Source organism: Mytilus edulis, chromosome 4 (assembly GCF_963676685.1).
Source record: "Mytilus edulis chromosome 4, xbMytEdul2.2, whole genome shotgun sequence".
NCBI classification, from domain to species: domain Eukaryota; kingdom Metazoa; phylum Mollusca; class Bivalvia; order Mytilida; family Mytilidae; genus Mytilus; species Mytilus edulis.
In genome coordinates, this window is record NC_092347.1 from 66,416,413 (window position 1) to 66,560,591 (window position 144,179).

At 32.0% G+C, this 144,179-nt stretch overlaps 3 protein-coding genes and 1 long non-coding RNA gene across 7 annotated transcripts in view; 3 read left to right on the forward strand and 1 right to left on the reverse strand.

Annotated features, from left to right (window-relative positions):
* LOC139520276 (methyltransferase-like protein 27) overlaps window positions 1–403 on the forward strand; it is an 11,742-nt gene extending 11,339 nt beyond the window's left edge. For all 3 annotated transcript variants that reach the window (XM_071312784.1, XM_071312782.1, XM_071312783.1), the window contains one exon: window positions 24–403. In XM_071312784.1, the coding sequence (XP_071168885.1) occupies window positions 24–205 (182 nt within the window). In that variant the 3' untranslated portion in view covers window positions 206–403. The remainder of the gene's footprint in view (window positions 1–23) is intronic.
* A 2,880-nt stretch (window positions 404–3,283) lies between these two features.
* LOC139518506 (uncharacterized) lies at window positions 3,284–5,612 on the reverse strand. Its single transcript, XR_011663384.1, has 2 exons — window positions 5,494–5,612; window positions 3,284–3,940 (listed from the first exon to the last, which is right to left on the reverse strand). It is a non-coding gene; the product is annotated as an uncharacterized lncRNA (long non-coding RNA).
* Window positions 5,613–36,238: 30,626 nt separating this feature from the next.
* On the forward strand, window positions 36,239–102,854 carry LOC139520278 (neuropeptide Y receptor type 2-like). 2 transcript variants are annotated; one of them, XM_071312786.1, is made up of 3 exons: window positions 36,239–36,473; window positions 72,376–72,435; window positions 101,211–102,854. In XM_071312786.1, the coding sequence occupies exon 3, from the start codon at window positions 101,309–101,311 to the stop codon at window positions 102,488–102,490; it is 1,182 nt and encodes a 393-aa protein (XP_071168887.1). In that variant the 5' UTR covers window positions 36,239–36,473; window positions 72,376–72,435; window positions 101,211–101,308; the 3' UTR covers window positions 102,491–102,854. The 2 variants fall into 2 exon arrangements, with proteins under 2 accessions (XP_071168887.1, XP_071168888.1); XM_071312787.1 differs by lacking the exon at window positions 36,239–36,473 and having other exon boundaries at window positions 71,733–72,435.
* On the forward strand, window positions 45,581–48,499 carry LOC139521487 (serine-rich adhesin for platelets-like). The gene has a single exon (XM_071314961.1). The coding sequence runs from the start codon at window positions 45,581–45,583 to the stop codon at window positions 48,497–48,499; it is 2,919 nt and encodes a 972-aa protein (XP_071171062.1).
* Window positions 102,855–144,179: the final 41,325 nt, after the last annotated feature.

The window sequence follows — 144,179 nt, forward strand, 5'->3', positions numbered from 1 at the left end:
AAATTCAAATTTTGTCTTAACAGGTGGATATATTATAATTGCAATGAGAGAGGAATACATCTATATGTCATGTTATAATGATATTCTAGAACCACTGATGAGAAAATTAGAAAATGAACAGAAATGGCAAATGGTACAACGAACAGTTATTCAGGAATACGCCTTCAACAAAACTGGAGTTTTGTATATATTTGAAGTATCATAGTGTGAAGAAACTAACATTAGGAATAATGTATTGATTTATGGTATCCATAAGCCTTAAACCGAAACATGGAGAACTAACGTGGTATGCATTGTCTTTCAAATGTGCTGAAATGACTAGTAATGTTTGTAAATATATGATGTAAATATATGTCGTCAATTTATGTTCGTTTTTTTAACAATAAAACAATAAATACAGTGATGTTTCAATGGTTGTGTTAAACCTTTTGGGACCCTATGTAGAAACAAATCAGAAGTTCAGATACGGTACAATTTTCACTAGTGGTCATATTTGCTGAATATTGTCATTTTACTGAAGGTAACAAGCAAACCTGAAGTAATTGAACGAAATGCAAAAGGAACAAGAAGAGATCGATTTGCTCTACTGGGTACACGTTTCCTGCTATGAAAATTCCCACTCAGTCAACATGTCATTATCGGATATAGAGTTCAGACAAATACCTCCAAACGATTTTTGAGACATGTTTGGCGTTACTTCCGGTCCTGATTCGGTTAGATCTGTGTTTGTATGTATTTTCTGAATTTAAAAATATGTGTACCTGGAGCATTACCCAGGAGACATTTATTACCTAAATGCACATTCTATGCATTAAAATAGGTACCGTTAAAAGTTATTTCCTCTGCAGGGTCGATTACTCCGATGCGATTATTTACCAATCCAGTAGGCCAATGCTTTAGTACGTACACTGTTTTATTACAACTTGACCTTATAAAGTAAAGAACTCATTGCAAATGAAGGAATATTTCCCCCTAGTTGACAAATCTGATTCCTTGTCCGTTTTAGTTAAAATTGTGCTCATTTTCGGTTATAACAGCCTGTCAACGTTTGTTTGAGATTGAATTATAGACAGTTTGACCTGCAGCCTCACCGAAGAGACATTTATCGTCGAAATGAACATCGGGTGCTATTTAGGCATGAAACCATTTTGGAGCCTCGACTATTAAGAATGAATGTAGATTTAAGTCTAATTAAATTAACAGAAAACTGTCGTAGGCTCCAGGTCATTGTACGCACATACAATATCTTTTAAAATGATAACAAGAGGAATGAATAAACCCACAACAAGTACAGTTAAGACATTTTTAACTGATTTGTATAGTTGGTTCTTGTGTTATACTTTTAAACCATTCCTCCAAGTTTAGGGATGGTTTGACATCAACAAACACGTTTAACCCCACCGCATTCTGTATGTGTTTAACCCCAGTAAGGAGCCTGTAAATCAGGGGTTGATGTTTGTTGCTGTATATTACATTCGTTATTCGTTTATTGGTTTGTACATAAATCAGGTCTTTTTTTCTACCTTCTACAGCTTCAATGCAGAATTGGATTTGCAGGCCCAACAATGATCTATCGTTGTAACTTCTACGTAAGTTTGTCTTTTGTGGACAGTTGTTTCTATGGCAATCATGCAACATCTTCTTATTTTGATATGTTGGAAGTGCACGACCCTGCATTTTCTTTGTTTCTTGTCATTATCCTAGGCCTCATATGAATTTCAAACAGCGGTTTACTACTGCTGCCTTTATTTATATCTTCATGATGTCAAGGCGCTTATTCCTGAAGAAGGTAAATTCAGAAATGTGCTTCGGACGCCTGAAATATGAATTTATAATTATTTTTTCTTAATAAAAGTTGTGATTTGTGTAATAATGAAAAAACTCATCATAGATACCATGACTAAATTTTGTACATACGCCAGACGTGCGTTTCGCCTACAAAAGACTCATCAGTGACGCTCAAATCCAAAAAAGTTAAAAAGGCCAAACAAAGTACGAAGTTGAAGAGCATTGAGGACCAAAATTCCTAAAAGTTTTGCCAAATCCCGCTAAGAAGGTTGCAAGGAGCAACCGGAAACAAAAAGTCGAAGAGCATCTGACAAATCTTTTGCTTAAGCAAATCTACGAGATAACCAACAACAATCAACACAATACTAGGTTTTAGAAATACTTCATTTGACTTATTATCTCTAAAATGGAGCAAATTTTTGAAATAAAACCTTTTATTTTAATCTCCTAACAGGTTTGGAGAGCACATATTGTTTCGATTTCGCGTACGTTTAAGTGTATTTAATGTATACATATATGGAAACGTCCGGTAATATTGAGATCATAAATAAGATAGTTCATGTAGAGATAGGTGCTGATTGCACATTGAAAAGAAATGAAACAGCTCTCTTGGAACCATTCGAAGGCATGGTATCAGGCAAAATTTCTGTCGTATTTAAGATTCTATCGTTTTGAAGTGGCATATTCACCAATATGTCATGTTAATTTTTCATTACACATTACTTAGTCCTGCAATACATGCCACAGACATAAGTAAATATCAAGCAAAAGAACTTTTTGCCTCTCCACGTATGTCATTGGAAAAAAAACCATTGTATTTTGAACCATAATGATCAATGTCTTTTTGTGTTTCGTTTGAAATGGCTAATTTCAAGCCCTATTTATGGTTGAATGGGAAACAAGTTTTGTAACTTATATTAATCCGTTTGCGTGTCGTGTGCTGCCTTGTAGCGGCATTAGCCTCCTCTTTTTTAAAATCTACAAGGGTGTCTTGTACGTTCAAGAGATATGACTCTCTCTCTTTTTAATATCACGGGTTTACCATTTTTCGTCCCCTTCCGATGACAATCATCGTTTCCTCAAGACCAATTATTGATTTTGAATAGACACAAAACTGTACTTGGCGTTGTTTGCTGTGTGTCACACTTCTTTTTTCGTTTATTGATTTGTCTTTAATCAAGGCAACTGAAGTGTAAAGATGGTCAAATTCTGTAAATTGATTAGATCAAAAATAAAATAAAAATAAAACAGGGAGACGTTCATAAAACCTGACAAAACCAAATGCTCGACTTTATCATTCAACGTAACGAATGAAAAACAATTGTTATGTTTTGTCTTGATGTCTTAGTACAGGCATTCTGTAGCGTGTACTACTATACATGCATTTCCCGTTATCTTGTCGAAATGTCTAATCGGGAATAGGACACAATCCAAAAATTACATATCAGACGAATTTCAGACCGCGATTAAAAAATCTTTACACTAATCGTTTAAATATAAAGAAGATATTCATACTTTATTTTTAAAAATATGACACTTTTGAAACTTGAAATTAAAAAAGAGAATTAATACAAAGTAAATATATTTTCATATTTCAGCATTGACTAAGTAACGTCAAATGCTTTTTTACTGTATATGCAACAGTTGTTCGTCCGAAATGTAGATTGTCCGTGCCATATTTCACTTCCATAGAATTATATAGAAATGTATGTGTGCATTTATTTTCATCTTTCTCATTTTGAAGTGTAAAGTACTGTCTGTTCTATACCTGTAATAATACATGACAGATCATTCTGTATTTAACTTTCCATGCAACTAATAACACAATCCATTTAGCAAGGCAGTGATGATGTTTCGCGACCATATCTATGTGGTAATGGTATTTCGCCTCCAAACCTAAGTAGTCATAATGTTGAGCGACCAAACATAGACAGTATTGTTTTTCGCCATCAAACCTTGGCAGATTTGTTTTTTATCACAGTTTCAAGGCAGTAATGATATTGTAAAAGGCAATCTTTCAATTTTGTAAGTGCAACAGTAGAAGTTCTAGTTGTCTATATTCCGATTAAGGTTGTCCTCACATACTGTTGTATCAATTGAACCTCAAACTTGAATGTCTTTTTTTATCTTCTTGAAAAAACATTGTGGATGCCTTAAAAATAAAAGAAACATAATTTAATAGAAATTATTCTACAGAAGAACTCCTAAACATTGGATTATTGGTTTGTCCAGACAGGCAAATATGATGAGGTAAAGGATGAAGTTAACACTTTTTATCGCAGTTTTACAAATGAAATTGTAAATGAAGAAACTCTAAAAATGATGCCAATGAATGACACAATAACATATTTATTTAGTAAATACTAGGCGTGAAAGGACAATGTATCATAACGCCATTTTTGTGGTGCCCTGTAATTCGAAAATCAAAGAGCATTTTTAAATCTGATAAACTTCATATTCCAGATGATCATAACACATCTTAATATCTGTTTTTTTTTATATTTCTGAAATTTATATTAGATATGTGTATTAGGGATTCAAAAAGTTTGCGTTTGGTGAAAACCTACAAAATATACGAAAGTAGACTCATTTTGAAATCTTGTTATCAATATTCAGATATGAGCATCATATTTACCCTAAAAAATATAGTGCTACGGGGTGTTTACCGGTGCAAATTGTGTGAAAAAAGCTTTTGGGTTTGACTATGTTTTTTTTATAAATATTTTGACCACTATTTTCTGCACACAAATTTTCAGATTACATCATTCTGTTCATGTATCGATCAAAGTGCTATAATATCGAAATACTTGAATGATTTTTCTATAAATACAGTCATTTTAGGGGTCAAATTATAGTTTTTGGCTCTCATCCTCCTTTATGTTTTATACATTAATATGCTCTCAAAGTAAAAGTTTCTACTAGGTAACCGAGACTGGTGGTTATTGATAATTGAAATAACATATTTACGTAGTCATACTAACATTAATACAAATAAAAACTTATATAAAAGGTAAATGCCGTCTTTATGACATATTTGAACTTTTTAGATACCTAGCAAGTATCAAGAAAGTGAATATTAAGAAATTTAAGATTTGCCCGAAGAATTTTGATTTTGTCTGTAACAAGGTCAACAACATGACAACATATTTAACTTCAACTAATTTTCCCAGTAACATGTGCGTATTTGCTTATGCCGCGTGATCAGCCATTTATCTGTCTTTGTAAAAGGCCACATTAAGTACATATCGGTTAAAGTATAGGTTATCTGTTACAATCCTATAGTTATGTATACGATAGGCGTTGTTTTGGTCCGTTAGTACAAGGCTTAAGTTGAAATATAGGGTTCTATAGCTTAGATTTTGAACTTGTTTATCTGACCTGAATTCAAACTATTATATATATATCGTCACCACTTATATGACTTTAGCTAATGATCTTCCATGATGCACTACTAAATATTCAACAACAAATATTATGTTATTCCAGTCGATAACAAATTATGAATGATAGCATGAAATATTTCCAACTAAAAGGAATGTTCTCATTTATTTTTTGTACAATTTCCTGTTTAAAATTTCTATAAAAAACTAAAGACAAAACCTTTTCAATATTAACGTAGAAAACTTGACTATTTTTTGTTGAAAATAGCTTGGATTTTTTAATTCCAATCTATGCTATCATTCATTGCCATTTCCGGTTTCTTACTTTCGGAACATTTCCGAATTTTATATTGATCGCACTCATTTGTTGAAGCTTGTATCGAATAAGTCCAAGGAGTTCCGAGTGCATACTATAACACAACTTGTTCAGTTCACACAAATGAGATAAAAGGACTGCACAATTGTTAACTGTGGATTTTATAGTCTCTCATAATCAGCTGACTATAACGTCACTAACATTGATAGCGTATAAATAAAATAGGAAAATCCGTTAAATATAGAACAGAAGTATATAGGGTATACATACTGTTAGGTAAAACATGTTGACAACATTGTGATTAATTCATTATAAAAATAACAACTATTTGGCTTTGGTTTTTTAATATCTTGATGATAAATAATTCTCGATGAAGTAAGGATCTTTATTGATGAGCTTTGAATCATAATATATGCTGATTCCAGAATAAATATACTATTGATCATAAGATGTAATACAAATTATACAAAGGCAAATACCAAAGTAATTTCTATTAACCGGACCGGACGGAAATTCACTAAAATATCACTAAGAAAAAAGGCGGAAGGCCATTATAAGGGTGGGATGTTAAATAAAGTCCGGAGTCATTGCATCCGATAAGAAGCAGAGAGAGGACTAGGTCAATATCATATCTAACTCCAAGGGTATCAAAACAATATCTATAATTTAAAGTCCATGTCTGAAGTTCACACATGTTACGCTTACATATTTTGCAATACGATGAAATAAATCAGATTGTAATTAGTCCTTATTTGCATAGATTATTATCGGTTAACACCAGGTCTATCCAGGCCACTTGCGGTTCACAACTGTCAATATATATTAGTATTCAATCTAGTGCAAAATGATTGTAATGCAATCTGTTATACCACAAACAAGTTGAATAAATGATCATTTAATGTCACCATACTAAAGGGCGGGTTATATCTTACTACAGCCCCACTTATAACTAACTTAGCAGAATTTAAATGTACCAACACTGTCATTGTAACGGTATAATTTAATTAAAAGCGATATAATGATTTTTAAACAATGAAATTATTTCTCCAATCATCATTGACGTTTCTATCTTTTCACATTCCTCGACATATTTGTATTCAACTACCCGTTTTAGGAAATACTTGTGTTGTTTTTAAAGTTTTTAAAATGTGTAGATTAAAATGCTATGTCAACCTTCCCGAATCGTGTTGATCAATAAAATGTTTAAAACAGTAGAATTAAAAAAAAACATGTTTTTTTCCCAGCAACATGTTTAACGGACTGAGTATAGTGAAACAAGCTGCTATATACATTTTATATCACATCGAGACCCTGCAGTCTAAATATAAAAAGTAAATTAACAAAAATACCGAACTCCAAGGAAAATTCAAAGCGGAAACTCAAAATCAAAAATCTATAACACATCAAATGATGTTTGATTATATATATTATACAAGTTGTAGGATTGTGAAATTGATCAAATAGAAGAGGCAGTATATTTCAATAAAAATATTGCAGCATTACTTTTTTAGGGTTATGCATATCAATTTTTATGGGTTTATAGAACTCTAAACAAAACACCTTTTAAAGGATATTTACAACAAATCAAACAGATATTTAAGTGATCCATTCTTGGCTACAATAAAGATTCTTCTAGATATACACTTGATACTTATCCACTTATTATAGTTCAAGAAAACAAAGATAGTGACGGATGTCCTTTAAAAACCTTGATATAGGAATTTCGTTTATTTTTTAATACAAAGATGTTTAATGCATTGGTGTTGTCAGTTTATGTTCGACTTATAAGTTTGAATGTCCTTTTTAGGATTACTCGCCTCTCTTTTAACAAAAAATCATCAAACAGTCCAGGCTTATAATTTTGCTCGCAATATAAGTACGATATTAATGAGCTTCAAAAACCGAAGATTTCCATCTATGAATGAGGTTTAGTATAAACCAATTTGCGTTCAAAATATTGATAGATTACCTTTTTTATTAGATATAAAAACAAAAGTAGAATGACAGCGACAAGTATTTATTATTTCATATTTTTTGAAAAATCATTCAACATTTCATTTATAGTAGATTTGAAAAATGAACAAATTAATGGTATTTAGTGTCAACACAAAGGGGACGTTCTACCAGGCTGGTAAAAACGTGCAGACGACATGTCTAGAAGCAAAGTAATCGATCCAGTGGATGAACTGACACATAAGGATGCCAGATTTATATTTTGTACGATTGTCAAGAATGAAACTGGACAAATTACCCATTTCGGGATGGTGATTTTTTTCGGGCTATTTGTTGTATGCATTGTGTTTTTTTCGGGTGGCCAAACAAGGACATTATTTCAATGAACTATACATGTACCGAGACATTGGGATCTTATTTATTCACTTTATTTTGCCTTTCGTACGTTTTTGATTATAAGCCTATTGTATCCGAAACGCGCTGTATTTTGAATTTGGAATGTTTAAATTTTCAAAAATGAATGACTTTAAAAATGTTGATTATCGTGGAATACATTAACATGTCGTTTTATAATTACATTCTAGAAGAAAGGAAAATATAATGTAAATATATGTAATTTTTTTCAATTTATTTTCGTTTTCAATTTTCAATTAATTTTCGCAATGGTTTGATGTATATGGGTTTGTTAGGAAATCGAGTGTTCCTGCAGTGATGAAGCTAACGTCTATAAAATGTTCTGACAGCTCTGTGTAGCACAGTTGCTTTTTGTATTTTATATTTATTTTAGCTTATTTGATAAACATTTTTTTTTTCGTTATATAGATTCAATTTATTTGTTTTTTTTTTGTTAAATTTTTATCTTATGAAAAATTAGCTTGGACTGTATCAAAAGGACAAATTGCAATGTTGGATTAGTCAATGTTTTATTTTAGACATGGTTATAAGAACAAAGTGTGGTGAACGGGAGGCAACTCTGAATAAACATTTTATATTAAAAGCATAGGATTCATAGACAAAACTTTGAAACAGCTATCGCTGGGGTTCGCATGACGAGAAAATATTAAATAATTTTATGTGTTCACAACATTTTCCCTGACAATTTAATATATGTTAAAGAAAGTTACCATTTATGTTCAAACAAAGGTAATTGTTTTAATGTCTCAGATAAATGCTTGCAAACTGAAAGACGCGTTTAAACGACGAGGGATAACTTAGTTGTCCTCATCGGAATTGTTAGGCAACGGCGATCGACATGATATTCCAAATATTGATATTCATTTCCCCTTTCAAACAAACAATATTGATTCAACGTTTAGATTTTTGTTAAAAACGTTTCCTTACTTATTGAGATATTTTTGCCTCCAGTAATGACATGTCTTTGTCTGTTACCCACTTGTCACAAACAAAAAAGAAAAGTGAATGTGGAAATTTGTTGTTATGGTGAAGGTCAATAAACCTCAGAGAAACAGTTTAGCCTAATCTCGGTAAAATTTTCTTTTAGAATAAACAAGATATGCTGGCCTTTAACGATCCTTAGTAGTACAGTGCACGTACAACGTGATTTGGCTTCAGTATGAAGATATTACTTTTTCAAAGACATATTGAAAATAATAATGCCGACAGACATATGAGAAAAAAATTACGAAACTACTACATTCTAATGACACTGTAAGGATTGTACGAAAAAACCGGACATTTTAGCAATGAGTTAAAAAAAATGTCGTCCAGATCGATTTTTTAAAAGGTTTATATGCTTTGTATTAGGTCTTGTATCTTAGATATTTGGTCTCTAGAATCAGTGAAGGGTCATCAATTGTCAACATGCGCATCTGGTGCTTTAAAAAAATAATATAATATTTTTTATTATATACTTAGTAGTAAATACAGATAAATTGTATGTGTAATACAATCAATGGCAAGCGTGCTGTATCAGCCACCCGTGATGATATCGATATTAGCACGGTTGCAAAAGCTGTATCACACATTTAATCTGTATGACGTCACGTCATCGATTACAGTCACTGTTGCAAAGCTTTATCAAATCCCTAATCCGTATGACGTAATGTCAAACCTATATTCTGTATGACGTCATTTTAAAACCCCTTATCTGTATGACGTCATTGTCACATAAAAAACATCTACTTGAGGTTAGTGTATATAATAAAGTGTATATGATATGGCTTTTCAATATCACACACCGTATCAACCCTCAACCAATATAATCCTTGCCGACCTATTCTTGTTTTCTTATGAGTCGGATTAGAGATAAAAGAAACAACCGACAAATCTTCCTCTATATAATTTTAGACACATATCTAATATTGGACATTAGTTGTCATCGCAGTGCCAGAGTCTATGACAAATGAGACAATTTAGATTTAAAATGATTGATTTCTCTCAACTGAGTAGCAGTTTATATACTCATCTGATAAAAAAAAAAAATACCTTTCCCAACAGATACGATATTGAAAATATTACAGACGGTACTTATAATCAATCTTCATGGATGTCGGAGAAACCTATTAATGAGCAGTAGATTTGTCAAAGATCGCGATCGTTTAAACCTTTATCTCAAACAGTGCATTTAAAGTTATAAAACCTAATTGAATATTAAATAAATATGGTTGTCTGTGTACTATTATGTCTCTTTGGTCGTATGATGATCAAGAAGGGAGCTACGGTTGAATGCTAGCCATTTTTACAGTGCTATTTTCATTTTATGTACCCTCGTATATATATTTTACTTTTTCTATTCTATTTTGGGCGGTGGTGTTTATGTCATAACGTTTTACTAGATTTACCATCAACTGCAAATCTTTTTTTATTGGTGTTTTTGTTAATATTGATTGTATAATTGTGTCAACATAACGAAATTATACACAACTATAATATAAGTAGGAGGTTGCGTTAGCTATAAAACCAGGTGTAACCCTCAACTTTCTTCGGAAAATGCTTGTACAAGGTAAGACATTTGTTTACAAGTATTTCCATTGGTAAGTAAATTCAATCGCGTATTTAAGTCAGTTTTATGAACTTTTCCCTTATACAATTACAATATCTATAGGAGTTAGGTATTGGACAATTCCGACTTTGCGATTATAACTCGGAATATTATTGCCAAGCAAGGACAATAGGCCCAATGTACAAAGATCTGACAGCCTATACCAGCTTAGCTATAATTGTTGTTGTTTTGTTTCGAAAAATCAGCTCATCAACTTTGTATTAGGTTTTGGATTTTCAGATATTTTAGCTTTTAACATTTTTTCAAGAGACATGCATGGTCTTGAAAATGCATTTGGGAAAAAATGAAACCTTATATCATTCGACATCTCAACAAACGGTCTACATAATGCTTCAAGTATACCAGAGTCCTTTTGACATCATGTTATATGTATAGTTACTATAAATATCAAAAACTGGCTTATTTAAAAGTTCTTTACTTAATTGTATATTTAGGACTACTAGAATAGATGTCAAGGTGTATCGACACATCCAAAATATATGATGATTCAACTTTTTTAATCATAAAATGTTATTAAAAAAGGATGCAGCAAAGCATTTGTATTTGATTGAGAAAATGATTTGTGTTAAAATGAAGTTTTCATTGGGGAAGTGCATATCACTGAAGCGTTATAAACTACATATAATATAGTGCCAGATCGAAAACAATATCCGGAAGTCCCAGTCGTTTATTGTTCTTCAAAGAATTCTTCAACAGTATTTGCAGGAAACAATGTGATAGAAAAAAGCCAAGTAATTATTGATAACAAAACGTTAATATCCATTGTTAACTATTTACTTCTCTAAATTACCATATGTTGAAGTGATTCAACTATATTGAGTTTTAACAAGAAATATCACGTAAAATGGCTAAAATCTATAATGCCATGATGCAGATAACAATAAAAACTGCCTTTACATGTTACATAAACTCATTAAATCATTCATCTCAACTATACTAAAAGACTCGATTATCTAGCCACCAACACGTAAAGATAAACGTCTTAATATTGCAAAGAATCATAGAATGAAGGTTTTCTTTTGCTGATCCATTATCTTACAGAAAACAAAGGATTAGGGTATGTAGGTGTTCTACTGATCCGTTATTTTACATATGAATGCAAAGTAGTTGATAATGAATGTGCTCTCCCATTTATCCGTAATATTGCAGGCGAACACAAAATAGCTTGCCATGAAAGTACTACTGATCTGTGATCTTAAAGGGGAACACAAAATGTAAGGATGTGCATACTAATCCGTGATCGTATAGGTAAACATAATGTAACATACCGTGTTAAAGTTCTTCCACTGAATCATTATCGTTATGTATTAAAGTAGCAGGTTATAAAATTGTTCCTGCACTGATTTCTGAAAGAACAGAAGAATACCACAAAGCAGGTCACACTTATGTTTTGTTAATATGTTATCTTACAGAAGTACCAAAGTAACTGGTCAAGAAGATTTTATCCGACTGATATGTTACCTCAGTCTCTCAATATAATTTTAGCACCAACGACTGTGTGTATGCTTGTTGAATGCCATTGTATGTTGTACTATTCTTTGTGTTAATTTCTAAGACAGCAATTGGGACTACAGACAATTTATAGGCTGGTGTAGTCTAATTTTTGTATCCTCTGTTTGCATTATTTAGAGGCAGCATTGACGTAATGTATTAATTTCCATAATGTAACGATAAAAAACCCAGAAATAAACATTATACAATTAGTGTCTTTGTATGAGGTCGATACCAGGATATATGGAACTGAAAGAAGTATATTGAATGATGACGAAGTCCGAGGTCGGTAAACTTATTTGGGTCGATATATCCTGTATTGACCTTATACAAATGCTATAACTGTTATATAATTATTTCAGACCATATTTGTATGAAAATCGTGAGTGAATTATATTCTCTATTTTTCAATCATTGAATTGTGTTGGAAATTTTTAGATATCATATTTTCACTTTGAGAATAACTACATATTAGTTGTTATTTTAAATTTTGTAAATGCTTTTTGGTGTATATCTTATATACTTAATTGTTTTTTTTTCCAAATAATCTATCATAAATATACACTTTGTAAAATCTTTTAACAATATCATGAACTTCATTAAATGACGTCACAAAGTATATCGGTTGGTTAGATATTCTTAAAATAACCGTGCAATATCACTTTTGCTATCCTCTGTTTTCTATCTACCTTCAAAAATATGTGACTACATGTATCCATGAACAAATCAAATTAGTGAAATTATACGAATTAATAATATTTTAAAATATGAAACGACTGGTGTTGAAGTTACAATTAACTACAGCATCCATTTAAATCTATTAGGTTAGAAGAAGTATTTAATGTTGTTCATGTGTTTTTGGCATGTTTTAGTTGAGGATGGGATTATGTTCATTATCTATCAATCTGCGTAACGTTTTCGTGCTACGACAGTTTTATTTTGTTTAGTCACTATGAATCATTATATTGTGTTCATAATTATGAATGTAGATTATGTCATATGACAAGGTTTGTCTGACCCTGTCCTTCTTGTTAGATGATCAATGTTATGGTTTCCTAAGTAGTTTACCATTTAACCAAGACGTGAAAAACAACAATATATTTGGTTTTTAAAGTCATTGTAAGTTGAACACATCTGTCTGACAGCGTTAATATGTCATGAAACGTATTTTGCGGCCTTCTTACCTTACATTGGTTTCACGTTAAGGTTAGCTTGAATGTTACATGTTTTACACCATTTTTGTTAGCATTTATATTTTTGACACTCATATAACGACCTTTAAAACATATTTGATATTAGGTTCATCAGTCATTTATAAACTTTAAGATTAGTCGTACTTTACTACCATTTACTGGATTCATTGCTCATCGTTAAGTTTTGGGAAAGTATAGTACATTTATCTTGAACGATCAACATGCTTTTGAGTTATAACATATTAATAAGGCAAGATATCTAAGTGTTCCCACTCTAACTCATTTTTAATATATCATAAACTTCCTCCTTATATAAAATTATGTAAATGATTAGCTAATTAATTACGCCATTACAATTTCTTTCATATGTACTTATTTGCCTGTACCAAGTCACAGTTTTCACTTGTTCTGTTGATTGATAGCGTTTGATTTTTCAGTTTTTACGGACTCCACATGTTTGAATTTGCTTTGGACGTTTTGTTATACTTTTTTGTATTTATTTTTGCTGTCTTCTTTTTTTTGTTAATTATAATTAATTACAAATTTGAGAGAGAGAACAATATCGCATTTTCTTTTCTTTTTAACTCAAATTGATTTATATATTATGTACCAGTTAAAACCATAAGCGAAAGATGCTGTTAAATGATCAAATATTTGTTTCATTTCATCAACTAGGAGTTCTCAATCATTTTACTCAACCGAAAACATTATTTGATTTATTACTAATTTTTCATCAAGAAATTTTTCTGTTCTGTCCTTTGAAGCTTATCAAAGAAATATCCGGACTCAATTAGGAATATATCATGCAAATATTTTGAAATAAGTTCATATCAACGAGAAAGTAGGCGAAATTAGCTTTATCTGAACAAGTTGTAAATTAAACTTCACATTGGATTTTTCTTGGTCATTTTAAAGCATATTACGTGATTAGATTTATCCTTTATATACTTTACACAGAAATGTGTCTCTTTCATTTTAAAGAATATTGCATGATTAGATATGTCCTTAATATCTTATAATTATAACAGGTCACGGATACAGATTCTTAGATTGTATTTACAAATATCTAGGAGAACTTGTATCTACAATTTAAATTCAAGATACACAAAGAACATTTGAAAAGCTTTCCGACTCTACTTTCGTACCCTTTTATTTACTTGAAAATCATAAATATATTGATTACGCATCAAATATATAAATAAACTCATCATAGATACCAGGACTAAATTTTGTATATACGCCAGACGCACATTTCGTCTACAAAAGACTCATCAGTGACGCTCAACCACACTAGCGACATAAAAATTGATATTATCCTTAAACACTAATTTAAGATACCATTTTTATTATATATTACACCTAGTGCACGTTGCGTCTACACTGTCATACAAGTGAGAGATTTAGCTAGACATAAAACCAGGTGTTACCCACCATTTTCTATATACGAAAATGTCTTTACCAAGTCAGGAATATGACAGTTGTCATCCATTCGTTTGATGTATTTTAGCTTTTACATACTTTCTGTTTTGAATTTTCACTCAGAGTTCAGTATTTTTGTTATTTTACTTTGTCATCAGTGGTGCTCGAATACATTTCTAGGAATATGATTGGTTAAAAGCGTCCTCGTGGAAACCGTGTATATTTGATATTAGGTTTGTTGGGAGGCGGGGCTTATTTCATACACGGTTAGTAGTGGAGTTACGTCCCTTTTTATTCCATTAAGGTAATAAGGAGGCGGGGCTTATTTCATGCACGGTTAGTAGTGGTGTTACGGCCCTTTAGAAAAACAAAACAGTACTGAGAAAAAATCTTAAAGGTTTCAACAGACAAAAAAAAAAAAGTGATGATACAGTGAAATAAATTCACAAAACACATTTAAATCTAACAAGTTGTCATTGTTGGCATCTGTTTTTATAGGATCAAAGGAAGTAGTTTCTTAATCATGTTAATGCTAACTGTATTGAAGACTTCCTCATTTTGATAGGTCACTAGTCTAAATTTTACACGTTAAGATAGTCGGTAAGATAAATTCGTTACATAGTGTGCTAGTGACGTAATACGGTAAATATGGGGTCAGTAAATTCCATAGGGGTATTCGAGCTTCGTTCTCACCACATATGGAATTTATTGACCCATATATACCGTATTAGGTCACTAGCACACTATGTAAATAATACAATGCAGTTTTCTTCGAAGTCCATGCTGAATCATGGCGGGCTTCCACTTACAATATTTTAAATGTTTTTAGTTCTTACTCATTTCTTTAATAAAAGGTAGTTTTTTGCAACTGTGCAATTCAAGCTTTTTAACTGATATATAACGAAATTCGTTTCATAAAACTCGACAACAAAATATTCAAGGTCAAGTGGAATAAGATATGCCGTTTTGCTTCTAACATTTATTCATTTTTCCATGAAAAGTGAACTAAGTCAATTTAATTCCCATTTTTATACATCAAGAAAGATGAAAAACAACATAGCTGTCAAAATGTGTTCGTTTATGTAATGTTTATTGCATGTCACTGAAGTAACAAACAGAACCATTATATCTGTTGTTTTGTAATTTTTAAGAACCAGAAAGGTTAATATGACATTTTGCAATACTATATCTGGTTTTTCTCTTGAGCTATTTAAGGCAACGATTGACCAATTTTGTATGCAATCTCTTATATTATACATTTATTTAATAGTCATTAATTTTAAATTGTCTCAATGTTATTATGGGCTGTGTTTTAAATTGAACTTGAATTAAGATTTAAATTTTAAATCAATATGCATTTTTTGCTACTTACTTATATGAATATTTATCATATTAAAAGACAGATACATGATGAGACCAATTATGGGAACCCTGAACATACATAAATTTTGTTCAATACGTTATCAATTCAGCTAGCTTTAACTATGAATCAAAAAGGTGGTTAAAGCCTGAAATTAAATACAGATATATCAGCTGTTATGTAAATGTGATGTCATAAAGAAATTGAAAAAGGACCTGTTTCACATAAAATGACCATGTTAGACATAAAGTCAAAATGAGCTTAGACATACTGAAAACAGATATTTCACCCAAATTTTCATCTTTCTGTTCGAAATATTTAAAGTACCTGTATATATTTTTGAAGTAAGACATTGGATCATAACTAAATATTAAAGACAAATTCATATAATCAGGCTACTGTGACAGTTGTTGCAGCTTTGTACGGAAAGCCATCAAACAAATTTGACACACTTAATCCAAAATATTTATACAATTGAGTACTCATATCGGAAACACTTTTGTCTGATATTAATATCTGAACGGTGTTATTTGGTAGATATATCATACGTTGTTTTTTTTTTTAATTTCTACTTAAGTTTTGAGAACGCAAAATTGTAATCCTGCTATTTATGATCAGTTTATTTACCGATGTTAAAATCTTGTAAAACCATTGAGAAACGACAAATCTAGTTAATTAAAACTTAGTTGTTTGCATACACTCTAAATGAATCGAGACTGAGTGCGTCGACACATCAAGTGTCTTCTATATATGCACCTGCAAACATACGAATCCATAGTAAGCCAAAATGTCACAGTCGGTAAAAGGACACTATATGTAATCGGACACAATTGGTAAATAAAAGACTATAGGATTTTACTTTCATCTAAAGATCTAAGACCGAACAAACATGTGAATTGGGACACTTAATCGTCGTGTTGGCCAACCGATAAATGATGGTGAAAATAATTGAACCAACGTCAATTTCTGAGAAACAGATGACATAACATGATGTGTGTTATTCCTAATAATTTTCATTTAGTAGTTTTATACAACTGAATGACTTTTACATTATTTGACTTTTTACATTATTGTCATATTTCCCGATTTTACTGGTCTGCTTGTCAATGCAAATATTTATTTCCGTTTTGGGAATTAGTAACACATATTTATCTCCGTTCCAGAATAACAATTCTTAACCAGAAACGTTTCAGTGAACATTAAATATAAATGATTATATTGTTCGACTGTCTGGCATTTATGTATTTAAATATATATATATATATATGTGTGTTTTCGTTAAATTATAGCGATAATCTTTGGTTTATATGATTCAGGTGTAGAATCATTAAACTACATTAACGATACATCCTTTTATATATAATAATAAAAAAATGACCAAAGGTAGATTGAAAATCTAAATGACGTCGAAATCATAATTCAATGAACTTAACAAAATTGGGGAGGCAATTGTACTTAACAAAGTTAATCGACAACAATGTTAACCACAAGATTTACCGTCTATCTAAAGTAACCATTGAACGATGAAGGACGCTACTGGTGTCAATATGTATCTAACTGACTGTTATGACTTTAAATAAATACAGTTCACATTCAACGAGTCTCCTAAAATGCTTTACAAAATGCTTTGAAGAAAAGGTTGGATCAGATATGCACTCCCCCAAAAAATATTGTTTTACATAAACAGTAAGAACAAGGTGATTCATCTATACGGTACTCGTGGACAGTTGAATATGTATAGTTAAAACTCAAGTTTGGAACATTCAGATCCAATCATAACCCGATATCATATACTCTGAAAGTTTAGGCAAATCTTTACTCTCCCAGTGACAGTAAAGTCTTGTAGAATTAAATAGGTTGGTCAAATTATTGAATGTATTAAAAGACAAGACTTAGACTTTTTTAAGGTCTGTCCTATATGACACAAAAATAATTCAAACTCATTTTGGGGAAAATTGAGCTTAGTTGTGGTAAATATTTAATAAGACTCATGCAGACAGTCAGAAAAAAGTAACATAGGATACATTTATAAATATGATTAACGTGTACATATAGCATTTCTATTCAACACAGATAAAAGAGAGGCATATGACGTCTTGGCAAAAAGCTCAAAAACACAATAGGAGACCACAAATCCCGCCACATTGAATGCAATCTTGTCAACATGGAGAAACCTTATTATAAGACAGATTGGTGTTCATCTACATGAGCTTTCTTTCTAATCCAGTATATCTGACGAGTGAATGAAAGAGGGACGAAAGATACCAGAGTCGCAGTCAAACTCATAAATTGAAAATAAACTGACAACGCCATGGCTAAAAATGAAAAGGACAAACAGACAAACAATAGTACACATAACACAACATAGAAAACTAAAGAATAAACAACACGAATCCCACCAAAAACTAGGGGTGATCTCAGGTGCTCCGGAAGGGTAAGTAGATCCTGCTCCACATGTGGCACCCGTCGTGTTGCTTATGAGATAACAAATCCGGTAAATAGTCTAATTCGGTAGGTCACATTTATGAAAGGGAAGGGGATTGTAGTTACGACGTAATGAACATATCCGATATCATTTGTGAAACGGTTATTCCATAACGGTCAACCAACTCGTAATGGCGTCCGTAAAATTTACGAAGAGATGATTTCAACTTCACCATTTGGAACTCTTGATTTAATAGCTTCCTTGTGAGCAACAACCCTCTATCAAGAAAATAATGATAGGAAATGAAAGCACGAGAATATCGTATTAATTGGGAGGTATATACACCGTATTCAGGTGCTGTTGGTATGTTGCTACTTAGAAATGGAAAGTTCACAATTTGAAAGCCGAAATAATTTCTTTTGTCGTAAAGTTTTGTTTTCAATTGACCCTCATTGTCAATTTCTAGACATGCACTTTGTGACCAAGAAGGAAAAGGGAAAAAGATTGGCACTTTTTTTTTTAACTAAAGGACAATATGAATTTTGAAGTTACCAAGTCATTCAACGATGAAATGGAAGCCGTATTGCAAATTAAAAAAAATAATCATTAAGAAATCTAACTATTAAGATCAGAGATTAAAATGTCAAAATGACAACGAACCCGGAAAAAAATGCAATATATGGACAGGAAGATAGTTGTTAGGATGAGGGACACTTTTAAAGATATTTTTCAAAGCAAAAGAAGCCTGAAGGGCAAACGCCAGACACAAAGCTTTGAATTAGAGTGAACTGAAAGTTACAGGTACGACTAAGTGCCCGACAACAGCAGAAATTACAAGAGAAAATATACTTTAGAATTGTATGTTTATTCTAGGGAACGGGAAAAGGTAATACAACGTTATCTGTGTATCACTAGATAACCTCGAATTCACTGCAAACTAAACTGATTCATCCGAATCAAACATTAACTTAAACTGCAAGTATATTTCCCTTAAGTTTTATAACAAACTATAAATTGAAATTTAAGATTTTTTTTAATGAAAGTATATTTTATAAAGATAACGTCAGAGCCAACATCTGTTGAAATAAAGTTTTTTATATTCTACATTTTCGGTTAGTCAAAGAAGCAATGAATAAAATTCTCAGTTAAAAGCTGCAAAGTTATAGAATATATACTACCAGTAATATGAACATCAGTGCTTGCGTCTACTTACTACTCCTAACTTTACACATTATTTATAATTTGAAGAAAACAAACAAATCTGATAATTTCTGTTATAATTTGATTTTGTCAAAATACAAACTATAACATTCACTGATCTACTTGTTAAAATAAATATTCTTTTTCGTTTCATAATTGCAACAAATACGTATCATTGTTCCATCCATACAAGTTAATTCGAGAAAGGTGTTGCAAATTGACGATGGCTACACCTAGACAGTGTTGCTGGAATTGTTTCACATTAATATTGCAAGAGAAATGTATTTGTTTCTATCAATTCCATAATCGATAGGATTTTAGGTGTTAGTACATGCATTAAATCTATGTACATCTGTAACAGACAACTCTTATTTTATTTGAAAACGTGCAGATATTAATCAGCATGAAAGATTAATGAAAAAAATCATTATGAATTCTGATATGTCTATGATGCTAATTTGCTAGATTAAAATATGATTTTTTTAGTCTATTATGATATCTCAACCTTGTTTGGAGTGAATGAACTGTGAAGATTGCTGCTGTCATTCAGTGTGCATCAGAATTAACATGGCTGTTGTTTAGTGAAAATATGAAAACAAGTAATACCATTATAATTTTATATTTAACATTTCAACAAGATGTTATGTAACAATCAATAGTTTGCCAATTTTAAAAACAATGCACTTTTTAGCAAATCCGTGAACAAATTAGAGTGCATTTTTTTCTAACCAAAATTTTGTAAACATTGTGTTGCGTTTGTTATCGTTTGGTAAACGCAATAAAAGTAGAAACAAATACATCGTTTAACCAGTGTTTACTAACCATGTTTGAACTTTCAATAATGCTTTTATTAAATGCGGTTCCTTCAACCAGCATACATAATAAATATCAAGACTTTACACCATTTATTCTATTTCATATATATGAAGGATGTTGCCTATCATTAAGATTATTACTTATATTGTTTCTAGATTTTTGCTTATACTGTTAAAGCATGGGACCCGAGAACATAGTTATTTCGAAATGCATTTCTTTTAGACAATGAAATCAAATCAAAAATATTGCGCCTGCTCTATCGCATTTTGTTTTTGCAGTGTAGTGTACAATCATTGGGACAAAAAAACATCAAAATTATAGAAAAGTCTACCAGATCTAACTCAAAATATTGACAATTGCTGTGTTCAAGGAGTCTAAAATTCAGATTGAGCGTTTCAGACATACTAATTTTTGACCTTATTTTAACTAGACCAAATCACTACTTAACATAAAGATCCAGCACCCATGTTTTTAAAACATGTAATTTCATATCCTTCCTTAATATTTCATGTATCAAGTATGAGGAAAAAAATTGCAAGTTATACACTGTTACACTAGGAAAAGTAAAGTATAATAACTGTGTTTTTGGACCATGGGTCCCTTTTTCCCAACTAATGGATTGATTTAGCAAAGGTATTCTTTTATATTTTTGTAACGTATATATGCTATGATAGGCACTTGGTTGTAGATTTTACTTCATTGCTTGTCTTTTTGCAGATTGTTCCAATGTTTGTCTTAAGCGGGAAAAAAACCACGTGCAGATAATTGAATCAAAGTTAAAGTTAGAAACAAGTGTAGCGTTTGTACTAACAAGCGACGAACGACAAACTGTAGACGCATTTTTAGCGAGTGCATAGTTTGTCAAAGTTAATGTTAACTTTGCAAACGTATGTTAGAAACAAATGATCAAAATATTGCGCGCTTAGCCGTTTGTATTGTTTGTGTTAGAAAGAAATGCACTCATATTAACAACCAAACGCAATCAAGGACGAATCGCTGAAAACAATTTGAAGTAGGATGCTTTATGCCAAGGTAACAATTGTTGATTGTTTGAAAACAGTTCGTGATCACGTGAAAACGAAAAGATTGCAAATCAACATCTATTTCATCAAGTTTTCACGCCCTACAGCTTTCAAAAATTTAATTTTCTTGTATTTATTGTAGTCTTTTTTTAATATGAATATTATATTAAAAATGTATGATGTGAAAATTACATACATAGTTTTAAAAGGATATTATTTGTGCATAGAAGGGTCGAATACATATCCCCATCTACTTCAGGAATAGATTACCTTAGCTGTATTTGTCAAAATCTTAAGGAATTCTTGGTCCTCAATGCTCTTCAACTCCGTACTTTATTTAGCCTTGTTAACATTTTTTTATTCGACAGTCACTGATGAGTCTTTTGTAGACGAAACGCGCGTCTGGCGTAAATATAAAATTTCAATCCTGGTATATATGATGAGTTTTTTCACAGCTTTATATCGTTGTAATATTAGAATATTGTAATCTTTACAAAATGTTTTCAGGTAATTGGAAATAATAGTAAAATACTAAAGTCTGGAAAACTGAATACATCAATATCTGTAAAAAATAAATTTGGTGTAGGGAATTCTCTAGTTTTATAGAATCAAAATTTGCAGGTTAAGGTTAAGAATAAGGTTAACGACACCGCATGATTGATAATATGTATTAAGAGAAGTTTCACATAAGCAACACGACGGGTGCCACATGTGGAGCAGGATCTGCTTACCCTTCCGGAGCACCTGAGATCACCCCTAGTTTTTGGTGGGGTTCGTGTTGTTTATTCTTTAGTTTTCTATGTTGTGTCATGTGTACTATTGTTTTTCTGTTTGTCTTTTTCATTTTTAGCCATGGCGTTGTCAGTTTGTTTTAGATTTATGAGTTTGACTGTCCCTTTGGTATCTTTCGTCCCTCTTTTATTGTAACATCATGACCATTGATTCAAATTCTTTCATGTAGGTAATACCGACACAGTTCCAGATATAATAATTTTAATACAAATAAAGCAGTTGCCCATAACGAAAATTCCCAAATGAAAGAGTTTGCATTATTCGAGTTATCGTTTGTCATGGGATTTAAGTTAACAAGATACAATAGATATTAGACCCAGTCTATGTTTTTTTCAATAATCTAGTGGTTTCCCTTAAAAATATAATATATATGTAAACATTACGAGCAAATTAAGGAGATACAATAAAAGTAAAAAGTCATCGAATATGAAACATTTATGTGTAGCAACTGCTGATCAATAATATGCGAAACCATGTTTTGTTCTACATTGTAACTATTTTTGAAATGTTATGCATACCTTATTAGAACATAGTAGATCCTATAGTATTTACTATTTAATTTATCAACAACGTGCATTCAATTCATTTTTTTTTATTTAAAAATATGCAGTTCAAAGCAAGGATTTGTATAGTGACACTATACAAATCCTTGTTCAAAGTAAAAATATATTTTTTTTATTTTAATACTATTGATTGATTGTCTAATGTCTGAGTATATATTCATAAAGGTTTATAGTCTTATCAACAAGAGAAAGGTGGGGAAAAGCGACATAACAATGACTTTGCCTAAATGTCCTCTTTAATTTTTCTTCTGATGTGCACAATTTTACGGACAATATTACCAATAAGATTGTCTAAACAAGGATTTTACCACTCAGCCAGTGACAACTCTACAACAGATTTATCCATCGGACCACCAGCAGTGATAGTATACATGGTTGTGTACATTATGTATATACAACTCGTCTGAACATCAACCCAACAATGTTAGATCTGTAAATTTGCTTTCGCAAAATATATTGTTAATATGTTCATAAATATAAATATATAAAATGAAATGGATGGATACTTGTCTCATTGGCACTCATACCACATCTTCCTATATTTGTATAATCCTTTCAATTCGTCCTGGTCTTCCATTTATTTCAAACATTTACCCAATGCCTTATGAAAATTACGTACCATAAGATTCAAACTTTGTCCTTGTTAAAATATATTTTTTTAACTAGGAGTTGGCTCTTGGTGTCAATTTTATCGACAAAATGGTCCAAGACTACGACATATTATTCGTATATCATACATGTATGTAGAGAATTCCGTATGATAGATAAAAACAAAAAATGATGCACTACACAAACGTATCGAATATTTGATATTATATTAGTATATAATTTAATTAAGACCAGTTTTATTTAAATATGTTCACTATCAAATCGAGTTTAACAGAATCAATTCAGACTCACATTCTATGATGAAGTTTTAATTACACATTTAAATTCAGGACTTGATATCAGTAACAATTAAATGTCTTCTTTTGTAATAAAACCCAACAATTAATTTCGATCTACTAATGAATAGAACATAATTATTTTCATTCATGTAATAAAACGAAATAGACATTTATCAAATAGATAACGAATCGTCGATAAAAAGTAAAGTTTTTCATTAATTTAAACAATATTGTCGAAGGTAACATATGTCGTTCTATATTTTTACGTATAAATTAATTCGAAATTAATAAATCTGTAAAACATATAGTATTTCAAAGCTATATATCACGACCGTGGTATACCAGTTACAAAATTAACATTTTAATGACTAATCAGACTCGATATTGAAAGTTCCCTGCTGTTTCCGTACACGATAGCAGATCTAAATTTGTTATCATGTTATAATATAATAATATCCTTATAAACGTGAACTACGGACTTCATGAGAGTGCTAAAAGTTCAATAGGTTACTTACTGTTATTCGTCTACATTATCATACATAGAATTCACTTGTTTAAAGGTCTTTTCTTGCGTCTTCTTTCATTCAATAGTAATTCTAAACAGATTTACAGTATCACTTTTGGAAAGGTCGTATAATTCATTATTTTATCTCGCCACATTCTGTATGTATGTGTCTGTCCCAAGTCAGGGGCATGTGACTCAGTGGTTATCGTTTGTTGTTGTTATATATTTGTTTTTCGTTTCCTTTTTGTACAATAATTAGGCCGTTAGTTTTCTCGTTTGAAATATTTTACATTTGTCAATTAGGGGCCTTTTATAGCTGACATTGCGGTATGGCTTTGGCCATTGTTGAGGGCTGTAATATGACCTATAGTTTTTAATTTCTTTGTCATTTGGTCTCTTGTGAAGATCTCTCTCATGGAAATTAAACCACATCTTCTTTTTTTTTTTATGTTATATACAAAATTGATCAATTGAGAAAGAAAAGGGGATGAGGGGGATGAGTAATGTTTACCATTATGACATTGTTCATAAAATCGTTTGCTTTTTACATACTAAAAACTCCAACTAGTTCTTAACAGACAAGAACCGTTCAGTTTACGATGTTTGCTTACACAGCTAACTTTTTTCTTTAAAAAGGATACTAAAAAGGATGTGTCCGGAAAATGACAGGAAACTAAAGCGATAGTAATGTATGGACCAGGTGTCATTTATATTAGGCTATTCAAAGTAAAATAACAAAAAATCGAACTCTAAGGAAAAGTCAAAACGGAATGTCGCTTATCAAATAGCAAACTCAAAAGCTCAATCACATTAAAGTCCAATTTGGATCCATTCTTGTAATCTGTCCTTAAATTTATATGGGGAAAGTTTGGTAAAGGAAATGCAGTTATTGTTGAATTTGTTCTATTGCAAGATGAAAATGACTAAGATTGTATCTTTGTGACAGATGTTTGAAAGGACAAGGTACGATAAGGCCGGTTTTTGGTCTAAATCTGATTTACATCGCACATTCAGTGGATGTATTACAATATGGTATAGTCCGTTTCTATGTATATTAGCGTTGTTTGTTGTTGCATCTCAGTCTTTCTGTTGTTCCGTTTTTCTTCTTCTTATAATTGATTAATTTCCCTCCGTGTTAGTTTGTAACCTGAATAAGTTTTTTTCTTAATTGATTGATGACATTTGAACAGCAGTAAACTACTGTTGCCTTTATTAACAATATTTCTGAAGCCCTTATTTGATTGCTGATTAAAATTGATGTTATAAGAGTGGAGAAAGGTTTGGCAAGTCTAGCAATATAACGTTGCTTTTCAGGACATTTATGTAACTCAGGTATCCAATGTAGTGAAGAAAGATCTGCTTCTGCATTTCTGGTTTAAATTCAAATGGAAAATAGCACAGACCTATGACTTTTCAGGATTCCCTCTTTGTTGAGTATCGTGTCGTACATGTTGGGTGTACAAGGGAATTGCCAATACCCGCATCTAGTAGTGTAATTACTATATGATTTACACACTAAAATCTCATATTTTGGGATTATATATGTTGGGAAAATAACATATCCGTCATGGAACTAGGAAAGATGCTTAATAATTCAGGTCTTTGAGGGTCGATGAGGCATGAGCCTTTAGAGACTCATTTAGACAAGAACACAAATCAAGCTAATTTGAGGGTCGATGAGGCATGAGCCTTTAGAGACTCATTTAGACAAGAACACAAATCAAGCTAACAACTAAACATGAGGGAATCGGCTGGACTATAAAAAACCCGAATATAAGGTAAATTCAAATTTGGGAGAAATGAAAAATGAAGAAAAAACCGAATATTTCCAATTACGCGTCTTCGGTCAGCGTCTCCTATTCAACTTACATTGCTGCAAATCCACACTCAGTCAAAATATTAGAATCGGAAATAGATCGCAATCGGAACAATAAAAGGGTGATGACGTATATAGGTATCAAAAGATATCAGACTGTGAAAACATGTCACTAGAGAGTTGGTATGTATGTCCTTAATGCTCTTCAACTTTTTAGTTGTTTGGCTTTATAACTATTTTGATCTGAGCGTCGCTGATGAGTCTTATGTAGACGGAACACGCGTCTGTCGTATGAAAATATAAGCCTAGTACCTTTGATAACTGTTGACATACAGACGTCTTTTTATTCAACCAATTAATAAAAATGACGCTAACGTTTGTACTTATCATCAAGAAATATCATTCTTTTTAAATAAAGATAAATGCATGTGAATTCATTCATAAAAAATATATTAATTAATATACTTATGTACCTACTTATAATCAATAGCTGTACCACTTTGTTTGAAGTGAACATATGTTGCCTAGAAAAAGATAACAGAATGAATCTCAACAATAGAGTGTTGCAGATGTATTTATGTGAAAGGCTTGACATTTAAAACCATACTTTGATGGTTGGTAAAATATAAAATATCAATACCTCATTATTTCGTCCCCTTTGTCGTGTCACAGTTAGTTTAATTGAATAAAGGATATAAAAATCTTATTAATGAAATTTTATGAGTTCATAACGAAGGTCATGGTTTAGTATTCAATGAATTGTCCTGAATTGTCTTTGATGTCCAAGGTGTTTTGATTGTAAATTAAACTTAATTGTATTTTTTATGGTTTCCTTAAACATTTGACAGATTCAAAGAGAATATTGGTACTAATATCGATGAAACTTCGATTTATAAGTATGAAAATCGAACTAAAAATTTCAACGAATTCGTTATCTTTATCTCCGCAGTGAATGCAGGTACTTACCAGTTACCTCCAATTAACAAGAATGCAGCGTAAAGCAATCAACAACCAATCAATCAAATTATCAAGAATAGCACCATAGTCGTCTAATCTATAATTGATCTACCGATGGTGTCTGTTCCCTTTTGTAATAGTTTGACTGAGATTGGATTCGTATGGCGGGGTTTACATGTATACATGCAGCTGAAGAAACTTTCCGTGTTGACACATCCGGTCATGTTCCTTTTGAAGTTTTTTGCGATTCCCGTAGTTCGTTTGACCTGGTTTGTTTCCTTAAATATGTTTACGAGATTTGAAAATCATAAAGCAAAAAATACCACATAAGCTATTATTATTCAGAAAACATTGTCAGTGACAAAACTCAGTTTAGATGTTTACTTAGTACCTTTGCACATTCAAGTTCAGCTAAGAAATCTCTCACAACAATGAAAGGTGATATTTTTCGAGAGAAAAACAATGTATTTTGTCAAAGTAAAGGGTTTTGCCTACTTTTGTATAACTATTCCTTCAATTCATGGAAATAATAATTTTCATCTTTTCATAAAACATTTACAATCCGAATTTTGAACCCGAAACTTATTGATTTAGGCAGCTAATGCGTGAATAGTAAGAGGCATTTACTCTGTCGACTCACTCGGTTTCATTCCTTTTGAAGTTCATGTCATGCGTTTCCTTCAGCTTTTATTTGTTACCTTGAGTTTTCAGTTTCTAATGGATTTACGAGAGTTAAAAAGCCGTTCTATAATTCATATATGTATCTTGACCTTGGCATGCTATACAATGCAAAAGACAAAGATTGAAATCAAGACGGGGACAGACAGGCGCGTAGCTACGTTTACGTCAAAACGCCCGGGCGTACACTTGAATTTTGGTAAAAAAAATATTTTCATTTCAATACATTAAGAAGAACTGGTTAAAATCATATAAGCCTTGTATATCTTTCTTCAATGGCTTGTATAATTGCGAATAAAAGTGACGAAATTTACTTTTAAAATCAAAAGGTATCATATTATACATTTGTTCATTTTCTGTCTGAATCTTCTGTGAATTCTAATTACTTTCCCTTGGTTTAAAGCTATTCATAATCTGTTCAGATTTGCGTTTTTGTCCAGGCTACGACATTTCAGTCTCGAAACCGAGACATAGCGATCCTAAATTGCGTCGGCAGCGTCAACATCTTGGTTCAGCATGTTGTGAAAAGTTTTTTTTAAGTATCAACGAATGTCAACCATTCATGAAATTTTACGAAAGTTGGACACATATTTAGTTTTACGGTATTTACTGATCAAAGGAATTTCTTTTTGCAGTTAACAAGTAGATACAGTCTATGTTTTTTTGTTACACATCAATTACATTGTCAAACCACCATCGAATGTTATGAACCTTAGCAGCAGCTTTTTATGATTAATGTATGAGCAAACTTTTAAATGATTTTTGTTTTCATTTTTCAGTTTTCGGACTTATCCTTTCGCAACTAACAGACGGTCTGTTTAATAGTTTAAATGATGTAAACCTTCATAGATTGCCATGAATTTAAACTTTGGCAGAAATATATATTTTAAAATCCTGGAATGGATAGATAAATGAATTATTTTTTGCGAGATGCAATCATAGGTCCAGGCGAGAACTAGGGTTCTACGGAAACCTCTACGACTTTTCATAAGACACCTGAAAACTATCAAAATTAATTATTTCATGTCCATTAACGACATTTGCACATCAAAAAGGGGTCTTGGTTGAGTAATGGCTCCTTTTAAACATATTTAGAGTAACAGGTTTGGACATTTTCTCTAAAACCAAAATCAACACAATTAATAAATTAAACATAAAAGATAAACAAATTAGGCTCTAAAGTATGTTGCTATTGGTGAGTTTTTATTGACAGAAATAGTATCCGCTCATTCTTGATAACTCGTTTGCTTCAGAGGGGCTTGACCCCTCAGACCCACTACCAACAGGTGCTATGACCTGGACACGATGGTGCTCTCGATCACTATCCTTGCCGAGGTTCGGGCGTACACTTAAAAATGGCCTAGCTACGCCACTGACAGACATGCAAATGGACGCAAGTTTATATGCAGCCGTACTGGTAATTTTGGCAAAAACTAGAACTAAAATTTCAATGATAACATATATGGTTCTAATTCTCTGTTTAAATCAATAAAACATAACTGTATTTATAGATTATCGTTGATTATCGTTGATCATCTCAACGAGATTGATTTTCTCGCTATTTTACCTATGACGACGTTGTCAATTTCATATCAATTTCGTTAGCAACGTCACGTGGCCTCCTTAGTTTCTAGCGATATTTTTTCCATCTCAAGCGAGAAGCATGATATGAAAATTATCACAAAAAAAGATCAAAAGAAAAATGCACAAAATAGCGATAATTTATTGTATTGTTTCTTTCATTATTTGTTTAGTAGTAGTACATATATGCCATTAAACTATCCTTCTAGTGGTATGATGTAAACATAAATAAATAAAAATTATGTAAGTTTGTAACGGTATCCAAATTATGGTTTCAATTGTCCTGTACAATGTTGATCTTAGGCGTTTCATCTGTTGGTCAGGTACATTTGATTCAAAGCTCACTTACACATATTTGGAACGTTTAGTTTTCATGATAGCCATTAAGTCACAAACGGCAATAGGGCATACAGTAAAATGGCATATCATATAACTACGGAGTGTGTGTCCGAGCAAGAACTTCGCTATGTTCATTACTTTAGGAATAAAATTTTTCTTGATGTACTGAAGACCTTTTGGTTGCCTTCGGCTGTTTTCTGCTCTTTGGTCGAGTTGTTACATCTTTGACGCATTCCCCATTTCCATTATCAATTAGAACTATACTGGTAACTAAGACCGAACACACAAAATGTTTATAGCGCATTTCAACACTTACCAACTACGCAAAAACTCTGAAATCATGTTTTTACGGATTACAGCAACATAAAAAAAATGCTATAAACGTATCTTGAGTTATCAAATAATTCAGATCAAAATCAAGCCCAGTATGAAATTATTATTTCACATATGTACGAGAACTATGAGGATATAAAATAAACACTTTATCATACTAGCATATCAATACTGGAAATCTGACTTTCATCGATCAAAAATATTTTTTATAAAATTAAAAGATCAAAGGTTATTAAAGTATTCTCAGATTTCCCGTTATTCAATAATATATTCTCTAGATCATATCAGTAGTCAAACCTACCGATAGGGATCTTTCCATGTCTTGATTTGGACAATGGTTGTTTTATTTCGTTGATCGCTTAAATTCGTGACTAAAATCATCCACGAAAACCACGAAAATTGGAACCCCACGAATAAAAGAACTTGTATAGTAATACGAAACCATAAATAAAAAGAGAATGTATATAATAATACTCGAGCAGCATTTTTCTTAATTTTAAAAAGTAACAATATATATACGTTTTCCTTAATTTAAATAAGTAATTTAAGGTCTGGTTCTGACTTGATCAAGCGGTTTTTTTTGTTGTTTTTTTCAGTCTCGAGTGTTTCTCCCCTTTTGTAACACGCTAGTGTTATTGGACAAACAGTTGCTGCATTACCAAAATCAATAGACTATCTTAAGGCGAATATCCTCTTTGTTAGTTTTTGAGAAGCTTCTTTTCAGTTTTATACCCTTTTCATGGCATAGTTTAGACACTCTAAAAGATGTCAAACCGCTTGATAAAGTCAGAACCAGACCTTAAATTACTTATTTTGCTTGTTATAAACTTTGTTTAATGCATAACTCTCATAAAACTGTAATATAAGGAAAACGTATATAAAAAAGAATAGGGTATAGCAAATCTCTGTTATGTTTTACCAACTGGGTAACAATCTAAAAGATGTCAAAATAATAAAATATCCTTAACATACGTTTTAAATTATTTTACAAATTTTTATAAAATCTTGTGGTTTTCGGTTCTTAATTAAAGTAAACCAAGAAGAGCCCTTCGGACGCATGTATTATTTATCCAGTGTTGTTTTCAATTTTACAGCATTGAGTCGATACTACTGCCGTGGGTATTATCATGTCAGTTCTTCGGCACTGACATGATATATCACAAACTTCACTAAAACTGTTCGTCCATAACTTTAAATTTTATTTTAGAAACTATCATTTCAACTTCCTCTGGCAAAATTGACCTTGTACTATATAGCTCTTCATTTATTTCGGAACTTATACACTTAGTATACGACGTTGACTTTCAAATATTCGACTTTCAGCATTCCCGATGAAGGTAAATTAATAAAGTCCAAAAATGCGCGTCCGATGCGTGACATTTACAACATGTTGTTTTGGTTTTTTTTTCTTGCTGCTGTTGAAGGCATTTTGACACAAAATCCTAAAATTTACTGGTGTTTGTCAAATTTGCACCAAAGGACGATGCTTAGGAAATAAAGAACAATATACTATTTTTCGAAAGACGAAACAAAGCTTTACTTCAAATAAAATTTTCATTTTTTTCTGTTTACACATGCTTGGGATTATTACTAAAAATTTGTCAAAATGTTTCAAAATTTCGGTTTTGGGCTGTCTTTAGGCGTTTAAAATTTGGTGATTGAATAAGTTATAAACCAATGTAACAGTAGTGTACTGCTGTTTAATGGTCTAAAATTGAACAAGTGAAAATAAATCCCGGGTCACAAACCAAAACCAAAAACTATAAAACGAAAACAACGGAGAAAAAGAGACACGGAACTGCAATATAAACAAACGCTAACACACATAGAAATGTACATTTTGATACCAACTTCCATATCACTGACTTGGTACAGGAAATTCAAAGAAAAAATGCGGGTAAAACCTGGCTTTGTGGATAGCAAACCTCTTGCTTATACGGCAATGTTATATAAAAAAAGCTTTAAAAGATAACATTTCGTGACAGGAATACAGTTAAAATGAACGCAAGAACACTGAGGACAGAGACATATATAAATAAATAATAAAATAGTACATTACATCATATAATTAACAGAATAACAACGGTCGTTTCCTGAATTAATGACATATACCAGACTGATCTATCCATTGGATCACCAGTGAAGGTGATATACGTCTGAAAACACATATGATATTCATAATTCGTGTAAATATCATCACAATAATGTTGAATCTGCAAATTATTTTTGTTGTTCCCTCGCGGGATTCGAACTCATACAATGTGGATACATTGTATCTTGATGACACCGCCCGCACTGTGTCCAGCGCCCAAGACCACTCTACACATGTAAGATAAGGATCTCGCCTTCCGTTAAAACATTATAAATAATGTTTTGCTTGCAAGAATGGTACATAGGAGATCACATCGATCTACACAAAGTGTGTTCTTAAATATCAATAAAAACCTTCAACTCTGACTTAATAGAGTCCACGGAAAAATTAAATGAGAAAAACTGGCCATATTTGCTCGGGTAAGTCTTTGATTTTAATATAAAGTTCCTAATATTATTTGGGAAAACTTATTTTAAAATGTCTATGTTTCGAAGTACCAATATTAAAAGATATATATATTTTTGAACATAAGGATATTTGCTTTAATTCTAGGATGTGACGTACCAAATTTGAATCATTACCAGGTTTATAACAACTTGAGCAACACGACGGGTGTCACATGTGGAGCAGGACCCTTCCGGAGCACCTGAGATCACCCCAAGTTTTTTTGTGGGGTTTGTGTTGCTTAGTCTTTATTTTTCAAAGTTGTGTTTTGCATACTATTGTTTGTCTGTTTGTCTTTTTCCTTTTTAGCCATGCCGTTGTCAGTTTATTTTCTATTTATGAGTTTGAATGTCCCTCTGGTATCTTTCGCCCCTCTCTTAATCTTTTTGGTTATCTGCTTTTTTCTCTTTTTTATATATTAGCGTTCATTTCTTAATTATTTATATTTATACCATTTTTAACTCAACGGGGCCAAAGCCCCCCCCCCCCCCCATATGAGTCTATGACATCACTTGGCGTCCGTCGTCGTCCGACGGCTGTCGTTGTAAACTATTTAAAAAATCTTCTCTGAAACTGCGGTGCCAAATACCTTTAAACTTTAACTAAATGTTCCTTAGGGTATCTTGTTTATGAATTGTATCCGAAGTTTAGATCCATCGACAAACATGGCCGCTATGTCTAAAAATAGAACATAGGGGTAAAATTCATTTTTTGGCTTTTATCGCAAAACAACTGAAACTAAAGGAGCAAATCTGCCATGGGTAAAATTGTTCAATTGGTCAAGATCTATCAGCCCTGAAATTTTCAGAACAACCCATTGTTAGGTTACTGCTACTGAATTAGTAGTTTTTAGGAATTTTTGCAGTTTTTTGTTATGATCTTGAATATGATTATAGATACATATTATCTGTAAACAGCAATAATGTTTAGCAAAGTAAGACGTACAAAAAAGATTAAGGACCGAAATGGTCAAGTGACCCCTTAAGGAGTAATTGCTCTTTAAGACTATTTTACACAATTTGTTCATCAAGTTCGCTAACATTTAAAAATCTTCTCCTCTGAAACTACAGGGCTAAATACCTCCAAACTTCAACTAAATGTTCCTTAGGATATATCTAGTTTATATGTTGTATCCGAAGTTTTGATTAATTGATAAACATGGCCGCCATGGCTAAAAATAGAACATAGGGGTCAAATGCAGTTTTTGGCTTAAATCTCAAATCTAAAGCTTTAAGAGCAAATCTGACATGTGATTTAATTGTTCAATAGGTACAAATCAATCAGCCCTGAAATGTTCAGACGAATCGAACAACCCATTGTTGGGTTGCTGCCACTGAATTGGCAGTTTTAACGAAATTTTGCAGTTTTTTGTTATTATTTTGAGTATCATTATAGATGATATAAACTATAAACAGCAATAATGTTCAGCAAAGTAAGGTCTACAAAAAAAATGAATATGACCAAAATTGTCAATTGACCCCTTAGGAATTATTGCCCTTGAAAGACAATTTTACATAATTTGTTCGTCAAGGTGGAGCAGGATCTGCTTACTCTTCCGGAGCACCTGAGATCACCCCTAGTTTTTTTGGTGGGGTTCGTGTTGTTTATTCTTTAGTTTTCTATGTTGTGTCATGTGTGCTGTTGTTTGTTTGTCTTTTTCATTTTTAGCCATGGCGTTGTCAGTTTGTTTTAGATTTATGAGTTTGACTGTCCCTTTGGTATCTTTCGTCCATCTTTGCTAACATTTAAAAATCTTCTCCTCTCAAATACAGGTGAGCGATTCAGGCTCTTGAGAGCCTCTTGTTTATATTCTTTTTTTCTGAACAGTATAGCACCCTATGTTTCTCTATTCTTCATCTTTATTTATTGTTCTCCATTCTTTCATCTCCCCTTTATCAGGTTTATTATGCATTTTGTATCAAGTATTCTCTATTCTCTTAACCACAGTCAGACCCTCTTATAACTGGTTGAAAACTTTAAAGAAGAAGAAGCTGCCTGACTCGAAAATACATTATAAATAAATAAAAAAGGAGATCTGATATGATTACCAATGAGACAACATTCCACAAGTGACCAAACGACACAGAAATCAACAACTATAGGTCACCGTACGTCCTTTAACAATGAGCAAACTAGCTTGCTTGATTTCTAGAATTGAGATCTCCGTCCAACAAGGCCACGACACAAAGCAGTGGTTGTCCTTCTGCCCCTGAAAAGGGATAAAAAAATACATTATCAGTATATAAAAAGGGAGATGTGACAATGAGACAAGTATCCGTTAACGTTCGAATGAAGTTGATGTACTTGCAATTGAGCCAATAATACGGCCTTCAGCAATGAGAAAATCAATACCTTAAAGTCGACGAAAAACATAAAACAATTCAATTTAGAAAAACATAATTTATAACAAAACAATTTATGAAAAACAAGTATGACATACATAAACCAACAACAGAGCCACAGACTCATGACTTGAGACAGACACGTAAAAAAAGTAAAAGGTCTAACTTTTTGAAAGCGCCAACCCTATCTCTAATCACGGACACAACATAAGACAAAAAGGCCTTTATTTTAAATTAATCATATCAATACAAAGCAGAAAAAACATCTAACAAAAACATAGACCGGAAGTGACAGGGAATTTATCTCATTTGACTTCATAAAACAAGGATATTCTAGAAGGAAGAAAGAATAATAATAAGGAGTATTACTTGATACTAATTATTGCAAAGTTCTTCTGAAAATATGACATTTTAGTTCAGCATTAAAAAGACAGGAATGACACACATGTAAATTGATACATGTAGTATTCTTAATATATATGAAGTAAAATCAATGCATACAAGGTTTGTAAAAGCCGATATTTCTTGAAAATTAGCTTATCGCTTCTGTCTTGTATAACGAATGAGGAAACTATGTTAATATAATTGTGTTCTTTTGAAACAGATATTTTATTATATGCAGTAAGTAAGGTCAATAAGTGCATTGTTCATTGTAAAATTCAGCTAAATTGTTTTATGGTTCAAAACTACAATTACTTTTTTCTTGACAAAAGCTACTAAATGTTTTATTTAATAAGATTGTAAAACACAAGAACTCCAATATTCTGATTTTTTAAACGAAAGCATTTACGTAATATTTTAATACTTATGGGAAATCTACAAATATCAAATACAATTATCCACTAAATAGCATGCTAACAAAACAGTAATTATATACATGTAACAGAGGCAATCGATCGTTTAGAATTTCAATTGATTTCGATAAATATTTCAACTAAAGGAATATAGAAAACAATGTTTTGCTGGTTGCCAGCAGGATATAACTCATTTCTTTTATAACTATTTCCAATTAATTATTTTTTATCTGTTTTTATTTATTGGCTTTAAAATATTAATGACCACCATTTATAGATATTACAATAATAAAGTTTAGTTGCTAATATGATATTCTGAAATGAGTTTTTAAATCGAAAAAAAGAGGTAAGAAAAGTACAACTGATAAAAATGTCTTGAATACAGATTTAAGAACAATTTTGATAAACAGCAGTAAAAAAATTATACTTATCATTGTTGACTCAACAGATATTCATTTCTTGCTTATATTTTGATAATGAAATCGTTGTTAATGGAACAGATATCATACTATAATCAATTATAAGCCAAAACTATCCAAAAGGAAAAACGATATGGTGACCATTTTAAATCCTCTGGTGTTTCTTTAATAACTATATAATTGATTCAGCCACATTTTAATCAATATTTCTATTTTTTTAACATCCGTTAACAAGCAATAGTATTCGTAGAGGATGCGCACTATGATAATGAACACTATCTATTGATTTGCATGGTTATAAAGCAGACGATATCCTCTGCCTTCATTTTCCCAGTATTTTACTCGTGCTCACTTAACGTCTGTTTAGTGTGTTTTGGAGTTGTCTTTCGTAATACGCCTGGATTAGTGGAGATTTTTTTCTGTGACAAGCTAATATCAATATGCTTTGTGGAGCTTGATCGTCAAATCGATTGCAGTAGAGTTTGAAGAAGGATTGTCGCTGTGTGATGAAGATTTTCTGGATCTTAACTGGAATCTAGTAATCAGGTTTGATGCCTTTTTATATTATTATTCCACACTTACAAAGAATTGTTTGTTGTTATTGTTGCTGTGTATTTTTTTCTGGATAAATCTTATCTTTTTTATACTTGAATTTTATCGAATTTGCAGGTTTGCAGTCGTTTTAAGCTTCCTACATCATCACTAACTTAAAACATGAAATACGGAAAAACATGCTTTATTTTTTATATGATTCAACTTTGTGTTCAACTTCTTCTCTTTTAAGCTGGTGAAACTTATTGTCAACTATAAGACTACAAGATTCAATCAAGTGTTCTGATAATTAGATTTTAGAAGTGCATTACATTTTATAATTTGATTTTGTGATTTATATATATAAAAGCAAAAATAAGTGTAAATTTCATAAAGCAAAAATACGTGTCAATTTCGAATAGTTAAAAAATGTGATGCGGGTATGCTTCCTCATAAAATATTGGAAGCAACAAATGAAGCGACAAAATAGGGAAAGAAAAATGAAAAACATAACAAAGGTTTTAAATTCATAATTTCTATTAAAGTAAATTGAGAAAAAAACAGTTTTAAGATGAATGATAAAATAAAAAAAAAACTAACTCGAAACTTTGCTTTTATCGTTGGAATACAACAGAAACGAAGTATTGAATTACAATGTACAATATTTTTACGTTGACGTTGTTTCTTTGCCTTTTAAATTATAATATTACAACGCATCTGTTGGGTTTTTCAATTCGAAATCGGAAAAGTTATCAACAGCTAACGAAGTAGCACGCCGACACCGGAAACTTGCAGTCAGGTGTAAGCTTTTACTCTGCACTGAAGACTTCTCCCTGACTTTGATATGAAGAACAACAAAACACTTTCTTTGCTTTAGGCTGTACATGAACATACTTACATTTCTATTGAATTATTGACGGAAAATTTATTTTTTGAAATAAAAAAAATAACGAAGAAAAGCATAGTCTACGTGGGTTGCGCTTAATATAAAAAAGGAGTTGTGGTATTATTTCCAATGAGCCAACTATCCACCAAAGTTCAAATGAAGTGTATGTAAGCAGTTATAGGAAACTGACGGCCTTCAACAATGTGAAAAACCACTTGATGCTGTTTTCCTTATATATATGTAGATAAAAGAAACGATAAAATCTTTAGTAAAAATCGCACTTTACTACCAAAATTTTTTCCCCTTAAATTTCAATGTTATGAAATAGAAAACAAATTTGGAATGGAAATGGGGAAATGTGCCAAAGAGCAGAAAACACACGAGGGCCACCAATTGGTCTTCAACACAGCGAAAAAATCCTGCACCCGGTACTCATATTCGAACCACTTTGCTGCTGATGAAGGTGCTTAGTACTAAATAATTACTAGTATATTTTGTTAAATGCCGTGAAATGAATCTGCTAGAATGGTTAGGATATAAAGTCAAGATGGTACACGTTTCTCTGCTAACGAATAAGTAACCACAAGGGAATCTTTTGGAAAACAATCTAAGAAACAAAAGAATATAGATCGCTATTTGTAGGTTGTCATTACCAAGTACCACCTGGGTTGTATATTACATCAAAGGCCAACACTTTTTATGATCTATCTTGCAGAATATCTCAGGGCTAGTCGATGGAATCAATAACTTTCCGAAATTAATTGCTAATTAGAAAGCTTCGCTGGAATCGTAATTTTAACGCATTTATAAACACTAAGCCTGAAACCAATTCTATCTAGAATTAATTTAAGTCTCATTTGATGGTGAAAATACAATTAAATGCTTACATGACACTTCGTGATACATCGAAGATGCCCATTATTTGAAAAATATTATAACCTACACTTTCCTGTCTTGGTTAACGACTTTAATGTTTGATTGAAAATAAATGAGGTTTTCCGTTAAACTTGATGCACTGCAAACGAATTTTATATTTTAATAGTTAGCAGCACACAATGTAACGATGATTGCCTTCATTTAAAAGAGCAAAAACAGAACAGTTCAATTTTAAAAAGTAAAGCAGAAGATTAATAAGAAAAGAAAAGAAGAAAGAAAAACTATCGTCTTACAATTTTTGAAGGAATATATCAAAGCTCCCATATATTAAAGAATAAACAAATATGGAAACCTATATAATTCCTCCCATTCAATACTTCTATACACATTTGAAAGTTCTTAACTATTTTCATTAAAGTAAGCGTTTTAAAAACAAATGTATTTGACACTCATTTTTATAAAACAGTGTCGCATTCAAAGAAAAGTTACAAGTCCCGCATAAAATCATCTTAAAATAGTCTTTATGCATATCTAAAATAATCTGTATTAGAGCACACTTCTATGCTTTCATATATTCATCATATAAGTTTAAGTTCATCTTTTCAGTATTGTTTCTATGTTTAAAAATCCTAAGTAACACTATTTAATCAGTTAGGTTGAGTGTAATTGATGTACACATTTATACATTGTCTAGATAGTAAATTCCTGTGTATGACTTAGTTTTTCATGTCTATATTGATTGCAGAAAGAAATAAGTATTGACAGTAAATAAAGAATACTTCGAAATCATTGTATGAAAACAACCGACAGATGCTTTTAACATTACGGGAATATTATGTATGCAAACAATAACGTGGTAAAACCTTATCATAGATCTAGAATAAAGTCATTCATGCATTTTACAATTTTGCGTTAGTTATAAACGGGAGAAAAACTATAGAATTATGTTTTGAAAAAATAAAAATAGAAATGAATACTCGAATGTTGTAACGGAGACAGTTTGACATTATTTTCTACGGAGTCAGTGATATGGATTATAAAAAGGGACGCTGAAATGATTTACTTTAAAGACATTTTTACATTACTAATTTTGAAGTCATGAATAGAAAACTACGTCAAATCTGCACGAAGATAATTAAAAAAACTGTAAAAACGAAACTAGATACGAAGATGTTTTCCCCTGAAAAATATAGGTTTAAGTTATCAAGGACTATAAAACTATTAGCATATAGTATGTTATTAATACTGGTATTTCATAATGATAAAATAAATGCATGATGGCTCATATCAGAATACAAAAGTCATGATACAAATGTCAGTCACACCCCAAATAAATCACATGCTAAACAACCCATAGTAAGTAAATCATATGGTTAATATAATCATAACACACCCCATATCAAACTCTCGACCTTTGCTCTCAGGCATGATCGTTTAGAGTTTATAGTATTGAATGTGATTTTTTTCAAATTATCGTTGAAAGGTTGTCTTATAGCTTTTTTTTGGAAAATATTAACAATCTAAAGTAAACATGTTTTTTCTAAGTGAAACCAGCATGAAATGTACAAAAAAATGAAATTGCACAACAAAACCAACTTAAACGATGTTTTTGCTTAAAATCAACATGGTTTCATAGATTTTAACAAAAAAACTTAAAACTAAATTGTTTTACTCTTCAATTTGATTGAATTCAACGTAAAACGCCTTTCTGTTTTACTTCGACGTCGAAAGCCGTGTTATTATATACATAAACGTAATAGAAATTAGTTCAGAAATGAGATTTCTACGTAAAGTCAAATTATTACGGATCTGTCTTCTGCCTTATTGATAGACATGCAATTTTGATTTATCAAAAACACCTGTTGTTTATTCCCGTTATTAAGGTCATTACCCTTCAAATCTTTTATTTATTAGAAATTCTTTTGATTATCTATTTTACCGAAAAAACTTTTATAAATAACACGAGACTATTTATAATGTCCTTCAATTAATGTCTGTTACATTGTTCGCTGTGAAATTATAAGCAAACTGTAGGTACTTCAGACGATCAAAGGCTTTACATTGGAGAAACAATGTAGATTACAAATTTACACATATACAAATAACGAACAAATGTTTGAACATTATTTAATGATATATACAAGTCGGTTTTTGTAAATGAATATGTTACTATGGAAATTAATGTCTGAAGAAATAAAAAAAAAAGGCAAAAAAAAAAAAAAAATGAAGCTGAAACTACTAAAGTTATAATGAATGATAGACGTCAAAATAAATAACGTGTTATATTTCACTGTGTGCATGCATGCACGTGCTGGCCGTTTGCAGCTTTACGAAGACCTTTAAACTTACAGCGTCCAAAGCCCTTTAAAATCTTGATTTACCTTCATCAGGAATTTGTTAACCTCCAAATGTGGAAGCCATTGCAAAAACAATGTTAGCAAAAACATATGTTGTGTTGACAGTTTCGCACACCAAAAATAAAATCGCAACAATAAAACTAATAAATATATGCAACAAACGTTTTGCAGAATAATTTGCATTGAAAATAGCGAGACCTCAAAAGGAAAAAAAATATGACTGAAACAGACATAATCAGATAAAAAAAAAGCCCTGAAAGTAACAATGTAAAACAATTCAAACGAGACAACTATCGACATAAAATCATAATTGCAATGTAAAGTCTTATATAAATCAGTAAAAGCCCAAACAAATACCAACCACAAAAAAAAAAGAATAGAAATGGAAAACAGCAACGTTTCAGTTAACAGTCTTATGACATAGATTCCAGTATGGAGATTTTTGTTATTCAGTTTCTTTATAGCTTTTCGTCACGGTCTTTTCGTCGTTGAAGCGTGACAAAAGTAAATGTACCATTGTGTATGTAAAGGAAGTATAGTATTGTTTTATTTCTAATAAAGCTGGCGTCAAATATGAGACAATTTATCGACTCCTTGTCTTCTTTCTGTAATGTAGGTCTTTTATACACACATACATATATATACATATATATATATATACGTTTTACACATTTTTAAGGAAGAAAACTTAAAACTTGAGCTTTTCATTATGAGCATTTATTCTATTGAGTCTTTTTTCGACGGCACAATTTCTTCCTCGGTTGGTCTCCAATGACGTTAGCATGTTAAGATAAATTCTCTTAATTAACCTTTATAAAATCTGATTAGGATAGTTTTTGTAAAAAAAATGTCACAGTTATTGAATATCTAATTATTTTGAAAACAATTTAAAGGTAGCATGGAAGTATAGTAAAGCAAACAGTGGGCGTACGGAAACAAAAACACAATAAATTATGGTGATGACATTACATAATTTTAAGTTGTATAACTGTTAATGTTAAATGATACATTGAATATTGATTCCTTTAACTATAAAAGTATTACTTTCATAGTATGGTGCGTGATATCGAATTACCATGAGAGATTATAGATACAAATATCTTTGGTAGGTCTCCCGAGACCCTCGTTTCTATAGTGTTTATTCCGATAAACACTACGTCAATTGATGTTTTGACTATGTGTTATTATGTTATTCTGCATGTACACACCCCATAAACAACTATCGAAACTGCAAAATGCAATTAGCAACACAGATCAAAATGTGTTGTCAACTGTAAAATCCTTTGTATTGCAATGGAAACCGGAAATGCAGAAAAAAGCTAAGTCTGTAATCGACTGTTGCAAAATCCATCGTGTAACAATGACAATCGGATCTGCAGGGAAAAAAATAAATATGCTGTCAACTGTTGCAAAATCCATTGTGTCGCAATAACAACCGGAACTGAAGATAAGAATCAAAATGTTATCAAATGTTGCAAAATTCAGTGTATTGCAATGGCTTTCGAAACTTCAGACAACAATAAATATGCTGTCAACTGTTGCTAAAATATTGTTTGTATTGATCTGACATGTGAACTGCATACACAAATAAACAAGATTACAATGATTATTGGCACTGCAGACAATAAGAAATATTTTGCAAACTGTTCATTGTATTGCAATGGCTAGCGGGACTTCAGACACAAACTCAATATGCTGCCAACTGTGGCATTTTTTTTGTTTTGCAATGGCAATCGGGACTGCAAACAAAAATAAATTTGTTGTCAACTGTCGCAACTTTCATTTGTATCGAAATGACATGCAAACTGCAATAAAAATAAATGATTTAAACTGCTGAAAAATCCATTGTATTACAATGATTATTGGGACTGCAGACAACAATAAATATGTTGCCAACTGTTGCAAAATTCGTTGTGTTACAATGGCTATCGGGACTGCAAACAAAAATAGATATGCTGCCAACTGTTGCAAAATTCGTTGTGTTGCAATGGCTATCGGGACTGCAAACAAAAATACCTATGCTGTCAACTGTTGCAAAATTCGTTGTGTTGCAATGGCTATCGGGACTGCAAACAAAAATACCTATGCTGTCAACTGTTGCAAAATTCGTTGTGTTGCAATGGCTATCGGGACTGCAAACAAAAATACCTATGTTGTCAACTGTTGCAAAATGTGTTGTATTGCAATGGCTATCGGGACTGCAAACAAACATAGATATGCTGCCAACTGTTGCAAAATTCGTTGTGTTGCAATGGCTAATGGGACTGCAAACACAAATAAATGTGTTGTCAATTGTTGCAAAATGTGTTTTATTGCAATTGCTATCGGGACTGCAAACAAAAATACATATGCTGTCAACGGTTCAGAATTATTTTTTTGGCAATGACAATCGGGACTTCAAACAAAAATAAATGTGTTATCAACTGGTGCAAAATTATTGCTGTAAACGATAGAAAAAACATGTATGAATTGATGATATTCTTTGTACTAATTGGTAGGAATTAATCCTTGAGGAAATGACATAATTCTTATATTTTACATTTATATCTATTGTATTTTGGGGTATGAGAGTTCTCGAAGAAGGTCAATCCAAAGATGCATTACGGACGCACCAAATTTACAAAACGTTAGCTTCATTTACATTACCCATGATTACATTGTTAATTTCTCTATTATTGCAGCAACACAAAAAAACAAATGTATTATGTTATGTTATACATAAATGTACTCTTACGATTAATTACTTATAGAACATTAACCTTTATAAAATGCGTGGTACATGCACTTAAGTTTTTCAGCAATACATGGTTTATTTCTGTTTTTATTACATTAAATACCTCACCTTCATAAATTTAGATATCAGTCCACTCGCTGCATTATTCAACCGGAAACCAGCCAGAAAAAGAAACCATGACCCCGTGACAACCTCTCCCACCTGACACCTGTGTGTCCTAAACCTTCATCATTTTTTCCGGTTCTACAACGCATGCTGCACGTTTTTTTGTGGAGGAGGAAAAAGTTTATTTTTTCACAAACAGTTTAACAAGTTGATAATTTATATATTTAGTAATTTATATTGATATTTTTGTTTAAAATTATAGTATATTTGGATAATTTTATATTAATTTTATCTGAATATTATGGATAAAATTCCAGCTTCAGGTACCCAAGAGGTAAGTGACAGTCAAATTCACACATCCAATGGTAATTTGTTGTCCCCTTGGCGTTCGGCCACCCATTCAGATGAATTTTGGGATAGAAGTTTGGAGTTTATTCCAGGTGTTTCTGGTGTCGGTCTGGAACAGGACTCGGAACCTGTTCCTGTCAGGACTTTGCCTTTCACTCCTGGTGCTAGTCAGTTGAGGTTATCTAGGCCTAGCAGGGTATCACATACCGTAACTAGGCCTGCAGAGATACCAACGTCTCCTGTGGCTTGCACGACAAGCAGGCAGGAGACACTACCAGCTGGCATCAGGAGTGACCCCTTTTCTCGGACTAGGTGGCCCATGAATTTTGCATACCCTCCCATGCCTATGGGAATGCCCAACTTGCCGCCTTATCCCCAGCCTTTTGATCCTTATTCGGCTCAATCAGTTTGGTCTGGTCAGGGGTTTGGTGGTAGATCCTCTTCAGAGTCATCCTCCTTTAAGGATGAGATGAGGACTCTTACCACCTCCATTCACAAGATACAAGCTACTGTTAATGCTAAGTTTTTGGAATTTGGTAACAGGCTTGATCTTATGGAGTCTAGGGGTCTGTCTCAGGATCCTGCACAGGATCCTCCCAGACCTCCTAGACAGTTGTTGGAAGACGACTCAGTTTCTTTGGCCCCTAGAAGTCAGGAAGGTAACTTTTTGGAGGACCAAGATGGTATTTCTGATGTTGATAGTGTAGTAAGCACAGAGGGAGATGCTTTCGTTCCTAAGGATCCTGCTTCAGGCAACCCAGAATGCCTTAGGAGTCTGGTCTATTCTATTCGTAGGAATATGTCGGATATGCCCATGTCGTCTCCACCTAGGGTTTCTTCTACTCCTTCAGATTTCATGGCTTGCTCAGGTATAGTCAAGCCAGAGTCTAAGGGGTATTATTCTTTTCCAGAGTCTGGGCACTTTACAACTGCTTTGTCTTTTGTAAACTCTTCTCTGGCTGAGAATCTTGCTAACACTAGCAAAACTGGTGGTAGTAAGTTCTCTGGTTTCGGACCTGCCTCTTACCCAGGGAGATGTAGATCTAAGGACTTTGAGATCCATGGATCTTCCTTGGGTATGTCGGCTCCTGCTTGTGACCGGGCTTTTTCTAGTTTGCTTGGTTCGAAACCTTTGGATGGCCTCAGACTTTCTCAAGCTTCTTATGTCAAGTCAGAGAATAATCTGAGGTGTTTGACTTTTGTTCTTGAGACAGCTGAGCACTTTTTGTCAGCAGCTGGGTCTCTGTTAAAGGACAAAGGGGAGGAATTTTCAGATTTGAGGTCTATGCTGCTTCAGGTAGACAAGAGTCTTGGAATGTCTCAATTCCTTCTTCTTGGTACTGTGGCCAACTTTACTCTTGCTAAGAGACAGGAGATTCTTGAAAAATTAACTGTCTCTGAAGCTTTTCAGCAGAGACTTGTCAGTTCTCCTTTGTCTAAGGACAAGTTGTTCTCTGTTTCCTTAGAGCAGTTACAGGAGGAGGTGAATAAGGCCCCTCCTGTAGTCAAGGTGGATGTGAAGGTCACTGATGGGAAAAGATTTGTCAAAACTACTCAGATGAATAATCCATCTTCTTCGTCTTCTCATCAACCCAAGGCTTCTACCTCTTCTTCTTCTTCACAGTCTACGAAGAGGCCAGCTTTTTCTCGTCCCAACTTTTCAAGTGGGAAGAAAGCTAAAGTGGTTAAGGGAAAGAAGCAGGGTAAGTGATGTGTTGTCCCCTCCGTTGAATCGTTCCCCACTGGAAGAGGAAAATTATACTTCTCCTCTTCCTCATCTTCCAGTGGGGGGCAGGCTGTCCCACTTTCTAGATCAATGGGCTCTGATAACTTCAGACAAGTGGGTACTTTCGATTTTACGGAGGGGATTGGAACTTCAGTTTCTGGAACAGCCTCCTCTTTCTCCTGTTCCAATCAATCTGTCAGTGACAAAGGATTCTCAAAAGAATCAGTTGTTACAAAACGAAGTGAACATTCTGATTCAGAAGGGTGTTTTGGAGGAGGTAAATCCTCCTTTTCATCTAGGGTTTTATTCCCGGCTGTTCTTGGTACCCAAGAAGAATGGGAAAATGAGACCGGTTCTAGATCTTTCTGTTCTCAATCAGTATCTGGTGGTCCCACATTTCAAAATGGAGACCAACAGGTCTATCAGGTCGACAATTCATTTAGGAACTTGGACAACCTCTCTAGATTTGATGGACGCCTATTTTCACATCCCTATTTCTCACAAGTTTCGTCATTTCCTGAGACTGGTGTGGGCAGACAAGGTTTACAGTTTCAAGGCTATGCCTTTTGGCCTGGCTATTGCACCCCTAGTTTTTACCAGGATTTTTCAGACGGTGGTGTCGTATCTTCATACTCGGGCAGTTCTCATTCATTCCTACCTAGACGATTCTCTCATCAAGAATCATTGCCGTTCTCTTTTGGAGGAACACACCAATTTGTCTATCCTTTTACTCCTGAGACTGGGTTTTTTGATTTCATGGGAAAAATCAGAGATAATTCCCAGTCAGAGTTTCAATTTCCTGGGAGAACATTTTCGGACAGATTTGGGTCTAGTGCTTCCTCCAGAAGAGAAGGTAGTCAAGGTATGTCAGTTAGTCAATGCTCTGACTCAGTTTTCATCTGTCCCAGCTCGTCAATTGCTTCAGCTGGTGGGTTTCTTGATTTCGATCATGGACGTCATTCCACTAGGACGTCTACACATTCGTCCAATCCAGTGGTATCTGATGGAGTTTTGGCATCCAATTTCTCAGTTGTGGGAGGCACCTGTTCCCATCCTTCCTCGGTTGTTACCTCATCTTCAATGGTGGCTTCAGGAAAAACATCTTCGGAAGGGAGTTTTGTTGGATCCTCCAGACCCCAGCCTAACTTTGTTCACAGATGCGAGTCTGATGGGTTGGGGAGCTTATCTGGAGGGCAGGACAGCATCAGGTCTTTGGTCAGGTGCTCAGTTGGAGGAACACATCAATCTTCTAGAGATGAAAGCTGTGTTTCTTTCTCTCCGTCAGTTTCAGGCTGTGATTCAGGGTCAGTCACTACTGGTTGCCACGGACAACTCCACAGTAGTGGCTTATCTTCAGAATCAAGGAGGGACCCATTCCTTTTCTCTGTATCATCTGAGCAAGGAAATTCTTCTTCTGTGTCACAGTCTCAATATTTTTCTGTCAGTGAGACATGTTCCAGGCAGTCAAAATCTTCTGGCGGATGCTCTCTCCCGTTCCCGTGTTCCAGTGAACACAGAATGGGAAATTCATCCATCAGTGTTTCAGGAGATCATTCTTCGTTGGGATCGTCCTCATATAGATCTTTTTGCCACCAGTCTGAATCACAAATTGGAGACTTACGTTTCTCCCATTCCAGACGAGAAAGCTTGGGCAGTAGATGCTATGACCCTATCTTGGAAGGGAATGTTCAGTTACATGTTCCCTCCTTTTCGTCTTCTTCCAAAGATCTTGCACAAGATTCAGAGGGATCTTTGCAAGACCATTCTTATTGCTCCGGCTTGGTCAAGACAGTCTTGGTTCCCAGAACTACTACTTCTGTGTTGTGCGAAGCCCCTTTGTTTGCCTCTAAGAGAGGATCTACTGTCTCAATTCAAAGGAAGAAAACTGCATCAAGGTCTGGAGAATCTCCATCTGCACGCTTGGTTGTTGTCAGGGATTCCCTCAGAAAGGGAGGCTTTTCTGAGGGAGCAACCAAGCGTATCTCAGGATCAGTCAGACAATCTACAGGAGCAGTTTATGACTCCAAATGGTCTATCTTCTGTACTTGGTGTCTGTCGAAGCAGATTAATCCACTCTCTGTCACTGTACAACAGTTAGCGGATTTCTTCCTTTACCTTTTTGAGGAGAAAGGTTATTCTCCTTCTACTATAAAGGGATATAGATCTGCCATAGCCAGAACAATATCACTTTCAGGAGGCTCTGATTTTGGGGATAATGAGTTTTTGTCATTATTGATAAAAAACTTTTGCCTTAATAGACCTCGTCAAAGGCGTTTGGTTCCTTCTTGGGACTTAGGTTTAGTTTTGAAGGTTCTTCAGTTTTCACCTTTTGAACCTTTACATTCAGCCTCCTTCAAATTTTTATCTTATAAATGTTGTTTTCTGATAGCTTTGGCTACTGGTCGCAGAAGGAGTGAGATTCATGCTCTGTCAATTTCTGAGTCTTGTCTCCGCTTTGCATCTGATAAGTCTTCAGTTACTCTTCTCACTGATCCATCTTTTTTAGCAAAGAACCAGTTACCTGATAAAGGTTCTGGTATTATTACTATTCCTGCTTTACCTCCCACATCGGATAATCAGGTTTTGTGTCCAGTGAGAGCCTTGCTTGTTTACCTAGCTTCTTCAGCGAAATTAAGATCTGCTGGTTCTTCTAGGTTGTTTATTCCTATTAAAAAAGGAATTTCTGACATTTCTGCCAAAACCATTTCTACTTGGATTTGCAATACTGTCATTTTGGCCTATAAATCTGCTTCTTCTGAAGTTTTAGTTAAACATCAAGTTAAAGCACATGAAGTAAGAGCCTTAGCCTCTTCTTGGAACATTTTTAATTCCTCCTCTATGTCGGAAATCATGTCAGCTGGTTTTTGGAGGTCTGATAGTGCCTTTTATAACCATTATTTACGGTCCATGCCTCTTCATTGTGACAACCTCTATTCTTTAGGGCCTTTGGTTGCTGCTCAACAGGTTGTTTTTCCTCCTCCTAGTGATGGGGATTCAGCCCTTCGTTAAATTCTGTTATCTAAATTTATGAAGGTGAGGTATTTAATGTAATAAAAATTAAATTTTTAGAATTAAAATTTAGTTTTGTAAATTAAATACTCACCTTCATAAATCAGAGGTCCCTCCCTCCTCCCCTTCATCCCCCTTTTAGTGCCTAGCATTTTAAGGAATAAATGATGAAGGTTTAGGACACACAGGTGTCAGGTGGGAGAGGTTGTCACGGGGTCATGGTTTCTTTTTCTGGCTGGTTTCCGGTTGAATAATGCAGCGAGTGGACTGATATCTAAATTTATGAAGGTGAGTATTTAATTTACAAAACTAAATTTTAATTCTAAAAATTTAATATTAAGATTTCATGATTAGCGATTAGATGATATGTTGACTAAAAGGATGTAACGTATATAATTACTAGACTTCTAATCACGTGATTCTTGCCTCTATATATACTAATATACAAAATTTGTAACTGATGTTTCCGATTAATGTATTCGCGTCCATTAACAATAGGTGATTGCTCAGTATTAACCTGTTGAGTCACTGTAGTATGTGTGATATATATCACCTCTGAAATCTTATTAATTGTACAGGGAACAACAATTTTCTTTCTTCATTATGTTAAGTTTTGCTAAGTGGTGTTGCTATTTTACCTTGCCCTGTATTATAACTTTTGTCGATTTTTGATGTATTCCTTATGTTGCTTGTTCTAATATTTTCATTTTTCCAATATGATTTTTATAGGACGTCTTTAGGTTTAGCTAAAGTTGAAAAAATAATTCTTAAGGAATAATAATGAGTTCATCTGAAATAGTTTGTTTGTAGCTGCATACGACCAAATCAGACGTGACACTAGTAGTTCCTAAATATACATGTACAGCTGAATCTCGTTATCATAGTATTCATATTTTCTGAGCGTCAAATGTCTCTCCAAATTGATAGATTCGCATGAAATATGCTTACTGTATATCAAAATCATTTCATCGCAGATTTTTAATTAACCATCCAATCAACTTTCGGAAAACGACAGTGAACTGTAGGTTTAAATGACTCGTATTTCTATTTCAAATTGACATTTGCGCTTAATGACTTTACTAGCATTTGCGAACATCACAAAACAAATGTTAAAACGCTCCAAAGATTTATAAACTGTAACTAAAAATCAAATGAAAAACAACACAGGAAGTGAAACCAGGTTTAAGAGGTTGGGTTAGACTGCCTTCGCATCTAAAGTTGTTAGGTAATATTATGTTGTTAGTAGGAGCGGACAATTGAAGTATAATATCCACAAGCTCATTAATGACGATATGGAACTATTAGCGATTAAAAATTGAAGCACATTATTCAGCTTATTATGGAATACTATTATTTACTGATTTGTTGAAGTACTTTCAAGATGAATGTCAAAAGGTACAATAACAAAAATACTCCAAGTTCGGTTTTAAGTTTATATCTGGAATTCAGAGTGTTATTAAGTATTTTGTCTCATCAGTTTGCAAGCCTCTCTTATCATTACAAATACGAATAAAAGTAAATATGTTTTCATTTTGTCCGATGAGGTTGAGTATCTATTTGAAAGGATTCAAAGACTCAGCCTATTCTCCGGTTACTAGATGTACAGAATGCACTTTAAGAAACCGTAACAATAAGATAATAATCCATATCATTTCAAATAGTAATAGACTCCGTCTAAATAGAGTCTGGGTTTCAATTGTTTAGGCCCACTGTATAATTATCACTTACATAGTTGCATAATATTGTCACAACAGACGGAAATAAGAACATATCGATCCTTGCTTTCTCATGTATATTTTATATCAGGAATAACATGAAGAAAACATGAAGACCTAAGGCAAGATTAAAAATGTATTTGCAGACTTAGCCGTATTGTATTTCTTGTCTTGTACATAAAATCTTAATGTAATGAGTCTATAGTTGTCTCATTGTATGTCATACCCTATGTTTTTTTATTTATTAACAGTACAATTGAGAAATGCATTCATGTCTTATTATTGGATCCTGTATATTGACGCGTACAATTTTTACATTTCTTTGTAGCTAGACTTTATTATTTTTGGAATCTATTGTTCCAGTTGACGTATATTAACATTGACTATCCAGTTTCTAGTTGTTATCCGGTTCTATCCATATTCTAAAGGCAAAACCACTCTTTCCATCAAAAACATGTGTTCACACATTGTTGTCAATTTAATGGAAAATCCGCCATTTTCTACATAAGAAAATGCTGTTCCAAGCTAGGAATATTACAGTTGTTATGAATTCGTATGCTGTCTTTGAGCTTTTTATTTAACCATTTGATAAGGGACTTTCCTCTTTGAATTTACCTCGAAGTTCAGTTTTTGTCATTTAACTTTTCACTACATAGAAACAAGAGCTATACAAAATTTCAAAATGCGAATTTAGTATGATGAACTTTTATCATATTCAATTATGACATATGAGTTTTGTATGACAGAGGGACGAAAGATACCAAAGGGACAGTCAAACTCATAAATCGAAAATAAACTGACAACGCCATGGCCAAATGTGAAAAAGACAAACATACAAACAATAGTACACATGACACAACATAGAAAACTAAAGAATAAACAACACGAACCCCACCAAAAACTAGGGGTGATCGCAGGTGCTCCGGAAGGGTAAGTAGATTCTGCTCCACATGTGGCACCCGTCGTGTTACTTATGTTATAACAAATCTGGCAAATAGTCTATTTCGGTAGGTCACATTCATGAAAGGGAAGGGGATTGTAGTTACGACGTAAGGAACATATTTGATATCATTTGTGAAACAGTTATTCCATAACGGTCAACCAACTCGTGATGGCGTCCGTAAAATTTACGAGGGGATTATTTCAGCTTCACCATTTGGAACTCTTGGTTTAATAGCTTCCTTATAACTATTGTTTGGAGGATTCATAAAAATCTTGACAAAAGTTTATAAAAGTACAATGCTAACACGTGTTGAAATTAACTTTCCAAATTGTACAAGATGTAATTTTCCACGACTTCTTTTTAATTTCATCATTTCTCGATCTAATCATGCTATTACATACGCATGCTTTCCCTGTCCTTTTATTAATATTAAAGTGCATTCGAATAGTTGGGTATTACTTAAGAAGTATTTCGATGTTATATCAGACTTATTCAGACTTGCTTATTAAAAGAGAGCATAGTTACATAGCTTACATAATTGTCTTAAAAGGCAATAACGAAAATAAATGTGTTCTTAAATTAATTTCTCTATCAGAACTAGAAATAGATTTACTTTAACAAAAATGAAAAGGGTGATAGAACACACATTGACTCGATTTTCTTTAAATCTAATAATTGCAGAAAATTAAATCACTGCCTGTGAAATTGTCACCAGGTCTCTGCCATTAAATCTAGAATCGATTCATCACTGGTTTTATTAGCTTTATTGTTGACATATCCTACTTTAGACTAAGACTGAGAAAAATAAACAACATAATGTAAAGCATGGCCAAAGGTTCTTGAAAACCTTTATAAAATAGATCCTTAAATGAAGATAAATTAATACAAATCACTTCTTCGACCAAAGTACTGGGTTAATTTCTTCATTTTGGTATTGAACGATTATCGACAGGAAATATAACTCATTACTCTCAATATAAAAAGCTTAACAAAAGAAAATTGCTGTTCGTGTTTTGAGGACAAAAACATCAGGGGATCAAAAGAATTTAAAAAAAGTAGTCGTGAAAAAAGTCAATTCTTAGAACATCTCACTGACTGGAAAAGCGTAGTTGTTGCAACTATTTCTTTCTTCTTTTTTTCTTCTTTTTTGACATTACCATTTAAGTTAAGATATACAAAATGCTATTTTCTATTGTAGGCATTGTCAATAGGCTAGTTTAATCCCATATTATGCACTTCGATGTATAACTCAAACGGTCTTTATATCTTTATTTAGTTTGTCGATATCGAGTGGTTCCTCTGCAAATATGACAAACAAAATAAAACGGGGAAAATCCATTGAAACGAATACATTACAACGTTTTAAAATCACGTTCACAAAGATCAGAGTTACAAAGAATGGTTAGATTTGTGTTTTATTTGTTTTTCATCAAGTGCAAATCAAATTACTTTGCTGTTTCCTGTTTGAAATGGTATATTCTGATTTGTTATCAACTGAAGACATGTTATGCATGCAATATCAGATTTGAAATAATGATGTTATGAGATGATTAAATACATTTTACAGTACAGATTTGAGTAATAATTACTATATGAAATTATGCATTCATCGAATTTTTCTTCATCAATATCAACAAAGATCCATTCTCACATGCAACACAGAAGATGTTTTTAAGAATGAGTGCCAAGATGTAGTATCACACAACAGAGAATATATGTTCTAAATGACAGAAGATTAATGCGGTGTGCGTGGATTTCGGACCGCTCTGGACCTTCATCAAAGTTAAGTAAAGGACCGGTGAGGTCCGGAAACCATGCCACATCCAATCAACAATCACCCGGATAGACTCAATGTTCAGCACCTTAGGAAGCCTCGATGTGATACAAGGTAAACACGAGTTCACAACGTTATATGAACAATGCGACCAGTCTATATTACTACACCAGATACAGGAGATTTTCAATGGACAAAGATAAAATAAAAGACAAACGCTCATTTACACAGCGTTGTTACTAGACATAAAATAATCAACCTAGAGCTCAAACGGAAATCTTTTTGGAGACACATAATACAATTGAAAGAGCGCTTCTCCAATATTTACAGAGATACTATGCAGTAATAACAAGACGCCGTTTCTGGTACAATGATCAGAAAATAGAAAAAAAACCCACCCATTTGTAATACAAGCAGAAACTTACATCAGTATCAATTACCACGTTTGTAAACTATAACTAGACGATATGACATGAATCCAATTGTATTGTTAAGAAGACAAACATAACAGTATTCACCTTAAAGTGGACCTAATATCCAATATTAACGTAATGCAATAAAAAAGAATGAAGATACCAAGGCGGTTAAAAGTTAAAAAAATCAAGTAGGACTCACAGCTTGATACGAGCAAGGAAAAGAGACTGCAAAGCACTTTACACAGAAAAAGTAGTATGGAAACCGCAACAAAAACAGAGAGTACCAACCTTGACTTTATTAGTTGCACGAAGGCGACAGCAGTTTACCAAAATTCAAACATAATACATCGGCTAGAAAGAGACAAAACTTAATACCAAAAAGAAACTGGAGAATCGCATGAATTCAGCTCCATTGGTGTTTTGCATGTAAACGAAAAATCTGGTAATAAATCTCATTCAGTCATAAACGTAGAAAGGAGACTTGTGTGATGGCTAAAACAAACACATGAAGTTTTGTTCATATCATGATAAGATATAAAAATGTAAATTATGTATGCTATTGAAACTGCATGCGATACATTTCTATATAGAAAAAGTTAGTTTCAACCAAGCAAAATGCGGCACAGATATATTTGATGTATGCTTTTATTCATTTAGTTGTTAGTTCCGTTCAAATATCAGCATGTTCTAATATGGTATTGGTACCAGGTATGCCATAAAATAAGGCAAGTGAACTTAATGGTCTATTTACTTACAGTTCTTCAACATGTATCGGTATTACATCTTTTCACATACTAAAGATCAGACAACTGGAAATACGATGCCCACAAGGTTTAAAATTTCATCAACATTTGGAAAGTCAATATTTAAAGTGGCTCTATACTATGCTTTTAAAACAAAATTCAAGACTTAAGCAAGATGATTGGTATGTGTTAGCCATAATGCATTCTGATTCTCTTAAAACATTCCATTGACCATTGACATTTTAAAGAGGATATTTTCTACTTGATTTACAGAAATGTCTGAACATCCATTTAAGTAATGTGACTTTAAGACGAAGTAATAAACGTTGTAATGTTGATATACATGTACTTTACTTTTTTCGATGACCGTCCAAAACACTTCATCTTTCACTCTGGTGGTGAAACGTCGGTAAGTGAACTTAGCTATTACCGGAGATTTGTGTTTTCCTTAGTTCGTCTGATGAGAAGGAAATAAATGTCATCCATCTCGGTCGTTACATAGTGAGATCCCGTTTCCTCTACATCAATACTAAGAAATAATAAAGTTATTTTAATTGTACTGGCCTGTTTTTGATGTGTAAATTGCACCGTATTACAATAATAGGCTGTAAATGGAAAATATTGATTATCATGTCTTGGTACTGTAGAATGGAGGAATGGCAGAATGCTTATTACGTTAAATTACTAAATACTGATTTTATTTCCAGTTTATCATTAAGTTCAGGATTTCATTACTGCACTGTTTCGTTTAAAATTATACCACAAAGTTCGCTACGTTTACTGATAAGGAGGACTTTGTTCCTTTCGTCACATTATTCGCCCCCGGAATTGCAGTTTTATTTTTCTCTAATATCAAAACATTCATACATTTATGAATGATTACCGCTGGTGCCCAAGGAGACAGGTAGAAAAATTAATCCCACGCGTTTAGAAATATTCACTGCGATACTTCCAATCAATTTATTTCAGTAGGTCAGTCACATCGAAGAATTTTTAAATGTACTTTTATTCCAATAACTCAGGGTATTACATATAAGAACTGTTTTCTCCATAAACAAACCATAATCATCCTTTTTATATAAACGAAAATAGATGCTGGAAATACGTAAACAAAACCAGCAACCAAACACCCCCTCCCCCTAAAATAATTAAATAATTATATTAAAAAACTGTGGATGACAGCATGAATTCCTGAATGATAATGCTGGACTTTCTCTAGTGTAAATAGGCAATTACTTTCTATATTCATGTATATTTGTATTCACAGCTATGCTGAAAAATTATACTTATATTAGTCCGTTCGTTACCCTTGCATGTGTTCCTAAATTAAGTATTAATATCCTGTTCGTCACAAATCTGAAACTAACTTTATCAAAGAATTATTTATAGTGTTATATTTTGAATTGTATCTATTTTAAAGTAATTGCCACTTATGATCCTTGCTTAACTAATGAGTGATAGGGCTGAAGGTGGTGGGGGTATCAAAGATAACATTCTAATTGGCATTAATGCTTTTCAACTTTATTTGGCCATTTTAACATGTGTGATTCGAGCGTCACTGATTGGGTTTATGAAGACGAAGCGGGCGGCTAGCGTGCACAAATTTAATCCTGGTATATATGATGAGTGTATTTGTTAAATAAATTTCCCAGAAGTCCCTTGAGAATTTAATATCTGTCTTCTTTGGATATATAGGGCCTCATAAAATATGATGAGGGTATTGATAAAGATTGAACGAATATAGAATAATAAACTTTATTATAACTATTAGAGAGCATTAATTCAGAAACAATTGAGACTAAAGACCGAATATGTTGAAAAATATTGAAAAAAAACCCTAGAAGACAGATCTTGATTAACGTAAATTTGCAGTAATGATTGTGTTATTGACACTATACATTGTATATAACTAATTTGCACTATCTGTTAAACAAAATTACTTTTTATGTGTTTTTGATGGTTTAGTTCTATGCTCCTTAAGTGTTAAAACTGGCTATGACAGTAATAGCATGGTTGGTATTGTGCGACAATAGTAATTACAACCATTTCCAAACCCTATTGAATGTTTTGAAAAAAATGATTTCAGGAACTTGCATGTTTTCATGGAATATCAAAGATGGGGAAAAGATATCAAGTCCTGAATATGACATTTATTTTCCACTAGTTCCATTAATTGATAGAGTTTGATTTTGTCAGTTGATACGGAATAACACTTTTTGAAAAGCCTTGGAGTTCGGTATTTTTGTTATACTTTTATACCAATATGGCAGAAATATCGACGGCTTGAAGTTGATCTCTCTAAAAAAAAAAGGGAAACATATTTTGAGGTGAAAATGAATGTGTTTCCCTTTGAATCTAAGGGTACGTTTCCTGCTCCCAAAATCGATTTTTAACATCAATGTAATAAAGATATTTATTTAAATGTTTGAAGATCCTTTGATCTTTTTTATTAGAAAACTATACTGGCATTAATCGACAAACAATGTAAAATGAGCTAAACTGTTTGTAGTTATTGATGTCAATTATTTACATTGATAGCTATTTGTATTGTCTATTCAGATAATTAAAAAAAGGAAAATTTGATATCCATAATTCTCATTGACAATATTTTTAGTTACACAGTGTGTAATTGTCATAATACGAGAATTTATCGGGTCAATAAAATTCATATCGGGTGAGGCGAAGCAAAACCCGATATGAATTTTATTGACCCGATAAATTCCGTATTAGGACAATTGAACACTGTATAACGAATTTATCCTGATTTTGTTATATTACATATTATTATATTTAAATTCAATATAAGGACAATATCATTCAAATATATTTTAGATATTTAATCTAAAACTGTGAAAAATTAAAATATTAGGACTATGAAGCAATTCATTTTTAATTTTTTATTAGGTCAATGGTATAAGGGAGATAATCCCAATTGACGTAATAAATAAGGGAGATAATTCATATTGACGTAATAAAAAATTGTACTGAAATTTATAAGGACAATATCAGCCAATCAAATTGCGAGAAATTACTCTAAATCAGGATAATGATATTTGTTCAGCTTTCATGGAAACTGGAAGTTTTTTTAATCCTCCACATCATATTATGCAGACGTCACAGATATATAAAATGTTAAATAGACAAGAAATATATTGTATATCCAATTTCAATCAAAGTTAATGTTTTCATTAGCATATATTTTGATTTTGAATACTAACCAATGATAAATATATAATATCGTTAATTGTCAGATGCACTAGTGAAAGGATTTTAACCTCGAAATTGCATTGATATCAAAAGTGCCGAACATATGAATTGGACAACAATTAAATATAGAATATAGTAAAATCAATTAAAAACGTATAAAATATTCATGTAATAATGATATATAGTATAGATGTTACCCATATGCTAGGCAAAAACAGATGTTTTTATTCTCTGTAGACCATATACATGTGACTTAAGATATATTTGATTCATGATAAAGTGGAAGAAAAAAATATGCTGCCATGAACGTCGAATTACTTCTTAGTAGTTGTTTGCGAAAAAATCAAATCTGAAGGTTATGATCTACATTTTGCGAACTAGTTATAGATTTAAAAATTTGGATCAACACTGTTCAAACACAATTAGATCTGAAGGTTTGATCTATATTCATAATCACTATTGTATCTTACGATTTGGATCAATTTTCCTCAAGCATTATTTGATATGAAACTCTAGAATTTTTGGATTAACATTCCTAAATCACTGTTTGGTCCGAAGGCTTTCGACCACCTTGAAGAATTATTAGATCTGAAGCATACGATATAGTTAAGTTATTAAAAAGTAAAATCACAAAAATACTGAACTCCGAGGACAAATCAAAACAGAAAGTCCATAATCAATTGACAAAATCAAAAACTCAAACACATCAAACGAATGGAAAACAACTGAGTTGAGTATTACTTTGTATTAGATGTTTATGGACCAACCTTCTTCATATACTATATGATCTTAAGGTTTGGATCAAATTAATTTCTCTCAAGTTAAAAGAAATAATAATAAAAAAAACCAACGCTATTATATCTGAAAATTTGAATACAATTCTTCAAACTGTTTTGGATGAACTCTTTTTGGATTGTAAATGTCTCGAAAGTACAAACTTGACATGAATATGAATGCGACTATGTATAAAAATAGTTTTTTCAGTGCCTGTTAAACCTAAATTTTTGTAAATGTTCAGATATAATAAAAACAAAGATATTTGCACATTCTCATAAGCGTTATGAATATTAGCTGGCGGCGACCATGCAGACTGATATGAGAAGCGGAGGAGTAGCATATCAAATGTCAGTTTGCCTACACGGGATCATTTTAAACACTTTTGTGACAAGATGGATTTAACTTAGTACCATAATAACAATAATTTCAGTGAATATCTTTTGAATTTCCGTAATATTTTAATGGCGTTGTAGCTTTAGCTTAATTATATCAAAATTATTTCGTTGTATATATTTTTTTATCTGTCATTGATCGTCAATTTCGTTTTCAATTGTTTGTTCAAAGAGATGATAAATACAATACATTGAACGGAGTGCCCCGATAGATTTGATTTGCCTATCATTCTTCATAAGATTCTAATCTACTTGTAACCTAAGGGAAATAGTAGCCATATTGATTTTGGGAAACAATCGTGTCATCAATTTGAAGATCTAACTTTAAAAATATGTGCTTAATTTAAGGTAATATATCTACTAGAATCAAAATATCTAACCCTCTACTAGCTATATCCGACGATTGCCGAATTCGCTCTCTTGTGATGAGATTTCGATGCCTGGAAAGGCATTTTACAAACTCTATATTTATAACAGTTAATGAAATAGATATGCAATGTTGGCATCAATATAGGCGACAACAGTTAACTAAAGATCTTGCCAGTCGACACTTGAAACATTGTTGTGTGGATTTTTTTAACCAGTTCACGATGCTTTGAATGTCATCTAACAATCCCCGTTTGAGAAAAATGAGATTAAAAAAAAGGATAAAAGTCCTATAATTCTTTACGCCAAACGCGCTTTTTGTTTAAACATAAGTCTCACCAAGGGCGTTCAAATTAAATCAGGCGGGTGCCAAATCATATTGCAACATTGAAGAGCATTAAAAAAGCGACAATTCCGAAACGTTGTGTCAAACACTGCTCAAACAATTTAAGCCTGTGTACCAAATTTAAATATTAGTAATATTGAGTTTTTGTAAAAATTCATAAAATCGGCACTTAAATCGTTGTTACGTGTTTACGTATTGTTGTGACAAGATTCCTATGTTTTCGAATATTACAAACTCCCTTATTAATGAGAGTGAGATGCTTTATAAGAATTGTTTGGCATCAATTGATATATGCATTAATTGTAAACAAATCTTGTCTGTCGACACTAAAATCAGCGTTACGTAGAATGATCATCATTCATTTCAATAAGAAACTTCCCAAAAAAACACACAGAATCGTATTACCTTTCACTGTTAACAGCCTAAGTGACAGTATTTTAATTATTCCAAAAAATGAAAGTGTCTAATGTATTTGATAAATGAGAAAATGTGTATTGCGTTACCGTACCTTAATTTAATTTCAAGATTTTGTTTCCCCATTGTAGGCGAGAGATATCTTCTAATGTAACATTCAAATTAATTTTGTCATGTGATATGCTCTAAAAAAAGAACTCTTTGAGTTTTCTGTTGCTTCTTGTTCAATTTAAATTTCAAAAGATGTTAAAGGAAAGCGACTTAAATTAAACTTTTGCATCCATTGAGGATATGGCATAATTGTTTAATTGTATCGAGTATTTCAATTTGATGAGAAAAACCGTTGAAATGTGTTCCACTTGTCTCAGTTTTACATGTTATAGTGCTTTACAGAAATTGGATCTTGAGAGATTCCTATTGAATTATAAATGAAAAGTGACACGGTAAAAAAAAGGAGAAGGTATCGAATTCATAATTTGTAAAGTACAACCAAAAACATGCCTGCTTAATGCAAGGTTATAATTTTATAACTTTTTTCAAGCACAAAAATAATTGTATTTTTATCTAACTTGCCATTTGGAAATCCCTTTCAGACTCCCCTTCCAACATGTCAATAGAAAATGATATATGGAGCTATTGGGTTGAATCATATCCTATTAAAATCAATTATACGTAAATCTCTGAAAGACTTTCCTGATATCTATACGTACCAACATATTTCGTTAGCGTTCTACTTCCGTTTACAATATATAAGGAGAGATTCTGAACAATTCGCTTATTGTATTACCGTCGAGCATATTATTCATTTTATGTTTTACAATTCTTTCTCAGCATGTTGTTAACTACTGTTGTAATGAAGAAAATTGATGGATTGTTTTTTCGAAGCTGATATTTCTGATGTATGTTTTATAATCCTGGTATATTTGATAAATATTCGTAGTACTTCTATTATCAGTTAAACATGACAATGTTCCAAAGAAAGGAATAAAACTTAAAAAGAGCATTGGAAGGTTTTATCTGCGATACAAGACAAAGACAAACCGTTCCCCCTATCTATTACATATATTAATACATGAATTAATAAAGTCGCAGTAATAATTTAAAACAATAGCAGTCACTTTTATAGCGATCGACATTATAATACAATGTTGACTGCTGTACTCTAATTTTTGTCATTTTCTTCCTATTATGTCTGTTTGATTGCTCACACATTGTTGTCAATATAATGGAACGATATGCGACTCTTATATACTTTAAAAGGTTTCGCAAACTATAAAAACAGGTTTTATACATCATTTTCTACATAAGGAAGTACCTGTACTAATTAAGGATTATTGTTGACAGTTGTTTTTCATTTGTTAATGTGATTGAGCTTTGTATTATGCAAATTATTATTAGACTCTCCGTTTTAAATATTCCTTAGAGTAATGTGTTTCTGTTATTTGAAATTTTAAAAAGAGCCATGATAACTTAGAGTAAGGTGTTTTTGTTATTTTAAATTTTAAAAAAGAGCCATGATAACTTAGAGTAAGGTGTTTTTGTTATTTTAAATTTTAAAAAGAGCCATGATAACTTAGAGTAATGTGTTTCTGTTATTTGAAATTTTAAAAAGAGCCATGATAACTTAGAGTAAATGTGTTTCTGTTATTTGAAATTTTAAAAAGAGCCATGATAACTCAGAGTAAGGTGTTTTTGTTATTTTAAATTTTAAAAAGAGCCATAATAAACTTTGAAACTAACTATGCTATATACAATACCTTTTGTCTCTCAAATAAGACATCATAGCAGATCTGGTCTATAGAATAACACAAATGGTCCTCTGTGAATTGAAACCTGAACTTATCATCATTGGACGATTTAAAAAAAATTAAAACCAAACGATCTAGCCTGGTTACATAATTTAGCAGGCAAATCGGCATATACTTGACAATTAGTTATATTATACATATTTTTCATCTTTGACAATATAATTTTCTACATTTTTCATGAAAAAAACAACCTGTTCTCAGCAACACTGTCTTCATTTCGCTTAGGTTCTTTTCATATAGGTGCATCGCCAACCTTAACATTGCATTTGCACTGTTATATTGAACTGTTTTTATTTGAATATATATTCGTTTCTTTTTAACTTGTAAAACTTACATTTTAAGATGTCAATTAAAAAGATATTTAATATAATCAGGTATCTGTTCGTTTAGTGTGTTTAAGCTTTTGATTTTGCCATATTTTTGGGGACTTTCCATTTTGAATTTTCTAGATGTCGAATTTTTGTGATTTTACTTTTGTCTTGCTGTTTGGGGTATACTCCTGATGGTGGTTCACTCCGTATTCACCAACTCCATCCACTTACAAAAACTGGTCGCCATGGTACAACACAGTTTTCTGTTAAACACAAACAACCAATCAAGCTTATGTTCAGTGTTATGATTAAGTAAATAGTTTCAATCATATGTCGATTGCATGCATAATATCTATCCTGTTGATATCGGAATACTGTCAATTACAACGTCATGATATTTAAACCAAAACATGGTGACTAGCAGAATATTTGTATTTGTACCTTATTGCAAAAATTAAATCACAAAAATACTGAACTCAGAAAAAAACTAAAAAAAGAAAGTCCCTTACCAAATGGCAAAATCAAAAGCTCGAACACATCAAACAAATGGATAACTACTGTCATATTCCTGACTTGGAACAGTTATTGTTTTCTGTAGACAAAATTGAAAGGTATTAAAGAATGTTAAAATAAACGTAATAAAATGAAAATTAATTGATTGAATAGGGAAGCAGATGTATTCACCATTCAAAATTACCTAGTATACCTTTTAACGCTGTAAATTGTTTAATTCAGACAATTACAAAGACAATGTTTTAACATTCATATTAGAGATGTGGTATTTTCTAGATACGTCTCTTTATTTGTAATATTTAAGTGAAAGTTATGACATTTCGTGATGTCTTATGGGATAACATAGTATAAAAAGGAAATGTCAAAAGTATATATGATAGAGTCGTGTATTGTATAGTTTGAAGATGGACACTCGGATGAAGGTCAATACGTTTAATGAATGTCATGCAACATTATAGCTGTCTGTAGGATCTTGTTATGATACTAATCACGGTCTGCGATCGAAAGAATACTTCCTTTTCGTTAAATTATATTTCCATTTAGCAGTATCGATATTGCGTGGTTTGAAGATATCAGTTATTTATTGTTAGGTCTCTGGAATAATTGTGTAACTAATCACTCCACAGAACATTAGTTTCCTTCAGTACTTTCTGTGTGAATGTCCATTTGGGTCTTCTGTAGTGGTATCTGTGTTTTAATCTTATTTGTTATAATGTCCAAGTTAGTGATGTTGTCCATTTGTACAAGAATTCCTCATTTCATTTGTTCCAAAAAACGTAAATATATTCACGAAGTGAAACTCTGATCATTTAATCTAATGGTTATATTTTGGCACTAAAAAATTGAAGGACATTTGAGAACAATGTCTCTATATCTAGTCCATTCAATGTCTGGATCAGAGAAGTAAAACATAAATACATAAAAGCAATAAAATATTCCGTCTAATAATATGCAATAAATTGAACACAACAGTTGCATCTTAATTAAGTCGACAGATTTCTGTCAATGGATTATACTGTGTTGAATTCTAAAGTTTAAGATACAAGAGTACTGCTTTTGTATATCTTTTATCGTAGAATAAAATTGTCTCGCTTAGGTCATTTCTGTGACGTAAGTCTGTTTTATGTGCCCGAGTTATACAATAAAGTGCCAAATAAAATTTGAATTTTACATATTTCAAATTTTTTAAAAGTGTTTATATATAGCTTTCGAATAACTTAAAAAGCGAACCATATCTAATTCGCTGCAAAGTTTTTTATTGCTTAGAACGGGTCTCTTAAACCAAGTTGTAGTGTTAACCCATTTAAAAGCAAATGACTTTATTGCATTCTTTATACTTTCGTGATTTCAGAATATGAATTTCTTTGTAATGTTAACATTTTTCTGGGATAATCATAATCAGTTTTATAGGTTCGAGAGAATCGAGACAAAAATTCAGAAGAGAAAAAAGTTAAAAAAATTGATAATGCCTGTACGCATTCATTTCATGTGTTTTATCATTTGTTTTTGACATTTGTTTAGGGACTTTCCGTTTGAATTTTCGTCGTGATTTTACTTTTTAGATAAGAAAAAAAATGCTTACAAATAACAAAGAGCTGACTTTTCGATATTATTAATATAATCAGGTATGGGAATTCGTCAATAAAACAGCAACCCGAGGCAACAATTTTAAAGGATAGTTATCATCTAAACGATTTTTTTTTGTGTAACGCGTCCAAATGTTTTAATAAGCTACGATGATCGTTGATTTGACCGATGACTACGACCATTTAATCGATTGCCATTGCCATTAATAAGAAATGAACCCTGTGACACACGTAGATATGTGCTATGTTTGACTGCCAAGAATAGAATCTAGGTTTGGTATTTAATGTTTAGATGAAAGCCAATATCTTATCTTGCTGCAATGATTGAGGGAAAAGTCTGAGCTGAAGTCTGGAGATCGTTAATCAGATATTTGAATAGTTAAACCAAAAAAGGGAAAACTAGATGTAACCGCCATACTTATATCGTCTAAGAAGGCTATTAGAAATTAATTGCGAATCTGCAAAAATACATCTCCTTCAGCTAAACCTATCGTCTTAACAACTTACAAATAATGAAATGTAAATTAGTTTCATGTTGCACGGTAGACCTGGGCGGTTTGTCAAAGTTGCCGATTAACAGTCTATTTGACTGGATTCTATAGAAATTTAGAGTGACAAGCTGAAGAATTAGAAGATTCTTTGTTCTCAAAATTGAAATAAACTGAAGCTTTACGTTGGCTTAATGAATACCCATGAGAAGACGTCATAGATAAATCAATAAAATACTTGAAAATTATTCAAAAATGTCAATTCTGGTTTAAAAACGTCCCTTCATGAACATTTATGATTTATTTCCAGTGATTTCCACTGGGAACTAGTCTTGACATTTTCTTCACCGTATTTGTCCAGCGGCGATCAGGTGATTAGCTTAATTATATTCCTGGTGGTTTACCAAATTATAAACCGCGTGGTCAAGCTACAATCATAATTCTGGAGCTACAAGTCAATGCAAATTTAACACGAAATCCTCCAATGAATGTCTGCTAACTAATCCTTGTTTCTGTTTCGAATCGTTATATCCGTTGAACTCATTTATCTTACTCTGTCCGCCCACCCGTCCTATATACAACAGTTGTTTGGACTCTTCGTCGTAATCGCCAATGCTGACTTTAATTTATGCTGTTTGATATTGAACTCTGATCTGATTAACATCAATTTGTCTGAATATAGTCATTGGAATATGGAAACTGAAAAAAGTATTAAAAAATATGAAACTTGTCATTTTCATGTTTTTAATAATAATTCATTCTAACAATTAAGTAAAATTTGACGAAAGATTTTATTTGTGGATGGAACAAACGAAAGATGAAACGTATTAACCAATTATAATCATACAAATGCAAGTCTGTCTAATGAATAAAATGCGCAGCACATTTATTGCGTGAAAAAAAAAAGATTCAAAGTCTTCAAATCGAATTTCTATTTCATCTACCTAGCTTCTAAAACTTTTCAATCCTCTTTTATTTTTATTACTTCTTGCTGTTTGTTCTAACAATTTAATGGATTTAAAAATGATATCAAACGTTAGAATATTATTTATCAACTCCCTAAACCTATTTTATTTTTCAATTTATGTTGATCCAAAAAACTATTGTCATACATTACATCAACACGAACAAAGAAGCTCAAAAATCTAATTGTCACATTAAAAAGATAATCCGCTGTAGAATCCATCAATCGGGAAATTTTTTCGCGTTGTTAAAGGTTGGGAAAATCATCAAGGACAACAGAAAGTGATATATTTGCTATTGTCTGGTTACTAGGTTACAGATAAAAAAATACTTATTATAAGTAATAATTTAAATGGTATAAAACAGTAAACCCCTAGAGCGTTCAATATCAGGATCAGAGATGAAAGATACTGTCTAAGAACTTTCTATTAAATGCCCTTGCTGACATTTTAATGACAATGATCTTTACAATAAAATCATGTTATGGATTTTGAATATCCTAGGAAAAATAACAATAAATATGATTTTTTCCAATATACTATAGACATCATTTAGTAATATCCCATTCATCAAGCATCTTAAAAAATACATTAACGTTATTGTCATTTACAAGATCTTATACATGAAATGTCAAATCGATGGTGTATTGAACGTTCTGCAGATGAAGTTTGGCGAAGAAAATCACTTTCGTTTGCTTGATAAAGTGGGCATGTCCCTTGGTTTGATTTTTATGAAAACATAATTTCCAGTTTACAAGTCGATATTATTTAAAAAAAAATAATAAGCTGGATAAAAGGAGTACAATTTTGAGATAATTTATGCATCCTTAGTTAGCAGATTTATATAAGGGTATAGATATCATTGGATCCTGCTCCCTAACGCGAAAATGAGTTATATATTAAAACAAAGTTTTACGTTTAAGAATGGTACATGTAAATATTAAAAAGAAAAACATTTACACAGTATGAAGCAATATACAAAAAAATAATACAATCTCTACATGTTTTGGTTTATTGAATGAGTGAATTTTATTTATTTCAAAATAACGAGTGTTACTACATGGTTGCCAAGACATGCTTCAATATTAGAAGTAAACGATTAAAGCTTTGTTTTACAATGTTATGTAACATAAGTATTGTACTTGAGGAAATATATTTTACGGTATCTCGTACTTTTAAAAGAGCGGCACTTGTATTTCATGTTTGTTAAACTATGTTTATCTTTGAATGTAGTATGTGTTTATGTATTTCAAATGGTGAGACTCTAATAAAGTATTGTATTTTGAGTCTAACTTTGAGTGTTCCAACTTTCAACTTCAAGTCTTTTTTGTTCGTTTCTTATACTTTCTTGGCTTTGAAATATTCGGTTTTTGAATTTCCTGATGAAGGTAAATCGAGAAAAACGCTTCTGGTGGATGAAACTAGATATAACGTTTTCTTTTTAAATTTTTGACTTAATAAGTGCACAACTGATTCAGTTGAGCTATTTTTCTAAAATATTTTGCATCATGCATAGACCTGCAGAAGTTTTTCTACAACTGTATTCAATACAAAACAAATGATGATTTGATAATGACACACTGACTAGTAGTACTAGCTATAATTGTAAATAATAAAGCCCCATCATTTGAAGAAATGAAAACATAGTTGTATTTGTAATGACATAGCCTTGCTTACAAACTCTCTCACAATTATTCCCTATATTTACCCCTATTTTTGTCCCCTAGTACTAAAAAAGACGTGCATTCATATTTTTATTTTTATCAATATTTTACTTTAATTCATCTTATTAAAAATATTTATTACAATCATTATTATCAGCATTATCCAAAAAGATATTCTTCCATAGGAAAGTCCTTGATGACTTATATTTATTTACTGAATTTACCCAAATATCACTGCTTCAAACTATTCATTTTTGCCCGAGCTTGTGCTTTCATGTCATCTGTTTTGATTACCCATTTGAGACTTAATTTTAATTACAAAATCTCCTGATGATTGATGTAGTCTGAACGTTTGTTATTGTTATAATACTAATATGTTGCTATGCAATTAATGACAATATTCAAATAAGAGGAAAATCTTAACAGTTATTTAATTAAAAATTGTAATTAATCGAATACTCCAACACATCGTAACTTTCAAAACTGATTATTTTTACTGACATCGATGAATGTAAGAGTAGCTTTGAATGTTTACATTAGAAGTCCTCCTGGTCTTTAGGTCATATAATTTTTTTTTCTGTACTCGTTGTACCTACTGTGTGCTCGAAATTCAAAATCCGAAATTTCTTATATATAGCGTACTGAGCCGGAGTACCATAATCATTCTTCAAATTTTAATGACCGCGAGGCTCGGAATACAAATTTGCCCTTGAAATACCAATTCCAGTATTTTGATTGGTTGATTTCTGAGTCTGACTACGGTAGTCGCACTTTAATTTTCATACCTGAAGCGTCAGTCTTGTTGTAACTCGGAGTTATTTGACTCAACATTAAAGATCTTTCTCCAACTTTATCATAAAAAACAGCATTAAAGCAAAATAAAGTTTGAATAAAACAGGACGGATCAAACATAAATTTTACAACTTAAAAGTATAACGCTTTCTCAAAAGAAAAGGGAAAAACAGCAAAAGCGTTGTGGTTTTGATATACAATTACTTTTATTTCTGAACTTATTATGATAATTTTAATAATTACACATGAATCCATTTCCAAAAAGAAAATCTTTCATGATCATAACTTTATTTTCCACGTGGCAGTGAATTCAAATTTACATTTTTATCTCGTTAAATATCAATTTTGTTTCTATTATGAAACATGTACATTAAACATTAAAAAAAAGAGAAAAAAGAAGAAAAAAAAGAAAAAAAAAAGGAAAAACAAGCATCAATTGCAATCATTGCAATTCATTTATGCCTGGTGATAAAGAAAATTAATTGAGGATAGATTTTGTCTTCCTAAGATCTATTGTAACCTATAACCAACAAACAAAATTCCAACCTTTGTAATTTCTCATGTAATATGAATAATTGACTTGATAAAGCATTGATAACTGATTATATGATGAATATGAAAACCTAACCCTGTCAAATCTAAGCCTATTTACTTTGTAGAATATTTTTTCAGTTAAGCATGATATCGACCAGGCAATTATGGGAAACTAAACAGTGTGAACAGAGATTTTGTTTCATGTAAAATATATCATCCATTAAAGTAGTGTTTGATTTTTATTTTCTCACGAACGATTAAAGGCTAGAAAAGCCAAACTGAGACAATTTTGAAATGTAGAGGGAATTCGTTTTTTGTTTTTGAACAAAGAATCTTTGTACAAGAATTCGGATGTTTAATCGTAAATATTTACTGAATACAAAAATACAATTAAGATATTTACAACTTTCCTAAGAATTCTCATACACTAAAGATATCTTCCCATCGAACTAGAAATAAAGGATACTACAGATACAGTTAAGTCGGCCTCATATCTGGACTTACATCTAGAAATTGACAATGAGGGTCGGTTGAAAACAAAACTTTACGACAAAAGAGATGATTTCAGCTTTCCAATTGTGAACTTTCCATTTCTAAGTAGCAACATTCCAGCAGCACCTGCATACGGGGTATATATCTCCCAATTGATGCGATATTCCCGTGCTTGCATTTCTTATCATGATATTCTTGAAAGAGGGTTGCTGCTCACAAGGAAGCTATTAAACCAAGAGTTCCAAATGGTGAAGTTGAAATCATCCATTCGTAAATTTTACGGACGCCATCACGAGTTGGTTGACCGTTATGAAATAACCGTTTCGCAAATGATATCGGATATGTTCCTTACGTCGTAACTACAATCCCCTTTCCTTGCATGAATGAGACCTACCGAATTAGACTATTTACGGATTTGTTATCACATAAGCAACACGACGGGTGCCACATGTGGAGCAGGATCTGCTTACCCTTCCGGAGCACCTGAGATCACCCTTAGTTTTTGGTGGGGTTCGTGTTGTTTATTCATCAGTTTTCTGTGTTGTGTCATTTCTACTATTGTTTGTCTGTTTGTCTTTTTCATTTTAAGCCATGTAGATAGATAGTTCATTAACGTCTCACCATTAATATACACAATACAATATTTACATATATCATAAAACATAAATATATATCAATGCCATTCTTAAAAAAGTTATGAGAGACAAAGAGTAAAATTTCATCAAACAATAAAAGGACTTTACAAAACTATTCATTTTATACAGATAAGTATATAACACACAGCCGATCTGAAGAGTAAAAGAACCGAATTTACCTCTCGGGACGTGCTGAATATTTGAAGCCCACTGATTTCAGAAAATGGATTCTATCAATTTCTTCATTCTGGTATTTTTGTAATTGTTCCATCTCACTTCTACGTACAACTGTTGATGTTTCAAGCACTTAAGTCAGAACTCATAGAAATAAAGAAATTATAAAAGGTTCTTCAATTTTTAAAATCTATAGAAATACAAACCACATATACCGAACATAGTTTTCAGTCTTTCAAAGATACGACCGTTAAAAATTCTACGAAAAAAATTATAGGCTTTTTGAGCGTATTATGCTTCATATTATACAGATGACTTTTCAGAATTCCATTTTCCTTACAATTCAAGTTCAATATCATTAAGATATACAGCAACATGGAAAAATCAAGGACTTTAATCGAACCTGTTTATTGATTTTCATTTGTCTTGTTAATTGGTGTTTTTATTTGGTGTGATTTCAACTTTGGTGCAGTTGCTTTGTTAAATCATAACTGTTATCTATAAACAACTTCCGAAGCTTCCAGGAATTGTGCGTCAATTTCCGACTTATAACAAAACCTTGCTTCGAATTTGATTTATAAAGGGCAAATATTTTACCAGATACATTTCTACAAATACTTTAGTCATAGTTGTTTTTATTGATTTGTTAATTGTTATTCCTTAATGGTTAGATATGATATTTCAAGCACGAGAACTGGACATCAAAATGATAGAAAACAGTGAATCTAAACATGACATTCACTGTCACTGGAGAAATGGCTATTCTATATTTTTCAGATAAAATGAAAGTATGGTCATTCCACTCTTCATTTGCAAGATTTATCAAGAGAAAGTTTTATTTTACGTTTGACCAGTTTTGTGTCTACTGAATCAAAATTCGCTTTGCTTCTAGACAAACCAACCAAGAAATATTGTTAATGAAATGTCTTTCAATATGATAACTCATATGTATGTGGTATTCATATTGTAAACAATGCCTTAACTTTACTATAAAAAAAAACAACACGTTTTAAGATACAACTACATGCTCCCGACCGTACAGAAAACACAGGCAAACATAAATAGTATATTTAAAGGCGGATTAAGTATCTTAATTTTCTAGCAGCTCTATCAGACTGATGATGCATGGCTTGTATCTAGTTGTTGTACTCAGAAAAAATGTTTGATTAATATTGTCCTATTTATGGGTAGGTGAATATAGTTATAAAGTGTATGGGCATATACACTACTTTGATAGGCGAAATTTATGTATAATTATGTACAATAATGTAATTTTAAAATTTCTGTCAGATATGCTGACAAAACTTTCAATGTTATTTCAATTATAATCCAATGATAATGCTTAAAAAAAATCGAAATAAAAAAAATTACGAATCTGAAATACTAAAAACATTAAACATACAGTATACGTTTAATTTCTTTATTCAACTTTAACAATCAAAATAACGCCACCTTTTGACATACAAAGTTGTTTTGGTCAACATGCACTTAACAATTTTGTTTTTAATTAAAACTACAAATGCAAATCTCTCTCCGTTTATATAGAAAGTTCAACGTTATGGTTGTATTTCAACTATGCATGCATTGTACATTCAACGTCAAGTAGATCTATATTGTAAGATGTGAAGACAAAAAAAAAGCAAAATGCAAAACGATTCATTGAAATAATGTTGCAATATATCATCATGGTTTTCTTTAAAAGTTTTGATTCATTTAGTAAAGATGTATTATTTGCACATATTTTCTATAGGTTTGAGGAATCAATTTAATACTTATATAGTCCAGGGGTACTTTTTGGTTAAAACTACAGTGAATTTAGAAGAAAAAAAACGGCAATTGTAATTCAAATATTCATGATAAGGATAAATCAAATCTGCAAAACATCAACCAAAATAAAGTTATAGTGCACAATATTGCAAAAAAGTAATAAAATATTTAAGATAAAAACGATAAATTGTAAATTCCCAGTAGTATTAACACACGGCAACGATTCTGATAATAAGTTGCTTAATTATTGAATCTCGACGCAACAAACAAATTCTGCACTTAATATCCTCTGTGAAATATGCTATACATTATTAATTAACAGAGTAGTTGCTTAAATAAGACCTCCGGGCAGATCAGACAAGTATTACTATTTATTTTTGTCAGAACACGGCGTTTCATATAACCGCCATAAATATTTATTCTATTACACAGTTCATCGATATATTTTTTTGGCCATTATTGAAAATTGATACGTTTGAACTTTTTGCTTAGGTTTCAAAACACTCGAGTAGAACTGCAGTTTTCTCGTTGATTTACATATAATGGGATAAAGAACGAAGGAGACGATATGCTAGAGAATAGCTACATCATATGCTAATTATTTTAATGAAAAAACGTAAAGTTGAAATATTTTAAGTGACTTTTGATGATAGTGACTGCAGTGATTACAATTCATGATCATCATGCAGTCGACAAAAAATGCATAAATTTAAAGAAAATTGGTTCCGAGAAAATGTCTGGAGAAAATCTCCTTGTTTTTTTCAGATATTAAAAAAAATGTAAAATCATTTTATAACATGATAAGGAAAGATTGTCTTGTGTGTACAGTGCTATCTAACCGACAGTAGTTCTCTTACTACGCTGCAGGTGCTCTGCCAATCGATTTTTGTAGAAGCTGAGAATAACTACAATGTCGCGGAGAAATGAAGCTCTTTCAAACGTTTAAATCCATTTAATTATTGTTAATGAATATCAAGACTTAAACTGGACAAATGAATCTTAAACTTTGTGATGATTTCAACATGTGTTAACGACGACATCTTGTTTTTGTCTGCAGGTTTGAGGAATAATGGCGGGAAATTAACAGATGAAACCTCGATGTGACAAGATGGACTTGGTAAGTGACATATTGTTAATCATATTGATTTGTAAATAACAAGTAATGGATTCCTGATATCAAATAATTTAAAGATTCTTTATTTTGTCATTTGTGATAACATTTGAAAATTCTATTCAAATATCGATATTTTCTTGTGTAGAGTTGTAATACATGACATCATGCGTGCATAATTTTACAAATTGTAATAAAACATGGCTTATCAGTATCTTCTTATACTTTGTGTATTGATTTTTTATCTAGCAGTTTTTTTATGGTTTTAGATCGCCTTTACAGATAAGGTTCTGTTTATACGTAGAAACTGTAATTTAATTGTTACGTGCATTATGATTGTAGTTCAACTAAAAATGATACCATGTGTTGGCATTTTGCTTACATTATCATAATTGTTCAATGTATTTCGTTAAATCAAACCAGTTCATTGTATCAGAAAATTGCTTACCGTTTAAATACAAGTATGATCGCACTTAAAATTAACAATGTGCTGGCCTTCTTGTTATGACAAACAGGACAAGAAGTGTATATTCACTTACTGTAGTTACTGTGGTATTTTGTTTTATGTAAGTCCTGTTTTGTTTATATTATTTACTTGTGTTGTTGAATTTCTCGTCTTAAATTTCTTGACAGATCGCCACGGGATAATGTCCGAGAAAAATGTGTAAAAATAACGTTATTAGGAATGAAAAAAAAAAACCCAACAACTCAATTAATATTACAATGTGGGGTCTGTTCATGTGATCATGTCGGAACCTTTTATAGTATACTATGCGATATGAGCTTTGTTTATTATTGAAGGCCGTGCGGTAACTTATAGTTGCTAATTTCTGTGTCATTGTGTCTCTTGTGGAGAGTTATATTTTTGGCAATCATACCATATTTCATTTTCATTTTGGCTTTTCTTTTCGATCTTTTTGCATTTTTTCAAGTAATCAAAGTTTGTAATCCCTGAAAAAATTTAAGCCTTAAGCTTAAGTTAAGACACTTTATACGTCAAAATGCAATGAAAATAATTCCATCTAATGCTATAAAAGCCTTCACTTTATTTTTGCTAATGATAAGATAAATTCATCAAATACGCGATCTGAGCAGGCAGGCAATGAATATATCGATGTACGTTATAATGAGGCACCTCAATGGGATGTCCAAGAGATCACATAATCATAAACCTATTGCCAATATACTCCCATGATTGTTACTAATTTTTTTATACAAAATAATCAAATACTCATGAAATATTTGGTCTGGTAATTAAATAATCACTAAAAAAACGGTCAAGTAATCACTTAATAAAAAAGCCATGAGGAGGCTCTGAAAGAAAAAGAGTTTTGCAGGCAGAACGGACCTTATATGATTTGCGATCGTTTATGTCGTTAAAGTTTTGATATTCTTAAATCTTTGTTTTGAGCCTATTAAAATTTGGTTTTCATACGTATCCGATGTAAGCTTTACCAAAAACACCACGTGTTGTTCGCACTGAAATCGGTTATCATTATATTGTAATTTGCAAAACGATGTTTGGACAAAATTTTTATAGCATCAGCTTTTTTATTTAGAGTTGGTCATATCTTTTAAACACGTTGGCGTATTATTCTCAACATTAAATATCCCAGTGCAATTAAAAACCGATATCTCACCATTCCCGTTTACTGATATGATGCAACATATCAGAAAAAGGAATCGAAGAGAGATCGGTTTTTAATAAGGTTGAAAATATCTAAATTTATCATACTTTGCAGGTACCACTTAGATAGATGCATTTCGAGAAAAATTGGGATTGTTTTCTAAAATAACTTTTTTATTTCTATTAAAATAAAAAAAGACTCCAAACTATTAAGTCGAGAACGAACTGAATATGTAATGACAATAAACGAAAAACAAACAAAAACAAACAAAGGTCAACAAAATATTATTCACCACAACATAGAAAACTAAATACTGACCCACACAAACCTCACAAAAAGCCGAAGGATGATATCGACAACACTACAGCTATGCATTGAACATTAAGTAATTTCTACAAATAGCTAAACGGGTCAAACTAAGTAAATATCATCAAAAGTGTATCGAAGATTCTTGTTTCGATTAATTCGAAATAAATCGGTTCTTAAATTGCTTAGGATTCTTCATAGTTTTATAACGCGCATCATGAACTATCTTGTTTAGCTATACTAAAATAGTTGCCAGGTCCTTTATGGTCTTCATCGGGAAGTGCAAGCCATAGTCTGTTTTATGCAGAACCTCTTTTTCCATTTCCACATACCTAAACAATTGAATAAAATTAGTTTCGTATAAATCAGACTCATCGTTAACAACAACCGACCATTTTTTTATTTGCTCATGATAAGGAAACTACTTGAAAAAAAGACAATAAATTCAGTTAGTTTTAAAACAGTAATTATGGTACAATTGTTATGGTATAACAGTAATGATAACGACTTCAGCAAATACTCGTCTTCTATATGGAATACAATGTAAGTGCTAATTTAAAAAAACACGTAATTTTATTTCTTTTTTATTACACTTTGAATTCCAACTCTCAATAACCAGAGACGATAATTAACTTAATGCATTGTACTGATAAATACATTTCAATTACAATCACAAGTTATAATGCCACAATATAATGAGTTGTAAAATTATGACTACACCGAGAAGTAATTATGTAATCAATGTCTAAACAGTCGCCATAACCTTTTAACAAATATTATTATTCCAGTCTTGTATTTTTACTTTCATGTTATAATTAATGCTTCGATAAACTTACTTGCAAAACATTTAACACTTCTGATTGGTGTTAAAGTACGTTGATGGTGCAATGATGACGACATCGACGTCATCAAATGTTAGTTTCTGTTTATCCTAACGACCGATATTATTCATGTTGACCAACAGCAAATTTGTCAGGTTAGAGCAACTGTTGTCACGGAATATTTTTATTCACAAATGGATAAACTTAAGGTTACAATCACTAAATTTGTAACTGAAATATTCAGTTGTTTTTACCGTTATGGAAGAAATATATTGCGAATGACCAATAACACGTTGTATTCACGCTTTAATCTGAGCACATAACTTCCCAAACGTTTGATTTCAGTTTTTTTACTTAATAAGAAGCACGAATAATTTTATTTTTAATGTATATTTTATAAAAGTACGTCGTTTCTCGTTTCTTTATATAGATTAGACCGTTGGTTTCCCCGTTTGAATGGTTTTTCACTTGTAATTGTGGGCACCTTTATAGCTTGTTGTTCGGTATGAGACAAGGCTCCGTGTTGAAGGCCGTACCATGAATTATAATGGTTTACTTTTATGATTTTTAATCGGATGGAGAGTTGTCTCATTGGCACCTATACTACATCTTCCTATACCTAAGTAGTTCATATATGTAAGATGCCAATAAAATAAGTAAATTAAGGCGTCAGTAATTTACTGTGTTCAAATCTCGTAAATATAAGAATTAGGGAGACCACATGAACACATAAGGACCAAGACCGTGTGTATCGACAATGTTAGTGTCTCCTTCTATGTATGCATCCCCCAACATGCGAGTTCACACTCCGTAAAAATGTTCAATTTGGAAAAAATGACACACAATTGGTTAATAATTGTTGTTTGTTTTTTTGTTGCATATCAGTTTTACTGTTCTTTCGTTGTTTTCCCCTTATAGTTTATTTGTTTCCCTCGGTATTAGTTTGTAACCCGGATTTGTTTTCTCTTAAGCGATTTATGACCTTTGAACAGCGGTATACTCTTGCTTTTATTTAAAATACAGATTAAAAGTGTATGATTTTTTTTATACAGACAGCACTGATGAGTCTTTACATGTTTAGTAGACGAAACGCGCGCCAAGCGTAACACATTTCAACACTGGTATCTATGGTTAATTCATGTAAGATAAAACAACAACAATCAAAGAATATCATGGAGCAATAATCATTAAAGATGAGACTTAATTTCCCTTGTAATTTCATACTTGCAATTAAAGGATGCGAATATCACTACGACCTTATCCGTTTTAGCAAAAGGTCAGAACATAAAGGTTTATCGAACCGTAGTAAAGATAATTATTTTATTTTGTAAAATTGCCAAATGTATGTTGTTAACGTTCAACTTTCATAAAAATTAAGATAAGCCACAGTGTTCGTAAATTGGTTCAAATTAACAATAATGTTTAGAATAATAACAACATAAAACATATTCTAAAAAAAAAAAAAAAAAAAACAGAGAAAAGATCATGACATTCCGAATCATTTAACACATTGTTTTAATATTCATATAAAACGTATGTTTCATTTTGGATCCTCAATGCTCTTCAACTTTGTACTTGTTTGGCTTTATAAATATTTTGATATGAGCGTCACTGATGAGTCTTATGTAGACGAAACGCGCGTCTGGCGTACTAAATTATAATCCTGGTACCTTTGATAACTATCATTTATCTGTAGATGCTTTTGTATTTTTTAGTATAATATTATTCTTACAACAAACACACATAACATCTAACTTACAATGTCTATGTTTCACGGACGTACTCATTATTTTGTTGTCCGTCATGGAATATATGTGTCTCAGAAGACCACTGATTATATTGTCCTCTGCCTATCTTGTGACAAAAGGTATTTGGTATCTCAACATAGATACCAGGATTCAAATATAGTATGCCAGTCGCACGTTTCGTTAAAATAAAAACTCATTTGTGAGGCGGGATTCAATAAAGTTTAAACGGTCTAATAAAGTACGAAGTTGAAAAACATGGAGGAACTAAAGACCCGAAAAAATTGCGAATTAAGCCAAGGTAATCTATTCCTTGGGTGGAATTTATTTTCAGTATTTCCATAAAAAAAGGAATGTAAACAGTAGATTGTTTTTATTATGAACACATTTATAACACAAAATATTTATAGCAGTCCATTTTATATATTTTTTTCTTCAAATTTAAAAATAGGGTTATTGCGAAACGTTATTCGAAGACATCGATAACATGTCAGATAAACTTATCATAGATACCAGAGTTAAAATTTTGTACTCTAGATGCCCGTGTCGTCTACAAAAAAAGACTCCTCAGTGACACTAGAAACAAAAAAGTAAAATTGGCCAAATAAAATACGAAGTTGATCATTGAGGACACACAATTCCGGAAGGAAAAGAAATACAAAAGATTACTATATGATTATAAAAAACAATCAGTGATGTAAAAAAGATGTGAACACCAATGTTGAGGACACCTATACAACTTGAAACAAAAAATGAACCATTGCATAGATCAATATATCGTTGTCAGCAATATGAAAACACGAAGTCTATATAAGAAATTTCAGTTTTCGCAGCGTTTGGCGTGTGATTCTGAATACAAAATCGAAATAAAACCGAAATAAAACTAGGAATAAGACGTCACGGAAAGTAAAGGGTTCAAACATTCTAAAGTCAAAAGAGGGATAACATTAAAGTAGCAATAAATATTTCTTATAAACGTTTAGGAGTAGATTTTATTTCTCAATTACACCTTATGTAAGAATCCTGGGTTTTGATTGGTTGATAGCCAGTGTATTTTTCACCAATTTATTGTATCAACTGAATATCGTTCATCTTTTCACGACGCTGGGGTATATGCAAAAAGGATATGCCTTTTTTACCCTCTCTGCCGTGGTATTTGCCAAAAAATACTATATCCGACTGGACGCTTGTAGCGTTACGATCATCAATGCGTTTTTGCAAGTTAACATTCGGTGTAATTAAACAGATATAGCATGTTCTTGAGGGGTATTTGCGAAAAATACCAGTCTTGAGAATGAATTTCCCTCGCCTTACGGCTCGCGAAATTTAGCATTATCTCGACTGGTATTTTTCGCAAATACCCCTCCTTAACATGATATATCTGTTCAAAATGCATTGCTATTCATACAAAGTATACGAACCTAGATGGAAAGCTGTTTTATTTTTGTCTGTCTCTCTCTGGTCACATTTGAAAATGTTTATAACTTGCAATTTTTTAAACAGACATTTATTTAGTCTTTACTTAAATCGGGAAATGTTATATCTGAGTAAATGTCTGTTTCAAAGGATTACTTTCCACATTTACATAAGTAAAGTTTGTACTTTTCTTCAGATTCTAACATGTCAGTCGTAAAGTGACCGTCAGAGCTAACTAACAAAATAAAAGACACAACTTCCTGAAGCAGACTCACTTCAAGACATTAATTCTCACAATAAATTGTCTGTTGAATTCTCTCTTATGACCAATTCAGTCCTGGTTTGATTAGCTTGGTCCTCCAAGGACTTGAAAACATTGCTGTCTTATTGAATTTAGACATACGCTTAGAGAAAATTAATTCTTTGTCTTCGAGATTAGGTTCATGTTGTTGAAATCTAATGTGATGTTCTCTTCAGGCTCAAGCAAACAAAACAAAAGTGAATCTTAAATTCACCAAAAAGGGTGTGATCATCATACAAATTATAGAATATTTAGGTGGTTCATTTGTGTAAAGATAATGTGTCGAGTTTTAATTATTAGTGCAGCAGTTAAAAAAGAGTTAAGTTTTTATGTTTGTATTTTGAAATTGTTGAGTTTAATTGTGTGTGTATAACAGAAAAAAGGGATATTGGGTATCCATCCTTGTCACTAAATCAGTTCTTTCACAGTAAAAAATACATGCAAAGCAACAGAACGGCGCTTTTATTTCTGTTTGTCATCTCAAAATGACAAAGAGACTTTAACAAAATATCTCTACAACTTGTCTAGATTAATCTGGGTTTTGAACTTAATATTTTAGAATAGACATTTGACTTCTGTCGATAAACGGGTATTTCACATCCAATTTTTTATGGAAAGTCTTTATAAAGCACAAATGTGTCAGTATTCACCTCAGAAACCTACAAAACCTTTGAATAGACTTATTAAGAAGGGATATAATTACGATACTGTTGTCAAGTCATTAAAGATTGCATATTTTGGCGTTAATATTGAGTCACTGATAAGGTCTTTGCATCGGAACTAAATACATTTATTCTAAAAACAGTTGTTGGCATGACACGGGTTATGTTCTTCTCATATATGTTATGATGGTATGAAACTAAACCCCTAGCGGGAAGGATTGTGCCTGATGTTCATATGATGAAATCATAATCTTTTAGTCAGTTTAATTGAAGTCTGGAGCTGGCATGTCAGTTAACTGCTAGTAGTCTGTTGTTATTTATGTATTATTGTCATTTTGTTTATTTTCTTTGGTTACATCTTCTGACATCAGACTCGGACTTCTCTTGAACTGAATTTTAATGTGCGTATTGTTATGCGTTTACTTTTCTACATTGGTTAGAGGTATAGGGGAGGGTTGAGATCCCACAAACACGTTTAACCCCGCCGCATTTTTGCGCCTGTCCCAAGTCAGGAGCCTCTGGCCTTTGTTAGTCTTGTATTATTTTAATTTTAGTTTCTTGTGTACAATTTGGAAATTAGTATGGCGTTCATTATCACTGGACTAGTATATATTTGTTAAGGGGCCAGCTGAAGGACGCCTCCGGGTGCGGGAATTTCTCGCTACATTGAAGACCTGTTGGTGACCCTCTGCTGTTGTTTTTTATTTGGTCGGGTTGTTGTCTCTTTGACACATTCCCCATTTCCATTCTCAATTTTATTTGTTGGATTGTTGTAAAATTAAGTATACTATATATGTCCTTTGATTTATTCCACTGGTGAGCTTCCCGAACGCCGACGTTATGGTTAAAGCTAAAAAGTTGAATATAGATATCAACAACAGAAAGCAAGAACAAATATCTTAAAGAGTATAAAGACTACACTTTAATTAATGACTATTCGTTTTGAAATTCCCTTGGAGTTAGGTATTTTTGTTATTTTACGTTTTTTTTTTCTCATAGAATAGAAAAAAACCACAGACGTAACGGTGCATACCATATTGAAACTGGATTTAAATCTAGTCATTCAGGTTGAGTTTGTTAATAGCTATCGGATAACCATTTACATTTTATTTAGATGTCTATTGAACATGTTTTCGTTATTTGCTGCTGGTTATTGACGATTGCCTGACTTCTTTTCCATATCAAAGGCAATTTATTTCCAAATTCTCGATTGAAATGATAATCTAAAATTTATTTTAAGGTTCTATAAAGTTTTATATTTCAGTTATTCCCTTTTCCTACTGTTACACATCTCACGTAACCTTCAATTTTTGAAATCAGATTAACTAATATACGGGTTATTACATAATTTCATTGATTAAAACATACAAATATCTTACAATCAGAGTTTATTATTTTACATGCATCTATCACGAGATAGATTACAACAAGAAGAGGTTCTTTCTTGAACAGTAATCGGTTAACGTTTCTAAAATAAAACTGTATGGAATTTTTTATCATATACATCATTACATATAATGATCTTATCTTTTTGAGTGGAAGATACGCGCCAACTATTCGAAACCTCTGCAATCACTAAATCATATTCATATTAACTTGCAACATTGAAGTGTTTGAAAGATATACTCTGACAATTACACTTGACATTTTGTATGTAGGTTTTGAAGATATCTTTTGACATGGTTTTGAAAAAGAAGTGTAACGCTTCCTGTTTTACATTCTTAAGTAAGTGTAACCAATAGAATCAACTCTTAATGATTCCATTGTCTGAATTTTTAAAATATTACGAAGGATATTAATTAAAGTAGCGTATGATCAAACAAGACAGAAACGCAACGACACAACACAAATGAAAACAAAAGACATGCAAGATATGTATAGAAATGTCAACGTTATTAAGTCAAAACCATTCCAGTAAATAAATAACGTTTTTTTTTCAAATAATATTTTATTTTAAAGATCAATGCAAATGCATAGTAATAACAAATGAAATTTTAGCATTGATACAATTAGATGAGGTATAGAGATGAGACACACTGTAATCTTACATCAGGAATTTACTGTAAATATACATCTACAGATCAACTACATATATCGTTCAAATGACATGACAAGCTCTAAAAAAACGAGTATAGATAAGTTCTGGCTAAGATCAACAGATCCGATTTAGATCTTATAGCTTCGTCATATAAAGTCTGACGAAGATCTGATATTGACGTCAACTCTGTATTCTTTCAACACACTATCGAATGTCGTGGTTTGGGAATATTCTTCAATGATATTGTTTATTCCTACGTGATTAAAAATTCTTGTGTGTAACACATTATTATAAAATGTATTTAAACAGCTACGCCTTGTAATGGATGGAAGAATTAGAATTGATGGATAGCTAGTTCACAAGGTAACAGTCCACAGAAAGACATTTCATCCTACCTGGACACATTATTCTCACTTTGAGCTGTATTTGAACTTTTTTTAAATGTCACATGATTAGCCGAATTAAGCAAATAGCAATTTTTGAGTCTTTAGTTTGATCCGGCCGGGACACACTCTCGAGCATTAGAGGTTAACATGAAATTAGCGAGGCGATAACTAAGCATATTGTTATTGCATATTCTGTTCATTCGAAATTTCATCCTACAAATATCCCTGCAACAGCGTTTGTTTTCTTAACGCATATATTCTCGTTTTTACTTCTGCACTGATTGCACTACATCTATGTACAATTATTTGTAGTGCAAATCAGAAATTGCTTCCTGTGATAGGAATCTTTATACCTGAGCATAGTGTTTTCTTATTTCTGAGTGTTTTGACAACTGACTGTACACCTGTCTAAGCTGTAAACTAATCATTTAATATCGTTAACGTGTTTGAAACCATAAGATATATAAAACAGAAAACTGAGTTGTTCGTTTGGATGTGATATAAATGGTTTTTAATTGGTTATCAATAGTTCTCCCGCACACTCTGAATTTGCTGACTTTAATGTAAACTATAATTCGTAAATCAAAAATTTCCGCGCAATAATTGTGTGAGTAATCAGTATTATAATAACATTTGGTGTAAAGTATTGTTGTTGTCCTTGTTGTCTAAGTGCATTACGAAAATGCGTAAGAGGGTAAGTGATCTCAGCGGCGGTAGTTGCAAGTCCATTCAGGTTTCATTCTTTTCCGATCGAAAAATAAAATAAAGACTCTATACATGTGCATTGTAAATCTCAGAAGCGGGAGGTTTGGCTATCCATAAAACCAGGTTTTGTTGCAGTTCCGTATTTCTGTTTTCCTCTTATAGCTAATATGTTTGCCTCTGTGGTAGTTTGTTACCAAGAATTGTTTACTTTTAATCGATTTAGGAATTTTGACAGCGATATACTACTGTTGCTTTATTTACAGTATACGTTATCAGTGAATTTGAAAGTAGTCATTAATATTTGGTATTGGTATACTGCGACGTGATTATATTTGATTTATTCTCATTAAAATAGTTATATTTATTCTTATCATCGATCTTCTCTTTAAAAGTGTTATTTTCATTTTATATTTTTAATATACTAGATCTTTGGAATCTCCATTGTATACATGGCATATGTATTATTGATATGATTATTATTATAAATCAACTGTTTACAAACATTGAATTTTTCGAAATACTTTAGATTTTTTTCCCGATGAATATATTACCGGAATTTTGTGTCCGCAATGCTCTTCAACTTCGTAGTGCATTTGGTATTTTTGACTTATTTTATTTGAATGTCACTGATGAGTTTTTTTGTGACGTAACAGGCGTCTGTCTACAGATTTTAATCCTGGTATCTATGATGAATCAATTTTAATGTTTAAACCTATCATAGCATAGTTATTGCAATTGCAGGGTAACAATTGCAATGTGTATACCTAAGCATATATAGTGCAATTACAGGGTAACAGTTGGTAAACACGTATTAATTCTGTATATTAATTATCTAACCTGTTACGATCACTTCCGAGCCGTTATATAACGATATAAAAAGAACGTTTTCTCTTCATCTGATACAGCATAATATCTTAGGAAGTCATAAATAATGTTTTACCTTTATGTACTCGGCTAACTAACGAAATTACAACATCTTTAATCATGCAATGTGCTAATTAATTGAAATCATACACAGCTACAAGAAAGGTTCAAATGTGTAATTGAGTCCATAACATATCTTTCAAATTATGATAAATTGAGTTCTTAGCTGTGTTTGAACTCACCACCCGGTTAGTTGATTTCTCCAGTGAATAAGCCGTATCTTTATTAGTATCGTGCAAATTTGTATCACATTAATTTCAGTAAAAACAACTTTCCAATTAAATTTCTAATCATGTGTGTTTCAATCAACCTTTTCTAATTCAAGCAAATTCTAATTTCAAAGTTTAAGACAAAAAATATCCAAGTTCTAATTTTTCAAATCATTTGTGTTTTTTTGGGGTTTTTTTAAAACTTGTACTCAAACTGTTTTGGTACAAAGAAGTATTACTGACATTTTTTTTTTATAAACAAGCTGTCGAAAGATCAATTTGATGACGGGCTGCATTGATCCTGTGTAAGATTATGACAAATTCATTGAAAAATTCCAGAAACTGTAAAATAAATTGGACTTGTAGTAAGAAATGAATTTATAAATTTCCTTTTTATATATTTGCACGATTGAAAACTAATTAGGTGTGACTTTCTGTCACGTAACTTTTTTGTATTTGGACTTACTATAGGTTGGCAGATGTAAAAATTTCACTCCTTGGTTGATTTTAGTATCTGCTTTTCATAGAAGAAATTAATATACTATACCAATGACCGTAAGAAATCTCGACTTTGAACAGATGTAAGCTTTATATATTCATGAGTATAAGCTTTCAAAAAAAGCTTGGTTAAAATTTTCCTATTAAATTACATCACGCTTCGAGAAAACTAGAGTTATTAATGTATCAGGTTAACATATCCAAGATCGACATCACCTCCGCTAGATCAAATAAGGTATGAATAAATGTTTGTGAGTCAACTCTGAAACTTCCTTTAGTATTATTCCTTTTAAAAACGCCATAAATAGTTATCATAGGTACCTGTCTTATATTTTGATACGCAAGACGTGCGTTTCGTCTACTCAGAACTCAGCAGTGACGTTCAGATAAGTTAGTTAGAAAGCCTAACAAGAATAAAGTTGAAGAGCACTGAAGACCAAAAATTCAAAAAGTTATGCCAAATGCAGCTAAGATAATCTTTCCCTGGGATTAGAAATCCTTAGTATTTCGAATAATTCATACTTTTGCAAACATTAACAGTGCAAACAATACGATTCTGTATAAAGTAATTACTGAAACACAGATCATAATAATTTCGAATCACAACTTTGATTCGAATTACATATGTTATTAATTTGTATTGACATGTGTTCCAAGAAATTATATATGGCCGTCTTCGGTTGTCGACCAAAACTTCCTTTCATGCTTTATTAATAAATCTATTATATGCCGTCGAACCTATCACTGGGTGCAAGACAAAAATGGCGTTTGTTATCAAAAAGGTCGTTTCTATGTATGTTGGCGTTTCTTTTTGAAGCAGTTCAGTGTTTTTGTTCTTTCGTTGTTTTCTTTTACAGTTTATTTGTTTTCCCACGTTTTGGTTTATGACCCGGATGTGTTACAGTTTAATCGATTAATGACCACTGAATAGTTGTAAACTAATGTTGCATTTATTTATCTTTTCGTCGTCTTTCGTTTTTTACCGTGGCGATGTTAGTTTCACCGCGATTGATGGCTTTTGAATATACCCGTGGTATCTTACGCATCTTTTTTGAGTCATCATTAACATACGATTACGAGCCACATATTAACTCAATAAACGAAACAGGGTCATTCAGTGAAAACACATCACAATCAATATCTCGAATGAAATATTATCTTTACATTACTTGTGGGTACCATTACTGTCTAGCTCTAGACTTTAGATATATGATTCTTTGATATTATCAATTTATCAGGTGTTAATGGCTATTCTCTTACTTGACTAGTTCAAATCAGTTTTGTATTATTAATTCGTATTTTACTACAAAATAGACACCAGTTAACATTCTTTTTCCCCGGTACAAATGATATTATATGATTGTCTCTACTAAAATAAAATACGAAAATTATCGAACTCCAAGGAAAATTCTAAACTTGCCCCTTACAAATGGCAAAATGAAAAGCTTTAACACATCAAACGTAAGGAAATACACTGTCATATTCTTGACTTGTTTCAGGCGTTTCCTTATGTACAAAACGGCTTTTGTAGCCATCTTAACCTCTCTGCCAAAGCAAAATTCAAACTAAAAAAAAAAGTCAAAAACAAACTGATAACGCCAAAGCCAAAGAATCAGAAGACAGTCAACAGTAAACAAAACCCGACGTACAAGACTAACCTTTTCAAAAACCGGGGAAGATCTCAGATTAATGTTACGAAACCAGAGTAACCTTCATTCCGAAACGGCACACTGATAATACTTTGGGCATTTGAAAATTCCTAATTCATCACATAAATATATAAACTTCTTCGGGCTTACATGTAGTTATCAGATATCTGCCAGGATTGCATTTGTATCTTCAAAAACGAAGAATTTCCACTTTAAAGCAACAAATCCCAACGGATTTAAAATTATTGTTCTCCTTTAAAAAAATCATCATATTATTTCATGACAAGATGAAATTAAGAAGTAAATGAATAAGAATAAAACGAAGAAACCTTTAAAGAACACATGGTCGAAATTTTAATTCGAATAATCCAACTATGGTTTTCAAGTAATATACGTGTTTACTTTTCAAGGACAACATGAAATAAACATATGCGACATTTAGTGTTAAAGTCTCACGGTGGGTATGGTTGTCCTGCGAGAGAACGTACTGTGCTGGTGATTTGGTCCTGACGGGTGCTGGTGATCAATGAAAAAATGTAAACAAAGACGAAAATAATGATTTTTGACGTTTTCACTCATAAAAAATGGAAGAAAACGGTTGAGATTTTTCAATTTTGTTTCTTATGGGTTCATATGTAAACCATTAAAAAGTTGACCCTCTAAACTTTTTCAGTAAGCGTAACACAGAAATGCTCATTTTCAGAAAATCTCGAACTGAAAAAATAAAACAAAAATGCTCATAGAGTCCGCTTTCTATACCGCAATCCACGCGACAAAACTATTTTGTGAAAAAACATTGCAATTTATTAACATTTAGCATTTTCTCAATTTATTCATGTCCTGATACTGTGCTGGTGGGTCCTGTCATTGTGCTGGTGGGTCCTGATACGGTGCTGGTGATTTTGGATAAGAAGTTGGTCATATTTGAAACAAATGTTACAAAATCAATAAAATTGGGCAGATAATTGTTGTCAATAGGATCTATGACTCCTATTTTAGCTCTTGTGCATCCATTTGGCTGTTTAATGTGTGTTTTGAAATGATCGTAACTTGTATTAAATAATTACATAAAAGGGCAATATCTTTCGTTCAATATCAGATAACAATATATAGTATCTAAAATAAGAATAGTTTTATTAAGATATTTTAAATGCCCCTTACATTGATGCTTCAACAATGATCAAAGCCAATGCCGCATAGACATGTTTGTTAGCGCTCCGCATACCCCTCCCCACTTCCACCCAACCAACCCTCCTCATCTCCTCCTTCATTGTTACAGTGGTGTACCAACACAACAATTTATTACATAAAATAATAACACAAAGACACACATTATTGAATAACGAATGCTTGCAGGTACTGAAAGCTAGTTCAAAGCCGCATTTTCAACTAATAGATAAACCATGTTCTCATATACAAAAATCCCAATCGTGTAGATTAAAAAAGTCTCAAAACTTAAGTTCACATTTTAATGTTTGATGAAGCAGAACTTTAAAAGTGTGCAGTGAATCTTGTTCTCACAACAGTTATTGTCATAATTATGTTTACATAAGACTCATAAAGGAATTAAGAAGGTACCAAGCAATATTTTACAGTTCAATTTAATGATCATGAATGGAAGGAAATGGTACGTAAGTTTACATAGGACAAAAAGAAATTGATATTATTTTTTGGCGAAAGACTTAAACGCTTCCTTGCATTATATAGTACAGCTCTTCTATAAAAGCATGCAAAAAAAACTTTGATTGATTTGCTTGCTATGTTTGCTTGGATGTTTTCAAACAATAGGTAGGCGGAGTTTCAGTACATACTGGGATTTGATTGGACAAATACAAACTGACAGGAATTGAAGTTAATGTATATTTTCCAAATAAATTGTAGTATATAGTAAACAGACTACTTACCTGTCGTTTACAAACATCCAAACAATCATAGCAAGCAATTTAATCAATGGTTTGCTTTGCATATATTTATAGAAGAGCTGTAAATTATAAAAAAAAAAAGAAATTTTGTTGTCGTAGATGGTTAAATCCTCAACAAAATCACAATATCTTTGTTGGAACGAATAAAGGTTTTAAATCAAATATTTTCGTGGACTTTTTAGCTTCCACCCTGACGAGACATGTTAGCTGTTCGTATGCTGTTGCACCTGACGCACGGAAACTTTCACATTTCCATCTTCTTTTCTGAAATATTTTACCCAGCTCATACTTGACAGGACTGTTATCCTAGTAAAAGGTGTAACCAATGAATTGAACACAAGTTAAAAATTCCATAATACTATATAATTCATTTTATGTGTCAATTTGTTCGAAAAAAGTCGAAAAGAAGAGAGTTTTTTTAATGCCATGATTATCTGCCGCTTTCTAGATCTATGCTTAGCATTTATTTCAGATGACATGGACTCCTCACCCTGGTGACCCTGCTGCCTTTCATAACTTTATCCGTATACATATATTAATAGATAAACAAAAGGCTGCAACTGGTATTTGATTCGTTGTAACGAGAATATTTGTGGTGAATGGAAACTGTGAGGGTCAAAATCTTAAATTGCTTATAAATGTTGCTGGACCCAGTTTCGTTATCTGATCTGAATTTTCTGAAATGTACAAGGTGATAGACATTTTGATTTTTTTTACTCGGTAAGTTTTGCCCTAATTGCTTGAATATTTGCAATATTAAAGCCGATTTCAATGAGTGTGTAGACAAAGGGAATATCTTTGGTTATCTTGCTTGCTGAACAGAAAAGTCATTGTTAGGTTATGTAAACTACCCTACTTTAAGAGTAGACTAGTCCGGCAAATGACACATCTTTCTGTCTGTAGGACCAGGCTAATTCGAAAGGAGGGTATAGACCTTACCTAACAATGACTTCACGGTTTAGCTAACAAGCAAGCTAACCAAAGATATAACATTTGCCTACATACTCAATGGAATCGGCTGTAACTAAAAACTCTAATACATTTTAACAGACAGTGGTCTGGTTTGTTGATGAATATTGTTTTTCCTAGATTCACTCTTGAAAAAATTATTTGGTAACATTTGGTCATTGTAATACGGACGCCAAGACAATAAATGAACCTCACACGATCCCTCGACACAGTTGAGCTTATATATGATCTTATAGCGATTCGGGTTGAAAATCAGTTGAAATTAAGCCAGTTATTTGTGTGTGTAGATTTGTATTGTTTTAAACTGTTATGACTTTTTAAAGTTAAATCTAGGTGTTTAATCTAAGAATTTCTTTTTTTAAACGTATTTACTTGTTTTATACTCAATTGGTAGTATGAAGTTACGAGATATTTTAATTTTTGAAATTGAAGGCACAATTAACAAAGCAAACGTTAGTTTCAAATACTTTTAAATAGATTTTTAAGGATAATGTACCCTTGTGTTGATCCCATGCTAAACATAACAAAAATTTCTGTACAAAGGTCTGTGAATTTTCTACAAAAATAGTGATTTTATTTTCACCAAATTCTCTTTTTCTACTAAATACAATAATGAACTATAAATAATAATGCTTTGCAAGAAGTTTCCCCTTGATACATGTATATGTACAAAATTATATCTCTATTATTCATTGTCTGTGCTGTTTTGATACTATTGCAGTTTGCACATTTTCGTAATTGACAGGCCACAGGAGGGGTGATAAACCATACACGAAAATATAAAATATTGATCTAAGTACTTAATTTGCATCTTCGAACCCCCACCCCGGCTTGTTTTTTAGGAGGGTGTCTAAAAATGGTCGATTACAGACAGCCGAGTACGCATTTTACTTTCCAGGCGTGTTTACGTTGATTGTTAAAGTCCTGAAAACGGATAGATAGAAACAAAAATGTTTGATTTATCTGGCTTTAGATTCAGTTTTTTTAAATATAAATTAAGTCTACATTTTAATATAATAATACTAAGAATTCACAATATAAAAAAATGCAGAAAAAAAATGGAGATGTGAAATATCGTAATAAGCAGTCATTACTACAGAGATGGTGAGTTTGACACACAAAACTTAAAAGCTTAGTGATATTACCAATATTAAAATAAAAATGTATGATAGTTTGGTAGTTTTTCCATTTACTCATTTTCAATCATAATTAAGGCACATTTGATTTTTTATTCATAAAATATTTAAATATAGAAAAGTAGGACACATTGTTCACTTCCTCCCCTGTAATTCTTTATCAAAAATATTTATTTATTTTGGAATTTTGAAATGAAAAAGCTAAGAAATCTTTGTTTTGTTAATGTTCTCTAGGTTATCTCGTCTTCATTCTCTGACATATTCTCTGACATATTCTAGTCTGCCCTTTCATAAAATAGTGATTTTTTTTAGTGTTCTATCGAACTTTCGAAAAAAAATACCTGATAACCGTTCAGACAAAAAAAATATGTTGAAAAAATCTTACAGATACAGCAAGTGATTCTTAATAGCTGTAAGATACATTTTTCTTTTAAAATACAGCTTTTAAATCTTACGGGAAACTATTCCAAGCTTAACACTTTCACTGTAACCTCGCTCTAACTTATCCCCCATCCCCCCCAAAAAAACCAAACAAACAAACCCGCAATACTATTGTCATTCTTATAGTCAGCACTCAATTTTTCACAAACAAATGTGTTTTAAGCTGCTAAAGACATATGATTCAAACGCTCAGAAAGTCCTTTCTTCTATATTTTTGCTCTCCATTTTTATACAAAACCTTTTACATTTTTATTTTATGGGTTATTGTTGAAGGTCGTACAATGACGTATGGTTGTTAACACATACTTTCTTTGGTTTCTTATGGAAATTTGTCCATTGACAACAAACATACAACATCATCTACTTTATATAAGTATTGTATAAATTACAACGTATTTTGGCGATCTTGCAAAATGATCGTAATCCCGAAAATCGTAAACATATTTTCTTATCTTAAAAGGGGGCAAGAAGGGTTCCATTAACAGGCCAATAAATAAAATCACAGTTAATTATAAAAAGAATAAAAAATAGGTTTTTTTTTCTCTCATAATAACAGTAAACAGATTCATAACAATGTCAATTTCAAGAAAGCAGACAACAGTTAATTACTAGTAGTCAATAACAGTACAGCATCAATGATCTTGACTGAATATTTGCCACTTTTAACTAAAATATAAAGGCACAGAACCAGGACATAGGAGCACAGAACCAGGACCGTTTTTCTTATCACCAGCACATCGTCAGGACAATTCCGTTTAACGAACTTGCACGACTCTTGCAATTTTATATTGTTGTAATATACTTTGCATGGTACTTATGACGCATCAGAGAAAAATTAAGCAACAAAACAGTCGTTTTATTGCCGTTCTGATACAATGTAAACAAACCCACCAGCACAGAATCAGGACCCACCAGCACCCGTCAGGACCAAATCACCAGCACAGTACGTTCTCTCGCAGGACAACCATACCCACCGTGAGTCTACTCGATTACTAATTTTCAATTTGATATTCAATGTATTATTTTATTGAACTTATCCAATTTAAATCTATTGTAACGCTCACTGTTATATCCAGCTAATGGCCAAATTTCTAAGTTACAAAATATTGAATCAATAAAGTGCTATGACATTCCACTGAAATTTATCAAGACTATTAGTAAATGTAACTCTAAAGCCATGCTTCGTCAACTCCGTACCATTTGCAATTTCTAAAAAGATGCATCGGCGGTGTAATGGTTAAAAGATAAAGATAAATTTAAAAAAAAGTCGATTCGGGATTAACATTAACATTCTTGTTGACAAATAAAGGCAAAAGTAGTATATATACCGGTGTTCAAAAGTCATAAATGAGAGATAACAAATCCGGGTTACAAACTAAAGCCGAGAGAAATACATCAACTACCAGAGATAGAAATAATAAAAAAACAAAAACAAACCCAGGAACACTAAAGTGCAACAAAAACAAAAGTCAACATCATAGAAAAAACTATTTAATAACAACTGCCATATTCCTGACTTTGTACAGGAAATTTTAAGAAAAATGGTGGGTTGAATCTAATTTAATAGCTAGACAAACATCCTGTTTTATAACAATATTAAAAAAATATCGCTAATTGACAACACTTCTTGACAGAAATACAGCACAAACACGCAAAAGAACATTCAAGCAAAACAACAAACGTGCAAGTATTGTAAGTAAACTAAAATGAATTATTTTAAATCGTTCACCATGTACGAAACAAAATCTGGACACAAGGTAAAACCGAAAAGTTTTGAAAATGAAATGCATGCTTATCAAGGGAAAATGTAGAATGGTATAGAAGACACAGAATTTGAATGTGCAATTTTTTTCTTCTTCATTCTAGTATCTCTCATGGTTTTAATGACACCAATAAAAACCTGCTTTTTATCCCCTTTAGTCTGTGCTCAATCTGAAAATGGATACCTTTAAGGATAATTGTGGCAAAGCTTGGTTCCAATTTTCCGTGCAGTTGCAGCCAGGAATTCTGTCACCGAAATTCAAGGCGAGAGAAAAACTCGCATGACCCTTTGGGACAAATTAAATGAGCTGAACTGAATTTTCTATATTACCTATATCTAAAAAGAAATATTCCTGTTTAGGGTATAACAATTACGCAACTATATTTAGTAAACCTTTTGTGTTTAATATCGTATGAAATAAACAGCCAATACATTTCGAAAAGTATTTCTATAGATATGAAGTTAGGGTCCTCTCAATATCTTTGCAAACACATAAAAATAAAATTGGCGGAAGAATGTCATTCAATACAGAATGAGGAAATGTCTTTCGGTACCTTTCTTCATCGGTTAAACAAAATGCAATTTCCTGTATCACCCATACCGGATATGACGTTCAGAGACATGGAATCTAGAACTTTTATTCCCGCATAAAATAGAAAATGAGTCACCGTAAAACTACTAAAAAAAATGAAATGAAATAGATGTGGCAATCAAAAGATACGAATTGAAAAAAAATTAACGTACTACTCCACGGCAAAACGAATGCATAGATATCTAGTTTCAATATTAAATACATATTTTAGAGATTTGAAAACGATTATTGATCATCTTAATATTATATGACCGTTGAATCGCTAATGGAAAGTGGATAAATACGATTGAAGTGTACTATAGCTATAAGATGATTTATATTACTATATATAAATCTTCAGAATGATAAATGTAGTTGAGCAGTACATAGAAAGACTCATCAGAAAAACAAACCCAAAATACTTTATGCATCATGATTCTATTCTTAATTGCATGATTCAACCAGTAAATGTACAAATACACCAACCACAGACAGATTATTGTCAATATCAGCTTGTGTGTATCCCATCATCCCTCATATAAAAGGGAATAGGAAGAAAGATGGTTAAAAAAATCGGGCTTCTCAAATATGTCTTTTAGCACAGCTAAATTTGGCCTTCTCAACATTGCCTTTCAGAACAGATACATTTGGATTTCTCTGTCATAACTTGCACAATAAAGGCAAGCCTTCTCTATCATGCCTATCAGAACAAATAAATTCAATCTTTTGGAGTATGCCATATACAGAACAAATGTTTAGCTTACCATAAGGTCCGACGAAAAAACAAACACAAATATATTATTTATCAGAGGAAATGATTTTTTAAATCTAGAAATGAAATTTGGTTTAGGAAAACAAAAATTCATATTGATAATTTATTTCTAGATAATGAAAAAAATAACAAGAACTATTTGTATTGTTTTAAAACGACATCCAGTTGTATGTGATGTAGTTTATCAAGGTTTGTTAACAGTGTTTATAATAAAGGCAGTAACAGTAGTAACAGTAGTTTACTGTTGTTCAAAACTCATAAATCGATCGAGAAAAAACGAATCCGGGTTACAAACTAATGCTTAGGGAAACACATCAACTATATGAGATAAGCGAGGGAACAACAGGAATACCGAAGTGTCTGTGTGTTTTTCTCTCACTGGCTTGATGATGAGCCGTAATAGTTAGATTTGATACAAAACAAGGAAAAACAGATATTGCTTTCACTTATAAAAATATCCTTTATTGTTATCCATTTATATCCTATAATTAAAGGCATTGTATAATTAATGAACACGGAAATGAGGAAGAAATACTAACACCCCGTTTATACTGGCAACGAATTTGAATCGATCTTAAAAAGACCAGTTCGCGTTTACATTGCACAAGCAAGATCTTATTTAATCCTGTGCGTTTACACTACAACATAAAAAGATCGTTCTGACCTATATTTTCCTATCTAAATATAACAAACACCTGAAAAAGATCGATCGCGGTCGATTTAAGCGTTTACACCCAAAAAAAGATCGATTCAAATAGGATCGATCTTTTTAAAACCACCTCTAGAGGTAGACTTTTTAAGTCCGATTAAAGATCGATCTTACCCAGTTACACTGGACCAATAAAGATCGATCTGTTTTTGTCAGTGTAAACGGGGTCTTAGTCTGTGAGCATGTGTCGTGATTCAACATACTAACGTACGATTTATATGCAAATGAACACATTTTAAATTCCATGATGCTTAAACATCAGGAAGCATTGTAACATGATTTTATCTAAAGCACATCTTGTTCAATTTACATGTATATTTATATACGGAAATAAAAACCTGCGATAATGATGTTCATATTTCATTTCAAGAACTAAATATCAATGTCTATTTTCTGGCTACATTACTTGACAAATTCAATCAAAAAAACGATACAGCTTGTTATTTAACACAAAATTGAATAGTTCAGTTGGTAAAATTTATCTTAATAGGTTTTCGAAACTTTAAATTAAAGTATAGTCTGAAGATGATGGTTTTAGATGGTTTAAGTGCATGTAAAAATCTTGACGGTTGTTTATTGATTTGTGATAGTCAACTTTAAAATGAATATTCAATTGATTTTGTTAAGTTTCTGTAATCCACACTAATACGTCGATGAAATCTCTTCTTGAAGACTATGAAAATAATTGTATACTGAAAAGATTTGTAACCATGGCAACACTTACTTTTTGCAACAATGAAATGATTTACGTTAATCCCCTTGTTATTTTGCCATTGTACGTTTTAAAGATTCTATATAAATGATGGGTCTCGTGTGAATAGTTCTGATTTTGTTGGAAATTAATTGTCGTCATCCATTACTGAATTGATGGCTTAACGTTGACTTGGGTGGGACGTTTCTTATATAATGGGATTCTGATTTATGGATTTATATGTTACAGTAATATGAATGTAAAAATGATTTGTCTTTTACAATTTTCTACTTTGTAAGAGTACAGTTTTTTGTGTTGCCATGTACTTTGTCGGTAAAACAAAATCGTCTTAGTTTAAATGGTAATTGCATTCAAATCTTTTAAATCTGTTAAATTGCTATTTGCGTTAACTTCCCTTTTCTTTTGCTAAGTATATTGTATCCCCCGGTATTCCATCATTAATGTATGTTTTCTTAGTACTTAATTCAGCAAAAAAAAAACTATCTTGCAAGCTTTGGAGGAAAAACGTATGCATGCGTTGGTATTTTTTTTTTTGAATTGTTTCACATTGTATCATGCCAGGACCTTTTATTGTTTCCAAAATATTAAGGATTTTGATTATTATCCTTAAAGTGTATGGCACGAAGGACGTTTAGACGGTCTCGTGTCCATATCTTCTTCGCTCTGTTGCGGTGAGATCGATATAACCTGGAGGGGCGCAAAAAAAAGGCAATCTTTTGCGTCTGCACAAAGATTCATTTACCTGTTACCAGACACATAATTCTCGTTATTGAGTTCAAAGTCAAGCAGCAAATCGGTAAATCATTGTTTTTAAACAATGATTTAATTGGTTCCAAATCAGCCGATATTTCATAGTGCTATTTTGGAAAGTAAATGCATAAATCTGTCGCTTCCTATTTTTAGGGAGAAAATATATATACAGTAATGATATCCCTGTAATGACGTCAATATTGCCTTATTTACTTATATTTATGGTCGCCATCATAAATTAGGGCAAAATGTGAAATAATGTGGCACGCGACTTTTTTGGTAGCATTGTTTATTGATTGGTCGAACTTATTAGTGAAAGACTATCGACATGAACAAGGCGTTCAATCAGAAGCGATAACAAAGTTAATATAGCGAGGTATATAACTAACTTATTGTTTTGTTATTCTGTCAGTCGGTAATTTGAAGGGTAATACTCGAGAAGGCAAAATCTTAGTTGATATATTAATTCCATCATCGTGACTTTGACGAGATTTTCCACATTCGGATTGCTTAATCCAATCCAATTAGGACAGGCTAAGACAGGGATTGATGCAAATTAAACAGGAATGGAGAAAGCTAGAATGCGACTTACTTTGATACAATGTAAAAATAAATAGGATTGTGTATTTTTCTACATTTGAAGTCCATTCGAGAACAATAAAGTATTATAGGATCCTGTCTGATGAAGGACAATTAATGAGATTTTCTCTGGAAAGTCTATTATGTTATCAATGCATAAAAGACGACATAAAGAAATCTGATCCTTTTCTCTGTGTTGACTTATTTGACATATGATAATAGAATGGCGTTGTCATCGATTCACTCATTCTACTACAGTGGAATATTTCTTAAGTATCAATTTACAAGAATACTTTTTTTAAAACTGGTTTAAGAATCATTATTACATACACTAATACGAGTTTCCTTTCTATTTTAATATAACTTTTCATTAGTATTTGTAAAAGCTTTTCTTGGGGAATCATAAAGGATCGAACTATAAACCCTGTTTCTTGACAAGTTTTTGTACTTAAAGGATTTATAATTTACACGATATACATATAATTTGAAAGGTTAAATTTTACTTACCGTTATCAATTTAAGCATTTCAATGTACATGGTAGTGAATGTTACGATTTTGTATGGTCAGAATAATAAATGAACTGCAGGGCAAACAGTTTACTTTGCTTCTACTTAACATATTACTATTTAGAGTTTAACCTTTAAAGATATTTTTTTTAGCTTTCTAAAATCAGTTACAGTGTCATATGATCTGTTTACATGATATCATAATGACATATGCATCTATTATGATACACCACTCTGAATGATTAAAGTAATGCATATCTCGGAATCGGCTTACAAGTAAAATACGACACTTAAGTTCACCCAAGTGGACTGTTAATACAAACAATCCTTATCCAAGCTTAAATGCAACGATATCACAATAACATGGTGCATATTTAATAATTATGTAGTTGTTGCATGAATAATTTGATTATACTAAGTACAATTGGTAATGGGGGATATAATTGCAAAACGAATCTTGCGCTTATTCAATGATGAAGAGAAATGACCTGTTCTTAATAATAGAACAACAGGATTAATTGAACCTCATAGAATAAACCAGTACTCTTGGTTAACCGACAGTTGCTGTACGATTAACAGAAAGTTTCTTTATAATTGCTAATTATTTATAACAAATTCTGATAAACATGAGTTTGTGCAAGGGCAATGGATAGGAACATAATTGTTTTTAAGTCATTGTAATAAACGTCTTATATTTTTTCAATATGACATGAAATAATCGTTGCTTCTTTGGGTTGAAAAAATGTTCACATTGTATCATAAGGGTGTTAGTATATTTTCATGTCCTTTCACCTATGCAGACGGGTTGAACTTAGTTATGTTGTATGTTTATGAAATATGATCACACCATTTTGTCTGCTGCATCCAAATTATTGTCACTTTAAACAATTATGTCTATATGGATTAGCTCACACAATGTTGCCAATGAAAGGGACAATATAAATGTGAGGGTTGACTATCTATAAAAACCAGACAAGTTTAAGGCTCCATATTGAAGACCGAACTTTGACCTTTTACAAATTGTGACTTGGATTGTGAGTTGTCTCATTGGCAATCATTCCTCATCTTCTTTTTTTCACATCAACTAATAATCCCGTTCTTCGAGAAATGGCTGATCAGTCGTTCCATTGGTTGATTCAGTCGAGCGTTTTGTTTTTGTCAGTTTTATGGACTGTACATTTCTTAATTCACCTTGGTGTTAAATATCTTTGTAACTACATTTTGTCATTTAGGTCTCTGCATTGTAGTAGTCACTGTAATTTAACAACCAAATCATGTGGATATATGGCTGACAACTAATGTTCTGTGTCGTCTTGGCTGTGTTAAGTAGCGAGAAACGAAAGTTATTCTGTTTATAATTCATTTAATGTTTACTCTCCCACAGAGACTAATTCGTCCTTGATTTGTTAAACGTTCGACACGCTAGCGTTGTTTTGGCAGGGCCTTTCCTCGATGATCTCGAAAGTTCTTTTTGAAGTGATTGCAGAAAGTTTAAATCGGAAGTGGAAAATGAGCAAGAAATAATTTTGAGCTCCCCTTCATGTATGTTATCAATGTTTATTCAGTCTTTCCTAAAATTGACAAAAATTTAACCTCAAAATAAAATATTCCGTATGGTATATTGATATATTTAATACTGAATGTATTTTTTGCTTAAAGTACTTTGTCAAATACCACATTCATATTCATCGACGAAGTACTAAAGTGTTTATATTTCGCTCATAGCATATAAAACATGTGAATAAAAATGACAGAAACAATCAAAGACTTACTATTTAAAAAAATCATATATTCCCCAAATAACGAAAACCATTAAGATAATGCATTCTACGCCTACTGACAAGGTTTCGGGCTTTCGACACATACATAAATATGCAGGGGTTAATCTGCTTTGTTTTGTGATCTCAATCTAACCTTTTTTTTAACATTGTGGTTCTTAAGATTTAAGAATCGGATAATTTCAATTCTTATGTAATATCTATTCAAGTGAAGTCTAAGAGATCTTACTCAAATGTTCAACTATTATAGTGATTTATTTGTCCTCTATTGAAGTTTTATTCTAACCACATGACTCTATTATGCGAAAGGTTATATTTAGGAGACTTCTCGTACTACATTTTTAGTCTCTAGATACCTTTTAATTTTTATATCCCTTGGCAAATATTCATTTTTTTCAGACACTTAGATTTGATTTCTCTGTAGTCATTTACTGTCTGTATTTTATACTTAAATGGACACATACACTCATCTTCTGAAACATTTGGCGTTACTCAACATTGCTCGAAGATTTCTTATTTAACTTGCTATTCTCATGGCGCTTTTAAATGTCCATTATTCTAAACATACATGTATATATTCTCTTTGAAATCTTAGGGATGACTTTTTGAAAGACATTAATTATAGTCTGTTAACCCAGCCTATTAACTTTTTGTTTTAAGTGAGTATATATAATAAGACATAACCGGATCGTTTGTCAGTCCAGTTGCTGTTAAAAATAATTATCCTTGGAAAACATTAACAACTTTTTTACGGGCCATTTGCATGACAAAAACGATCAACGCAGTCAGTGCGAAAAAAAACAGTCCATAGGTTTAACATTATACAATAGTTATGATCATGTTTCCTTATAGAATTTACATATGGCAGAATTGAAAATGGCACTATATGGTCCCTAAACTCTGTTAAACGTATTAGAAGTTGTCAATGAGAAAGTGCATCGACATTTAGCAATATAAATTGAGAAGATCACGACAAAAATAAATAAAAATAGTCCCAGCGTGCTTGTCTTTTTAAGAGTATACTTATTTGTAAGTAATCAGTCACTCCATGCAAAATAGTCCCAGCATGCCTGTCTTCTTAAGAGAGTACTAAATTGTAAGTAATCAGTCACTCCTGAAACTAATTTAACCTACATGTATATGATCAGTTGCTTCTGCTATTGGATTATGTGTCTTATTAAAATGGCGGCGAATAAAAGAAAATTTATTGCTCATTTATTTCCGCTGGGTCATCGTTTATGGACAATAACTAATAAACAAGCAATGGCACTTGAAGCTAATCAGATATTCAATATAGATGGTCTGGTAACGGATACAGTTCTTTGGGTTTTTCCATCAAACCAGTTTCCGTTACTAATTTGGTGTTGTTTCACTGGTCATTGTATAAAAGTTTGTGGGAAGAGAATTTTGCAGCCAAATCATTTATTTAGACAGTTTGTCTATACTGTAGTTAGTTTATGGTTTTTATTCGGGTAATGGTTTCTTATACTTCGACTTTCTTACAATTCTCAAGATACAGTGTTATAAAATACCTTTTTGATCTTTTGAGAAAAAAATAATCTTAAAAAATATAATTTTCTACAAAGACCAACCGATTGAAAAAAATTCCAGTATATCCTGCAATTATACCATATCTCCTTATAGTTTTATAAACTTATGAAGGACTTCGGTGCTCCAAACTTTCTCGAAGTTCTGTAGAGTTTATGAGCTACGCTCTTTGTTTGGAAGTTGATATTTTTATATTGAGCTATTTCTTGCCAAAATTCAGCTATTCAAAAATTGCAATTTCTGATAAACAAGTACACATGTGTATGCAGTAAACGTTAAAGTAGCTTTTATATAGTCGTCTAAATGAACTGGTTATCCTATCAAAGTAACTATTAAGTTGTGAGAAGATGGTTTTCCATATACTTATACAGTGGGTATTTCTGCTTTCGTCTAGGAATCACCCATTTTGAAAAAGACCTTGGATATTGAAAATATACATTTTTAGAATAATTTTATAAGATTCACTATAACATAGATTTTTGAGGAGTGTAACGTGAAAAGAAAAGTCATATTATTTATTATATTTTGAAATATTGTGTTGTTGTAACATGTTACTAGTATCTGATACTGATGAGAGAAATGGTGCATCAGATGACTTGTATCAGCAAGTAATGAATTTTAAGATTCCATAGAAGCAGAAGTGTGTAAAATTCTTTCCAATTATTTCATTCTAATGACAAACGGTATGACGTAATAATTTCAACTTTAATAGTTTGAGATTATATCATAAGACAATGCGCTACAGTTGTTTTCAGTTGTAATGTCTTTCCTCACCATGCATGATATCGTTAAAGATTAGAAATAAAATATTTTCATCATTGAGTTATTTCATATTTACCATAAAATACGTAAAAATAAATAACAAAAATTAACAAAATATTTGACAGTACACCAGCATACAAACCCCTAACACGCAACCTTTCCCGGAAAAATACCGGACAATCATATACAGTTTACAAAGACCACACACCCAGATAGATCGACTTGGTAACACACTGAAAAAAGCAAGTCACACAATAGTTCTGAAAAGTTTGTTGCTCTTTCCGTATAAAAATCAAAGAGGTAATTGATAAGAACTATTTTTTTGCACGCGTAGAAGTTTATTTTAACTACGTGAATATTACCCACGCGATTCAATCGTTTCATTCGATAATTTTCATGTGTAGCAAAATTACGACATAAATGCATGATGCAATCGTCTACATTTTACAAAACAAACCTTCTTTTATAAAGTAGTGATAACAAGTATAAAAACTGCTAATACTATTGATACCGCGGTATGTTAATATCATTTCACAGGAGATTCATTTTAAATTTAAACGTTTTTATCGTTTCAGGTATTGTAGTTTCCAAAGACGACACGATAAACCATCAATCAAAACCTTTCAACACGAATATCATATCTTGCTGATTAAATCAAACTGCTGTAGTCACGATGGAGAATACTACAAACATGACAAATGCTACAATGGAGGGTAACCATACCATCACTGACCAAGTAATGCATAAACCTGTACTGATGGGTATATTTGTACTGCTGTATTGTATTATATTTTTGTTAGGTGTTAGTGGAAACACTCTTGTGGTTTATGTTGTCGTACGGAACAAGACAATGCAAACCATTACTAATATTTTCATAACAAATTTGGCTGTATCAGATATCTTAATGTGTTTGCTAGCAGTACCGTTTACTCCGCTTGGATATTTCCTCCAGTCCTGGGTATTTGGAGAGGCACTTTGTCATATAGTACCGATGTCATTAGGTATATGTGTGTATGTATCAACGCTTACTTCTACTGCCATAGCTGTTGACCGTTATTTTGTTATTGTATACCCGTTTAAACCACGAATGAAGGTTTTTGTATGTCTGCTGATGATCGTTGCTATCTGGGTCATATCTATTTCTATATCCCTCCCACTTGGTATTTATATGGAACTTACTCCTCAAGCGGATGAATCATTTATGTGTCGGGAGAAATGGCCACGTGTTCAAGCAGGGCAGTTTTTCACAGTCACTAGTCTAATCCTTCAGTACATTGTGCCTTGCAGTATAATTACTTATTGTTACACGAAGGTGTCTCTAGCTTTGAAAAAACGTTCCCGGTCAAAAATTGGAAGTGGATCAAAATCTAGGGAGCGAGACGAAATGGAAATTAAGAGAAAACGACGTACAAACAAAATGTTAATCGCTATGGTAACTATATTTGTTTGTTGTTGGCTACCATTGAACATAGTACTTTTAACAGCTGAATATATTTCATCTTTCTCAAAGTGGTACTTCTATACACTGTTATTCTTTAGCGCTCACGTGATAGCAATGAGCTCTACTATTTACAATCCATTTTTATACGCTTGGATGAATGACAATTTTAAGAAAGAGTTTAAGCAAGTTTTGCCCTTTCTATTTAAAAGAGACCGCGAAAGGCCAGTGAACGGAAGTTATACTCAGTATACACATGTTGACAATCAACCCTCTGTTGTAATTAACAAATCTCCTCAAAAAGACCCGGATGACAATAAACTAGATGGCAAGGTTACAAAAGCATATTACGACACTGAATCAGAAAAAGTTCAACTCAATGTTAACCATGAAGGTGACACAGAGGACTCTGTATGACAGTTTATAGTGTGTTCTCGTAAAATCTCGCCACACGGAGTGACACCACACGCGATTAACAGTCTGACAATAGTGCCTGGCAAATCGGAGTGAGTTTGGAATCTAGATACTTAAAACTACTGATTATATGAATTAGAATGATGTTTGAATTTGTGGAACATAAAATATGTTCTAATGCTTCAAAAGGGTATATTTAACTCTTTGTAGGAGATCGCAAACAAAATAAACAAGCTCATTCAGTTAGTTGTATGTATCATATTGTAAAAATGTTTCGCTTTGTGACTATCAGTGTGATTATGTTTCATTCATTATCTGTACATAATTGTTGTTTTATTTGTGAAATAAAATCGAACTCTTAGTTCTATACAGGAAGTTAATATCGATGATAGCAACGTTCAACTCTCTAATTGGAGCCTTTCATGAAACAGTCCATGTTATGTGTTAACATTCCAAATAATGATAGATCATGTCATAGTAAAACTTTCAATTGCGTTGCCATGAAAGGATATCAAGAGGACAATAAAAAAACATTAGTCGAATAAAGACATACCGACAATTCCATGGAACACGAACATGAAAAAAAAGATCAAGCTTCAACACACCACATAGAAAACAAACGATAGAGCAACACGAACTACACTAAAAACGGTAATGAAAACAGTAGCAACGGATGGATTAAAAGTGTTTGCCCTACTAGACAAATCAATCATGTTACTCGTGGTGAAATGCACTGGGTGACGAATATAAAAAAAACATAAAAAGAAGGAAAAGATAGTCGTTACATGGTTTTAATAAGCAGAGTCGGTATATTATTAATAGGACACTCCAATAACATATTTACTTTAATATTGTAATTGTGTACGCTTATGGTTGTACTAAAAGGACTTGGAAAGACATACAAATGCAGTACAGCGATTAAAAGATATGTTTGATAAAAAAAATAAATTAAAAAAAAAACACAAACTATAAAGGACAAATGTTAACGCTCATACAAAACCATAACTATATTAAATCGAGTAAAACTGTTTTTGTATACACAGTTATGAAGATATTTTGATGTGGAAAACAAATTATGATTAGGACTTAAAAGATGTATATGTACACTGTCGACATTTTTTGTTTTGGTACAGCCTGCTATATGGTGATTATGTCAAACGTTTAAACACTGTGTGTTAATCGTTAACCCATTGCAATAAAAGGAAGAAAAAAACAAACAACCCAGGAGACTATAAGTGTTCATAAGTCGAATAGAAAATAGATAGCACCATGGAGGAAAAAAAATGAAAAGCATCAGTCAGCAAAAAATATCACGAAAACTAAGTTTTAAGGTGGTACCCAACATTTTAACTAAAATTAATTTGGCTCGTTTAATTTTCATAAAATTTTGACAAAGTATACACTTTGACCCTTTGACAAAAATATAAAAATTTCAAAAAATTTTAGCCAACTGTTTTATCAGAAAAATTACACTGGTTATATAGCAGTTTGACAAACACTTATTTTGATCATCGAGAAGCTTAATATTCCCTTAACAACACAACGTAATTAAAACGTTTAGCTGATTTTACAGAGTTATCTCCCTGTAGTGTTAGGTACCACCTTAATAACACAAACATTGACCAGCAAGCGGAGAGTAAACTTGAAGCCAGGAATCATCGGAATGAAATGGTTCTTTAATACAACTTTTCGCTCACGTATTTGCCTTAGTTTAATGGTGTATCAAGCTGTCTACGAGTTTGTTCTCATCATTGGTTAAACATGAGTAACAGAAATGAAAACATTGTGTACATTTTGTTTTCCTGTAATAATAATTTGTAAAATTTGCGGTCGATTTATAATATCTTAACCCATTTCGAATATCATATAATATATCTAGCATTGCATAGCAAAATATCAAGGTTTATATACTTAGACATTCGTGTTGACACATTGTTTATGCCGCAATCAGGTTGAGTTTAGCATATCCAAATTTACTTAAATGATACTCGAATATCAATTCAATTATATGTATTGAATGAGTGATCATACAACTCTTTAATATGTTATAAAAAAAATCTGCAAAACATAAACTAGTTTTTAAATTTATAAGTTGTGGGCGTTGATAAAAAGCAAGCATGCCAAGAGTTCAATAATACATGTACACGAACCAATATTTATAAAAATAACAGTAAAGGGGACTAAATAAGCAAAGAATAACAGGAAGTTGAACTAGTCTATGTTGATACTGTAAATTAAATCATAAGTTTATCCACCTTAAATGCTAATTTTAAGACCAGAATAATGTTTGTTATGCGCATATTCAGACTGCATAGTGCATAAACCGTCACCTCAATTTTTATTCCAATTCATTGAACCATTTACACGTCAAAAAGTTGTGTGTAATTTCTCTTGGATGATTCTTGGATAGCATTACTTTCGATTCCATCAAGGTCGTCCTTGAAAAATTTAGAATGTTTTTTTTTCGCGAATGGAGTAAACAGAGACATATATACACATATATATATGTCTCTGGAGTAAACATAATCTTGAACATTATAAAGGAAACAGACTTTCCTTCAAATCCCGACAGAGGACAGCGACGATTATAAAAGAACAAGCATAATATTGCTCATTAAGGGCAAGTTTTTGTAACAAATGAACATAGATAAATAAACTACATGTATGTAGTATTTTCTTAGACATGTAAGGGTTTCTTATGCTATTGTCATGTTATAATACTTAAATCCCATACTGTTCTAAGCTTTCAATCGTGTATTACCAATGTTATTTCAACTGATCGGGCGGAGCTTATGTTTTAATTTGCATAAGGACAGTCTATTTGAAGATGTGTGTGATAAGGATGATTGCCGTTATAATTATTACTGATTTCTAATCACCTATCAGTGTCATCAAAAGAATTTACAAAACAATGACTCAGTCTGGACACTTCATTGATGAGTTTATCCTAAAACACCTAACTATAGATGGACTTGTTTATTGTGAGCGAATCCTTTAAACCCCGCCCAGTCAAGTGTAATAAATAGAGTAATATCCTCGTGTAAATTCGCTTCGCTCCATCTGGATATACGGAATTGACCTAGTTGTGCAAATGACTTAACCGTTACATAAATTAAATGATCATGTAATAATTTGGTGTTCCCAAGATTCATCAGGAATGTTCAAAACAAAACAAAAAAAAAAAAAAAAAAAATGAAAAGTGTGGCTGTATTTTTAATGCAGAAAGAATATATTATTACCATACCTGAAGTAATCATAATAGCCAAAATCGTCCTTAATGAATTTTACCTGAGGGAGTTCAAATCCTTTTTGCTTTATAAATTTGTAATATATCAATGGAGAACTTATGAAAAACATGTCAAAATCATTTGGTGCATAAGGACTAGCAGCAGTATCGACCTAGTTCTTGAAATTGAAAATAACTCTTTATTAATTTGCGGCATCACAAGCACTTATCTGAATGCATCTTTATCAGGAACGACCAAATATGAGAAATGTAAAGCCAAGGAAGAATATTTTAATAACCTGGTGAGCTACAATGATCTATACAGACCCTATAAAGAATATCCAAATCATCCTAAGGTATAAATGTATAATCTCTTCTTTTCACTTCAGTATGAAAAAATAAAATGACAAAAATTCCGAAACCCAGGGAAAATTCAAAACTGACAGTCCTTTAACAAATGACGAAAACAAAAGCTCAAACACATCAAACGAGTGGAACACAACTGTCATACTCCTAACTTGGTACAGGTATTTCCTTATGAGGAAAATGGTGAGTTAAACCTGGTTTTAAGCTAGCATAACCTCTCACTTGTACGATAGTATGATTTGCACTAAATCAAATTATGTTGACAACAATGTGTGAGCAAAATAAACAGAAATAGTTATGACCATTTTCCTGCTGATAAACTTGATCAGACATGATTACTAGTGGACTGTGTGTATTCCACCGATTTCCCACTTTTTCATGTAACTAAATATCAACTTTAACTATATATCAGGCACTGAAGTGTATCCTGTATTTGGTTTCATGCCTTTTCTCCCTCTTTTCTTATGTAATTGCTTGCTTCGTTCTCATAAATAAGGAAATGGTAGGACTCTTGACTCGATGAAACCCACCATATTCAATTTTGTTTGTTCAAAGACAGGTAGCAACCATGTTTGGGTTTATTTTTTTTGTAGTAGTTTTGTTTGTACATTTTTCTCATTTTTTTTGGTATTTAGCTATAAGACAAAATTGATTGTTTTCCTTCACGGAAGTGTCTTTTGCTGATACGAACACGAAGGAAGCGAACCAGCCATAAAATGCTTACAAAATACGAAGATGATGCATGAATATTGCCACTTAGACAAGACAAATCACTAATTGGAATCGCAAATGACCACATAGATGTAACAATGCTAAATAAGGAGAAGGTATACAGATTTTCCAAGAGCCAAGTTCAATTATAAACATTGGTGTTAAAAAAAGTCGGAATCGTGTATATTTGAGATTAATCTTCACTTAAGGAAAGGACATGACCTGTATAGCGGAAACATAATATAAAGTAATTGGCGATTAACATTCATTTTTCTTTTGTAAAACAGTATCTTGGGTGAATTCAGCTTCATTTGAACAAAGAAACACATCCTTGACAGAAATAGAGGTTCATACATAGTCATTGCCAATCAGAATAATTATAGAGTCCATCGAATCGAAAGAAAGAAGCCGCTATTAATTTTAAACATGTAAAAACTCCAGCATTTAAACAGTATCTTTTTGACGGTTTTATTCTTGTTAACATTCATCTAAACAGGACCCACAAAATACATTTGCATGCATTTTAATTTTAAACATCCCAACTGTGTGCCTCGGGAAATGTATCAAAGAGACAACAATGTGTATTTGTACATGTGTCGTTGGTTTGCTGTTTTATTAACTATGCCCATCATTCGTGAATCCTCGTAAACATGCAGCGAAGATTTTTTGCAGAAATTAAAATTTTGATGATTTATACTAGTACATGTATAATGTTTTCATTTGTCGCGTATTTTTTTTTTATATTTGTGATAACTTGTTAAAAATGTCCTTTCTCGGTCACACGTTTCAACATTATTACGATATTATCTCAAAATGAGCAATGACATTTTGTCTATATAATAGTTTTTGGAAATATTTTTTTCTTTTTTATCCGCAATACATTTTAGCATTTAATTTTTTTTTAATGACGATACATTCATTACATTTTACAAAACATTTCTATAACCCTTCAAGAGAGGCGAAAGATAAAACTAGTAATTTCGTTTTTGCTTTGTTTAAATTGATATGTTTATAACTTTCTCATAAGTTTTATTATTTTATTTATGCTAAATGCAGACAGATTGTTTTCTTCGACAGTCCCCTTTTCTAAAGACAATCAAAGCTAAAGCAGTAAAATAAAAAAAATAATCTATCATTGTCATCATAATGTTTATTTGTTGTAGCTTTGTAAACATACATGTATCTGATGAACTCCGAATGAAAACGTGTTTTGTCTATGTATATTTTGAGTTATAAATGACAACAGCGAAAATTCCGATTTACTTTTTAATGTGGTAAAATTCTCAACAAGTGTGTAACAGAACACTTTTCATAACTTTCTAATTCCATTTTCTCAGTTCCTAACTCCCATAGCAGTGTTTCTCTCTTTGGTTATTAGTGAACATTTATTTTCAAGTTTAGAAAGTTTGATAATTATCATACATTTAGCATACTTGTAAAAGTACGGGTATTGGATATTGATGCAAAATGAGACAGCGATCCACCAGGGACCATAATGGCTTGAAATTATGCAAGCTTCAACAATGAACAAAACATGTACCGTATAATCGGCTTCAAAAGGTCCTCACATGACGAAATATAAGTATAACATGTATCAATTGAAGTGCTCTTGTTAAAGATCGCATGATGAACTTTAGAATTCTTGTTTGAATGTTTTGTCTGGAAAGTGTCTCAATGATGGATAGATCTTCCTTATATCATTACTTACATGTATATTGATATTTAAACATAAAATGATAAATGCTTTACAATAAAATGTAAACTAATAAAAGCATTGCTTGCATCTACTTAGTACACGAATTGGTTGGAAGAACAAAATAAATGTGCAATTTAATATTAAAGTAAATTACAGTGTTAGGTCTGTACTAACATAACCTTATATAAAAATATCTGAAAACGAATTTCTCCAATAGGAAAGTCTTTTGTTGTGCTGATAAAAAGAACAAAACAAATATGTTATTGGATGCAATGGCGCATTAGTTTCAATAAAAAACACATTTTAATCAATTAAGCTGAAAAAGACAATCTTTTGAAACATGTATGGTGATATGTAATTCTTTTTGAAGCTCTAAATAAAGCGATGAAGCTTAAATGTACAAAGGAAAATTAATGTCATTATAACATGCATGGTTAACCGGTCACATATGCATATGAAGCAATTTCATTTAAAACATGTTTAAAACCTATAAAGTATAGAGATGAAGTTTAAATGTACAAAGAAAAACGTCTTAGCATGCACGATTAGAATGATACATGTGTAGTAATTTCATTTAAAAAACTTGTTTAATTGGATTCTGATGAAGGTTTCATAACTTATTAAATATTGCTTCGGGTGTGTTCTCATTAGACTTTTAGACGAAAATAATCTCCCGAAATATATATCTTTTTATAATAACATGATTAAGCTTGATTCAAGCAAAGAGGAATTCCAGTAATGTTTTTTTGATAATTGCTGTAAAAATGATGGACATGATCAAATTCCATCACTGTGACAACGTACAACTTAATTAATTTTCCGGTATTACTAAATCTACTGTAAAGTGACACTGTTACCATTATTGTATGCTTTTGTGTACAATCTCTATAGTACAAAAAAGAAGAAAAAGGAAAACAAAGGAAAATTAATGTCATTATAACATGCATGGTAAGCGTCACATGCATGTAGAGCAATTTCATTTAAAACATGTTTAAAAATTGTAAGTAAAGCGATGAAGTTTAAATGTAAAAAGAAAAGGTCATAGCATGCAAGATTAGTGTGACACATGTGTAGCAATTTCAATTAAACAACTTGTTTAGTTGGACTCTGATGAAGGCTTCATTTAGTATAACTAGTTATATATTGCTTCGGGTGTGTTTTCATTAGACTTTTTGGACAAAAATAATTCCCCCAAATATATATCTTAATATGATTAAGCTTAATTCAAGCAAGTAGGACTTCCAGTAAGGTCCTTTTTGATAATTGCTGTAAAATGATAGACATGATCAAACTCTATCACAACTTAATTAATTTCCCGGTATTACTAAATCTACTGTAAAGTGACACTGTTCCCATTATTGTATGTTTTTTGTACAATCCCTATAGTACAAAAAGAAAGAAAAAGGAAAACAGGAACCAAATGATATCGAAGGTTTTATATTTTGTCTTTCCCAAATAAAATCCACCAAAAACACTGTTTGACCACAAGGCGTCATCATAATTACAACAGTCAATTATTTAATAAAGTGCTGGGCTAAAATTCGGCAAGTCCTAACTACACTTCACTTCATACATGTAAATAACTAAATTAAACTATGATTACACGTAGGTATTTTCGACTTAGTTTTTACACTGCTGACTTCCATTCAATTTTTCTCCAAGGCAATGCTGAAAACTCACTGTAAATGTAACAATATGGGTAGATGTCCTGGTATTGCATGACAATAATATTTCAACATAACCCATCTTATTCTTCAGATGTCTTTAGTTTACCTCGAATGCTTTGATTTTGTTACTTTCCCTTCGGTATTCATAATGACACGTAACTCGTACTAGAACTATCTATTATAGATGCTCAGTGTACGAGTCAGACACTGAATGACGTCTTTTTAAATACGCATGCTCGATGTCACAAAGTCGTGACAAGATGGATGATTACAACGGCTCTTGTGTGATTCAACGAAACGGTGCTCTCTAATAAATAATACTTACAAATGCATGAAAGATTAATTAGAATTTATTGATCAGTATACAAGAGATAACTGTAGTAGATAACGTTATTTTATAAGCAAAAATTACATATAAACTACTACAAAGCACGTCGTGTACAAAACAACTTCTACTACCTCAAAGTTCCACTCTACGTTATATAAATGATAGAGAATTCAATAACATAAATCAAAAGTAAAAGGAATTACAAGATTGAAGTAATATTTTATGCTAGATGTCTTTTTGTTATGTGTGTCGTTCGGATTCTGTCTTATTGACCTGTACTTTTGGTGTATTTTAACATGTCCTTACTACAAGCTATATATATACTTCTAACTGATTACACACAATATAGATTCTGACAGTTACAGTAAAAACAACGAAACAGTAAAAAAATTGATTAATATAAAAATAAGCAGATATTATTAATAGTTAAATTAATAGTAATATGATTGCCAATGAGACAATTTTCCACCATGGACAGAATGACGTGGATGTGAGGAACTACATGTAATAATACGGCCTTCAACAATGAGCTAAGTTCTTACCTCATAGCAAGCTGTAAAAGGACCAAAATGACAAATGTCAACAAAATTCAAAATAAGAAAACTAACGGGCTGGTTTGTGTACAAAACAATTAACGGAAACAAAATATGATCTTCAGAAACAAACGACAGTCCGTTTTTGGATAGCCAATTTTCGTTCCTTCGAATTTCCTATGGCATACAACAAAATAGCATGATACTTTGACTTTTACATGTAAGAATTCCAAGCTATTGAACTAATATCCAACAATTAACCCTAAAATATAATGTCGCAGAAAATGTTTATGAAACTTCAGGTAAACTGAAATGTATACTTAGGTCAACTTGTTTTGTAAATGTCCTCGTTTGGCCACTATAAATCTTTTGAACATGGCAATAGCATCTTTGAATTTGCATGGCGAAGCAGATATCTGTTATTCAGTTTTTGCTATAAGGTCGAAAAATGTATGTTACGTTTAAAGGGTAAGCAATTCAAAATATATCCATGATGATCTCCCGACGTTCGAGTGGAATACGATTTTAAAAAGCTCGCTAACTTTTTGACAGCTCATTCTTATTATCGAAAGAACGTATTACGATATTATCAATAATAGTTCTGTTGTTGGGATATTAGCATCAGAGAACGAATGAAACAGATTAACATTAAAAATTTAAATAATAGTATCTAAAACACATTATTTTTATCACAAAAATCTATTTGATGGAGATTTCTAATTTTCATTAATCGTAATGCTAGTCTATAATTTACATTTTGATATCTTTTGCCTTTTATCTCGTGTTTCATTTTACATTTTATAATATTGACAGCACTTTGGATGATCTTTTCTAATTCCTGTTTAAGTTTATGACATATTATACATTTCACTTCAAACACATTCCTCCGAAAAGTACATCTCTTACAAATAAAATATAAACATCTCTTGAAATAATATGCAAAGCTATTAAGCTTACATTATTTTGATAGATCCAAGAAGGTTTACAATTTGTTTGGAGTAATAATTTTAGTTTAATAAGATAAATGGAACATATGTTGGCTACCATGATTTTAAGTATGATCGGAAACGATTTAACAAAGTTTACATTAGGAAATGCAATAGGTGCAAAGACAGGAAATGAAATTAACAATTTGTGTGATTTATCTCATTTCTTAAACCAATGATGCGTAAGTAGATTAGTCGAAAATTATGAAAATTAACGATTAAAATTATGACAGACAGCAACTTACACCTTCAGTACAGACAGGAAAATCTATGATTAGCATGAACGATTTTGTGTCAAGGAAGGATACCCAATATCGATTCTGCTCTATTACGAGTAAGAAATTGTTACAGATGAAATCAATAGTAAATCCACAAAAACAAATATCCCTCCTTTCCCTGAATATTAAATGGTCGTCGCCTTACCTCAATCCCACACCTTTAATCAAGTGCTGTGGAAGGGTAAACAGTTCCCTATACACAAGAGAACTTAATTGTTCGTGTGATATTCCAATGACGAATCATTATTTGAAAAGAGAGGAGAGGACAAGCTAAAATTCAAAAAGAGTTAGAGAGAAAAATGAAAAATTGAATATAATGAACCACACAATGTTCGGGCATAAACGCGGGTGCACCTAAGCATTTCTGTTCAATTTGTGACACCCTTTGAAAAGAGGGGCGAAAGAAACCAGAGGGACAGTCAAACTCATAGATCGAAAATGAACTGACAACGACATGGCTAAATATTAAAAAAGACAAACAGACAAATAATAGTACACAAGACACAACATAGTAGAAAACTAAAGTCAAGTAACACGACCCACCAAAAAAACTGGGGGTTCACTCAGGTTCTCCGAAAGAGTATAAGCAGATCTTGATGAGTTTTTTATGTAAAAATCTAATAAGTCGATAATGATTCACACCCTTGCGAATAGGTTGCGATTCAAATGAATTGCAAATTGCGCTAGGACTTTTTTTTTTTATCTAACAGTTACTTTTTGACGCCTCCTCTCATCCCATCTATTATGTTAATGCACAAACATGTCGTCATTCATATTAAAAGCTAACGAACCTATAAACAGACTTCCCATATTCACAAGGGATTTAGTTACGATACTGTTGACAGTCTTGTCAAGTCTTTAAAATGGCAATATCGATTCACTCATTGGGTCTTTGCATTTGAAATAAACACATGTATTGTAAGTATGATACGGTTCTTCTCGTATAATTTATGTTGACATGATACTAAACCCCTTACTGAACAGTTTGTGGTTGGTTTTCATATGATGAAGACATAATATTTCAATCAGTTTAATTGAAGCTGGCATGTCAGCAACTGATAGTAGTCCTTTGTTAATTTATGTTTGTCATTGCCAGTTTGCTTTTTTGCTTCTGTTACCTATTCTTCGGACTCAGGTATTTTTTAAACTGAGTTGTATTGTTCGTTTTATTGTGTGACATTGTTTTGTCTTTGTGTGTGTGTTTTATGCAGAGAGTGAGTGCATCCCTCCATGCACATTAACAAAAACCTTGCAACAAAGCATTAGGACACGCAAAAGGCATGCTTTTTATTCCTGTTCAAAATGCCAATATTTCATAGAGGCAGTGTCACTATCCCGCCCTTTATTCTGCTTTTGTAAAAGCTAACTATAAGTGTGTTGTTATGGTTAATTTCATATCGTATTAAAAGTGCATGCAATACTTGTCACACCATGTTAACCAACTGACAATAATCAATAATTGAATTTAAAACAACATTTCTCATGCTTTTATAGAAATATCGTTAACAGAAAAGACTGATTTGTGTCCGAAAGCCAACTAATATGGTCGGGTTGTTGTCGCTTTGACACATTCCCCATTTCCTTTCTCAATTTTAATACTTAAATTTTACTTTGATTGTGTCGGTTAAGAATTTCTTTCTGCTTCATTGTTGAAAAGAAACTCAAAGAGAGCTCAAATCTTTCAAACTTGTAGTTTCGGTCTACATTCCACCATTTATAGTTTGGTCACATATTTTAAAATAAGCCAGACAATAATTAGACCTTCAAGTACACACGAAGCTGTGACACTGTGAAGATGTGTAAAGATTGTAGGTCTTCCAGCTAATGAAATGGTTCCTACCTCTTTCATAAGTATTGAACATAATTGCTTCCTTCTTAGACGTAATTTTGTGTCAGAAGGTTTCGAAGTAATTTTGCATAGTTGATAGTATCATATTAAAACGTCATGAAAATAATGCATTTTTCGCTTGAAAAATTAAACGCACAGATACAACTTAATTCAGTTATATGCATTGGTTTTATTGTGCGGTATGCATTACCCAGTAATATAAAAAGGATGAAACGGGTATTATATCAACATCTCAAGCTTTATTTATCAATTATTAAAAGGTACATGCAATCTATTTCTTCCGTCATGACTTTTGATTGGCCAATTCCAAAATCAAATTGTATTTCTCAATAAAATTCAACATTCATGACTACACATGATTCTCATGAAAAACGTCACTACATTGCATAGGAAAGCAAATGAACATTTTTCACAATAAGAAAATGCCTGTACCAAGTCAGGAATATGACAGTTGTTATCCATTTGTTTGGTGTGCTTGAACTTTTGATTTGGACGTCCCGTTTTGAATTTTCCTCGGAATTCACAGTATTTTTTTTTTTTTTTTTTACATAAATCGTTATTTTATAGTTGTTCTATAGCATAGACACTGAATTATTATAAACTAATAGATGAATTTGTTAGGACACTTTTGACTGTTGGCACATCAATTCCATGTTTGATGGTCGGAGTCATTGGCAATAACGTTACTGTGCAATCGGCGCAGCCAACGTTTACGGGATATTGGAAATGTATAATTTTGAACATTTTAAGAGTGCTGTCTTGGAATTGGAATAACAGTACTGAATTTGAAGAGAAGCCATCGTCAAATTGGTCGCAAATATGCGTTTTATTGGCTCCAATCCGCGTTACCAGTAAAACTGCTTTTTCGACCGTTCAATTTGACGATGACTTCTCTTTTTAAAATACAGTAAATTTGTTTCTAAATGATAAGAATCGAAAGTTTATTTTTGTTATTTTATAGGGTTGTAAGAGCGTTAATCTTGTGCACGGTTTTAGTGTACGCGCTTCATACAAAATGTTCTTCAGCCAAATCTTTTACGACAAACACTTGAATTGTCTCTGATTTTTGTTGCCCCTATAAACTTAAAGACAATTAAGTGCTTGTGGCTTTTATATTCCAATTAAATAACTAAAAGAAGCTTTCAAGTCTTAAATATAATCTAAAGTTATTTATAATTTGTTGACCACTGCGCACAGGTTTAGACATTGAGTAAATATTGAAGATTTATTATTTAATGGACGGGATTGATATATCAACCCAAACGTTCTTGTTTCTGAAGAACTTCATCATCAAATTGGCAGCATCATATTTGTTCAGCGGATCATGTATCAATTTAACACAATTATTACATTATCAGCTGTATAAAGTTGTTAAGCCTAATCATGACATCGAATTAATGAAGAACAGTTGGATGTCGTAAAGATAATTAGAAACGTCGAGAATTTGGATGGACACAAACTTACTGAATATTGCCGAGTAAACAACTTAATGTAAATATCTAATAAAACCAGAGGTTGATAACAAGATAAAGAAGTTTTATTAGGCATTTTACAATAACTTTCAGATTTATGAATGCACAGTGTTTTAACCTTTAATGTAAGACGTGTCCTTATAATCATGTAGAAGTCCCTATCTACAATAAAAATAAAACTGCTGTACAAGCTACAACCACTTGTAATTCAAACGATAGCTAGACATTATTCTAGAAACATGAAAAAACTTTATACAAAATTATTAAAGCATAATATGACAATTCCAAAGATAGAACAAACATTAACCATACGTGTTAGGGACTGACTATGCATAGACAACAATATAAGACAAACATTTATCCCTCAAAACACTTCTATCGCAAAACAAAAACACCATTGCCACAAGATACACACAATAATAAAACACGAACTCTTTCTAGTAGATATCGAACATTACATGCAGTAGTTCATAGTTTCCGATGTTATGTTAGCCCTTGCTTCGATTTTCGTTTGACAAATTAAAGTATAACGTGTCATAAAATAGAGGTTTGAGAAAAGGTAATCATTAAATTTTATTTACAGTCGATTTATCAATAGTTATAAACACAAATAATTTGGGTTCAGTGCGCACGACACGTCTCTGATTGATTGGATGTCATTGCTTAACGTCCAATGGAATCATCAGATTGTATGTTTCCTTTCCAACAAGACAATGACCGCATATCTATACTTCCCACATAATCAAACAAGGCGCCTCTCTTAAACTTGGTTTAACCGCCGAATGGTACAAGTCTCGGTTATTATAATCATATATCCTAGTCAATTATACAAGATAACACATTTCTGAAACACTATTCATTATGTAATACGTTTTAGACGAAAACTTTGGGATGTAAAACAAACATGTAATTGACATTAAATCCAAAGTATGCAAATATACATACATATACCATCGAGACTCCGCACGATTTAAAAGAGGGGCGAAAGATACCAGAGGGACAGTTAAACTCACAAATCGAAAATAAACTGACACCGCCATGACTAAAAATTAAAAAGACAAAGACAAACAGACAAACAATTAGAGTACACATGACACAACATAGAAAACTAAAGAATAAGCAACACGAACCGCACCAACAACTGGGGGTGATCTCAGGTGCACCGGAGTAAATGTATATGATGTGCAGATGTGGCATGCTTGTTATTCATACGAATACGAATACGATAGTTTTATTTTCATTAGGTTCATACATAACAATACAAAACATAAGCTGCTCTTAAGAGAGCTTTTTACCGAATATAAAATAACACGAACACAATATAAAAACGCACAATATGCAGACAAGATAAATAACAGCATAGTCATATTGCAAAGCACGGATGTGTGCTGATTTTGTAAGATATAAATATATAGATTAGCAATAATTATTTTTTCAGATCTACATTGAACCATAGATCTGAAAAATTGTGCTAACATCTAGCATAAGCAGCATGGGGTATGAATTAAAGGTTTTACGTCAATAACTATAGATAACATTATATTAATTGTGGGAGATGATATTATGTTTGTACATTTTTTATGTATATCATTACATCTTTCATAAGGTTTCCAAAGTTTTGATTAACTATTAAGAGCAATTACAGCCATATAATCATCATATCTTTAAGCAAAAAAAGTTGTTTACCAGTATTATGTGAGATTTATAAGGATTTCTATTACGGAGGCAAATGCATTTTCTTCTCAATAAAATACTATCTTAGCATGATTATGTCTTTTATATATAATTGGAGAGAGATGAAATAAACGTTAATATGTATGCCTTTCTAAACTGGAAACACACACTGTATTTATCATGCTATCTTTTCGATCGTGATACATGTAATTAATATGTAACCAAAGGCCACAAAACACTAAAATATATATTTTATACTATCATAAAATTTAATATTTTTGATTTAAGTAAATACCAACACTATAATTAAATAAAATAGATTCTGATACGAGGTTAATTATTTCCGGTTGCTTGCTGTTCTTTCTGTAAAATAATATAAAACAACGTAACGGCATCGCACATTTATGTTTATTTTGTGAATTTCTTACTTGATCATCTCATGCAGCAGTTATTAATAAAATTGAGAATGTAAATAGGGAATGTGTCAACAAGACAACATCCTGATTAAGAATATCCTTTAAAGTGCAGTTACCAGAGTCAATATTTTTTTATATTCAACTTTCCAATACAGAACGGAAGGATTTGATGTGTTTAATATGATCCTAAACCTTTACAATAAACTCATTGGAACATGCAAGTGTTTCAATTTGTGAAGGCTCACCAATAATTGAAAATCGTTGAAATCATTGACCTATCCTTTAATGTCTTATGCACTTATTCCTTTCCTTTTTTGAGACGATTTAAAGTCGAATCTTTAAACCTTTCTTTCTGACTAGAAATTTGAATTTTCCGTCATTGTTTCGTGTATAGCCGTAAAGACGCGGTCTCCGAACCTACACATGTATGCAATGTATTTATCATAATATTGTAGTTTAATAAAAGCATATAAGAATAAATTACCGTAATAAAAGTGTTCTGAACTGTTTCTGTATTGGCCCTATTATAGAATCTCGATCAGACAGTTATTTACAGTGCAGTCTCCTATGCCCTAAAATACTGTGATGGGAATCTGTAGTATTTGTTGTGTTCCCTCTCAGCAGCCTGCTTTTTTAATAGTTCTTTATCTCGTAGCTGTCTAAAACGTCTTCCACTGTATGCACTAGAGTAAAGCATTTAGACATATTGTTTTTGGTCAGATGCAAGGTCGCCGAATGTTTTATTTTCTGTGTATCATCCCTACAATGCTCCAATGTCATACAGTCTCTGGTGTATTTTGTAAGTGATGTCCCAGAGACAGTTTAAGAAAGGAGAAAGGAGACCAATGGTTTTTTTTTTTGCATGACTAAAGCAGACTTCTTGCATGATTTTCATCTTGATAAAGGAAAAATAGAATGCGGCTGACGTTGTGTGAAAGAGCGTTATAATTTTCTATGATAACGTAATTGCTGCATTTCGCCAAAACAAAATCATGTTTTAATACAAGTTATGGGTTTTTGATATCTGATATTTTGTCTCTCGATTTATAATTTAGGTTTGGTTTTGTGGTCATGGTTTTAAATGTTCTAATTTTTATTTAAATATAGGACTGTAAAATCCTTTGGAAAAAGCATTGGTAAAAAACATTTAAACATGTTCCATCCTGCCTCCACGTACAGGTGTACGAGAAGAATCTCTTGTGGTTTGCTTATAAGAAATAAGATTTCATCCGATAAAGATAATTATAATAATAGATAAAACATTATATTTATGTCGATTATTTTACAATTTGCCAAGGATTTAAATCAAAATTTTCTCCTTGAATTTGATTTAAATTATTTGTGTAATTGAAACTAATAAACTCATCATAGATACCAGGATCAGATTTTATATTTATTCCAGACGCGCGTTTCGTCTGAAAAAAAAGACTCATCAGTGACGCTCGAATCAGAAAAAGTTTAAAAGGCCAAATAGCGTAAAAAGTTGAAGAGCATTGAGGACTAAAAATTACTAAAAGTTTTGCCAAATACAGCTAAGGTAAACTATTCCTGAGAATGAAAAACCCTAAATTTAACACAAACTATTCGCAGTGTCTAACTGTTACATTAATTTTCAGCAACGGATAAATTACGTAAATCATTTATATGAAATTAATAATTTATTTGTGTAGTGTAATAAGGACAGAAGTTCTAGACGGAAAATCTGCTGTTTTCTTTTACATAATAATATAATTTAACATTTTAAATTAATACATTCCAGGATGTCGACCTTTGCTTTCATAGAAGATACACTTCTTGGAAGGAATTTGCTTTTTATTGTTTGGGTATGAAAATGTAGATCACGAATAGATAATAAAAAACTCATCAAACTTATAATTTTCCAAAATTTAAAACATCTTTTACATGTTATATTTTCATTTAAATCAAATGAGGGCGCAGAACAATTTCAGTTTTAATTTTGTATTTAATATGTAACGACTAACCTATCTATGCTTCTTACCAATAAAACTTCGATTTACACTACAGTTATTAAGGTATTAAAAAAAAATCAAATAATAACAGAAAGGAAGAAATATCAAAATAATTGAACGAAAAGTAATTCACAATGGCGTTACTGACAATTATACCAAAATCTAACTGGAAACACATGCTACATTTCTAAAATAATTTAAAATGAAATGCCTCCAATTAATTTTATTTAAAAAAATACCAAGAGAAGAAGGAGTAAAGTCTTTAAAAATAAGAATAAAAATGACAGTGTTAATAAGCAAAGAATGAAATATGTGCTATACATTCATTAGCTGTTAAAAAACTGAAAATGGGAGAGAAATAAAACGGTGGTAGCTATTACGCTATACATGCAGCAAACAAAGACATGTGCATAGTTTCTCTTTTAGTAAGCATGTTATACATCTCCTGTCAATTAAAAAGACCTTTGTTTTACATTTGTTTGATGTGTTTTAGATTTAGATTTTTGATAAACGACTTTCTGTTTTGCTATTTCATTGGAGTTGGGTATATTTTAGATATATAATACTTAGGCCGACTTGATGCCACATAGTTAGCGTAATGCTTTACTAATTTTATTAGAAGATTCTGTAGCACCACCGTGTTTCCAACTATCATTGTAAGTTTCCGACAAGGAAAACAGAATCAACGCCAATTTTGATATGCCGGCAATCCAATGTATTTATGCCCCACCATAGGATATACATTACCCGCTAATGGATATATATGCCAAACCAAATAAATGACTGTATGCCACAACAATGGATATATATGCCACAACAATGACTGTGTGCCACAACAATGGATATATATGCCACAACAATGACTGTATATACCAAACCATTGTATCATATATGCTAGACAATAGTGGTACATAAATCACGTTCAAAGCTTTCATAATTAAATAATTAAGATGTGAAAAAAATAAGGAGTATAACAATTCACACAACGGACTGTTGACACAGATGAATGTTTAACTTGTCTGTGTAGTGCTTTTGGACTGTTGTTTGTCTTTTCATTATTTTTTTATTTTTTGTCGATCTCTCTCCGTCTTATGATCTTTGTCGCTTTGGTACATGCACTTTCTACCTATTTAAATAAAATTAAAAATAATAAACAAAAAGATAAACAGAATAGGTAAACAAATCATGATACTCTTGGTTCATTGAGTGATATGTATTTGGGCTTCACTTCCAGTAGCAAATATTTCACAATTGTTGATTGCAAATGAGTACTAGTATGATAGATGTGCATGCAAAGGGGTTAATAAGGGCGGGACAGGAAAACAATTAAATGTTTGATAAAGGCAGAAATGTAGGCTTGCAATGCTATGAATCACTGAAAAAGTATTTCGGGGCCGTGTAATGAGTTAAAGATTATCGTTCGGACATTGTCAGAATGCGAGAGGTATTAGGCTCATTGCCCACCCGGTTATTTTACTTCTTGTCGAATATAACCCAAATACATATTTTCTTCGATCAAATCATTTAAAGACGAGTGGTTAGTTGGATTAATACAAAATAACTTCTGTATGTCACATCACATTCTTAATTACAAAGTTATTAGTTACGGAATATTTACAGTCGTATGTTGGAGCAAAGTTTTCGTACAGCTTTGAGCACTGAAAATGCTCAAAATCATCGTATTTCGACAATATCTTCAGATCCTAAGATTTATTAAGAGATTTGTTTAACCTAGCATTAAGGCTTTGAAAAGAGACCAGTTGTCTTCTTTTTTAAACTTTTTTTAAAAGAATGACTGTTATGTATTTTCTGTCTATGAAAAAGTAACATGAAAAATATGGTGGACACTGAATAATCCGCGTAGCGCGTTATTTTAAAGTGTGCACCAATTTTTTTAATGCTATTTCGTATACCGTAGACAGATTTTTTTTTACAGTCATTCATTATAATTTAAATTCCATTTTAAGCCAAAGTAAATCGTGAAAAAAACGTTGATGACGTTACACGGTCAAATGACAAAATTATGTCTATAAGCTGATAGATAAAACACTGTCAGTCAATCAAAAAACGCATCACATCCAAAATTAAATTATTTTATAATAAAGTTGAATTTCGAGGTCATATTTTTTTTCCAAAAGTGAACCTTGATGCAGAATTTTAATTAAGTTTGAGCACTTCTCATCATTTGAATCGTCTACAAGAATGTTTATCATAAAACTGTACAGTTAATATTGGACAACTTCCATACTGTATAAACTTATTTAACACGATGCGTGAATGATGACTTGCATGAAATGACATATTTGCTTCTAATTTCGATCACATTAGTTGCAACATGTTTAGAATAATTGTCCCGTGGTGACGTGCACCATCTAATCCTGCACGTTTTGTAATTAAAATTTTCACATGAATAAGTTTACACCATATACAGATAGCATCAATAGGATATTAAATCATTCTATAACTTTTTGATTGCAAAGACAAATCTCACCGGCAATTACATGTTAAAACAAAAATAGCTCTCATATAGCTTTTTTCATATGAATAATTCCACACAATTTTTGATCAAACGATGTAGAATTCGTTTTATTTTTGAAAACAATTTTTAAAATTCTAATCGATTTTCCATATTTCTGTCTACCTATATTCAATCGTTTAGTCAGAAATTTGCATTCGTGAATAATTACATTAGATGTATGTTTCATCATGATACTTTATTCTGATTGGCTAACTACACATCACGTGTTATTCCGGAAGCAATTGCATTCATTTGCTCAATAAAACTTTTCATTCATGATAACACGTGGTCCCACAATAAAGTGCACAGGTGAATTAAATAAAACAATAACAAAATTCGTGTTTTCATGATTATTGCTAAAAAAATGTAAATAGACAATAATTATAGTGCATTGACTTGACATATCAACGATATAAGGATGAGGCTTAGAAACGGGGAAATGCGAGGCTGTGCCGAGCATTTTCCCCGTTTCGGGCCGAATCCTTATATCGTTGATATGTCAAGTCAATGCACTATTATTGTCTTTATACTGCAATCTAAAAAAAAAACATTTTCAATTGTTGTTTAGTGTGTTAATGTTATTTATTTTATTTAAATATTGGGGGAAATCCCCCTTTGAAGAGGCCTCATATCACACAGGCGGAGAAATATACAACACGATGAAATGTACATCATTACCTTTTGAAAACCGCTATCAATGGTGAACGAATTCGTTTGATTACAGACTAAAATATCAACAATAAACATAAAACATAATGATTTCTAGGTTGCAAACAAAAAATATTAATAAAGGAAATATGTTTTTCCCAAAAATTGCAAAAGAAACAAGTTTGAGTCGTTAAACGCATCGTTGTTTACATTGGAAACAAGAACAGGTTGAAGAGGTCGTATGAATAATTAAATATAATTTCGACAATTTCTATTTAAATATTCATGAGGAAAAGTGATATCAGGTCAGTGACTGTATATGACATAGAAATATACGGTCAACGCATTTTGACTGCTCAAATAGAACGAGTGCAGTATAATTATAAGTATTGAATGCTTCTTTTTGTAACTTCATAGGGTTGTAAAAGCGTTGACCGTGCGCACATTTTTATTATGAAGCGCTTCGCTTCATACAAAATGTACTTCGGTCAACGTCATTTGAAATTGCCAATACCAGAAAATTTGGAATTTGACTTTTACCTTTTTCTGAAATTACTAAACGCATTTGAACACATTAATTCGGTTAGGTATAATTTGACCGATAATTTGATAAATATCGTGATGAAAAAGTTTAAATCAAAATTCTTCCGTGAAATCACTGAAATCACAGCGGGATATGCATAATCCTATGAATTAATGATTTTCCCATAGGAATTCAAAACCGTCCATTGATCTACGATAAAAGTAAAAATTCAAAAGCGTTATTAATAGAAAAGATTTAAATTGGTTCCATATAAAATTTAAGACATTGATTTAACTAATTATAGAGGAAAGAACCCAACGCAATTTTATTTTAAAACAATTATGGTGATTTCATTGAATCCCATAGGATTTCTTCTTTCCTATTTAAATGTTACATTCCTCAGGGAATTTAATTCTTAATATTAATGGAGACTAGTTAAGCATTAGCAGAACAGACGCTGCGTACCATTTCAGAACGATCGACTTCACGAAATGTTTTCAATAAGTAGTGTTCGTTTAGTTTGAATAAACTTTGAATTTTTCTAGTAGTAAAAACAACAAAGTAAATTCAGAAATTCTTATGTTTTATTATAATTTTACAAAAATTGCGACGGGATCGGCGGTTTCTTAAACTTGAAAATTCGCATTCAAAATTCCAGCGAGTGACTTACAACATTTCCTGAAATCGCTATACTAAATTGCATGTTTGTTCATGGTACAATCGTAATGATAAAAGCAGAAAATTGTATAATTTACAATTGTATAATTTACAGCATTTTTTCGTGCTGTTTTTTTTTATCCTCGAATCCTTTAAATCTTAACAAGACAACATTTTAATTTTCAGACGTTTATGATTGCGTTCAGATCAAAAGGAATGTTTTAGTCATGCCAAGAAATCCTCGCTAAAAATTCCGGTCGACCTCCTACGGCAGTCATTAGTAGCTAAATATTTGATTTCATTCAAGAAATTAATTTATGACCTTCATGTACGTGTCGCTTAGAACACGGCCATATACCAAATGGTCAATATTACTCATCCATGTAATTTGCTCTATGGACTTTGCAGAGTTTCAACGGAGGCAATTTCTTGGCATGGTTAAGTTTTATATTTAGTTAGGAAAGTTTTTATTTTATTTCAGGTCCCGCGCGCCACTTTGTAGGTTATGGCGTCACGTGAAGAGGCTTTATAATAGCTAAAACTTGATATATATCTTTCTTTTTAGGTGGAGACGTTTAGACAGACAACATGTATATAACGAGGGAATATACACGATGTATATTTCTTTTGTCATTGTAGGAAATTGACGTTTCGATCACAGTTCACGTTTGAGCAGTGCATGCTTTGGATTTAATTTATCCTGTGTAACTTTAAAACACGATTATTGATTATTTTCTTACAATGTACATTTCTCAATAGCAGCTTGTAACACAGATTTTATTATAATATAGGAGCAGACATTTTTTGTAGGATTTCATGGAGATTAACGGACCTAGAGAGCGATATTGACGGCATTGCAATTTCCTTTCTCTACGGAAATTCTTTGGAGGTAGCTGCACCACGTTGTTTTGTGAAGTATTAGTACATGTATGCCCTGCTGACTGCAAATTTTGAGGTCAATTGGACTTGTAGTTTCAAGGTATATCAGATAACAAGCATGTGGATTTTTATTTCAGAAGAGATCTATGTTAATACAATATTAAAGAGAAAGAAAACCCGGAGTTCTCGTTCTTCTCCGTTGAAAGGATAGATAGCACACAGCTTCATTCAGCAGCTGTAAGTGGAGAGTAAAAACAAAAAAAAAGGGGGAGAGGAGACGGTACATGCGAATGGTTAAAACGCCGTTATTACAATATGAATCAATTGCTTAAAATAAAAAGCAATTGTAAACGGTCTTACCCCACCCTAAGAAACATGATTGGTTGTTTAATGTGTGTGTGTGTGTGTGTTTGTTTCTTTCATATTATTATGTTACCCATGCCAAGAAATCCTCGCTAAAAATTCCGGTCGACATCCTACGGCAGTCATTAGTAGCTAAAGATTTGATTTCATTCAAGAAATTAATTTATGACCTTCATGTACGTGTCGCTTAGAACACGGCCATATACCAAATGGTCAATATCAATCATCCATGTAATTTGCTCTATGGGGTGTTTGCAGAATTTCAACGGAGGCATGATATCATGTTAAACAATAGTGTCGCGAACGTTATCCCATTATTTGTACATATATTGTACCCTTGTAGTCATATGTTAAGAATGTTGTCGCCGCGTATACTGAGACATTGCTTTATCATGAGAGAGTCTAAGAATACTAAATGAATATTCAAACTCATAAATCGAAAAACCTACTGACAATACCATGGCAATAATCGAAAAACCTACTGGCATTGCCATGGCCAAAATCGAAAAATCTACTGGCATTGCCATGGCCAAAATCGAAAAACCTACTGGCATTGCCATGGCAAAAATCGAAAAACGACCAAAAGATGTACAACAGTAAACAACATTGAAAACTAAAGAATGAGCAACATGAATCCCTTTAAAAACCTGTGTTATCTCTCAGACTGGTGCTCTAGAAGGGTTGGAAGGTCTTGCTCCTTGTGTGACATCCGTATTATTGCACATTAACATTAACCCAATGAAAAGGCTAATATGCGTACGTATGCTGGTATTCTAGATAAGAGAACAGTAATGTGGTTACGACACTTGGAACTTATCCGTTTTTATATTCCATAACGGTCATCGAACTCGTGATGGCGTCCGTTAAAAAATTCTGAGATGTTACAAGTTTTATCTTATGTAGAAAATAGTGGACTAAACCTGGTTTTATAGCTATCAAAACCCCTCACTTGTGTGACAGATGCATATAATTTCATTACATTGATAACAATGTGTGTGATCAAAACAAACAGACGCACCAAGCATAAATGTATTTTTTAAGGGTAAATGACTCAGCACTATCTTACAATTCCAATCACTATGAAAACAAACAACAAAATAAAAAAAAGAAAAGAAGTATCCATAACTAGAGCAGTATATGTTATGCTGTTGATATTCGATTTATTCAGATTGAGACCACATAGACTAATATTCCATTGAGAATTCTCGGTTATTTAAAGCAAACATATCATAAATATAATGTTATTGTACTAAGTATTATTTATTTAAATATATCGATTAAATGTTATTTTGATCGATCTTTACTGAGTATTACACTTACAAGTGATTCCTAACAATACAAGAACAATTGTCAGATTGAAGAGGCACAATTGGTGCCCATGGGAATACCTTCAACCTGTCGATGAACTTTATTGTCGAAACGTTCAGCAGTAATGGTCTCATTGCAGTTAAGTAGTGACTGTCGATTATACTTGACACCTTTGCATATACAAACTTCATTTAACAATCTATACTGCAACAACAAAATCTGAGCTGTCTAAAACCGGGAATAACAGGAAGTAGGCTTACTTCATATGGAATTAAACAAAGTGTAGATTTTCACAACCTGTAAAAGAAAATATTCCGGTTAAATTGTATATAAAACTTGTCATTCATGATTAGGATTTACATAAATATAACCATCCTGTAAGACGGATAATTATATTTCTAATCATTTTCTTTTTCCTAAAGCCATGAACAATTCATAGAAATGTCACGTATCGTGTAGGGTTTATTTTGGCAGGACCTATGACAATAATTGATCGTAAATAGATGGTACATCCTTGTCCCTAATCAAATGTGAAAAATTACACAACTTATTACCCAAGTGACTATCATTCGTGCTCATTATAAACTGTCCATCAATAAGTCATCAATTATGATACCTCCGAAGAAAATACTTTATTTGTTAATTGTGAATTATGGCCACATGAGATTTGTCCAGTTTATGTACACTTTCACACCTTTTAACCTTTACGCCACTCGGGATAAAGTTTTGTATAGAAGAATGGCTAATTCCTCAAATAAAACTACAATTGTCTTAGATACATGATGTTTTATTAGTTGTGATTGGCTTTAAACTAGCTGTCAGTGACAGCAAGAACTCTTAGATCTGTGCTTAGTGTTTTATTATTGTTAGGGATAAGGGATGTATATATACCCTGACACGTCTTGTCTGTGTTTTTGTTTGATGTTTTTCTTTTGTATTGCTCTGATGAGTTAAACCCTTTTCAAATGAACTTTCTATTAGTTTCGCTTTGTTATTATGTTTTGATGTTACACCACTGTTCCAGGAGGTTAGAAGAAGCTTTGAGCGGTCACTATCATGCTTTGTTATTTCGGGACATTTTAGTGTTGAGTAGGCTCATTGTTGAAGACCGTACGGTGACCTATAGTTGTTAGTATCTGTGTCATTTGGTCTCAAGTGAAGAGTTGTCTCATTGGTAATCATACCACATCTTCCTCTTATATTAACCCTGTCACATTTTGTTTGTGCCTGTCCCAATTCAGGTACCTGTAGATCAGTGGTTGTCATTGGTTAACATCAGTCATATTTGTTTTTCATAAATTGTTTTGTTATAAATTAGGCCGTTACTTTTCTCGGTTATATTCTTTCATATTTTTCATGCCAGGGCCTTTGATTGCCGACAATATGGTGTGGGTTCGTCTTGTAATTGAAGGCTGTTCTGTTACCTGGTCCGAGAACACAATTAATTTCCCCCATCTGTCTATTATAACATAATGATTATTAAAAAAAAATCCCACCTGCGCTTTTCTAACAAGATTTGGTGTACATAAAGTTAAGCATTAACCACAAAACATATAAAAAAAATTAGAAAACTTCATCGCCTCATTTTCTCTTGGCAACACAAAACACAAGGACACCAGTATGGGTTAAGCCAGAGAGCTTCCGAAAAGGGGAAATCCCATCTATGTTTATCTAACCCAATCACTAATTTCTGCTCAAAATATCAAAAAGAAATTTTACAGAAATTATCTTAGATGACCTTACATTCACATTAAAGCAAAAAAAAAAAAGGCAAAAAAAAATCAAAGGAAAGGCAAATCAAAATTTAAGAAGAAATATACTGAAATTAAAGGGAACTATATCACATATCGTGTAGGGTTTATTTTGACAGGACCTATGACAATAATTGATCGTTAATAGATGGTATATCCTTGTCCCTAATCAAATGTGAAAAATTACACAACTTATTACCCAAGTGACTATCATTCGTGCTCATTACAAACTGTCCATCAATAAGTCATCAATTATGATACCTCCGAAGAAAATACTTTATTTGTTAATTGTAATTTATGGCCGCATGAGATTTGTCCAGTCTATGTACACTTTGGCACCCTTTAACCTTTTATCCACTCGGGATGGAGTTATTGTACTGGATACTGGCTAATTCCTCAAACAAAACTAGAATTGTCTTAGATACATGATGTTTTATTAGTTGTTATTGGCTTTGAACTAGCTGTCAGTGACAGCAAAATCTCTTAGATCTGTGCTTAGTGTTTTATTATTGCTAGGGATGAGGGATTGATATATACCCTGACACGTCTTGTCTGTGTTTTTGTTTGATGTTTTTCTTTTGTATTGATCTGATGAGTTAAACCCTTTTCAAATGAACTTTATATTAGTTTCACTTTGATCTTACGTTTTGATGTTACACGACTGTTCCAGGTTAGAAGAAGCTTTGAGCGGGCTCTATCATGCTTTGTTATTTCGGGACATTTTAGTGTTGAGTATGCTCATTGTCCAAGACCGTAAGGTGACCTATAGTTGTTAATATCTGTGTCATTTAATCTCTAGTGAAGAATTGTCTCATTGGTAATCATGCCACATCTTCTTTTTATATTAACCCTGTCACATTCTGTTTGTGCCTGTCCCAATTCAGGTACCTGTAAATCAGTGGTTGTCATTCGTTAACATCAGTCATATTTGTTTTTCATAAATTGTTTTGTTATAAATTAGGCCGTTAGTTTTTTCGGTTATATTCTTTCATATTTTTCATGTCAGGGCCTTTGACAGCCGACAATACGGTGTGGGTTCGTCTCGAAATTGAAGGCTGTTCTGTTACCTGCAATGGCTTCGATCCACTTCATTAGATATTTGGTGGATAGTTGTCTCATTTGCAATGATATCACATCTCCTTATTTTTCATATTCATTGACTTTGGGGTTACTATTCTTATATTGTATATTCAAACGGAAAGACATATTTTTTTCGTAGTCATGTAATCTTTAAATTAATTGAAATTCACAGCTTCAGGCATAGACGTACATATATAGGTGCTGTAACGTAAAAATGAGATATTTCTGAAACTTCAATCCAGTATTAAATACGTAGTTTCAGTAAGTCGGTCCGATTTTAATATAATTGAATTTCGTTTTAAAATATTCCAACTGAAAACCTAAGTCAGATTATGTGTCTCTCAGACGGGTTTGTCGATAGTTTTCAAGACTTTACTATTGCAGACCTGTGATGCTTTATGGTATACATTTGTAGTATGTATTTGGCATCCCATTTTTTTGTTGTCAGGGGCGTACTTGATGAAGGTTATTCTAAACACCGATATCGCGCGGAATTAGATCGATATTGCATGTTGATAGCATATTATAGTAAAAATTATATACGGTAACATATGCATATAAGTGTCGATGCGCAAACTACTTGCCGGACGGCAAATCAAGGGACTAAATAAAGATTTGATCTTATAGACAACCTCTTTTTAGAAATATTAACTGAGAAGATTTTATTTCATGTTCTCCAGGCAAATTCACAGGAAATGTAAACACAATTATACAATCGTATCTATTTTTTTACGGCAGGCAATTGACGTCTATTTCATTTCCTTCCAAATGACGGGTTTCGTCTTTAATTGGCAGTCATCTGTTGGTTTCGTTGGTACCATTTCCGTTGCCGATAATTACGGAGTTCCTGTGTACATACTAACAATGCCCAATTTATATTATTAACGTTTTCTATGCCCGTTAATTACTACTTATTCAGCTAAAGATGTAATGATCCTTTTCATTATATCAAAATGTTTGCTATATGCACTTTTCTAAGACTACTGAACTTGTGTTTTTTTTGTTGTTGTATATAATATATATTTGTACTTTGAATGGCTGAGAGACTGTTATAAATATTATATGTTTGACTTTTACGAACTCGTCTTGGCATATTCCGGAAATGGCTTTTGAGAAACACCTGCCAGTAAAAGTCCATCATACCACCGACTTTCAATCTACGATTTTTACCAAAAACATGTGATATTCGCCTATGCATTTACGGCAAGTCAACTCTTAACTACATTTACTAAAGAGCTCATTAATTTACTTATCATATAGACAAATATTTGATTATGAGAAAAAAACTATAGTAGGAGGGTAAAATCAACGGCTTTCCACCTTGTTTGAATGTTGACTTGTTCATTTATACGACGAGAAGAGGTAAATAAATAAGACACTTCGATGAAAAATATTGTGACTAAAAGCTATATAGCCTTTAAGGGGCATTAACTGTCAAATTAATTACATGATTCACTCATTTGACTGTAACTCTTTAAATAGATATTATGATGTCATACTAAAGATATTTACCAGAATTACAAAAGTTCCATAGGAAACAATTAATAATGCCTGACTAGACTTTTGTCTGGGAGAAAATGATATATGAATTCGTTGTAATTGTCGATGAACTAGTTTTTGGTAACTGCGATTACTCTTTTACCAGTGCTTTGTTTCTGAAGTTTTTATGTCAGCTGGTTGTTGTGCTTCGTACTGAGTAAAGTCCATTGCAACTGATTTTTACAGTTTGTTCCTTATGTTGTGTGGTTACACCACTACCCTGGGTTAGGGGGATGTTAAGGGCACACAAATATGCTTAACACAACCACATTTGTTATATTATGCTTGTTCCAACGCAGGAACCTGTTAATCAGTGGTAGTCAATGGTTCGTGTGTGTAAAACATGCAAATTATAAGTTTTTTTCGTAAACTGTTTTGTAATAAAATTTTCCTCTTTTGAATTGGGGTTTTCATGTATCTCGGGGCCTTTTCACATAGTGTTTAAGTAACCTTTAACTCCCATACCTATTAGATCTTTTTTAATGATCTAGAAATAAAATGCTCAATGACAACAAATAATCTGATAATAGTTCTACAAATTCGGCTCATTTTTAATAACTTTTCATATATTTAGTTGCAACAGATTTATGAGATTTATATTAATGTTAATATATTTACCATTGCCATAAAAACACGAGGTTTGGCTAGTCACAAAACCAGGTTCAACCCATCATTTGTTCTTAGAATGTCCTGCACCAAGTAAGAAAAATGGCAATTTGTTATTCTATAGCTCGTTTTGGTGTGTGTTGCATTGTCGTTTGTTTTTTTGTTGCACTTCAGTGTTTCTGTTGTTTTTTTTTTATTTTTTTTTTATCTTAATATAAAGTTGACGTGCTGCCCACGGTTTTAGTTTGTAACCCGGATTTGTGTTCTCTCAATCGATTTATGACTTACGAAGAGCGGTATACTACTGTTGCCTTTATTTGTTATTTAACTGACCCGCGGTAGGTGGTTATTCATTATTATCTCATTCATACATGCGTATTTAGGGGAATAAAAAACTGTTACATACATTTGTTTTTTATGCTCAAAATCGTTTGTTGATCTCTAGTTTTGAAATACCCGTAGAGACTATATTTTTTTAATGCTTTGAGCTAGTTTTCGAAAATAAAGTTTCATCAACAATTAGTTTTACTCGTTCTTTTTATAATAGGACTTAATTGACAGCATTAATGCTATTTTGTTTCAATTATACACATATCTAAACAATACATCTAATTATACAATACGGGTTTAAAGAGTTATTTTACATGAGGGACATATTTTTGACGAAATTAATTTTCTTTCAATACAGTAACAAACTGAAGTTCTGTACCAAGTACGAAGTTCTAAAAAGAGAATTATGTTGTGGACCCTAAGCTTAATGCATCAAACACGGAATACGAACACAGCAATTAAAAGTAATAATGTTTCGACTTTGAAATACGTTTCTTGTAACCAAAGTTAACACCTAAATGTACAATTTATTTCGGAGAGAGAATAACATGTATTCATAACAATGATTGTTATATAACTTATTGATTTGGGAATACTGTTGGTTCAAAATCTGATTAATTAATTGACGCGGTAATGCTTTTTCTAGGCATTGCTAGCTCATCATACAATAAGCAGATCAACCGAAAGGGATACACATTGCTAGAATTCATTTCGTCGAGGTGTGATTATTATAATTTTAGGGAAAAACGGTTGACACTCATTTTGTTTATGTTTAACTCACTTTATCCGACGACAGCGTTAGCTTTTCCCATCACTCTGTGTCTGTCGTCGTCGTCTGTTAACGTTTACAAAGATCATCTCAACTGAAAATACGAGGCCAAATTTAACAAAAAAATCTTAGCCAAAATCATTATATGAGTATCTATTTAAAAAATGTGTCTGATGACCGTGCCTGTTAACAATGATGATCGATAATTACGGAGTGCCTATATACTAATAAACAATGCCAAATTTATATCATTTACGTTTCCTATGCCCGTTAATTACTACTTATTAAGCTAAAGATGATGGAATGATCCTTTTCATTATATCAAAATATTTACTCTGTGCACTTTTTGTAAGAATATTGAACATGTGGTTTTTGTTGTTGTTTATATATATTTGTATATTTGTACTTTGAATGGCTGGCTGACTGTCATAAACATTATATGTTTAACTTTTATCCCGGAAATGGCTTTTGAGAAACACCTGCCAGCAAAAGTCCATTATCCAACCGACTTTCTTTCTATGATGTTTACCAAAAACATGTGATATTCGCTTCATGCATTTACAACAAGTAATTACTAAATAGCTTATAAATTTACTTATCTCATAGAAAAATATTTGATTAAGAGAAAATGCTATAGTATGAGGATAAAATCGTCGGCTTAATACCTTGTTCTAGGTGTAACACAACTAATTCGGACCCGGCCAGAAAGCACATACCAGAAAGTAGTACATATTTAACACAAACTAGTTCCTATGCATGAGTGTAACTTTCTAAATATGTAGACTATATATGTATTTTTTGGTATCAAAGAAAAGCTGAATGACTGGTGATCACTGTAGAATACTTTTTGACTTATAATTTTGGATATTTAAAAAACTGCACCAAATTTAAAAAAAAGGGTACATTTTGCCTGTTTGTCAGAACTGAAGTACCTGTTGTGGTATATCCGAAGTTCCGAGAACCAGTTCTTTCTTGTATGCCATAAAAGGTATGTTGATTTTTTCAGTACAAGACACCATAAAGTATAGCTTTGACATGCAATGAATGTCATTTTATTTGAACAAAATGAAAGAGCTGTGTCTGCTTGAAATGGGGCCATGGATTAGTGATGTACTTCCTCTAATGTTGACTTGACTAGTAATGGTCATTTGTACGACGGGAAGGAGTAAGAGATAAGACATTCCGGTGAAAAATATTGTGACTTCAAGCTGCATAGCCTTGAAGGGGCATTAACTGTGAAATTTATTACATGTTACGCACTATTGACTGAAGCTGTTTAAAAATATATTATAATAGAATACTTAGATATTTACCAGAATTACAAAAGTTCCATAGGAAACAATTAATAATGCCTGACTAGACTTTACCATGGAAGAACATGATTTATGTACTAGATGTGATTGTCTTTAAACTAGTTTTCAGTAGCTTCAAATACTTTTATACCTGTGCTTTATGTCTCTTGTTTATGTTAGCTGTTTGCTGTGTTTCGTACTGATCAATTGAGTAAAGTCAATTGCAACTGATGTTTACAGTTGGTTCCTTATGTTGGGATGTTACACCATGGTAAAAGGTTAGGAGAAGGTTATAGGCTCACTTTTATGCTTAGCACGGTCATATTTGTTATAGGATGCCTGTTCAACACATAAGCCTGTAAATCAGTAGTAGTCGTTTGCCATGGTTTGTGTGTGCCATACATGTAAATTATATGGTTTTATTTCGCAAACTGTTTTGTTATAATTTTTTTCTCGTTTGAATTGGTTTCTTCTTTTATGCTGGTGCTTTTTCATGGTGTTCGAGTAACCTTTAACTTCTATACCTAGAAGTCTTCTTATAATTATCCCGAAATAAAATACTCCATCGAGACATATTATCTGCTCTAATAATTCTAAAAATACGGCTAATTTTTAATAACTTTTTATAAATTTCGTTGCCACAGATTTGGTATTTAACTGAACCGCGGTAAGTGGTTATTCCGATTAGTACTTAATTCACACATATGTATTTAGGAAGAAAAATTGAAACTGAAACGCGTTAAAGACATTTGTCTTTTGCTCAAAATCGTTTAATGATCTCTATGTTTGAATTCAATACCATAAGGACTATATTTTTTTTTAAAGATTCGAGTTTATTTTCGAAAATAAAGTTCCATCAACATTTAGTTTAAAAAAACAAGAGCTAATTATTTTTATAAAAGAACTTAATTGCCAGTATTGATGCTATTTTTTGTCAATTGTGCACATATCGTAACAATATATCTAATTATACAATACGGGTCTAAAGAGTAAAATTACATAAGGGACATTTTTTTCACTAACGTACTTTTCTTTCAACACAGTAACACACAGGAGAATGTTCAGATATTAGTACGGTACCAAGTACGAAGGTATAAAAAGAGAATAATGCTTTGGACTGTATATACGTATAAGCTTAATGCATCGCCGTTGAAAAAAAATCTGAATACGATCAAAGCACTTTAATTTAATAGTATTTTAACTTCAAAATGAGTTTCTTGTAAACAGAATTTATACCCAAATGAACAATTTATTTGAAAGAAGGAATAACTTGTATTCATAACAATGATTGTTATATAACTTATTTATTTAGGACTACTGTTGTGTCAAAATCTGATTAATTAATTGACGCAAACATGATTTCTCTAGGCATTGCTAGCCATGATATAACAAACAGGTCAACCGAAAGATATCAACTTTGTAAGACTTCATTTCGTCGAGGTATACCCATTACTATCTTGGTAAGAAAAAGTTGACACTCATTTTTCTTGTTGCTTTTCGATTTTTAGCTTACCATGCCATCTGTCATTGTCGTCCGTTAACTTTACTACTTAGATCATCGTCTCTGAAACTACTAAACCAATTTTAACTAAACTTAGCCCAAATCATCATATGTGGGTATTGAGTTGAAAAAAAGTGTCCGAGGACACTGCCTGCTAACCATGATGGCTCAAAACAGATCATAGGGATACAATGTAAGTTCGATTTATGACTTCCGAACAGCGGTATACTACTGTTGCCTTTATTTGTCTATTATTCTGTAAACTGCTATTATAATAAATAGTGAAACTCTTACTGAACCAGTGATAATAAGACTTAATTGATAGTATTGATGCTATAATGTTAAACTTTATACCTATTGTCTATTGACGTGAAATCTCTCAGACGACATCTAAAAGGAGTTATTGCCATAAAAAGACGAATTTTACTATGTTACTTCCCCATTTTTGACTATTATAATAATAAGAAATTAACTTTAAACAACAATCATTATCAGCAGGACAAGATCTTCAAATGATGTTAGTCAAATAGTGGAAATTGTCAGTCGATTCCGTATGAGAGTTATTGCCCTTTAACGACAATTTTTACCATTTTATTTCTACCTGCCTTAGACAGCTTTAAAGATAATAGGGAAACGCGTTTTTGCTTTTTATCTTGAAAGCTGTATAAGATATATAGAAATTCTAATTAACGAAGAAATGATCTTCTTGACAAATCTATAATCAGGACAAATTCTGCCGAAAAAGTAAGTTAAAATGTAGATTGGAGGAATTGCACTAAAATGATAATTTTTGTTATGCTTTTTTTTTGTTTTGAACGAACACAAATTAAGATAGAAAGAAACTGTAAACAGTAGTCTACAATGTTGATGATGTACATAGACCTAGTTGAGTGATACAGGCTCTTTAGCACCTCTAGCTACAAATTATCACTCACAAACACGTGTTGCTCAGTCTTTTATTTTCTATGTTGTTTTTTGTATAGTGAAATACAAGTTTGAATATCTCTTTGGTATCTTTCTCCTAGCTCGCTTTTTGAAGAATACTTTACCAGTCAATTACAATTACAAACTGGATTGCATTCCATGTATCCCAAAGATACCCAGAATCAAAGAAATATTTGTTATCTCCTAAGAAAATGTATCCACGAGGCAATTTGTAAAAACCAGAAGCCGCATAGTGACAATAGATAAATCTGTAGTTACCATCAATTTATGATCTAATGAATGTCGTGTTATCGTGTCCATACGGCTTCACATAGCTCCGTTTATATACTTTAAAGGATTCTTTTGTATTAAAGCTCCTGATAACTCGGATGTACATTTTTGGCCGGAAAAGATCGAATAATGATTTCTGTTTCGAGCGATAGAAAGCAGCAGTCACGTAATTTTCCAATCCTCTCAATATTGAAAGACCTACTTTGAATTTGCATTTGCTTGAAGCAATATGGAGGCATAATGATAGAATAGTCTAGTTATGACATCGTAAATTAACTTCCTAAATGTGCAATCATTGATATTAATTTTTAAATACGATATGATTTATTATTAGCTATAAGGTAGCTTTGTTTGAGGTAAAATATATACTTGTTTCATATTTGCGTTCAATAGATCTTTGATCTATGGTTATGATATTTCTAATTATATATAATGTATAATTCTAAAACAAGGTGTTTGACCTTTAAGAACAAAGCATAAGTACGAATAACTTCGAATGCAGGACAAAGACACTCGGATTTCTACAAATCAGGCCAATTTATTTCTTCAAGCTTGAAATGCAGTTAAGAGAACAATGTTAGAAAGTTGAAAGAACATGGATTTCATAAATATCCGTTGATAAACAAAGAAGCTTTTATAAAAGTTTAAGGACGAGAAACAATGAACAAGCATTGTTAATAAGTTCTTCAATTTGGTTCGAAGTAGTATTGTTTTTTTTTACTAGCACTGGAACAGACTTTTCTCAGAGAGTTGTTTCAAATGTTCTCTAACGTACAAAGACCGATCGACCACGATGCATCAGATTTGACAACCCCTCGAGCTCTCTGATCGTACATGGCTGTGTATTTATACAATTGAACGGAAACATCATTATACGAGGGTTTAACTATTGAAGGTAGAATATTCATGTATGATCATATTTCTATACCTCAGGCATTCTTATATTTTATTCTGAATGAGTATTATTGTCCTTTTCCCAGTCAAATGTTTATTTTCAAAAAAGTTATTTATCACTTGTGATGTAACATGTATGTGTCACACGTGGTGGTAAAATGCGTAAATAGGTCTTAGTGACATTTCTAATTTCAATACTAACTAGAACACACCCTAGAGTAACTAGAGAGTGGTTGAAAGTATGTAAAGTGTTGTATTGTCAACGTAAATTTGTTCTGCCTAACAGAAGTTCTTTTGGAAACAATTGTTTTTCTTGTTTTGTTTTCTTTTAATTTCAATATGAAAATACATTCAGTATGTTATAAACATTCATTGCTCTAAATAAAGTGTGTTTGCTTTTTACTATCAATCGCAGTTTACTAATCAATCCACGGCGGTCACTGATATGTTATATAGGCCCTCTCGACTTAATATACTTAGGGACCCGATGAATTTTTGTAAAAGGTTTTATGACTGGATAATTTCAGAAAAGGTATAAAAAGTCATAGGTACTTTGGGACAAGACAATTGTTTTTCTAGCCCGGTTCCTCCCCTTTTTTCGTTTTCTGTTAATTTAAGTAATGATAGCATTTATCTGTATATTATGAACATTCATTTACTTTCTACTATAAATAAAGTGTATTTACATTTTTACTATCATTCAATTCTCAGTTTACTAATCGATCCACGGCGGTCATTGATATATTATATAGACCCTCTCTATTTAATAAACTCTGTGACCGCCGTTGAAAGTATATTTGAAAATGATAGCAGATAGCAAATACACTTTATGCATAGTACCATATGTAAATATGTTCAAAGTATACTGAAAAACGTAGACCGGAAGTCTAGTCTGGCTTAAAATTGTGTCCAATGACGGACACAATACTCGGGCGTCTTTTTCACGTTTTTCTCCCAAAATAACCCAAACTAAATAAACATAAGAATGGATGACAAATGCGATTATGCATGGTATCTATAGGACACAGAGGCGAAACTTTTCAATTTATTGAGGAAGGAAGAGAAGCGACACACAAAATTAGGTCTTCTCGTTTAATAGTATAGAAGATAATGTCATACACCATCAACACAATAATATTATAGTGAATGCCCTGACACATGCAGTCTATTGCATAAAAATATTGTCCCTACAGAATCATTCATATTATACCATGCACAAGTATTTGTACATTCTAAAAGAGTTTAGGTCTAATGCTTATGATTATTAACTTAACTATGATGAAATAAGCTCAAACAGCTTTCATTGTTGAAAAAAAAATCATAATCCAAAATCCATACACACAATTGATAAAACATAAAACCAAGGAACTTCAATTGTTCTTATTTGAAAAGTACAGCGAAACCTTCTGTTCCGTGCATAATCCCAATCTCACTGCAAGCTTAACACGAAATCTAGTCTGACACAGAAGAGAAGTACTGTTAACAGATTAAAGACTATAATAGGCAATGAAATCTAACAAATGAAATCATAATTAGACCATTGTTTCATTATAAAATGCAGAAACAACAAAAATAACTTAAAAAACCCGAGGCAACATCGTTTAGAGGATTCATATTCAGATAATTTGGCGTGGTATAATGAATATATATTCCGAATAAATCGGATGACCTGCAAGAATATAACAGTTTCTTTAGGCGAACTGATCGAATTAGAAAAAAGTCAAGAAGTTCACATAATAAATGTCGCTTCAACAAACAATATTTGAATAATCATTCCTAAAAGGGACACCAGCTATTATAATTATATTCTATATATTTGCAGAAAAAAATTCTCAAAAATTCATTTTTATAGATTAATATTATTTTCCTCGATGTATGTTAATATATGATATACACGAACTCTGACTATTAATTTCATAATTTTTGGTCGATAATTAAAAATGTTTCCCATTAGGTCTCTATGTTAATTTTATTTTTTGAAGTGTTGATTATATGATGGAGTAAGTATAAGTAGTGTAATGGCCTTCCAACCAAAACAAAAACAACATACATGTGCTTTTAATGTTTGTTTATTTGTACCATGTGACTCTATATATTTAAATATTAAGATGACCTTTACTGACCAGCCATCAAAATTAGATTTTATGTCATGTGATTGTAATAATTGTTCTATATATGATAGGATTCTGCACATTTTCTGATTAAAATAATATTAGATATAGTATAAACTAGTGAAACAGTACTTTAAAAGCAAAGGATAGGAAAATGAATATGTTTTATATGTTTACCTTCATATGTTATGTTAGTTACATGAGTTTTGACAGGATTTATCAACTATAAAACATATTTTTATTATTTTCCTAAATTGTTTGCTTCTAAGATGTGGATTTTGCACATTAATAAATAACTGAATGTATATTAACTTCAGTCTGTTTTTTAATTAAATTTTTCAGAGCCTCTTTGTCTTGTTATACAACTCACCATGCTAAAAGCATGAAAAGCTTGTGTAAGTAAGTTAACTTATATAATGATATAAAATCAATAATCAAAACTTTAAAGTTATGATCATTTTCATTGGTGTCCTGTAATATTAAAATATGCAAAGTCACATGGTACATAATAAACAAACATTAAAAGCACATGTATGTTGTTTTTGTTTTGGTGCGAAGGCCGTTACACTACCTTTACTTACTCCATCAGGTAATCAACACTTCAAAACATTAAATTAACATGGAGACCTAACGGGAAACTGTTTTAATTATTGACCCAAAATTATGAAATTAATAGTCAGAGTTCGTATACATCATATATTAACATACATCGAGGAAAAAAAATATTAATTTATAAAAATCAATTTTTAAGAATTTTTTTTTGCAAATATATAGAAGTCAAATGAACAATACGAGGTATATAAAACAATTCTTATGAATATCTCTTTCATAGGTCGCTACTTAATAATAACCATGAGAAAAATCTTAAGCTGTTTAAAACTTTGTTCCGTACACACTGTTTGTTGCTTTTTCAAACTTTGGAAGTGGATAAGGGTCGCGTATTATCTTTTATTTAATTTTCTATAGTCAACACACAGCCTTATAGACTTGTCATGCTTACGGATTGTCATAAGGGGCGTAGCATATTCTTACGATTATAGTTTTGATTTAAAGGGGCACTAGCTACAAGATATAATAAACATGTAAAATATGCCTTCTTTTTGTTAAATTAAAAATGAGAGTCAATTAGTGAAATAATAATTGGATTTTAGCAACAAGTATGGTTTAATTTTGTCCAAATAAGCTAATAATCATAGATAATGAATTATTCACTTGCAAATAAATAACTCGACCTCATTGAATCCGTGTGACCATAGCTAGATGGATAACGCATAAATTATACGGGTTCAGTTATTAAAAGGAAAATAATACCATCATTGAAAGTGGAACAAAGGTACATTATTTGATTGACTTATTAAATCCAGAAAACTCATTCTTATACAGGTTAAAACTATGATTAACATATATTTTTAACCTTTGATATGAAATTAAACAGACCTGGAATAAGCTAATAACACGAGTTAACCCTCTTTATATCAGTATTTATATCGCCTATTTGACCGTTAGTTGTATTCGGAGGTCAATTCGATTGTTAATTAAATGGCGTGTAGACTTAAATGAAATGAATCGATGACACATATCAGTGATCCCATGTCAATTATCAAATTGGTAAATATGAATTTGTAAGCCAATCAGCCTTCAATCTCGGTTATAAAGCAGACCAAGCTGTTACCTATGCCTATACGATAAAATGAATAATATAGTCCTATGCAGTAGTATATACTTACTCAACTGTTTGCAAAAGTATGAATTGTTCGAAATACTAAGAATTTTCTTATCCCAGGCATATATTACCTTAGGCGTATTTGGCACAGCTTTTTGGAATGTTTGGTCCCAAATGCTATTTAACTTTATACTTGTTTTGTTTTCACATTGTAACTGTTTTGATCTGAGCGCCAATGACGAGTCTTATGTAGACGAAACGCGCGTCTGGCGTATTAAATTATATGCCTAGTACCTTTGAAAACTATTGACATCTATTCGTAGTTTGCCTTAAATTCAGTAGAAGATATTTCATTCATATTCCGGACGACAACACATTAACAATAAATCCAATTAAAAAGATATACGAAGATGTGGTATGAGTGCCAATGAGAACACTTTGCCTCACAGTGTCAAACCATTCAAACAGGAACAGCAACGGTATAAAATTGAGAATGGAAGTGGGGAACGTGTCAAAGAGACAACAACCCGACCATAGAGCAGACATTAGCAGAAGGTCACCAACAGGTCTCCAATGCAACGAGAAATTCCGGCAACCGGAAGCGTCCTTTAGCTGGATCCTAAACAAACATATATACTAGTTCAGTGATAATGAACGCCATGCGAAACTCCAAATTGTACACAATAAACTAAAAATAGAAATAATACAAGACTAACAAAGGCCAGAGGGTCCTGACTTGAGACAGGCGCAAACATGCGGCGGGGTTAAACATGTTTATGAGATCTCAACCCTCCCGCTATACCTCTAGCCAATGCTGAAAAGTAAACGTATAACAATATGCACATTAGAATTCAGTTCAAGAGAAGTCCGATTCTGATGTCAGAAGATGTAACCAATGAAAATAAACAAAATGACAATAATACATGAATAACTACAGACTACTAACAGTTAACTGAAATGCCTGCTCCAGACTTCAATTAAACTGATTGAAAGATTATTACGTCATCATATGAATATTAGGCAAAATCATTCCCGTAGGGATTTAGTATCAATCCATCATAACATGTATGAGAAGAACATAACCCGTGTCATGCCAGCAACTGGTTTTTAAATAAATGTGTTTAGTTCCGATGCAAAGACCCTATAAGTGAATCAATATTAACGCCAAAATATGCAATCTTTAATGACATGACAACAGTATCGTAACTATATAATCTATATAAAAACGAGAAAAGAGAAACGAGAACCAACACTGATGAACCACACCAACGAACGACAACCAACGACCAACAGGTTCATTACTTAAGACATATGCAAACAGAGGGGGTTAAACAGGTCCCAATAAATGTATAACGTGAAATATTATACATATGTTGATGTCAAATTAAATATTTTGTAGAGACATGCTGGCTTACCAATTGAGAGACATAATATCCTTTTTGTAAATTAAAAATTCCTCACATAAGTCGTTCTACAAAATTGTATTTCAAATTAATCAAAATTTAATATATAAACTAGAATTAAACATCTCTAATTTTCAGTTTCGTGAATAATAAAATTATATATATATATGTATTATTGCTTGCACATAAACACATATGCACTGTATCTATAGAACAACAAAACATATAAGAACGGTGCTCAAGTTGTACGATACAATCAAAATACGTATTATCTCATATGTTCATCTTTAACATGGGACCAATTCAAACTATAAAATATAAAACGACATGCAATTTAAAGCTGTGTGAGATGTTTTTTAATTCTAAAAGAATACTTTCAGTATATATGGCAGTTCTAATTATATTTACATTTAATTCGCCACATGACTATATCGTAGGTTATTGGTCTATGATAACACTGTACAAGACTACTGTAAATGCCTTGCTTGGAAATTAACTTAGCGTGAAAGTCGGACATGACGTTTATTGTAAAATTATAGGCTCTCCGCATGCAATTCCAAGATTAAATTCGTTTATACTTATTGGCATTATGTCAAAGACTTATTTACGACAGAGCTTTGCCAGAGTGGTCAGAAGCTTGTTATAATTGATTGAATATTAAGACTTGAAATAAATATGTGCAGCTATATAATTGGAGTAAATATTATAAAGAAAGATCTGAAGTCTTTAGCAGAAATTATGCAATAACAGTTCTTCATTTTATTCAGCAAATTGCATTTATAAAAAAATCAACATAAAACATATCTGTATTTTCTTAAGTAAACGAAGTTTTGTATGACCTTAATAAAATATTATTTATATTCACTTTATTTCATTTTTCACTATTGCTTTCCCCTTTTAAACATCAATTAATTCAAAATGCAAAGAGCAAGCAATATGGAAAGTCCTTCTTTACCTGTTATGTGTAGCACATACATCAATCAAGTTTGTAGTTGAAATAGTGTTGTTTAATTTTTTATTTCTGGGTAAATGTGTTGATGACCGTCGATTGTATTTTCGACTTTTTTCATATGTCATCCAGTTGTATGTTCTTCTTTAAATTATGATTTTGATTTGGTTCCTCCACTCCATTCTATATACAGAATAATGTAGCTATTTAAGTATGTAATGTGCAAACTTAATTAGATAATACATTTCATATAATAGACCAAATGCTTTGATTTTCAATGTTTTTATCCTTTACTCTTGCCGGCTTGTATAACCATGAGTCTTTTAAAAAAAGTATTTTTGCTACATAAAAAGACCACCCCCCCAACCTCCCCCCAAAAAAACCCAAAACAAAACAACTCTTCTATTTTCAACCATATTGTTGAATTTGAACCTGATGTTCAGTGGTTGTCGTTTATTGATGTGATTCATATGTGTTTCTCGTTTCTCGTTTTATTGTATATATTAGACCATTGGTTGACC

Excerpts from the sequence above, each read along its gene's own strand:
- LOC139521487 (XM_071314961.1), top strand. The coding sequence starts at position 45,581 with ATGGGCTCTGATAACTTCAGACAAGTGGGTACTTTCGATTTTACGGAG.
- LOC139520278 (XM_071312786.1), top strand. The coding sequence starts at position 101,309 with ATGGAGAATACTACAAACATGACAAATGCTACAATGGAGGGTAACCAT.